The sequence below is a fragment of the Xenopus tropicalis genome, chromosome 1 (genome assembly GCF_000004195.4).
Source record: "Xenopus tropicalis strain Nigerian chromosome 1, UCB_Xtro_10.0, whole genome shotgun sequence".
NCBI lineage: Eukaryota > Metazoa > Chordata > Amphibia > Anura > Pipidae > Xenopus > Xenopus tropicalis.
Genome location: NC_030677.2, coordinates 109,181,166 through 109,294,681, shown reverse-complemented (window position 1 = coordinate 109,294,681; position 113,516 = coordinate 109,181,166). Strand labels below are relative to the sequence as shown.

General features: G+C 36.1%; 1 protein-coding gene across 2 annotated transcripts; it reads left to right on the top strand.

Moving 5' to 3' along the window:
• The first annotated feature begins 14,735 nt into the window (after positions 1-14,735).
• Positions 14,736-113,157, top strand: zcchc7 (zinc finger, CCHC domain containing 7). 2 transcript variants are annotated; one of them, XM_002935880.5, is made up of 9 exons: positions 14,736-14,843; positions 17,266-17,960; positions 78,055-78,098; positions 79,837-79,956; positions 81,152-81,322; positions 88,697-88,732; positions 107,834-107,929; positions 109,038-109,155; positions 111,089-113,157. In XM_002935880.5, the coding sequence occupies exons 2-9, from the start codon at positions 17,279-17,281 to the stop codon at positions 111,508-111,510; spliced, it is 1,689 nt and encodes a 562-aa protein (XP_002935926.2). In that variant the 5' UTR covers positions 14,736-14,843; positions 17,266-17,278; the 3' UTR covers positions 111,511-113,157. The 2 variants fall into 2 exon arrangements, with proteins under 2 accessions (XP_002935926.2, XP_031762546.1); XM_031906686.1 differs by lacking the exon at positions 14,736-14,843 and adding an exon at positions 15,797-15,813.
• Positions 113,158-113,516: the final 359 nt, after the last annotated feature.

Genomic DNA, 113,516 nt, shown 5'->3' with positions numbered 1-113,516 from the left:
GTAAAATGGGCATGAGACAAAAGACTAGCAGACAAGAGGGGTAATTAGAGGATTCCTATGCATTAAATTATCACAGATTATACAAGATGGCGTGCATCTAAACCAGGGTTCAAAAACCCTTGTTACACCTTTGATCTTCAGCATCTGTTTATGTAGATTTTTTCATGTACTTAAGCTTAATATTATAACTAATCCCCAAGTGATACATAAATTTACAAATATTTCCTAATACACACACATACACACATATGTGTGTTTGTGTATGTATGTATATAAATATAAACCCTGCATGTAGGTAACCATATAAATAACAGGAACTGCACTAGTATTTTGACTTGGGTGTGGTTCTTTTTATGATATGTGTACACAGCACACATTTTTTCTTTCAAACTGTATTTGACATTGCTAATCATAATTTAAATTAAAATGTACCTAAAAAATACTAATTAACTTTTAAAACATAACCAATCCCATAATACATTTAAAGGCATATTTATAAAGACGTTTTAAATATGTTACACCACAGGACATATAACTGGTACAAAATAAAAATGGCATTTCAAAGCTACATTGCAGTGCATATGCCTGAATCAACACTATTGCACTATAGCAGAAAAATGTATTACATAGAGCCAATCAGCATATTTTAGGTATGAAATTTAACAGACTAATGCCAAAAGCTACACCATTATTTTACAGCACCTTAGTCTCTTTCACTAAAGTCAGTGAGATGAATTCAGGTGGCAAAGAATTTGTGGTGCCAAAAAGTAGCATAAAATGCTGCATATAAATGCAGTGTTTTTGTATACTGTTTTTTTCTTCTTTTTAACATCTCTTTATAACAATGCATAATTTTAAATGTTGAACCATGGAATTATGTTGTAATGTTTGGTTAGTTTTAACCATATTTGCTATGCTATTTAAATATGCCCTTCTGACAAAAATAAATATATGTTTATTTATTATGATCATATTGATTTTTTTATACCATATACTTCTTTTGTTTGTTTAAAAGGAAAAGCATGCGTTTGCTTTCTGTAAACTAATTTTAACAAATTTAGCCCTTTTCATCCATTTAGCTTTAACCACAACAGTTCCCTGAGGCATATAATGCAATTATTCTAATCCTCTTTGTTCTATTATATTTTAACACTTTTCCATCCACCTGTGGCATGTCCAAATCAAATATGTGTATTTATGTGCTTCTTCCATAGAATGGCTAAACGGTGGTGTAAACAAAACTGTGCCCTTAAAATAAATGTAAATGAAGGTTATTCAGCAAGTTCTTTTGTCCTCTCCCTTCTCTACACTTGTCTTAGATATTTGAGAACACGCCTGAGTAATTCCACTTAAAGCTGAGAAATTCGCCTTCCTATAACAAATTTGGCTTTTGTTATTTCCTTTGCATTGTGACTCAGTGTCAGTGTTAAACCATTTGTTCTCTGATCTAACTCCCTGATCTTCTATACTTCAAGGCAAAGACACTCCCGTGAAAAGATTAAAATAAAAAAAAAGTTGAAAACTGAAAAAGATCAAACAATTTGCTTAACTTGCCTGTTTTCCTTAGGTCTGGCTCTACTTGAAATTGAAAACAGCTTTATCAGATCACATAGTGTTAAAAAATCTATTTTTAAAAACTGATGTTCATATTACAATTTACAATAACTGAACTAAATTAATTCTTTGTATTTACATAGTCATTAAGCCAATGTTGCTGCCTTATCATGCTTATTCATATTATTTACCCACTTCTACCTATTTTACAATAAAAAAATAGTTTTGTTTGTTCTATTTCAAAATAAAGGTCTGGCATCTGTTATTTTGAAGCCTGCTATCCAGTAAGATCCATAATTTGGCAATGCCTTTTCCTGTGTCCAGTTTAAGGAAAAAATACTCCACTTTTGTCTGATTTGTATTTGAACAGTACATGTGCTTGGTGGTAGTTAAGCTGTGTAAATCAATATTAGTGGCTAAATATCCTTTTTACATTAATTTTTTTAAAGATAAGGTGTTCCACATTATAGAATGACCTGTCTGGAAAATTGCAGGTCCTATATTTAGAAGAGGGGAAAAGTTACAGCTACCAAGTGATTTTAAATATAATCAAATGCTTTGCTTTCTTTTACCAATATTACCTGGATTTTGAAAATAAAAGAACGGAAAGTTATACAGTAAAATCTACCTATAACAGAAACAGGTCAAATAAAAAAAAGAAAAACATCTAGTATGTATACACTGTCACTAGGAACTCAATTTTTCTTGACACCAAAATTTTTCTGGTGGTACAATTAACATAAAAAGGCGCTCCAGTACTGATGCAAGGCAAACATCACAACTATAGTGCAAAAATGTGTGTAAGCTTTAAGCTCTTAAGAAAATCCCTCAATTGAAAGCAATAGATTTTCACTTCAGCCAAGTAGAGCAATTTCCCCAGAGGATTTGCCTTGATACGAAGAGATATATACATATACATGAAGAGGCACTTTTACAGCTGACACATTTGTGTTGGAATAATTGGCAATTGTTTCCATGCCTCAAGTCATTAGATTTGATGACGTTTTTGTCTTCACTTGTGCAGTTTTGTGTTTTCCCCTAATTGTGCACAAAAGTGCTTCTTGTATAATTTCTAGGATCATTAGGGAACTAGCTAACAAAGCAATGAGTAAAAAGTTACCAAAGCAGCATATTTCCTTACTAATATCCCTACCCCTCTCTCCATACTGATTCAAATGTTATTGCATCCACTGGCCCTTTAATGTTACATGCTTAACTAGACACCCAAGATGCACTTTGGCATTACTAGAGTGAGGGGTATTATGATGCAAATAATATAATCCCACCACATATCCCCCATCCTCCTATACTCTGGACAACAATTATATTATTTGGTTGGTAGTGCATGCATCTGTTTGCATAGCACATGACACCAATCACATGCCAGTCCAGCAACGGTTGGGCAGCTAAAGAGATAATACAGCAAAGGGTACTGTTTGCATTTCCAATGGACTTGGCTCTTTTGAAGCAAGTAAACACTGCAGGCTGGAAAATCTTACATTTTAGCAAACCCAAATAGCAATCAAATGCTTTTTACAATGTTCATCCATGACAGCAGATGTCTGCTTTTTAGATATACATCTGCTGAATTAGGTTATATTCAAAAGAGAAAGAGACTGTACAGGCAAGATAATTGACAAATAATTCTCAGTTTCTGTCATCCTACAGAAACCTAAGCTTATATTGTTATATATTGTTGAAACATGGTACCTTTCCTAATTTCTTTTAGTGACAAATCATTTTGCGTACAGGTATAGGACCTGTTATCCAGAATCCTCTGGACCTTTGGATCTTTACGTAATTTCGATCACCATACTTTAATTCTACGAAAAAATCTGTTTAACACTAAAAATCCCCAATAAGATTGTTTTGCCTCCAATAGGGATTAATTCCATTTTAGTTGGGATTAAACACAAGCTATGGTTTTATAATTTCAGAGAGACAATTAAAGAGACAATTTTTCAGCTTCAGGGGTTATGTCACAAAAAGTCACATGATTTTAAGGATTTGGTTCGGCCAGGAGCATGGAACCGGCCAAATCTGAATCCTGCTGAAAAAGGCTGAATCTTGGCCGAATCCAGAACTGAATCCTGGATTCGGTGCATTCCTACAAGAAACATAAACTTAAGGTTGCCCATCTGACCACTGACTAAAATTAGCTTCAAACTTGCTGATTTTCAGGCTGAACAGAGGAATACACCATAATAACCAAATGATGTTGTTATGTTCTTTTAGGTTAACATTGTAAACAATGAGATGGAAAGAGTCGTCGCTCCTCTTGTCTTCTACAGATGCACACCGACAAGGAAAATTGGTAGATGAAATTTGGAGTTTATTATTAATGCGTTTTTACAAATCAGTTGTTAAACAGATCCAAGATCACAAGGTTGTCTGTCAAAAGTGACTTTTGAGCTTGCATAGCAAGTGAATCAACTTAGCCAAACTATCTGACCAAATCTGACCATATGTACCAGCTTTAGTTTCTGAGATCTGCTATAGAAGAAGCAGACCCCACGGTAACAGGAGGGCCCAGACTGCAGGGTTGGCTTTCTTGGCAAGGGAGGCAAGTGGGTGGGCAGGTGGAGAGAAGGCCAGGTAGGTGATGCTGTGCACACTTGGCCCCTCCAAAGGTATTTTTTGGGGGACCCATTGCACTGTTGTTATGCCAGTGATGAAACCTATTGTATACATCAGTGCAGGATGCCCTTAACACAGGGTTTTTTAACTATTTTCTCAGGGGACCCAAATTACATTTTGACTCTGTTTCACAAACCAAAATAATTGTTTTGAAATTACTTATGCACCTTCTGTTATTATTATTTACTACTGTAACAGACTAACTTTTATGGCATTAATTAGCACAATGCATGGATTTTTGTGTTCAGCAAAGAGCAGAAGTAGTTGTGGTAATAAAAGCATTATTTAAAGTGAATGACTAAGTTTATGACTCTTACTTCCTGTATTATAAACACATTTTTAATATGCTCTACCAAAAATGGAAAAAAAGTGCTGTGGGTGTTCTTTTATTCTAATTTTATGTTGTTATTGTGTAATTACCAAAGGTATAAATATCTTTTTGACCGTTTATGTTTCTCTTCAGTCCTCAACAGGTGTCCGGGTTGCATTCACTTTCCCCCAACTAACAGGAAAGCTCACTAAAGCACGTTAAGAATGCATCCCAAAATAGCACAGCAATTAACATTTTTAGTCTGCACTGGCAATTCTATCTGCTACAAAATGAAAGAAAAAGCACCATGCCCTACCTCCAGCCCCCCTTCCCAAATGCAAAATGACTTTAAACTTTAACTTTAGTGGGTGCAGCTAGAATGTTCTTGTTTTTGTACTCAGATACATTGGCATGGTACAAGCTAAAAAAGCAAAATACAACCTTTTCCACTTTGTAGTAAATGTGATTCAGTGACAAATAGAGAAAATTCTGAGTGAAATGGCTTAAGAAGAATGTTAAAGATTTATCATTAATTATCCCACAACTGAGCACAAACAATTCTTCGTGCAAACTGATACCTTTAGATTCTCATATTGGCAACAGCTAGGGGCAGATTTATCAAAAAGTGAGTTTAGATCTTAATAAATATAAACGCACCCACGTTCTAATTATTCCTATGGGATTTTTAGAATTGTATTTATCAATGGGTGAATGTTAGAACTCAGCATTTGAAATGTACACTTCTAAAAATCCCATAGGAATGAATAGAACATGGGTGAGTTCCTATGTATTAAGCTCTAAGCTCACATTTTGATAAATCTGCCCCTCAGTTTTCAAATATGTATACATGTCAAAATAAATTAGAATTGATAATTTTTTTTTATTAGGTATTCATTTATACAGAGAGACACCATAAAATGCATCTAAGCAACTATATTCTGTCACAATACCTTTCTACTGAAAAGCAAACTAATCCAATTAAAAATTTATATTTTTATTAAAGGAGAACAAACCTCACCCTTAGTTTTTAAATTATAAAAAACACAAATTAAGGCAGTACTCCAGTAAAAAAGAATGACAAATGTATTCAACAGGCAGCTAAGGGCACATGTTTTGGATGTCCTTCATGAGCCTATGGACAAATTGATGTCTCAAATGCCCTGTGTCCCAAATGTTTACCAGATAGATATGCCAATCTCTTTTACTGGAGTGCTGCCTTAATTTGTGTTTTTCAATCATGTGATGATGGGGGAGGGGTGATCATGAGTTGTGTACTTGGACCTATAAAGCATGCAGGAAAGTGCTTAGTGCCCACTCCCCAAGTGATGGTCCTCACCCCCCAGCTTATATCCATTATGTTCATCACCATTGTGTGCAAAATTCCTAGCCAGAGCAAGCAACCAAACACTCCCCTACTCTCAACCAGAGCCTTAACTAGGGGTAGGCAGACAAAGAGGTATGAGCCTATCTCCCCCTTCTGTTGCACCCTAGGAACATGCCTTTTCTGCCATTTTCTTGTTCCAGTCCCAAAAGGATGGCATTCACCAATCCAGCAATGCAACTCTTTACATCAGTTACAGTGCTTGTATGGGAGCTATAATTTTCAGGGCAGGTACACAAGTCCAGAAGCAGTTCATGTGGCAGCAGGGAGACCTCTGGCGGGGGGGCATCGGAACACAGGGGCACTACTATAAACTACATCAGTATATGATAAGTATACAAGCAATTGTAAGTGAGGCTTGGGCCACATCCAAACTGTGTATTGAAACTCGCAGCTCTTAAGTAAATATTCTCACTTTCTTATTTATAAGAGCTCCACCTCTGCTTGTTTTTTCCACCTTGTAAAACTCTGCATACATTTAAGGCTCTGGCACACGGGGAGATTAGTCGCCCGCGGCAAAACTCCCTGTTCGCGGGCGACTAATCTCCCCGAGTTGCCTTCCCCCTGCCATCCCACCGGCGAACATGTAAGTCGCCGGCGGGATGGCAGACGCGGCGGCGCGATTTTGCGCTAATTGCCCCGCCGCGTGTGCCATCCCACTGGCGACTTACATGTTCGCCGGTGGGATGGCAGGGGGAAGGCAACTCGGGGAGATTAGTCGCCCGCGAACAGGGAGTTTTGCCGCGGGCGACTAATCTCCCCGTGTGCCAGAGCCCTTATGGTGCTATATAAATATATAAATACAATGCAGTATACCTATTACAAAATCTATCTTGCTGGTGATCAGAAGAACAAAAGGACAATATCTAATATAAATAAATCTAAAGCAAATGGACTTGTTAAGTAATCAGTTGCTCGGATGAGTAGTGAAACGTCTTCAATGATTACTTAACAAGTCCAGTTGCTTTAGATTTATTTATACTAGATATACCATGACCTAGATGAATGAAAATCTTCATAGTCAACAATAGGACAAGTAATGTTTATTTGCGTCTTTATGTACACAAACAGTAGATAGATTACCACATGTGTAGATAGACAGGCAGAGAAATTGAAAGTGAATGGTGGAAAAGAGAGAGAGAGAGATAGATAGGTAGATAGATAGATAGATAGATAGATAGATAGATTAATAATAGATGGACAAAGAGACATACAAAGAGACATACAAAAAATATTTAGGTTCAGAGATAGATTGATATTTATCCATCTAGAATGAATCACTGTAAGTATTAAAATATTTTTAAATGACCTTTTAAAATGTCATTCAGCAAATAACATTCCATGAATACATTTTTCCAACAAATTAAATAACAATTTAATTTAAACCTTTGAATATTAAGCAACAGCTGATTTTTCTTATTTATTTGAGAAAGCTTATAATGTATGGTCTAGTCTAGGGGGGAGATTTATCAATCCACGAACGGTCCAATCGTTTGTTCGATCAGACCGTTCATGTTTTGTGCAACTTTTTCGTTCCTTGCGTATTTTCTCTGATTTTTTTGCGTTTTAACGCGACTTTTTCATACTGTGCGTGAAAAAAACGCGACAAAATCGTATTGTCGCAATGAGTACGAAAGTTTCGGATTCATTCAAGCTTCAGTATTGTGACTTTCCTTGGGCCAGGTTGGAGCTGCAGAGTGCCATTGATTCCTATGGGAGGCTTCCAAAATCATGCACAGAAGTCGGAAAGGTTTTCCTGCATTTTATGATCATTCAGATACGAAACTTTTGTGACTTTTGGATCGCCAATAAGATATTATTGTGACTAATATGATTTTTTTTGTAAGCATATTCGTGATATTTGAGATCTTCAGAAATTATCGTAGTACTAGTGGTTGTATTTATAGTTTATGTATGTGAGTGTATAGATTGGTAGGTGTGGGTTAGATGTGCTGGATTTACTTGGATGGGTTGAACTTGATGGACACAGGTCTTTTTTCAACCCTATGTAACTATGTAACTATGTAACTATGTATTCAATCCGAATTTTTCCCATTCGAGATTCAAATTTTTGTCTTAATAAATCTGCCCCCTAGATGTCGGCACATTTATTTTTATATACTTGCATACATAAATATATCTTTTTTTACATTTTGCTTTGTCTGTAATGCAAATTGTGGCCTAAAAGTATGCACATTGAAAAAAGTGGGCACTATCATTTAAAACTAAGTTCACTTTAAGCATCACTCCAAAATACAATAGGATAACAGAAGGAATTACAGATGCTGATGAACATAAAAGATCTCCTGCTACTACAGTTTGAATTGTGTAGGAACATAACATGTTCCTATATTTGTTAGCATCAGAGACTTAGATCAGGTTTGAAAGAAAGGTCACTGTCAGATTTACCAGTAAATGTAATCTGCATCAATGGTGTTTATATGGCAATCTAACCAGGCAGAGAAGTTGTAGCACCACTTGATATTTATCGCATAAAACAGTGCGTTAATTAGTGAAATCCACAAATAAAATATCAGGGAAGAGCAGTGTATTTAGAAAGGGATTGTAAGCAATAAAATGCTGTTGAATGGAACATTTAATTGGACAATTTTGCTCCTTAACTGCTGATCTTGGGATTGAATCACAGCAGGACTAGTAGTTGTTCCAGAGTTCATGTGGTGTAGATCAGCCAAATGTCAAATGAATGCCAATGCCCAGGTTTTGTTATAAGAATGAATCACGTAGAGAGATTTAGTCCTGTTATGTATTTAAAGGTGAACTCTGTGGAATCAAATAATAAGATACTTTGACCTTCTGCATCTCTTAAGAATTAGAAGTCTGAATGCAGCTGTCATGCCACCCTGCCGCCACTTCCCTTTATAATTTGTAAGTCAAAAAGCTAGACTTCCTAATGCATTCTTCAGTATTGCAGAAATACATTCTGAATATGAACCCTTTAACTCTTAAAACCATAGATAATAATATAACAGCACAACATGCTGAAAGCAACACCAATCAATATATTTGCTCAAATAAAGTAAGGAATTTCAAAATGGACAGCACCTGACTTTAGAACTTGGAAATGTATGGCAGTAACCTGCTGTTGTGGATGAAGTAGACAGGCAAGGAATTAGGACAATGTCCCAGTGTGTGATTTTTCCCATGGTGATTTAAGATGAAGGGAAGTGCATGCAAAATGTGAACAAAGGAGAAAGGCATGCAAGCTCTTGACCCTAGAGTCAGCGTCTTCTGAAAAGAAAAACCCAATGATAGATTTTGTAGATAGCACTCAGCAGCACCAATGCATTAGTGCAATGTACAACTATAAAATCATAAACCATTACTTTATGGTCCCTACTAAATTTAAATGTTACATGCCCAGTGCATTTTAGATTTTACAGTGTTTGGCTACTAATTATGTGAGCTCTAATAAAAGAAAGATCTGTAAGTCCCCAGCTTGAACGAGCCACATACAACAAACATAAAACAAACAACCATTGAGAGGATTTGTAGACTGATCTGATCTGCAAACAGGACATTACTGATTCTGTTGGTTGCTGCTATGAACTTTAATTCTTATTATTTTAATACATTATTTATCTTTTATTTATACATAGCAACAAGTTTATGCAGTGTGTTACAGAGGTTATACCTTGTTTACATCAGTCCCTGACTCAGTGAATCTTACAGTCTAATGTCCCTATTACATTCACACCCTAGCATCAAAATTATCAGAATACAATTAACTTGCTTGTATGTTTTTGAAGTGTGGGAGGAAACCATAGAAAAACCCACACAGACAGGGGGAGACAACTCAGGATCCTAGTGCTGCAATAGACATGTGCTAACCTCTGAGCATACAGATTCATTATTATGGTGTTTAAACATAGCCAATAGTTCTGCTTTTCTGTGAAGAGTTATTCTATCTGAATAGTTAATGACAGCCCTGTTAAAACCCAGATAGAATGCAGTTAAACTTTTATATAAATTATACTGTTGCAAGAAGAGTATCTTAGCAACAAAACAAAATGAATTGAAACCAGCTGAGAGGAATAAAATACACTGGAAGCATTCTGCAGATAAAACAAATCAGTTTTACTATACAAGGCAGCAAAAACCAGTGAAGTCTACATTGGAATTAATTATCACAAAGAATGCTAATGTTTTGTTGGTTTTTGATGACCCCTAAGCTTAGCTTCTTACCAGAAGACCTTGTGAAGATCCACTGACATGCAAAAGATGTCCCAACAAGATCATAAGATGGGAGAAGATCTGGATATCTTTGATTGCTTAGATCATTACTGTTGATGTATATAAATACAGCAATTCAAGCCATAATACAATAAAGGCTTTAGATCTTCTTTAAGGCACTTGGACTAAGAGAATAGTTGTCATAAATGGAGCAAATGCAAACTAGGTCAGAATTGTATGCAGAATACCAAGCTGTATATCATAGGGCAGATGTAAAAAGTAATATAGTGTGAATAAACATAACAGTAGGATTTCATTCAAAGGTTACAAAAATAACTCATGACCATATATAAATTATTGTGTAGACTGCATAGAAGCACAATGAAATATTATTATTAACTATCATTTAAACCCTAAAAACAATTATGGGTAAAAATTATGTATTTTATATAATGAACGTACTGCACCAACCCAAAATTTCAGAATCTCTATAACAGTAAAAATTTAGGCATTCAAATATGTGCAAAGGCAGTCACCCTCTTGGACTTTGTTAACAGTGTCAGTGACACTCAAATGTTTGGTGTGCTCTGATCAGCTGCTGAGAAGCTAAGCTTAGGGGTCAATGCAATTATCAAGCACAAAATGAGGTTCACATGTCAAATACTACAGGGCTTATTATTACATTCTAATGAAAACTGCACTGAATTAGTCCATAAGCTCAGGAAACTCAGGTAAGGACAGCAGCACAGAAGATATTTTGTGAACCAGCAGAAAAGAAGATGAGGAGCTACTGGGGACATCTGATTTACAGATCTTTACTGCTAAAGAGCTGTGGCCACTTTAGGTAGGTACAGAACCCCAAAACATAACATGCAGTATTTCTACCCTAATTTTTGTAAAGCTTTAGTTCTCCTAAAGCTGTACTGCAGTAACCCACTTTTGTGGATGAAGTAGACAGGCAAAGAATTAGGACAATGTCCCAGTGTGTGATTTTTCCCATGGTGATTAAAGATGAAGGGAAGTGCATGCCAAATGTGAACAAAAGAGAAAGGCATGCAAGCTCTTGACCCTAGAGTCAGACTCTTCTGAAAAGAAAAACCCAATGATAGATTCTGTAGATAGCACTCAGCAGCACCAATGCATTAGTGCCCTGTACAACTATAAAATCATAAACCATTACCTTACGGTCCCTACCAAATTTAAATGTTACATGCCCAGTGCATGTAAGATTTTACAGTGTTTGCCTACTAAGAGACAGAAATATACCAATAAATATTTCTGGCTTCCAATTATGTGAGCTCTAATAAAAGACAGATCTGTAAGTCCCCCGCTTGAATAAGCCACATACAACAAACACAAAACAAACAACCATTGAGAGGATTGGTATACTGATCTGCAAACAGGACATTACTAAGTCTAATGGTTGCTGTTATGAACTTTAATTTTTATTATTTTAATAAATTAATTACCTGTTATTTATACATAGGCAACATGTTTATGCAGTGTGTCAGAGATTATTATATTGTTATTATACATTATTTACATCAATCCCTGCCCCAGTAAATCAGATGTTACAGGACTGATTACTACATTCTAATGAAAATTCCAGTCAGTCCCCAAGCTCCGGTAACTCAGGTTAAGGAAAGGCCTGGAGCTATAAGTGCAGGAGCTGCATGACAAGGGATCTGAATGACTAGCAGCCAGATTACACTGTTTTTTGTTTAGAGTTGGCAGAACCAGGTGCAACCGTGATTAGGCAAGAAGCAAAGAGTTAAGGCAGGAGAAAGCTGGCCTGGGGGACAGAGAAAGAGAGGGATGTGATGTCAGGAAAAGAAGCACTCACTTCCTTATCTTCTGAGCAGGTAGAAATATCCCACAAACCCACCCCCTTTTTGCATATTTTGCAAAAATGTCAGGAGTTTCTCTTCTTTTTGTTCTCATGTTATCTATTAATAACTGAATGTGGATGTTTTCCTGAATGCATTGTTATATTGTGCTTTCTGTATCTGTATACAATATAAATTTGAGAGAAAGCATTGTATTTAATTCATGTTAACTACGATTGCTTGATCCAGGGAATGTTTCCGATCGCCATGGGGATCAGGAAGGAATTTTTTCCCTCTTGAGGTATAATTGTCACTGGCTTCAGGTTGGGTTTTTTTGCCTTCCTCTGGATCAACACAATGGATATATTATAATGTATTTTAAGTTTTATTTGTCACAGCCGTGGTAGGACCTTGCCAGAGTACTGCAAAGGTAATTTTAGCAGAGGGAGAAAGGAGGTGGATTGATAGATACAGACGCTACTACTGCTTGTGCTAGGTGACAGCTTGCTTGGATTTCCTATCATCGAGATACTGCAGATACAGGACCGGTAGCAGGGCTGCTGAACTTCTCTCATGGTGGGAGAGTTTAGGGCCAGTCTCTCTGTAGGTAGAGGCAGCCTAATACTCATTCAAGTCTTCAGAGAGGAACAGCAGAGCGTAGTAACAAACACTTATGGAATTCAAGCTTTAGAATATTGCCTTGGGTTAGGCTGGCAAGGTCCTATTTATTTGATAAAATGTGAATAAATGCTGTGGCCATTTTCTCCACCTCTGTATCCTGGTGTTTCATTAAGGTATGTAACAAGGGGGTTCAGTGGGGGGTGCCTCAAGGCGTAGGGTCAATTGAGGAGTCCCCAACCTTGTCAGGATAGAACAGATGTGTTGTGAACCACCAGAAAAGAAGATGGGGAGCTACTTGGGACATCTGAGTCACAGATCTTCACTGCTAAACTTCACTGTGGATATTTTTGGTAAAGCTTTAATTCTGATTTAAAAACTGGGGCTTTGTTTTCTAATGCCCCCCCCCCCCCCAAAAAAAACCCAAAACCTGTCAATTGTTACAATTCAGCAATGTTTTCTCTGAATTGTAGTATATTTGTGCCTCCTACAAAATTTTGCAGATACTCATACCTCCCAACTGGTCTGGATTTTCACGGGAAAGTCCCTCTTTTGACAGCTCAACCAGCAGTCCTGGATTCTTACTGAAAAGTCTCTCATTTCCCTTTTGATCTTCTGCACTGAGCTAAAAAAGATACAAATTTAATTAAAAGTAGCTTTTGGCAGAGAGCCCAGAAATCTTAACGAGTGTCACCTGCACTTAGATACATTGTTTCTCACTTTTAATTAAATAAGTGGGCTTTTGGCAGAGAGCCCAGAAAGGTAAAAAGCCCCACCTGCACTGAGATACAATTGTAACTATTAAGCTAAACAGGTCTCTTGGGGGAACTAAGACTTGCAGCTTAAAGGAACAGTAACACCAAAAAATGAAAGTGTATAAAAGTAACTAAAAGAGAATGTGCTGCTGCCCTGCACTGGTAAAAGTTTTGTGTTTACTTCAGAAAGTCTACTATAATTTATATTAATAAGCTGTTGTGTAGTATGGGGGCAGCCATTCAAAGGAGAAAAGGCACAGGCACATAGCAGATAACAGATAAAACACTATTGTATTCTACAGAGCTTATCTGTTATCTGCTATGTAACCTGTGCCTTTTCTCCTTTTTTCCAGCTTGAATGGCTGCCCCCATGGCTACACAGCAGCTTATTATATCAATTATAGTAGTGTTACTGTAGCAAACACACCAGTTTTACCAGTGCAGGGCAACAGTGCATTATATTTTTATTACTTTAAAGCTCTTTCATTTTTTGTTGTTACTGTTCCTTTAAAGGGCAATTTCCGCTTTTTCAGCAAAACTGTAATAACACTTAATACAGGATCCCAAAATCCCCAGAAATGTGTTCGAACTTTAAATAACCTGCCAAATATAGTCAAATGGGAGTGGTATTTAGGGGGGTGTGGTTGCAAAAATGGGCGTGGTCAAAAATTCACCCCGCTGTGTGCAGCATTTATTTTTCTCCCTCTTTCCATTTTCAAAATGTTGGGAGGTATGGATACTACTGCTAGCTAAAAGCTACAGCAGAAAGCATTTCTAAATGCCATACAAGTTGAATCCATGTTACCATGAGCATTGGCTAACACACATGAATGCATGATTGTGCAGAGGAATAAAAAGTAAGTTTGAACATTACACACAAAAGGTCATCCTGGTCAAAGTACAGGTTTTCCTTCAACCGGTGTTATAGTAATATGAGCAACAGTTGAACTTATGCTCAGTACAATAAAACAGAGGCACCAATGCAAAATATTTATATAATAATAATTATATAATTATTATATAATAATCATAGGAAATGAGGCTCTGTAAAGGGCCACTTGAAACTTAAGAGCATAACTATCTCCACATACATATATTAAAAATTGCTCTTCAGTTCCTCTGCTGTACTTGGTACCCTGACACCTCACCTGCTCCTTATTACTAAAAGGATAACAGAAGAATAAAGACATTTATCCCCCTCTCAAAACTTTACTAATGCCTGCCCCATCGCCCCACTCCCAACAAAATAATTACACTGTGCAAATGAACATTAACAAACTGACACCGGCATATGTTTTTCAGACATTTTTTTGTAAACTTTTTATTAATTTTATTAAACCTGGTTTGTCGTAACTTTAACACCTATTGAACTTAAGCCGCACACATGGCGTTTAAGCACTGCTAGTAGCCGTGAGCTTTGGCCAGGATGGTGTTAAACAACCTAAACGTCATCACTAGCTGCCCGCGTTACCTAGTAAGGCTCCGCCTATCGTTACGTCATATAGTGGCGCTCAGGAAGCGACAAGAGAAGTTCCATGCTTGTGTTGTGTGTTTCACTGGCCTGGAACGCAGTGAGTAGAGGAAAGAGTGTTAAGTGACAGTATATTGGCGATATATGCCGGGTCATTTCTTCTTTTAATTGTAAATTATAGCGACGAGGCGTCAGAACGGGCTTCCTTGTGTTAGAGCAATGTTTCTAATTCTGGTGGTGTTAAGACTCTCCATATGTATATAAGCTGGGGTGTCACTGCGTGTCATAGCATGGATAACAGCATACAGAGGCATACCTGTTATATATATATATATATATAATATATATATATATATATATATATATATATATATGGGATTCTCCATTTTACATGATGAAAGAGATGTAATTCTAAGAAACTTTCATGTATACATTTAAAAGTGTTTCTGATTTTAAAGTTAACGTTATATTGAAAGCAGTGTCTGTCTGGTTAGGATTATACCATTACAAATGGGGGTACTTCCAGGTGGTTAGTAAACAGTATGAGATGTCAGCAATATGATTGTTAGCATTATCAGGGCTCCTAGCTCTGACTCCTGAGACAGTGTAGCACGGGTCCCCAACCTTTCTTACGCATGAGCCACAGTCAATTGTAAAAAGACTTGGAGAGCAACACAATCATCATGGTGGTGCCAAATTAGGGCTAAGATTGGCTATTTGGTAGCCTCTATGCACACTATCAGCTTACAGGAGGCTTTATTCGGTAGCAAATCTTGTTTTTATTCAACCAACAACTACCACCAAGCAGGGGCGGGCCAAGCCGACTGGGCACCCTAGGCAACCCGGCGGCGGTTCGCAGTCCGATAGATCATTGCCCCCACCACTAATGGCAAGCGGCTGGGGCAATGACTACAGTGAGCGGACTAGGGGTAGCAAGAGAGGCTGCCTGGCGCCCCCCCCCCAATCAGCTGCCTCTTCTGCCTACCCCTAGTTCCGGCCCTGCCACCAAGTCAGGAATTCAAAAATAACTGCCTGGTTTGGGGGCGCTGAGAGCAACATCCAAGGGAATGGTAAGCAACATGTTGCCCCCCGAGCCACTGGTTGGGGATCACTGGTGTAGCAGAAGCTGACTGAATAGACATGCGGGAGAATTGACATCCTATTTTGTATTAAAGGAAAAAGAAAGGTAAAGTTACTTGGGGGTGCCAAAATGTTAGGCACCCCCAAGTGACTTTAACCGCCTACCTTTTACCCCGGGCTGGTGCCGCTGTCAGGAGAAAACAGCACCAGCCCGGGGTAGCTGCCGGCGCTTCCTCCTTCCGGCTTCGCTGCGCGCGCATGCGCAGTAGAGTGAAAAGCCGAACTTAAACATTTAAGTCGGCTTTTTCGCTCTACTGTGCATGCCCGGCCACCGGCAGTTTAGGAAGTGGAAGGCGGAAGGAGGAAGTGCTGCGCTCCAGGTGCCCCGGGCTGGTGCTATTTTCTCCTAGCAGGGGCACCAGCCCGGGGTACAAGGTAAGCGGTTAAAGTCACTTGGGGGTGCTTAACATTTTGGCACCCCCAAGTGACTTTGCCTTTCCTTCCCCTTTAAGAGTATGAAGCAGAGAACAGGGATTAATGAATACTGTTTTCAAAAGTATTTTAAATGTTAAAGTTTTTGAGATAATTGATAATGTTTAATGTATATTATAATATTGCTGAGAATTACATATATTTCATTATGCAAAAAACTGTTCTTGGTTGGAAGACCCCTTAAAGTTATCATCTATTCTGCTTGCAAACAGATTGACAAAGTCTGAATGCCCTTACTGAGGGAATAAAATGGCTGATGATAAAGTAGAATGCATGTAAGATTTTGCTGTACCATATTACTTTATTAGTACACGTCATTATTGAGGATATATATCCTTAGGTACTTAGTTAAACTTTCTAGATTAGGATTGCATTCATAGAGCAGTAGATTTCTGTATTAAGTGGAATCCAAAACTTGCTACTTCAATACATCACTATAACATTTTCACATAGTTAAAACATGGGTTTCACATACTTTTAAACAAAAATACAATGTTTTGATTGTATAACCTTATAGAACAAGCAATGTGAAATTATCTAGGGGTGCCAGTTTGTTAGGTACTTACTTTATTTTTACCCTGGGTGCTCCTCTCCTGTAAAACATCTGAATACTTTTGTGCTATCTTGTTTTCTTTCCTAGGGTAAAGTTTCAAAATTTGCTCTCCTGCACGTGGGCATTTATATCTAAGACACAATATGGTTTTTACTTACTATTTACATGCCATATATGATTGCACGCCTGGTTATACTAATAACATTGTCTTACTAAGCAATTAGATAACCCATCTTTTTGCTCTCTCTTCCACAACCCATGTCTTCTTCTATAGAGACTCATAGCGTAGCATCCATTCTTTCTAAACTTGAGTGTCTGAGACTGTAGCACTATTAAATGACAAACAGTTGTTTTTTTTTCCTGCTACTCTGTATAATTGTGATTTCTATTAAAACAGAGCCTTCATCAAAATGTTTAACTGTGATGACGACCTGAAAGCATATGAGGACGAACTGTACCATGAGGAGACATCCAGTGATGAAAGCATTGACAGTGAATTGGAATTTCACCTCTACAGTCAACTGCATTATTCACAAAACCTCAGTGAATCCAATCTTGAAGAGGAGGAGGATGCTGGTGGGGATAGTGTAGGATGTTTGTCAGGTGCCCAGCAACAGACAAATGTTTGTACTGTCAAAGATGGTAAAGAAGTAGACCTGATTATTTTATCTGATAGTGATGCCTCTCCTGTCATAATCCTGTCTGACACTGCAGAAGAAGAGAGCGTATATAGAAGCAAGGTAAAAAAGAAGTCTTCCAGTACTTACGTACAAGAAGAAAATTCCCACTGTGGCCCGTACTCTCATTCTACTCCCAAAGTTTCCACACCTCAAAGTAATAATTTTAAAAATAAGAGGTCCTGCCAACATAGTTCCAGAAAAAGCTACAGTGGTGGATATGTCCAAGAAGTTCTAGTTATAAGAGGAAGTTCAGAAGATGAAGAAGCCAAAAAATCAGAGGAAGATCTCAGTGTGTCAGAAAGTGACATGAGTGATGTGGAAAACTGGATGCTGCTTGGCAGGGCAAAAGAGGATGGAGATGCAAGTATTCAGCTAAACCTTAAAGGTTATAAAAACTTACCCAATGATGAAGGTCAGTGTTTTTTTTGGTTTTGTTTTACTAACTGAATGCTTAATTTAAAGAACAATGAAAGGTTAATATAAATTAAAAGTAGAGGTGGCCACACACATGGCGATATGACGATCTTTCGTGCAACCATTGGTCGCATGAAAGATCGTCAGATCCGCCACTAACATTCAGCACTGAAACAGGCAGATAAGGAGGTAGAAACAATAGGATTTCTACCTCCTTCTGCCGATTCAGCGCTGAAGGCAGATTTTGGTCAGGCGCCTTCTATGGCACCTGATCAAAATCTTTTAATTGGCCCAATCGGCGAGTCGACCGATATCAGCAGGTTCCTGCGATATCTGTCGACTCACCGACTTGCCATACATGCACCGAATATCGTACGAAACGAGGTTTCGTACGATATTATCGGTGCGTGTATGGCCAGCTTTAGTCTAAAGGCATTCTTTTTAAGTACTTACTGCATATCTAAATTCCCAGATCCCTGCTTGCTTCTCTGAGATATGGTGCTGGCAGCCTACAGCAGTGTGAAGACTACAGTGACATCACTAAAATCTCTCTGTCCTTCCTGTAGGCTGCCAGCGGCAGCCTTCCTATTCTCTGAGCATGTGTGTAACTTGATCCTGTCTCCTGTTCTAAGCTACACATGCCCACCAGCCAATCAGAAGCGGATCTGGCAGAGGGGAGGGGGGGGAGGGAATGAAACACATGTGCAGTATGAAGCAAGGAGGGAAAGGAAGGGAGAATACCTTTTTAGAGATGGCTGCATGTTCTAGAAAATATGAAGTAAATGTGACTGAGTAAATATTTGATTAGGTGAGCCAAAAGTGTGGCGTTTTTACTAAACAATAGGAGGACTATTGGGCAATATACTTTTTAAATTTTTACTTGCATTCTCCTTTAAAGGCAATTTTCCATTAGGCTTAACATTTAGAAAGACATTGACAATAATATTAAAAGACAATTTTTAATTGGTCATTGTTTTAAATGCACTCTCTGCACTAGTAGAGCTAGTAGAGTTTCTTAACTTCCTCAGGGTTGGAGCTCCCCTGGGTTTATATATAACACCGGATTAATGTGTAGTGATAGGTGGCATTTGTGGAGGACTGATGATTTGTAACTTCCTACAGCTTAACGACTAGTCTTTTTTCTAAGCCACAATTAATGTTCTTCATTTTACTAAAACTGGCTGAATAAAACACAATAAAAGTCACACAGTAAGAATTAGTGAGTATTATGACTTTTTATACTTTATTATAATTGTGACGTGGCTGTGCATTTAAAACCTGCACCACCTACAATCTCCTGCACATGTTAAGTGCCAGCAGTCCTCCCCATGCATTTTTATATCCGTTATCACAAGATTGGCTATACACATACAATATTGTCATATAAATGAAGGTATATGACTAAAATTATCATTCCTGTTTGGTCTCGGAAATTACTGATATCCATGATGCAATAATATCTGTTGACATATGCAGATATGTTATTGGATCATTTTTTTTCAATAAATACATAATCAGATATAATTATTGTTTTATTTGTTTTAACTAGGTTTTCTTCATTTACTTTCAGGACTTGTTTAAAAAATCAGATGACATTTTAGGTCAAATTCATATAAAAATATAGAACATTTTAAAGGTTCACAAATTTCAAGCACCACTGTATGTATGTGGCACTGAATGCTTCCATTTTTATAAGAGTATATTATTATAATATGTATCTGTATGCTTTCTAGGATGTATGTATATACCAGTTTGTGGCTTTATGTTCAAATGTGTGTACACGTGGCTGTATCCTTCCTGACTAATAGAGATGTATAGCAGCTGTATGTGGCCAGTATATGTTGCAGTATGAATATAAATAAGGTTTTGTGTTTCAGTTGCTGTATTTGTGTACATTTTTTAACAAAAATGCCAATGCGGTCCTCAATCTGACAGGAAAATTAAGCCTCAACAAAATTTTCGGCCAGATATCTGTCGGCGAGGCCTGTCAGGGGTCCACATACACAGGCAGATAAGCTGCCAAAGCAGTCTGAAGGACTTGAATTGGCATCTTAAATTTGCCTGAGTATGGCCACATTTACTTTACAGTAACTTTCAATATGGTACTACAATAGGATGCTAATTTTCAAACTAGTCTGTTCAACAAATGTCTGCTAAAACTGCTATCACCTAATATAAGAGGAAGTGAAAGCCCACAAAAACAGATTTGTAGAAACATTTGCGTGACATTCTCCCTGCTATAGTTACATCGGTACCTAGGGCAGCAAATAAGGACTCACCCCTTACCTCACCCTAAATGGCCATCAGTCTAGGCCTCCTTAGCTCATAACATCATGGTGTGCCTATTGTTGCAATTTTAAACCTAAATATTAAAAATTATATTTGCTCCAATAAAAATGGATTTCAGCACAGTATTATGCAGAGCATTTGTTCTCCTTTTAAAACATAGTGCTCAAACACCCTGTATGTGGCCATTGTTTTAAAACATTTTAAACTTGTTGCAGCCAGATATATTTTTGGAAGGTGTTATCAGGGTAAGATACTTGTTTAAATGTTTCCAAACTAATAGAAAAAGCGGAGAATCCTTTTTCCCATAAAAAGGATCAGCGCACCAGAGGCCACCCCGTAAGATTAGAGAAACAGAACTTTGAAGCACCGTAGATGGTTTTTCACAGCGAGTGCAGTGAGTTTGTGGAATTCCTATCCAAGTGATGTTATGTTGGCAGATTCTATTAATGCCTTTAAAGTGATAGTGATGATAAAAAAAACTCTTAAAAATATGAAAGTACATTAAAAGTTACCTATAGGTCATTTCGCTGAAAGGTCTGCTTTTGTAAGTAACTATCTTGAAGTTCCTAAACCTGACTGTTTTGCCAACCTAGCTGTCCCTTCTCAACCTGTCAGTTGTATCTTCTAATGCTAACAGGCTCCTGCTGCACAAATATGGCAGCTCCCTCAGGGGAACATGGGGGATTGGATAGGTAATGTAAAATGATGTTTAAGACAAAATTCTGAATTACATGCAAAGATAATTTTATGATAGTTGTAAATAAGGGTTTAATTTCTGTTTTCTGATTTCATGAACAAGCATAATTGCAAAGGCTATTTTTAATAATTTAATCTGCAATAATAGATATTATAGTATAGATATTGGTATATATAGTTTATATATGTGAGTGTATAGATAGGTCTGTATAGGTATGTCTATATTTTCACTGGGGTTCGTGTTGGGGGTTAAACTTGATGTAACTTAAAGGGATTCTGTCATGATTTTTATGGTGTAATTTTTATTTTCAAATAGGAATTCACTGAATCCACTTTTTTGGATTTGGCCAAACCCCCAAATCCTTTGTAAACGATTTGGCCGAATACCAAACCAAATCCTAATAAGTATATGCTAATTAAGTTTTGGAAGGGTTAAATGTTGCTTTGCGCGACGAAAAATTGTCAACTTCCATGTTTACGTGACAGAAAGTGACATGATTTTTAGGATTCAGATTGAGTTCGGCCAGGACCGGGCATTCGCCCGGATCATGCCAAAAAAGATTATTCTTGAACCAACAATCATATTCTTTTTTAGTTGTAATATTAGGGTGTAGGCAGCCATCTCAGTGCATTGTGCCTGAGTCTGAGCTTTCAGAAAGAGCCAGCGCTACACATTAGAATTCAAACTTACAGCGCTGCAAAGAGCGATTGAAGTTTATCAAAGCACAAGTCACGTGGCTGTGGCCACCTGAGAAAGAATAATTCTTTATATATAAAAAAATCTGTTTGCTCTTTTAAAAATGGACTTTGGAATTCTGATGGAGCAGCATTATCAACTGATGCATTTTCGGAAAAAAAAAAGGTTTTCCAGTGACTGTAGGCCATTAACTATTGCAATTTTAAGATTATTTTAAAATGTCTTAAATGCTTCACCTACCACTTCTCACTAAACAGCTTAGGTGTAAGGTTGCTTTACTTATTAAAAAAAAAGAAAAAAAAAACTTGATTTTGCTTATAAGTGTAGAATATTCTAGAACACATTCTAAAGCAAGCTACCATCACTCTGTGTTTTTCATTCATTCTCTGACACATTAGGAGGCATGCTTGAATGCACGTTTAAAAGGAAGCAGTATACCCGTAGGGATGCAGTGTAAGGAAGAGGACATTTACAGGTGGATTGAGCCCCTGTACATCTCTGACAATTTGCAAACCTTTGTTTCTTTTCACAAAATAATGACGACTGTTGCAGCTTATTAAAGAACAAAAATACAAATGGCATGTCTGCGTATGTAGCCTAGGGCCAACATCTTCAGTCATTATGCTAGTTCTTACAAACAGCTTTCTGCAGCAAAAAGTGAAGACATCTATGCTACAAAATTTGGTTAATTTAATAAAAAGCATCTAGTTGAGTATAGCTATATACAACTTGCACTCATGCACATAAAGAAGCTGGAGAAAATGTTATTAATGTACCTAAGAAAGTTATTAACAGATAGTTTAAGGGCTTAGCAATAGGAAGAATGGGAGGCATCACAAAATACAACTTGCTTTCAGAATGTTATATTTTTGTGCAACATGCAGACTCAAGCAAATGTCTGTCTCCTTCGATGGTTGTTTGGTTAACAACACTCACCAGGATACCATATTCACATTTGGCCATGGTTCAGTGTTGTCTTACTGCTGTAAGTTTGCAATGCCTACTGCAGCCTGAACTACTAAGTAATTGTTATCAGGTTATTTTTCAACTTTCTTCCGTGACTGTCTACAGTGTTCCTGGAGAATTTCTGTTTTCTGCATACAAAATCATCATCAGCCGTCACTGTTTTCCATAGATATCTATTGAGAATGCTTCAGCTTCCAATTTCCATTTTTAAAACTACGCTAACTAGAGTGCCAAGTAAGTTTTTCTTTCAATATACACAGTCTACATAAATGGGAATAGCAACGATAAACAATACTCATAATTGCTTGGTGTATAGTCTATTAAAATGTATTTAAGTTAATCAATTTGGGTATGAAGGCCCATATACCTGGCTCCTGTTCTTTATTTACAAATATATATGTACAGGAGTGTCACCTTTCTAATTATTGAATCTTCCATTTAAGATTTTAATATTTTATGTGTTCCCTTATGAAATGTTGTCCTGTTTTGCAATTTACCCATCCAATGGTCCAAAATCACTAAATACTTTAAATATTGGTTAGTCTTTGTCATTCCCACACCTTGTGTCTCAACCCTTTCTCCTTGTAGATTGTAAGCTCTTTTGGGCAGGGTTCTCGTCACCTCTTATATCGGTTATGGATTACTTTATATGTTACTCTGTATGTCCAATGTATGAAACCCACTTATTGTACAGCGCTGCGGAATATGTTGGCGCTTTATAAAAAAATGTTAATCATGATAATAAATTATTCTTTGCTAATGTATCTGCTGCACAGTATTTGAGACTCTAGTGCACTTATAATGCGACTAAATGGACTTTGTGCCTCTTTGTTCTTCCTTATAGAAATTATTTAATCTGAGCATGTGACCCAAAGATTTTGTACTAAATTTAAAATGAGGGGTACAGCAAATATTCTTTTGTATTATAAGGTAAACCACTGCATTACAGTTGTTATGGTTATTGTTTTTTGTGAGAAAAAACGAATGAAAGTATAATACAATAAACTATAACACAATTTTGGTTATGTTTCAAGTAGGTAAGTTTGGGGTGTTAAGTGTTTAATGCCTTGCTAAAGATAAAATTAGAACCTTTGCTCCAACGGTATTTTCTTTGGTGTATTGCTGAATAAAGTGAAACAAAAACATACCGTATATACTCGAGTATAAGCCGAGTTTTCCAGCACTCAAAATGTGCTAAAAAAGGAATCCTCGGCTTATACTCGAGTCAAGTAGTAAGTGCAGTGGCTGATTACCTGTCCGACCGGCGCATTTGATCTTTTGCAGAGATTCCGACTTGCATTCATTCTCAGGACGTTGCTTTTATTAATGTTCCCCCCTTAGCTTTACTCTCCGTGACTTGCCCCAGCAATTAGAAGCTAGAAACTCCATCAGATCCACTGCTTGTTCGACATAATAATAAAAGGTAATAAGTAACCGGCGCATCCCTTGCAGGTAATAAGTAACCGGCTTCGAGCTTCTAATTGCTGGGGCAAGTCACGGAGAGTAAAGCTAAGGGGGGAACATTAATAAAAGCAACGTCCTGGGAATGAATCCAAGTCAGAATCTCTGCAAAAGATCAAATGCGCCGGTGGGACAGGTAATCAGCTGAGTATATACTTTCTGTGAGAAACCTTTGCTTAGAGTCAGATAAATCTATCAGTCACCATTTGCATTTCTTACTTGCTTGCATCTCCACATTATCGCTAGTCAGCATAAATAGTAACAAATTTACAGCATACATTAGGTGGGCAAGCCACAAAGAGATTGGTGTTGGTGAAGGCCTCATTAAGCCACAGATGATATCCTCATCTGATAGGTCTGCATGTGGTTCCCTTGTGACTAAATCGGGACCTAACACACAGGACTGCTCTCTGTGACCAGCTTTAATGTACCTGACAAGCAGACACAAAGCTGGAAGGATACATCAGAGCAAGGGACATTACCCATCATGCAAAGGGCACAGAGGAATTAATCTGCAGCTGCCAACATTATATATTTATGTAGAATTCACATGGGGTCACGCTGAGTGTCCTTTTATTAAATAATTTGATTATTGAAACTTAGCAGTAGCGGCTGCATTTCCCACCCTAGGCTTATACTCGAGTCAATACGTTTTTACAGTTTTCTTAGGTAAAATTAGGTACCTCGGCTTATATTCGGGTCGGCTTATACTCGAGTATATACGGTAAGCCTGTTTTAATATTTCACACAATGGGCTGACAAAATATTTTGATGTTTTTTTTTTCAGTTAAACTAGATAAATGGGCAGACTTTAATTAATATGGCTACAAATGCCACTGGCCTAAAGTTTAAACATCTCAATAGCAACAAAAATCCAGCACTTCAACCTTGTCACTGGAGCTCCCCATCTTGGAATGTGTCTGTGATACTCACATGCCCAGTGTGCTCTGAGCAGCTGTTGAGAAGTAAGCATAAGGGTTTTTCACAAATTATAAATCAGAAAATAAGGTTGGCCTGTCATATAAACTTATGCTACAGGTCTGATTGTTGATGCTACTTACACTGCCTTCTGAGCTGCCATGTTGTAATTATCTGTATTAATTACTAACCAGCCTTATTTTGTGACATTTATATGCTGTACATACAGTATATTGTGCTTTAGACTCTAAGCTCAATAACGGACAGCAGCACAGAGCATGTGCAGTGAATCAGTAGAAAAGAAGATGGGGAGCTACTGGAGCGTCTTAAGAGACACAGATCTTCCCTGGCAATGGGCTGTGGTTTCCTTGGGCTGGTTCAAAATATCAAAACCTAAGGTGTAAAATTTGTAGCTTACTTCTTCAGTTAAGCTTTATTTATCTTTTTAAATACCAGAATTAAGAAAATTAGGAATTTTAGATGCAATGTGATTTGAAAAATGCTATTTCTGGCTTTATAAAGTTATTTGCAAAACATTCAGGGTTTCGGCCCAAAAATTGCTGACCAGCAGAGGAGTAGCAATAGATGTATATTTTAACACAGAAGTAAAGCCTTGTATCTTAAAAAAAGATACTTTGTTAGTTATGTGCTAAAAAATAGTTGATAAGAGTCATGAGAATTCATGCTTATGCATACAATATTAAATCAGAAAAAGGCAAAAGAAAAAATAAATGAGACTAATTTTTATAAAATGTAGCAGTAAATATCTGGAAATGTGTAGCTGTTAAAACTGCATAGTACATACCCCATAATTAGCATCCATCTGTCACAAATCCTTTGGATTTCGCCACCTACATATGACTAAAGGCCAATTTTTTTCCACATTGCGTATTTCTTATGTGTGTTCAAATAAACTTGGCAGTGAAACTCTGCATATAAACAAAATAAACTAACCTCTTTATACTTTTGAGTTTTAGGTCAGGATGAGGCATATTTGTTTCAATACAGTGTTTAAAAAAAAAAAAAAAAAAATGCTGAATAATGATCCTTTGGGCTACACGTACAATTTATGCCCCTGCTTATCATAGCTTTGTTTAATGATTTTTGTATTACATAATCTTAGTACAGTAATTATGGGAAGCATGTTGACACAATGGTTAGCACTGCCGCTTGCAGCGCTGGACTCCTAGGTTAATACAGATAGGTTCATTGGTTCTGGATTAATTTGTGTGTGTGTGTGTGTATATGTGATAGGGACCTCTGATAGTAATCTTTACTGAAAAATCTTTTACTTATGTAAATGATGTATAACCTCTGTAAAAAGTTGTTGACTATAATGGTGCTATATAAATAAAGAATAATAATAAATAGAACGCTGAAGTGCAGTTTTCTTCAAAGAAGTCTTTAAAGACTGTGCAGACTTACGGCTGTAATAATTCTTTGGCTGTCCTTAACGGCCTAACAGTGTGCAGATGCTCAGCCCTATCCTGGAAGCTATTTAGTGTCACCTACTAAACATACATCCCTCATTTGAGGAATTAGTTACAGTGCTATTAATTTCATGTTCATGGCTAACTGTGGATCCAAAACTACAGGTTTCATGGAATATTAGTGTTTTAGACTGCATTGCAAGGCCTGGAAGTATGAGTTCTGAGGTATATGAGGTACAGGGTAACCTAACAAAAAAAAATTAACCGATATGTTTATTTTAAGTGGGGTTATACTGTGGTTTGTGAGAATGCTATGCATGAATATAAGGATAAACTTGGTTAGAATAAAATAAAAACACAATGAGATTCCATTTACTAAGGTTTTGTGTATATATATTAATATCTCTCTCTCTATAAAATGTAAGTTCAGAGAATATGCAATAAAGATACAGTGATAAATACATAGAGGTGCTTTACAGACTCATCCACCAGTGAACTAACACCAAACCACACCCATTTTGCAAACAAGTGTTTTAACCCATGGGTGACCACAGTTCTGGCATACACCATAGTGTTCATCTATCCAGATAATCTGAAAAACAACAAAAGGGAGACAATTGCATGAACTAGGTCTAAAGGTGGCACATGTTGCAATCTTCCCCCAATATACCCAGCTACGGTGTGCAAATTATTGGGCTAATTCGATCATTTGGCATAAGCGCCGTTAGAGTGAGGACTGCGTCAGTAAGCCAGCGAGGACCTCTATCTGACAGAAAATCAATCCTGCCTCATCAAGATATGCCCAATTGTTGGTTGAGTACGCCTGTTGTGGGTTCCCATACACAGCGGATTAGCTACAGACTAGGGGGTTGATTTACTAATCCACGAACAGTTTGAAGGCGTCTGAATGCGTTTTTTTTCGTAATGATCGGTATTTTGCGATTTTTCCGTAAATTGTCGCGACTTTTTCGTAGCCATTACAACTGTTTTGCAAAATGTCGCGACGTTTTCGTAGCGCTACGACTTGCGCGAATTGTCGCGACTTTTTCGTAGCCTTCGCGCCGAGTACGAAAGTTTCGGATTCATTCAAGCTTCAGTATCGTGACTTTTCTTGGGCCAGGTTGGAGCTGCAGAGTGCCATTGAGTCCTATGGGAGGCTTCCAAAATCATGCAAAGTCTGAAAGTTTTGCCCGCCGGTTATGAGCGCCCAATACAAAAAAGTTGCGACAAGATACGAGCAAATCGTAATGGCTACGAAAAAGTCGCGACAATTCGCGCAAGTCATAATGGTTACGAAAAAGTCGCAACAATTTACGAAAAGTCGTAACGGCGACGGAAAAATCGGAAAAAATACGAAAAAGTCGCAAAATGTTCGTTTTCCAATCTGAATTTTTCCGATTCGGATTTGTGGGTTAGTAAATCAGCCCCTAGGTGTGAAGGACCCGAATTGGCAGCTGAAATCTGCCCATGCATGGTCACCTTTAAATGGTACCATTTGTCTAATTTTACATATAAATGATTTAACATTGAACTATTTTTACACAATTTCACATTATTATTAATATTACCAACATGTATTTATATAATTCAACTCGGTTAAATGACTGAGGCCATAATAATGTAATAAATATTACAAAGCACCACCAATACATATTTTCATGCACAACTTGGCTCAAGGGTGGTCTGACTTTTACAAATTAGTTTTGGGATAAACTCAAGTTGAAGTGTCTAAGCTTTAAACCTCCTCCTTAGACAGAAACAAAAAAAGAAAACAGTAGGATCATTATCAGATGCCTTTTTCATTCCTCACATGAAACCCTGGTTACGTCTGGTAGCACTAATTCCTAACCACCCCCTCCAGCCACAGATGCACTCTTATTTTCAGTCCCGTGTTCAAGATGTACCAGTGGTTAATAGAAGTCAGGACATTTTGGGCTATTAATGCCCAGACTAGAGATTTCAAGACGAATCAGGTAAAGTTGCAAGTTGATCTATGATGTTCAGTGTCAGGTTCATTGTCAGTTTCCTAACAAATGTGTGTTTACTACTGGTAATTATAACCATATTGCTGTTCAGAAATGGCTTTGCTACTAACTTATCACCATCATATTGAATCCAGTTAATTTTTTTTCAGTCACAGCTAATAAGTAGACATGCAAGTTTATTGAAGTCCTATGTGTTTTTTACCATTTGCTTTTAGGATTTTCTGAATGAGCAATTGTAGATCACATGTTTAACCCATTCAGGTGCCTGACAGTAATAATAACATTAAAACATGAAGCATTTTAGAGCTCTGCTCAATACACACCAAAACAATAGTTCATTTGTTTTGTGTCTGTCGTTCTCTGTGTCTCTTCTCCCAAATAATAGACTGTAGGCTCATTAGCACCAAGGATTTCTTCCAGTTGCATCAAATTCCCAGTCCTTGATTTTTTAAATCCAGTAAATTCCTTTAATAAATAGTTAAACATAAGGTATGCTAGAAACATGATTTTATTATGGCCAAGTGTTTTGACTAAAGAAATAAGTAAGAAGTCAGGCAAGTATTGTAGTGGGTGGTTTTAAAACAGCGAGGTGCAAGCAGGGAAGATATTGCTCTTCTGCTCTGCAGTGTGTAGCCTGTGGCTTTGTTTTTGTTTCTCATTATAGCTACTAGCCAATGTTAGGGTGCTGGTAGGTGGTACAGTTCACATGTTGAAGATCACTTCTTTGCAGTAATGTGCTTGTCATGTGTTGAATTTAATTATGGCACATACATTTATGAATACTGATATTTTTGGTCACATAAAAAGATCTTTTTTTTCAGTTTATGCTGTTTTTTTTACTGTTGATTGGCTGTTGCCTTAAGAGTGTAGTAATATAGAGGGAACTGCAGTATTCGTAGTAGCAGAAGAATCAATACAGTGTGTATTCTGCACTCTGGTTTTTTTTGTTTTTTTTTAGTTACTGACTGGACAACCATAACAAAGGACCACTCTAACCATATGCACAATAAAACCACACTGGCTGTTTTAATATGACTGACCATAGGTAAGATCAGTTGGATAAGGCATGACCACCCTGAGGCAATTCAGATGCCTTCACTTCAAAAAATGCTTGAGGGCCTTTGTACATCCATGATTCAAATATGCTGGTTAAGTGCACTAATACCTACACTAACCTAACAGACCCACCCCCCCCTCCCCAGTATTTACACTTTTTAGTGAAACTGCATGCACTGAATACATCTTACTTACATTGGGGTGATTTTGAAGCATTTCATTTTCATGTAAGAAGGATAGACTTGACATATACATTATTTTCAAAGGTTAAAAAGCACTTTTAGATTAATAGAAATTTCCATCAAATTATTTATATTTTGGGTCCATCTATTGGTAGCCATATATTTCAGTGTAACTTCCATTTCTATTAATATAAGTATTGCAATGAATAATAAATGCCACCCTGTATTAATCAGCTTGCAAATACCCTTTGAACTGTAGAAAATCACACTGTTATGCCCAGACATTCATTCAGTTTCCTGGCTTAAGGTGCTAGTACCACAAAGATGCCCAGATGTTGCAAGTTCTTTATTTTGTCATTTTAATTCCACTGAATTTTACATATGTTCTTTAATCTGGTTAAATTTTTGTACTCAGACATACACAGTGTCAGAAATTGTCATTAGAATACTAGCAACCTAGTAGTCGGTAGTCTGTTACTGTTAAAAGAAGACTGCAGGAGCACAAGTTCTATTGGCCAATAGACATACTTCTAATAATTGGATTCATAGAAAACTCTCCTGCAGAGGTCAGCCGTTTCTCTTTAGCTTGCTGCTTTTTAAGACTGATAAAATATATGAATAATGCAAATACTGGAATTTTTACTTGGAAATCTTTGATTGCTAGACTGGGGGCACACAGTATTGATGTCCATCCTGGTATTAACAGTTAGGTCTGTGCTATGAAATATCCAGACATATAAAATCATGGAGCAGTAGGTGGCAGAAGAGCCAATTATTTATGCACCTTGCATTAAATATCTAATAAACATAAAACTGATTAGTTGAAATGCAAAAAGTTGGAAAATAGAAAAAGAAGTATAGTTAGAGTCTAGACTTCTTTTATGATCCAGGAAAGATGGATGTCCCTTATGTTTGCAAATGCTAAAATATAAACATCAAAAAATGCAATATAAATTATAGTTTTAAAAAGTAAAGGTAATTTTTACTCTCTGAGCTGTTTAGAGAAGAGAGAGGCAAATTTCAATGCTTTAGCTATAACATAAGTTGGCAGAGGATTCTGGGTCTTGTAGTTCATGTATATCTTGATTTATTTATTCCATGGGGCTGGATTGGTTTAATTAGAGCTGTTAAGGTATTTTGTTTGAATTGTAAAATTCAACAGTAACCCAACAATATAATTTAATGAGTAGTGTATAACATGGGATGAAGTATTAATAAAAATTGATACAAAAAAGTGACAAAGTTTTACAGTTTAATTACACTATTTCTGCTTTTGGGGTACTAGCGCATAGGGACATGTCAGACATTTGAAATCGACCCTCATTTACATTGAATGGTAATTGCCTGCAAATGCCATGTGCTGTTGAGCCAAAGGCACAAATTACACTGCCAGCAATGCACAGCATGTAGGCGATTCCCATTTAGTGAATTGGAGATGATATTGTGTTTTATCTTACTCTTGGTATTTTACCAAATAAAATGGTAGTGTTGTAATCACTCAACGAAGACCTTTGTGCCCAGTGCCTCTGCATAAGACAAACACAGCATCTTTATTATAGGTATTCTTGGTTACACCAAATTTTATGATTTGTGGGATCAAATTAAATAAGCCCTTTAGTTTTATTTTATGACTTTTTAAAGGGAATTCAACCTAAAAGCTCCATAATAGAGCAGGACAAAATTAAATATAATCTAAAGACAATTTGTAGATTCAGAATGGTAGAGTTTGTTATCTGAATGTGCTATTAAATTAGAAGATTTAGAAGCTTTCCCTTCCCTGCAAAATTCTAAGTATCAGATATGGAGCAGCACCGAAACTGCATTATTCTGTGTGTTATGTTTTTTTTTTTTTAATGAAACCAAAGATTTTTTTAATAAACTGGTTTCAGGCTGAGATAAATATTTAAGAATCTGGTGTTTTTAATAATTTTATCACGGATGCAAGAAAAGATTCTTGTCTTTGTTTTACATTTAGACTGGCTATGTCTGTTTTTATTAATAAAACAAGTGTTTGCTGTGATATGACTTCTTATACAAGGCCTTATAAATTTTGTCCAGTCGTGCATGGATTGATATTTGTGCCATTGTCACTTCAAGTGATCACCTGCAACAGTCTCAACGCTTTGATGCACGACCCTCCTTGTCTATCAGGAAAAGCACAAGTGTCTATGTTTTCTTTTTTATACGCCTTTCTTGAAAATGCCTTGCCTAGGATCAGCTGAAGTATTCTGCTTGAAACTAAATAGCCTATTTCATTCTGCGTCTAATATTCACCCACCCAGTTAATTCAATATTCACATTTGTCTTGGCTAAGCAGTGTTACTCATGCATCTGTTTGGTTCTCTAAGATGCATCGCTAATGCATATTTATTAAAATTCCAAATATTGCATAATGAAGAAGGGTATTTTTGATTTTATTTTTTATGTTTGTGTTTTTGTGGAGTTGTCATTGGTGACCATTCTAGTTGTTAGAATTAGGTTTAATTAAAGCTTAATTTCTGCTTTCAGTGCCTTCATGAAGATTATTAATGAATAAAAATTAGACAATTTGATTGCACCTAATAAGCAAAAAGGTCACAAGAAAGGCAAGGTCCTATTAAGCATAAATTTCCCTTTCTCTGCTTTCCTTTAGTATACTGTTAATGCGATACTAAAACTAGAAGTTTTATGGGGTTATGTAATAAACCCATATGACATAACTTTCTGCCCTGTTCACCTATGCTAAAAATGTTTTAGAAATGTGTAATGGGATGAAGTGAGCCAATTAATTTCATAATTTTATATCTAGGTCTTAAATGGGTTTGAACTTTAACCCCCATATGTAATAAAAGGCACTAATTTTGCCCAAGAGCAGTAACCCACAGCAACCAATAAGCAGGTAGCATTTATTGGTCACCTGTTTAAAAGCAGACATCTGATTGGCTCAGACCTATATGTTATTAATAGCATAGGATCCCTTATTTAGCAACCTGTTGGGTTCAAATTCCAAACTCCATCTACTTTTTAAACATGATTTCCTCTGTATAATATAACAGCACCTTGTATTTGATGGTAACTATACTGTCTGAATTCCTATTGGTGGCAAAACATTTAACGTTTATTGTTTTGGCAGACAGTGTATTGTGATTCAAATTATGGAAAGACCTCTTATCTGGAAAAACCCTGGTCTCATTCTGGATAATAGATCCTATACTTGTATTAATATTAGTAACAACTACTAATACCAATGTATTGCTCACTTCTGTACAGTAGAACAGTCCATACGTCATACATACAATTACAAACAAATTGTGAAAAATATGGGAGGTAAAGCAGGCTCTGTTCAATTTACAGTTTACAGTCTCAAAAGGGAATCATCCGTGCTTAGACTTTTGTGCACCATAGCTACACTTTTCTTATAGATATCTCCAAGCATTTTGTCATGAAAGCTAGCCCTTGGGTGGAAGTAAATTTTTTTTTTTTTTTTTGGTATAAAAAAAATTCCACAGTTTATATTGTGGAATAATAGGTGAAATAAACTAGGTTTGTTGAGTACACCACAATATTTCTATGGAATTATGGGGAATTTTCTGACATTGTTTTTAAAATGTAACTTTTAAAAATATAGGAAGAGTTTCTGCATAATATAAATTTTCCCCATCTTCATGTTGGTAGTAATATAAATAAATAATGAATTAGACCAGATAAACTTTTTTCCTGATGTGTATTCACATTTGTATGCAATATATATATATATATATATATATATATATATATATATATATATAATAAATCCCTATATAGTAAAATTTAAACAAATAATTTTCACTTTTGCTTATCTAGAGCTGTAAAGTCACATGACTAGGGGTTTGGATTTGTTCTGCTGGTCACATAACATCCTTTTGAATCATAACATAATCATAGATTTTGTATATTATCTAATTCTCTCACTCTGTATGTATATTAGTTTGTAAGATCTGTAAGTCAGGAACCTCCTACTTTCTAAGTCATAATTGTATATACAGTTATGTATTATTTATATTCGGTTTATTCTATTGTTCCCCCTGTCTTTCTATGTATAAATCATTTGAAATGTATAGTGCAGTTCCTATATGTAGGAACAAGGACAGCACTTCTAGGATTTATAGAATTGGCAAACAAAAATGTAAATGAAAAAAAGGTTTATTACTCAGTCTCAGTACATATATAAATTATCACCCTAATACAAAATTTTGACCTTTTATTTTCGTTATAGATTTTCACAAATCATCGATATAAGTACAAGGATACGCCATGCAGACATCTTTTATAAATTAACCTACATGAATAACTTTCTTAAAACTTCATCACAGTAACTACATTTTAGTAAAATCAATCTCAAATACAGAGGTTTAAATATGTTACTGCTTGGAATAGACATAAAAATTAAACTGCAAAAAGTTGTGGCAAGTGATACACTATTGGCAAGGTAAATTAATTGAGTCTGATGAGGCCTGATAGTGCAGGAATTTGCTGTTCTTTATCTTTCCTGCCATAAACTATGCTACCAAAGAAGTTAGATATCTCTATCTACATTGCCCACCGTAACTTTCTAAGGGCTTATCTCTGAACCCTGCCCAACCCTTTTGTAGCCCCTCAGTATTTGTAAAGCCGCACAGTTAACAGAGCGGTGATGGCAGATGGCATTAATATAGTGATGGTTATTTGGGACCTGGTATCATGAGATGGGGAGCTCCTGACAACTTTTGCACTTAACCGAATGGGCCTCGCATTACACCACTATACCACTAATTATTTTAGGAGGAAGTGCTGCTTTCGTTGTAAAACACCAAAGTCATACTAGTTGTTTTTGCTTTGCTCCATGGTATTCATTTTTAAAATTTGAAGTAAGAAAGTTAGATTCCACTGCAATACTTTTATTCTCATTGAACATTACTTTGCGCATCTCTTTGAAGTCGCTCAAGCTAGAAGCCATTTGGGAGGGAATTGGAGTAGAATAAGTATACAAGCATTTCTAAATGCTTCTGTTTTGTATGTTTTGCAGTTTGCTTTTAACCCTTCTTCTGCATAGCTCTTAAACTGCCTGGATAGCATTAAATCAGAAATTTCATTTAAATTGTAATTCCTCTTTTGCACCAGGGATAACGTTGTTAAACCTGTTCTTTCCCTTGATAACACAGACTATCAAGCTTGATGTATTCAGTATGTCAATCAGCTTTTGATACAAAGGAGGTTCTTAAAATGGCTTATGCTTGGAAGATTTTTTTTCTTTCATTGCTGAATTAAATAGCTAAAAGGCACATTTCCTCCCATGCAAAGAAATAAGATTCAACCTTAAGGCTTTATTTAGGCAAATGTGGAATTTTATTTTGACTACCAATAGGTATATTACATTCCTTGTTAATTTAAGAATCCAACTGCACATACATTAGACCACATTTTCTCTCATGGTAAAGTGTAGGTGTGTAAGTATATATATGTGTGTCCTACAATTATAGCTAACATTATTGCATGTCACCTTATCTTTAAATAATTATTACAAATAATAGTTCCCCATTAAAAGGTTATTTCCAAGGCAATGAAGAAAAAAAAGCAGCTATAATTTAAGAGATTAAAAAGGTTATTTTAAAGCACATTTTACTTTGCACATTGGCTTCAGTTATAATTATTATTGATAATTGTTATCTTCAGTCCTACTCCTACAACTTAAGTTAATTGTATTTATTGTGCTAACTTACCTTGCACTTTATTTTGACATAGTGCTGCTTCTAAAGTTTCCTTATATGACCTACTTCATTCAATATATACAGTACTGTGTGAAAGACTTTAGCCCTTTAGGTAGTTGCCAAAATAACCAATAGAAAATGATGTACAGGTATGGCACCTGTTATGCAGAATGCTCAGGTCCTGGGGCTTTCCGGATAAGGGATTTTCCATAATTTGGATCTTCATGCCTTAACTCTACTAAAAAATAATTTCAACGTGAATTAAACCCAATAGGGTTGTTTTGCTTTTAATAAGGATGAATTATATCTTTAGTTTAGATCAAGTACAAGATAATGTATTATTATTACATTTTTTATAAATTATTTTTGAAGAATGATTTGCTTATGCTAATGCAGTCTGTGGGTGATGGGCTTTTGCTAATTTGGAGCTTTCTAGATAGCAGGTTTCTGGATAACGGATCCCATACCTGTGTATTAGAGTTCCAAACATTCCATTTACAAATTTTAAATAATACACTTAGATATTTGAATGTCCTTAATGAAAGAAACTAACAAAGTGCATCCATAGATGATGGGTGGTGGTTTAACCTTCAGATTTTACACCATGGCTAAAGTTAGCATAGCAGTAGTACACATGGTCACCAGAGTCTCACCCAAACAGAAATTTTGAGGCAAACAGGTGTTTTTAGATATGCTTTCCAAGCTCCTCTGCAGATGTGGAAAAATACCTGCTGCTATCAGGCTTTACTTCCATTCAAGATTGGAAAAAGTCCAGGGCTACTCTCAGCTCAGACCTAGTACACGCATTTACAGTTCGTCAGAAAACTGATCAGAAATGGTCTTAGTGAAAGAGTAGGTTGCATCAAAATGGCACCAGGTACTCTGGAATGATGAGTCAAAATTTTAACTATTTGAAAGAAGGCAGGTTGTCAGAATTGATGGCACACTCAGTGCTGGCTTTATAGGCAGATTCTTATTCATCATTTAAATAGGTGTCTGATCAATGCTACATTAATTCTGTAGCATGCAAATGTCCCCAAACAAGAACAAGGAGTGTGCCCCCACAGACCACTGACCTTAATGTTATTGGTCAGTCTGAGATTACATGCAGAGACAAAAGTAGGTAAGACCGGCAAAGTCGGTTTTTCCAGGATGCCAGTAACAACGTACTACACAAGTACCTTCAGAAACTGCACAGTAACTGTGTAAATGTTTGGACACTTGTGGAAATGCTGTAAAATGGAAATTCTTTCAAAAATAACACCATGAATATTATTTTTTGTTTATTACACTTTATAGGAAGTTTATTGGTTAAAAAAAATATACATATCATTATTTGATAGCATTTTATCTTTACGTCATTACTGTGCTTTAAACTTTTGCACAGTACTCTGTAGGTTCTGACTGATCAGATGCCTGATTGTCTCCTTTTTAACCGCATGCCACTGGAATGCACACCACTAAAAATTTTGTTTTTTGAGTAATCATGGTCATTCCTGAGCCAAAAAAATATCCATAGGAAAAACCTTCATCTTAAAGGAGAACTAAATTTTAAATGACTGGGGGTGCCAAAATGTTAGGCACCTTTCAGTGATTGAAGTCACTTACCTGATGCACTGGGCTGGTGCTCCTGTTCTCTAAAATCTGCACTGGCCCAGGGAATTTCTGCAGAAGATTCTTGGCGCCATCTTCTTCAGATTATTCTGTCCATTCCAGGCAGGCACATGGGCAGAAGAGTGAAAACCAACTTAGAAATGAAAACCTGGCCTTTTAGTTCTATTGCACATACACATTCCCTGCCGAAAAGAAGAGAGAAGAAAAAGATTACTTGGAAGAACTTCTGCAGAAATACCCTGGACGAGGGCAGCATTCATTCGAACGCTCTGAGTGTATTTTTGGCAACGTTTTTGTACCTTGCGCTGCAATTTTGTCGCTTGCGACTTTTTCGTACTTTGCGACAAAAGCGTATTGACGTGCCGAGCACGAAAGTTTCGGATTCATTAAAGCTTCGTTATCGTGACTTTCCTTGGGCCAGGTTGGAGCTGCAGAGTGCCATTGAGTCCTATGGGAGGCTTCCAAAATCATGCACAGAAGGATCAAAGTCGGAAAGGTTTTCCCGGTGTTTACAATCGTTCGGTACAAAAGTTTTGTGATTTTCAGATCGCCAATACGATATTATCGTTACTAATACGATTTTTTCGTAAGCATTTTTGTGATATTTGCGATCTTAAGAAATTATCGTATCCAATCCATATTTTTCCCATTTGGGATTCGAACTCGTGATTTCATGAATGTGCCCCTTAGTGTGCATGAGGCCTATAATTATCCTCAAATAATGTTTTATTATGTCTCGTATAGTGTAATGCAAATGCTAGGTACAGGTTTATGTATTATCTAAGCACAGGCTGTAGCCTTAAATAGGTTATACCTCCCCTGTTAAGGTATTCCCAGTATTCATTTATAAGGAAATAATGCAAGGGCATTCAACCTGCAGTTCCTGCAGACACATTTTTTTAGAAAAAGTCTTGCTTTTTTGGTCAGTTCTGTTGTTTGGCATATTTCATATTCATTTATTACTGTACATGGAATAATGAACCATTAGAACTATTAGAATGTTGAGGATACTTCGGTGTTAAAAGATTTCTGTAAAAAGCAAATTTATTTCCACCACTAAAGATAACCTGAAGCTGTACAGTTGTATGTTTTTGCAGTTACAGATGTATTGTAACAAAAATGTTGCTATACATCCATTTTAGCCTGATTGCCCTACAAGCTTTGGCCCTTCCTAGTGGAGTGCATCCTCAATGTTTAGAAACTCTGCCTCAAGGAAGGTAAATTTACTGGGGTGCTCCCTTTTACTAAGAAAAATGCATTGTCATGGGGCAAAATAAATAAATAAATGCAGCACTGTGGCTTCATCCAGGGAAGCCTGGGAAAGTTAGGCAAGTCATAGGGTGGAGCTGCATTTGTTTCTGCCCCGGGTGGTGCAAGCAAACTTTGTAAGGGTTTTCCCTGCTGCAAATGCCTTATGTGCCAGTGAGATGCCATGTGCTCAAGTAGTCAAAAATTCCGTATGGGTCCTCTGCAACAACACGAGTAAGCATCAGCTTAGACAATTGCTGCAAAATGGTGCCAGGAATATTTCTCCAGTTATACTTGGTGAGTGATAATTGAGGGATCATTTACCCTCTTGTATACATTGATGCACTATGTTTAGAGATTAAAAATTAACATAGAGTTATTTAAAAGACCTAAACGCAGTTCTGTTGGCAATAAAAGAAAAAAGACACTTAGGACACTTAGGATATTATAATGTATACCAGTGATCCCTAATCAGTGGCTCGTGAGCAACATGTTGTTCACCAACCCCTTGGATGTTGCTCTCAGTGCCCCCAAACCAGGTAGATATTTTTTTAATTCCGGACTTTGTGGCAAGTTTTGGTTGAATAAAAACAAGATTTACTACCAAATAAAGCCTCCTGTAAGCTGATAGTTTGCATAGAGGCTACCTAATAGCCAATCTTAGCTCTTATTTGGCACCTCCATGAATTTTTGTGATGCTTGTGTTGCTCTCCCAAGTCTTTTTACATTTGACTGTGGCTAAACAGTAAGAAAGGTTGGGCACTCCGGCTGCAAAATATGGTTACACTCATAGATGGACAATGGGTGGTGTATGTAGCCTGTATCAGTCAGATACAATATCCACACAGACAGAAGGTATTGTTAGGCGAGATTTTAGTCTCTGAATTGTCTGCCAAACCTGCTTTCTGATTGGTTTATTCCTACTTGAGGGTCAAAAAAAGCAAGAATGTAGTCTGTGTCAAATGATATAGTTTCTGTATGTCCAGGTTAGAACCTCCTCAGACATTAGCTGTGATATCCAAAGGATTCACCTACCTGTATGCCCTTTTAACCCAGCTGCCCAAAACATGCACTGACTGTGCCATGATTTGCAGGCTCAGATACTTGTGTGGCTCTGTCATTAAATGATGAAAAATCAATAATTTTACTGGTGACTTTTACTCTAGTGGAATTGTCCACTTTCTGTATGTATAGCACATTAATATGTAAGCGCACTGTTTAAAGAAGTGTGTAAAATCTTTTAGGCCAGAGAATTATTGCATGCAAAGCCACGGAAGTGATAAAGCAGGACACTTCTTTTACTCTTTCAGAAATCAGTACTGCACATAAATAAAGCAAAACAAAACAAACTGTATATGTATGTTTTGAAATTAAAATGAGGTAAATTGAACTCACCCATGAATTGTAGATGAATAATACATTGTATCGTATATCCTGTTGACAGGTGATTGAAGTGACAGCTACAGTGTAGATTTGACAGCTGTCTAGGCCAAAGGCCCTCTCTGTTTTCTGCATCAGATGCCACTTGTGATCGAAAAAGATGGTTGCCCTAGCACATTGTTTTGAATAACTGGCTATAATGCAGTACTGCTTCCACATGCCTTAAATAGCTGTTTTTGTCTGGATTACAGATTATTATATATCTTTCCTTAATTTATAATCCTTTTTTAACCTTCGTTATTTTTCCTTATAGTGGACTATTAGGTTATATCGGTTACTATAACCAGTCTTCTCTTAAAGACCCTGCTGATACAGTGCATAGTATGTGAGGCAACTGAAATGCAAAGCTGTTTTCTGCAAATAAAAAAAAATATAATGTGTGAACAGATGCTTTTTGGATACAAAAGGGGAGATTATTATCTTGTTGTGCTTACTACTGGAGTGCCAGGCAGCGTGAACAATTGATGCTTCATCTCTGGAAGACACTAACTATTGCAAAAGCAGCCGCTACATTCCCATAATTAATTGCTTTCATGGAAACTTGATGATGTTGTTACCTCTATAATGAATGTCCTACCGAGCAAAACTTATGACTGCATTTGTTCAAGGCAGCACTGAAGCATCTGAGAGGCACGTGTGGAATTCATGATTACACCTATCCAAAAAAAAGAGACTGGAATGGAACATTATAGGTCTGTGTAGGCAGCTTGTAGCACTCAAGCTTTTGGAGAACTAGAGCACCCAGCATTCATTTTCCTGCATATCCCTAATCTTCATAAAAGCATAAATTAAATATAGTACTAATAGCAAATAAAATGTTAAATGTGCTCTATAATGTACTGATTGCATTGATTGCTATATCAGTATTGATTGCCATATAATTAGAGCTTATTACATGTGCATATTTATGAGTAAAGGTTGATGAATGCTCAGACCATAGAGTTGTGGTGTATACTGCATCCTTATTTGTTTATTACTAGAGCCAAATCATATTGTTTTGAACACATTTGAATTAAATGCTATATACTGTAAGTCCTTACTGCCTGAATGTCCCATGCAGATTTCATGCTACTAAATATATGCTATACTAGTATAGTATATATACTATATGCTGTATAACTTAAAATGGGTCCAAACTCCTAATATGCATAAGGCCTAAAGGTATTTTTCATGCTAAACTAGGACGTAGCTGAGAGAGCTGAAGTTTAGCTGCTCGTTATACAGAATTTTCATGAGACTGAATGGTGTGTTATTCTATATAGAGTCATTTTAGGGGCTTTTATGATAAAAAGGCTTACTTATCCTTTAATGAGAGTGATTGTGTAGTCCTGTGCCAAGAATTTCTTGGTCGGTTCTGTTGTCCTTGTAATTTACAGTTGTCGGCCCTTATTCCATTTATTGCCATGCATACGGAATTGTGTAACTCCTCGTATACATGAGAAATGTATTAGATGTTGAGGAGGACCTGAGGCAAAAGCCAAGGATAATATTCTTACAATTTCCACCAAAAATGATACGTTATTCTTAATAATTTCTGTACAATATACACAAAATATTTATGTGACACAAGAGTTATTTGCCAGGGTGTTGGAAAATTTGTTTAGGTGACTTCTCATAACACGCTTAGACTGAAGCTATCAATAATCATCAACTCTTTACACATGTACAGGATGACGGCAGATGTAGTTCAAAAACTGGAACAACTTTTTAATATATATTTCTGCTTCTGAATGCTTAAAGCTGATGTCGCAGCTGTCTGTGACTTCATGATGATACTGCCATATGTAGTTTAGTAACAATGGGAGGACTACATGGTGGGCATCCTTCTGATAGCATTAAACATTTTGATGAATCCAAAGACCCTCCTCAGACACTATTTGTTCTATATGCTTGTCCTGTTTTACAAGGAAAAAGTTAAGCTAGATTGCATTGCTTACTGCTCTTAAAACATATATATATATTTTTTTTTTAAGTGAATGTTTTTTCATTTAATAATTTGTGTTTTGGTTGTAGGCAAATAAAGCTTTTTCCAGGTTTTCTGTCATCATAAATATTTTGTAATATTAGGCTTACCTCTTTGTAGGTATTAAACTAAATACAGTATATACAGCATTGCCTCTCTTACTCCTGAATTCAAACACTGCAGGTGAGGATTTAACAAAAATTGTTAAGCTGTTTTTCCATTTAGAACAATGTGCCTCAAAATATTGCTTATATGTGTTGCGCTGGCTATTTGATTTTTTCCTATTAAATCTGGTTCTAATCACTAAGAAGAGAAATCGCAATTTTGCCCTCTGGTGTGGCTTTTGTGATTTTCGTCAGCCTTGTCTGTCTTAAGGGCACGTAAGCTTTTTAAGTCTGTAAGACCTTCAAAAAAAATTTGCACATAGCTAAGTACATCAGCCAAGATAAATTGTGAAGCTTCGGCATCACTCTGTGTACTGAGATATCATGTGTGGAACAATTGCTCTTGTGATGGTTTTTCCATTTAATACAAAGGACGAGGAGATTACCAATGACAAATGTGCATTAGGCAGCCTTTGGAGTAGAATTAAGCTAGCTGCTCATTTTGTTACTAGTGTAAGATCTATTTGAATACAATTCCTTAATTCCCGGAACAGCCGGCCAACTTAAAGCATTAGTCTGCTTTGCTTTCTGATATAATAACCACCTAGGGTATTAAAATTGGGTGGCTACAGCTGTGTCTGTTATAGGGAAACAGCGTCTGGAAATAGAACTCATTTGCATGCACGAGAAATTTTCTCTGCCTTTTTGCTCTTTTTTTTCTTTGTGTCTTACATGTAAAATACCTCCGTATACAATGAATGTTTTCAGAAACCCAGCAACAGACTCTCACAGTTTAATGATACACGCAGCATTCTGATTCCTAATTCTGTCTTGAAACTGTGTATGCAGTTTTGTCTACAAACCAACCTACTCTGCGACCTTAAAGGGAAAGTAAAGACTTTCCACAAAGTTCGAATTCCTTAAAAGAGCAAAGTTTGCAGTATAGATGCCAGCTCTGATGCACCACAATCCAAAGCCAGTAGGAAACAGGTACACATGATACCTATGGTTAATGCCATTCTTAATCACCCATACTAGTTTTCTTTTGGCTTCTGCTGAAAAAAGATGGCAACACTGCCACTGGCCACTATGACTTCTGGACAGCATGAGTTTAGGACTGGTCATAAAAGCTATGACCAACTGCTTTTGCTTTTTTAAAATGTATTTATGTATCTCATCTCTAAGTACTACACTCATAGAATGTGTAATAACTGCTTACATTTATTGCCTTCACTGCAAGAGAACAAGAAAGTTCTCCTTGTTTCAACTGACTTATACTAAAATTAATTTGGACTGTATTTATTGCTCTAAATATTATTATATTGGACTCAGGTGAAAACCACATTTATAAAATAAATGATAATAAAGGATAATCATTGTTACATAGTCACATGCATCTATGGTTTAAATTATCAGTAAGACGTAGTGTGGAATTAATGTGCAGACATTGAGTCTGGTAGTCTTTGTCCTTATAAAATAAGTTAGTTCACTATAATGAGTTCTGTATCTGAGATATTCTTGGTAGATTGTTGGTGCTGGAATGAGGTTATCCCATTAGATAAAATTAGATCTATTATTTGAGTTAGATGTTTAGATTCGCTAAAAGCTTTTGATACTGAGGTTTACCATGGAATGAAATGAATGAACTCTGTTGCAGTGATAAAATACATTTTTTATACAATGGTATACCATATTTTAATAGCAAGTTAAAGAAATGAGCATATAATAGTGAGTGGAAACCTTTAGTTCCCATACAGAATAAGGCTGTTTAGTGAAAACAAAACTTTTTTTTTTTTTTTTATCATCCCTCATCTTTTTTAAGCACTTGGAAGGGTACAATTCATTTTAATACATTTGGGTACTCAATATAGCTAGGTGTGATTGTCAACTATTTTCCTTCAAACACAATTATTTCATTAGAATAATTTTTTGACAAAACAATTTTTTGATATAGTGACTCTGACATGACTTTATAATAATCCTTCTTATAAACTGTGTTATATACTTTTGTAAGTGTTTTTGATTACATTTTTATTTTCCTTGTGTAAGAATAATTCCATCCTTGTTGTGCTATCTGCATAGACAGTAATCTGTGATGAGCAGATTTCTGCTGTGATGATAAATTGCTGTCTTTCCAAGGAAGGCAAGCAGTTCATTGTCTGTCTGGCATAGTTATACCACCCACAGTCTTTGTACAGCATTAGGCACTGGAAATGGAAATCATAAGTGTTAGAGCTGCTTAAAACTACCTTTATCCCTGGCTATGTTCCATCCAGTAGCATGTATTAAATTATTTTTCTTCAAATGAAATTTTCAGTGTGGTTGCTAAAGCACTACATTTACTAATGCAATTGCCTAATGTCAAATTGTGTTTCATTGATACAGTCAATATAAAAAGTCTACAAACCCCTGGTAAAATGTCAGGTTCCTGTGACCTATAAACTGTACCGCTCAATTGAAAAACAAATTTAAATCTTTTAGGTGGAGGGAAGAAAACAAAAAAAAAACTAAAATAATGTGGTTGCATAAGTGTGCACACCCTTAAACTAATACTTTGTTGAAGCACCTTTTGATTTTATTACAGCACGCAGTCTTTTTGGGTATGAGTCTTATCAGCATGGCACATTTTGACTTGCAAGATTTGCCCGCTCTTCTTTGCAGAAACACTCCAAATCTGTCAGATTGCGAGGGCATATCCTGGGCACAGCCCTCTTCAGATCACCCCACAGATTTTCAATCGGAGTCAGGTCTGGGCTCTGGCTGGGCCATTCCAAAACTTTAATCTTCTTCCGGTGAAGCCATTCCTTAGTTGATTTGGATGTATGCTTTGGGTCATTGTCATGCTGAAAGATGAAGTTCCTCCTCATGTTTAGCTTTCTAGCAGAAGCCTGAAGGTTTTGGGCCAATATTGACTGGTATTTGGAACTGTTCATAATTCCCTCTATCTTAACTAAGACCCCAGTTCCAGCTGAAGAAAAACAGCCCCAAAGCATGATGCTGCCACCACCATGCTTCACTGTGGGTATGGTGTTCTTTTGGTGATGTGCAGTATTGTTTTTACGCCAAACATATTTTTTGGAATTATGGCCAAAAAGTTCAACCTTGGTTTCATCAGACCATAACCCCTTTTCCCACATGCTTTTGGGAGACTTCAGATGTGTTTTTACAAAATGTAGCCTGGCTTGGATGTTTTTCTTCGTAAGAAAAGGCTTTCGTCTTGCCACTCTACCCCATAGCCCAGACATATGAAGAATACGGGAGATATTGTCACATGTACCACACAGCCAGTTCTTGCCAGATATTCCTGCAGCTCCTTTAATGTTGCTGTAGGCCTCTTGGTAGCTTCCCTGACCAGTTTTCTTCTTGTCTTTATATCAATTTTGGAGGGATGTCCATTACTTGGTAATGTCACTGTTGTGCCATATTTTCTCCACTTGATGATGATTGTCTTCACTGTGTTCCACGGTATATCTAATGCCTTGGAGATTCTTTTGTACCCTTCTCCTGACTGATATCTTTTGACAATGAGATCCCTCTGATGCTTTGGGAGCTCTCTGGGGACCATGGCTTTTGCTTTGGGATGCGACTTAAAAAATGTCAGGAAAGACCAACAAGAGCAGCTGAACTTTATTTGGGGTTAATCAGAGGCACTTTAAATGATGGCAGGTGTATGCTGACTCCTATTTAACATGATTTTGAATGTGATTGCTTAATTCTGAACACAGCTACATCCCCAGGTAGAAGAGGGTGTGCACACTTATGCAACCACATTATTATAGTTTTTTTGGTTTTGGTGGAAAATGATTTATCTTTGTCTCATTTTTGTACAGCATAGGAACCTGACATTTTACCAGGGTTGTATAGACTTTTTATATCCACTGTATACTTGACCAGATGTAATGATCATGTGATGGTGTCTCAACACAGGTTTTCTTTTTTCTTCTTTGTTGTAGTGTTTTAGATTTAAAACTCCAGTGAGTCTATACTTAATTTTGAGGTTTGCTAGTTCAAGCTCACCTACCCTTTAGCATCGGTGGCTTAAATTCATAGCTGATTTGGTAGCTTACTTTTTAAAGACTAATTTAAAATCCCATCATTTGATGTTCATTTATTTACTGTATGTCAGGATGACTGACAGCTTCAACAACTGAAGCAATTTGGAAAATAAAACATTTCCTTTCATTTAAGTACTAAATCATCAGTGAAAGCACCTGTACTTGCCTTGGGAAGTCCCTATTTTTATAAGATGCTGAGAAGGATTTGTCAGGCTCATTTACAATCACTGGGCAAATGTTTTACCTGGATAGTAACCCATAGCAAAAATTTAGTGATTTGAGGATAGAGTGCATGGGGAGGGCTGGTTTATGGCAGGCTGGGGGCAGGGAGTCTAGGGGGGCATATAGTATTACCTTCAGCACCAGTTCCCAGCTGTAAAACCTACGTACACAGTACTACTTAAGGGTCCGTTGTTGTTTGTATTGTATATACAGATCTCATATGTTACTATGGGGCATGCTATTTTCTTGATTATATGAAGCAGGAGGTTTTGATTGATTGGAACATATTGAATAATTAAATTTTTTGATGTGCTCCTAGCATAGTATGAGTATTTAATGCACAAATGAATGATTAATCACAAATATGAAATACATATACCTACTGTTTTAACTGCAGTTTGCCTTAAAGGAGAACTTAAGACTGCAAACAATTAAGTCTAGAAATGCTGTATTTTATATACTAAACTTAAAGTACCAGCAGAGAGGTTCAGCTGCCCAATAACAGTAATGAAAAAAAAAGTTATGGGTTGTTGATATCATCAAGCAGAAAATGATGTTTGGCTGTCATTGAACTGATGGCTGTCACTGATTACTTAATTCTGATGGACATATAATATGGATCCAAATAAACTACTACTTAACCTTATATCTTGTATATAAAGAATACATTTGTGTGTTTTTTAGGCACTGAAACATCCTTGAAGTTATTAAGAAGTACTTTTGGTTAAAAAAACATAGGCCAACTGCATTCAATGGCACTTCATATCTCTGAGCCACATCTTAGTGCATTTGGACATGGAATGCAAAAAAAAACAAAAAAACACTTAAAGTGATACTGACACTAAAAAACAACTCTTTAAAACATGAATGTACATTAAAAGTTGTCTATAGGTCATATTGATTGTTTTTCACGGATAGGGCTGCTTTTGTAAGTAATTGTTTAAAGTTCCTAAACCTGACTATTTTGCCCACCTGACTGTCCCATCTCAGCCCATCAGTTATAGCAGTGATCCCCAACCAGTGGCTCGGGGGCAACATGTTGCTCACCAACCCCTTCGATGTTGCTCTCAGTGCCCCCAAACCAGGTAGTTTTTTTTGAATTCTTGAATTGATTGCAAGTTTTTCTGGAATAAAAACAAGATTTACTACCAAATAATGCCCCTGTATGTGGATAGTGTGCCAATCATAGCCCTTATTTGGCACCTCCATGAACTTTTATGATGCTTGTGTTGCTCCCCAAGTCTTTATACATTTGACTGTGGCTCGCGAGTAAGAAAGGTTGGGGATCCCTTCTAGTGATAACAGCTTACTGCTACACAAATATGGCCGCCCCCTCATAGAAAAACATGGGGGATCAGATAGGGAATGTAAAAGCATCATGTAAATACTTTTATGGCAAAATTAAGATTATGCAAAGACAGTGTAATGATAGATCTAAAAGAATGTTTAATTTCTTGTGTCACTATCTCTTTAAGGGAGAATTCTGTTGTTCAGTAGAAAAACCATAGCCAAATGCAACAAAAATGGAGCCTAAAAGGTGCAAGTTTCATTTTGCCATCCGTTTACTCCAAAATCACAAGCCAGCCCATCTGATTTCATTATTTCATAGAATCCAAGAGCTACTCAACTGGATATTATGCTAAAGGATTCTCTTACATTCTCTCTTAGAATGTAAGCTTGTGCGAGTTGGGCCCTCCCCCTACTGTCTCCTACCAATATCCAATTGTGACTGTGAATCATTTTTGGTGAAATGGTTTGTCTGTACAGGTATAGGACCCATTATCCAGAATGCTCGGGACCAAGGGTATTCCGGATAAGGGCTCTTTCGTAATTTGGATCTCAATACCTTAAGTCTACTAAAAAATCAATAAAACGTTAATTAAACCCAATAGGATTGTTTTGCATCCAATAAGGATTATTTATATCTTAGTTGGGATCAATTACAAGGTACCTTTTTATTTCTACATAGAAAAAGGAAATCAGTTTTAAAATTCTGAATTATTTGATTAAAATGGAGTGTATGGGAGATGGGCTTTCTGTAATTCAGAGCTTTCTGGATAACGGGTTTCCGGATAAGAGGTCTGATACCTGTATATGTAAACCTTTTGGTCTTGTATTTGTATCCATTGACTGTATAAAACTCTTTGGGGGACAATGGCATTATAAAATAATATCAGTAAGGATAATAAATGGACAAAACATGTACCTAGGGCTTTTCAAACCTACCTTACCTTCCCAGTTCCTTGTAAGTATTAAATGTCAATATATAAAAGAAACATTACTGATTGAATGCATGATGACACAAATCATGCTTTACATATTTTATGTAAATAAAGAAAAGAATGATAAAACTCTTGTTGAACAAATATGTTTAATAAACTATAAATGTATTCCTGCTGTTTAACCAATGAAATCCAACCATTTAGTAGTACTGCATAATTAGTTAGCTGTGCAAATGAGAAAAAAATATATGTAGGAGTTTTCAAAGGTGTTGCGCTTGGATATGAGGCCTGTTTGCATTAGTTTGCCAGCCAGTGTTTGGTATAGGCCCATTTATCGATGTGATAAAAGACACCTTATCATTCCATAGCATTGGAGCACTTCTCAACAGTGCTAATGTTTTGCATGTGAGTGTTTTTTAAAAAATAATTGTCTCATTTGAAATGTCATTTCAAATTACCTTTGCAACCCAGGGTACATCACCTAGTTCAGGGGTCACCAACCTCTTACTCATGAGCCACAGTCAAATGTAGAAAGTCTTGGAGAGCAACCCAAGCAGCATAAAAGGTGCCAAATAAGGGCTAAGATTGGCTATTAGGTAGCCTCTATGCACACTTTCAGCTTACAGGAGACTTTATTTGGTAGTAAATCTTGTTTTTATTCAACCAAAACTTCCCAGCAAGTCAGTAATTCAAAAATAACTACCTGGTTTGGGGGCACTGAGAGGAACAGCCAAGGGGCTGGTAAGCAACATGTTGCTCTCGAGCCACTGGTTGGGGATCACTGACCTAGTTCTATATATACTGAACATTGTGAATGGCCATAGCATATAAAGTGACACAGATCTTCACTGCCAAGGGATGTGGTCACCTTTGGCTAGTAATGAATTCCATTCATGATCTGTAGCATTTCTAGAATGCTGCTTTCTTACGCTTAGTTTTGCTTCAATTTGCATTTATTTTAGAATATATTTGCAGGGTATAATATTCCTGAGTATCGGTAATTTCATGTTTTGATTCTACATAATGAGATTTTGTTGTAATCAATATTTGCTCAACACATACCTCCCAACACATACCTCCCAACATTTGAATTATAAAATCAAGTACAAATTAGATGTGTTTTCAGGTCCGCAATGCAGGACTGTTCCTTCAAACACTGAGACCCTTGCAAGGTATGTTAACATGCTTACTTTATTTTAATATTTCCATCATTCCTTGTTTTCTTTGTCCCCTTACATCACAGACATCACAGAATAGGTCCAGAATTGATAACTAGAAGCATTTGACCTGGAAACATTGCCAGTATTGGATGACATAAAGCAAAAGTACATTTTTCTCAAAACCTTGCTTTGGGAAATTAATATGCCAGCAATTTTGGATGTGATGTAGTATGTCACAATTCTAACTCTTGCTATTTGTTCATTCTCTCATGCTGATATTGAACACTGTTTTTTTACTACCAAAGGGAATATACCCCCACTTGCAAGAAGTGAGTGTTGCCAACTGAAACATCTGTGGCTGAGGCCATAGGGCCCACAACCATGCCTTTTTTAACACAAGCAAAACATTTTTGTACAGGTTTGTGTAATCTCTAATTTTGCATATTTAACCTTTTTTTTCTGCTGCATGAAGTCCCTACACTGATTGCTTTTTGGAGCTGTAATGCTTCTTTCTGGGAACACTATCAAATAAGAAAGTTTTTGCAAGGAAACTGGTAAAAAAACTTTTACCAGTCAGGAGTCCCTTTACACAAGAATACAACTTGCTTGGTCTTGGTCTTGGTCTTGATCTTGATCTACTGGAGTCCTGTGAAGAACTATTTTTGGTTTTCCATGCCCTAAAAAGATCATGCTTTGCCCCCTTTTCTTCACTCTGAATAGAGTGTAAGGCTTCCCTATTTACTTTCACATGCATTTAGCTCAGGCATCTTTCAAAATTACTACTCTCTCTGTTTTTTTCCTGCTGATCTGTCCCTGCAGCCTTCCTTCCTACACTGCTTACAGGGACTCCTCACCCTCCCTGCACCAAAAAATGGCACAGACATGGCAAGGGAGCACAATTGGAGGCAAAGCAGTGATGTTAACAGAACATGCTCCTGCTATCCGATGGTAGTGATTAAAATAATCCTGCTTACCTGTCACTGCCCCTAATGTTATTAAAGGGAAAGCGCCCTTGCTGATGAGCACACACACAAATTGTTTTTATACAAGTGACAATGGTGTACAATAGCCCTTCAGAAAATGTCACAGGCTCCTGTTTCAGCAATGCATACATCGGTCCACAATACCAACAAAGTTTGTGTGCCATACAACCAAGCAGGCCTTGAAATAGGGATGAGTTGTGCAAAATACCAATCATGTCTATATGTTTGCTTCCTGTACAGGTATAAGATCTCTTACCTAGAAAGTTCTGTTTTGCTGAAAGGCCATGTCCCACATTTTAATCAAATAATTCAAATTTAAAAAATTATTTCTTTTTTTCTCTGTAATTATAAAACAGTACCTTGTACTTGATAAGATATATTTAATCCTTATTGAAGGCAAAATACTCCTATTGGGTTTAATTGATTTTTATATTAATTTTTAGTAGACTTAAGGTATGGAGATCCAAATTTCAGAAAGACTCATTATCCAGAAAACCCCAAATCCTGAGCATTCTGCATAACAGATCCCATGCCTGTATATATCTCTATTATCTTTCCTGATCAAATAATTCTGCAACATGCACTTTGGTTAGAGATATTTTGGGTGGTGTACAGTGCAGTATATGCAAATAATATGAACCATAGACTTCCCAGTAATTCATGTAAATCCTCAAATAAGTGACTTGCTTGCTTTTATCTTCATTTGCAACTTCCATTCAGTTGCCTTATTGCCTGTATCTATTATGTCATCATATTAGGTTTGCAGAAACTGTGAAACCCACCTTGCACTAACAAGAGAAAAACCATCATACTGTTAAAACGCAGAGATCTGTGATTTTCCTCATCTAAAGTTTATGGCTTTCATCTTTGTATTTTTAGATATTGCATAAAGTAGCTAAATGAGATTTATGCAATCACTAAAACACAGTGACATTCCTGTGGTACACACTGGTATTCCTTATGTGTTTTGCAATACGATTCTGATGACTTCAGATGCATACACAGAGCAGGCCAATATTTGATGCATGAATGTAATGGAGGCACCTAGGTGTCAGCATAGTACTTTTTCCATCAAGTTCAACCTCTTATTCGTATATATAACCTGCCTAAATGCTAGTTGATCCAGAAGAAGGCAAAAAACCCTTCTGAAGCCTCTCGGAGGGGGAAAAAATTCCTTCCAGGCGGATCAGTCCCAATCGGGAACTGAAACGGACTGAATAAAACCTCATTTATTCTTTCTCTTGATGAACTTGTGTGGAAATTCCTGTGAGTGCCATCACTACCTATCTACGTATTGCATTAACACATGTTTTGCTATACACATGTTTATTCCCTTTGTGTGTATTGGAACAGAACAAAAAAGGGAGGAAAACAAGCAAATTAGACATACAGTAATGTAAGACAAGAAACTTTCACACTGTGAGAAATACTTGATTTTCTGGAAAAATTTCTGGGGTGCCAACAATTTTGCCCATGACTGTGTGTATATATATATATATATATATATATATATATATATATATATATTATGTATATTATGTATATGGAATTATCTGCACATACCAGTATTCACCTTTTTGATTTTATAATGCATATGCCCATGAAAGGGATCAGTCGACTTGAAATAATTGTGCACTGTATATTATCTTTTGTTTCAGAATTCTTTCTTGTTAATGAAACAAAATTTCAAATTTAGAAACTGTAATGTCTTGGGTGAGATCAGCATTATTTTTGACACAAAAAGGATTATTGACAAAATGGTCTTTTATAAACTTACTCTACACTAAGGTAATCCAAGTATTTGATTCGGTACACTGGGTGTCATCAAATGCTAAGTTCATTACAGTGCCCTTTTCTCATGCTTTTGAATTTAATTTGGAGATTAAATATTAGGTTTTATGGAATTATACTGTTTATTCTCTATGATCTTAAAGTACCCAGAGCAGATGGGAGCAAGTGATTTTTTTCCATTGGTTTAAATAATATATTGGCGTTTGGGGAATATAATTCTTAAATTGAAGATAAACATAATTTAGAATATTGTTAGTTTGGCAGGTTATTGTATTATCTGTTTGAGCATGATCTTTAACCACATTTCTGGTGGCGAAGCCAGGATTATGTTATTTAATCAAGACTGCATCACTTTTAACAGCTAAAGTAAATAAAGAAAAAAAATTCAGCCTGTTCTCACACCATTATCTTCATTTTACACTTAATTTACACATTTGATTATTGAATAAACTTTTACTAAATGAGCGTTTTTATTGAGATTTTATAAATGGATATTTTAATGAAGCTGTTTAATTATACTATGCAAGGTGCATAAATCTTACTAAGTCCGGTGATATTGCACATGTAACATAAACCGCTAAGTAGTGCAGGTATCAGACCTCTTATCCAGAAACCCATTATCCAGAAAGTTCTCCATTATGGACTCCATTTTAATCAAATAATTCACATTTTTAAAAATGGTTTTCGTTTCCCCCTAATAATAAAACAGTACCTTGTACTTGATCCCAACTAAGATATAATTAATCCCTATTGGAGTCCTATTGAGTTTAATTACTGTTTAAATAATTTTATTAGCAGACTCAAGTTAGGAGATCCAAATTACGGAAAGATCCGGAAAACCCCAGGTCCCGAGCATTCTGGATAATGGGTCCTATACCTGTACATTGAGACTAGCAGCTATTGCCCTTTGTTAATGTTGTTTTAATGCCATTATTTTGTTAAAGAATTTCTTTTGTATTGTAGTAATCATTTTACATTGCTTTCGGCAAATGTATAGAGTAAAAAAAAGGGGGTACAACCAATTAAGTTTTTTTTTTTTAATGTGGACATATATGTGCAGTAGATACGTCTGGTAGGATAACTCCCTGCTTTTATATAAGCATTTTTGCTTTACTTTTATTTATCTGTGATAATACACCTTTATATTTGATTTGGTGTACCCATTTATTCTTAATGTCACAGCCTGTGTGGCGGCTCTTGTTTGAGATGTACATAATATAAGGTACTTAAGAAAATCATTCTGTATGGCTACACACAGAATATTATTACAATGAGTTTTCCTTTAATTTATTTTGCCAAATGAAATATTTGTTCATACTAGTCCAGTATATAATCTTTTGTAGTGTCTTTTATATAAAATGAATAGTTGCTGGGCTTAGATGTTGTGGCATGACTCAAACGGACAGATAGACATCCTCTCTGGAGGACAATTTAAAATGTTTTTTTTTAATGATAAGTTTGCAGTCTGCTTGGTGTCTAATTAATTGTTTAATTACATTTTTTCTTTTCTATATATGTTTGCAATGAATACAATCCAATTTTTTCCTGTAAGAATAAATTAAATTTACTGTCTTGGCATTGGTTAAGACATGTTTTTAGATTTTAAATGCATTCACATTAGATTGTGTCCATAATAAAGAAGCACTTTTTCAATATACATTATATACAATATTTTATTTTGTAAGTATATAAAGAAAATACATAGAATTTGCATACACAGGGTTGATGAAAAAAGAAGCGTTGAGCCAAGCTTGCTACTGGCAGTCAAAAACTTTAAAAACTGCTAGTATTCTAGAAACCACTTAAAATATAAAATAAATGCAAATTACCAAAGAGTTCAAAGGACCATTCTGAGTTAGTTTACAGCAATTCATCTTTTGAATTCCTCATCACTCTTGCTTTTCAGAAATGTCTGATTTATGTTCAGTAATCATTTACAAAGAGACTGTACCATGTTTGTCTAATTAGGTCTTCAACAGGGAAATCCTTTGAGAAATATACAGTTTTTGCCAGCAACAGCCACCTTTCACTCTTTAGTAAATAAATGTCGGAAACAAGTCTTGGACCTTGCAAAATGAGCTATGCTGTTTTCACATAAAGTAAGACATCTGAATATAAAGTTAGCAGTACTATTACAACAATACATGTCACCCTAAAATCCATTCTTAAAACATAATTTCCCTCTTTCCAGCTTTGTGTTGTATCTTAAGTTGAAGATTATGGAAGAAAGTAAACTTCTACGTTAAGGATTATGCCTCGATTAGGCAAGGGCTGGCCCAAAATGAGATTTGGATGCTTATTTAACATTGAATGGAAGTGAAGAGATGGATGTAATTGTTTCTGTCTGAAAGCCAAATCCATTTAGTCATGGGGAGCCTTAGTTAACTTTTCCATTTTTGTGGTTGAGCTGCTGCCTGACTTGTAGCACCTCCATACAATGTGCCAGTAGCCTTCAAATACTTTACAAAGTATGCAAGCATACATTGGTGTTTTTCGTTCAAACACCAACATAATTCTTTTGATGGACAAGTTTGATTAAATTAGTTCCTGCTGGCAACAGAGCAAGCCTAAACGACTAAAGTTTATTCTCTCTCTCCTGTTATCATATTCACCCAAAAGTAGCTGTATTTTTTATATGTACAAGTAACCTTCCATTTCATATATATTCACCCAGGAAGCAAACTAGATAACAAATAAAGGATGGCTAAAATAACTCAAGCCAAGTACTCTTGCTTCTAATCTTTTGTAGAAAAATAAAAAATGTTAAGCATTTTTTTTAAATTACTGACCCTTTTAACAGACTTTGTGCATAGATATTCATATATAAAAAAGAACCACACACAATGATGATGCTGTGCAGCCACAGTAACCACTGCAGCCCGTTGATAGTTGACAGTTTTTGGCCCATGAGAATTGATTAAATTGATTTTATAAAAATGTACATTGCACATCGGGGTTGGCAGACACCATCTCTCTTAACTTTGGATCTTCATGTGTCAGATTGCCAACACTGAGTATGCAGAAGCACACACAGTTGAAGGGGATCTGGACCTAGTTTCAACTACCCATACTGCAGCTGACAAGCATTAAAAGCAGAGGATCCAAAGGGGCGCTGAATGGTGCTTCTGCATTTTTATAGCAGGTACAATGGTAAAGGAATGGTTTAGTTCTCCTTAAGGTGCCAGCAAACTTTGAACATTTTGTGTTTACATTTATAAATCATTTAGAATCAGAATTATGTTTCATCTGAGACACTATTTAAATTTTAAATGACAGTATTAAACGTGACTATGGGTCATTATTATGCCTATAGCCATGTTTTTTCTTGTTTATAACGTATAAATCGGTCAAAAATGTATTGTTTTTTTTTTAATCGGGCAGCGCTGCTGCTGTTATCTATGTATTATTGTTAAGCTGCAGCTAGAAGCTCCCGTTCCTGACCACACTTAGTAACAATATTATATACAAATGTAGTTGGACTTCGAACTGGTTTATTTTTGTATTATTTTTCTTTGTGGATATTACAGACCTTTATTTTATATGATTATGTTATGACTAAAACACTCTATTTTGTAAGGTTGTATGTGTACAAATTTCAAGAAATTTGTAATATGACAAAACATGTTGATGTTTCAGGAGCCTATTAAACAAAATGTTTAATATAAGGCTTCATCAGAAACCATAAAAACACTAGTAAAAAGTGAGAATATTTGCAATAGAAGCTGATGCTACAGAGCTGATAATGCTATTGCAGAATATACAAATAGTTGCCCCTACCAATACATATTTATATTACCCCAAAAACCTTTCCTTGTTAAAGGGGTTGTTCACCTTTTCACACCAACTTCTCTATTTAGCTCTGTTCTTCATTTATACTGTTTTGAACATGTTCTAATTACAAATAGCAACCTAAGAATCCCCAAAACCCATCATTTACATTACCCTAAATCACATCTTCCACAGTCTGGCTTCTCTAGAATTTGTTGAGAGTTTGGGGCCATCTTCTATGTAGGTAGAGGCTATGTAATACTTAGTGGTGGATATAATTAAATAGTGCTAATAAAATGGCAACTATGAAAGTGAAAGTCAAGCCAGTGAGGAAAAGCAGAATTCTTATGGAATTTTGGCTTTAGAATGTTGCTTGGGTTAGGCTGGCATGGTCCTATTTGATAAAATGTGAATACATGTTGTGCCCATTCTTCCCCATCTCTGTCTCCTGGTGTTTTTATGAAGTTATGTAACAAGGGGTTTAGTGGGTTGGCTCAAGGCGAAAGGTCAATTGAGGAGTCCCCTTGTCATGTAACTTATGGATATGGAAGTAAAATATCAATATATCACACGATTAAGTGAAAGGTTTACATATATTTAAAGCATGAATGTAAATTAGGTTACATTGGTTTTGTACAAAAATAAGGGATGCACCAAATCCACTTTTTTGGATTTGGCCGAACCCCCGAATCATTCGGATTTGGCCAAATACCGAACTGAATCCGAATATGCTAATTAGGTCTTGGAAAGGGTTAAATGTTGCTGCGCACATCCCAAGGCAAAAAAAATTCAACTTCCGTGTATATGTGACAAAAAGTCACATGATGAAGCCTGTGAAAAAGGCTGATTCCCAAACCCGATTCCTGGATTCGGTGCATCCCTAGTAGAAATTATCTTTCTTCTCATTAGCAATTGATGTCATATCACACTAGAGTGTGTTTCTTTGTACTTCCTTTGTTGTTCCTTGTAATTTTCAGGTAATCTTAAAATTGGGGCTGAAAAATATTTCTTTACCATCTACATTGTAATTTAATTAATGATTTATTAGTATGTTGTGATACAGATAATGTCTGGAAAATCAGAGAGCTACAATATAAGCTTTATGTCATAGCTTCTAATTATGATACTATGGGGGACATTTACTAATCCACGAACGTCCGAAAAGCGTCCGAATGCGTTTTTTGTGGTTATAATCTGTATTTTTGCGATTTTTTTCGTCAACATCACGTCTTTTTCACGAATTGTCGCGACTTTTTCATCGCCGTCGCAAAATAACCGTACTGTTGCGCCGAGTACGAAAGTTTCGGATTCATTCAAGCTTCAGTATCGTGACTTTCCTTGGGCCAGGTTGGAGCTGCAGAGTGCCATTGAGTCCTATGGGAGGCTTCCAAAATCATGCAAAGTCGGAATGATTTGCCCGCCGTTTACGAGCACTCAATACGAAAAAGTCGCGACAATTAGCGAAAAAGTCTTGACAATTCGCAAAAAAGCCGCAACGGCGATGAAAAAATCGCGAAAAAGTCGCAAAATGTTCGTTTCCAAACCCTTTTTTTCCCATTCGGGATTCAGATTTGTGGATTAGTAAATCTCCCCCTATGTATTCAGATATTATTGCTTTCTGTATTTTTATCCACATGATAATTTTATATGTTAACTGTCTTTAAATAGCCAAGGCTTACGTTAAACTATGGGGTATATTTATCATGCTGTGTAAAAAGTAGAGTAAAACATTAGCGGTGATGTTGTTCATAGCATCCAATCCGATGCTTTGCTTTTCTAACCGTTGAAATCTAATTGCTGATTGGTTTCCCTGGGCAACATCACTGGTAATGCTTCACTGCACTTTTTACACAGCATGATAAATATACCCCTATGTGTCTGTAAACTATTGGAGGAATGTAATAAAAAGGGCAACATTTACTCAGGGTTGGTAACCTATAGCAACAAATAAGATATTTTCTTTCAAGCATATACCAGTGCATTACACCTGCTATCATTGACTAGACTTGTAGCAAAGTTTGCACCTTTTATTACATTACCCCCAGAGTTTGCAATGGTATGGTTGCCTCCCAAATTACTAGGTATATCAACTCTATTTTTCATGTTAATCTAACTTCAGTTACCTATAAAAACCTAACTTGTATTTGCATGGTGAGAAGAAAATGCATACAGTACTTTTCAAAAGTAAACAGTGTGTGCGGTTTTTTTTTTTTTTTTTTTTTTGTGACCTGGTGCTGTTATTCCTGACTCTGTGATCTGTTAGATGTACCATTTTGTGTTATATAAAACAGCTGTAAACCCCAAAGCTGTGATCCCCAGGTGGTAGCCGTTTGTATTTCTCTAGAGAATTCATATCCTGCAAAAGGCTTTTATCTTTTTGGCCCTGGTGTAGTCAGGTGGCCCCTGTATAAAAAAGAATGATAGCCGTGCACACAAGTTTCACTTCCTTCAATATCCTCAAGATGCTGGAATCTGTAATAAAAGCTAAAGCAGTTTATACATTTAAGATGTTGGTTTAAAACTAGTTTTATTCCTTTAAGCATCCTTAAACTGTTTATGGTTTTTGTTACCAGAGTATGTGAATTCACCAGCTCTATGTAAAAATATAGATTATGGTAAGCTTTTGTTGATGTAGTTGTGGTACTACATTGAGAGTGCCCTCCATCTAACATTTATAATAGTTGTGCTTAGTAATCTATGGTGCACTCAAACCAAGCGCACAAGTATTTGTTAGGTCACATCAGCTAATAAATGTACAAAGTTACTCCAAAACTTCTTCCTACTTCCTTTCGTCTAGATCTACATCTTACACAATGCAACGAATGCACTCCCTTGCTTGTCTTGCATTATCATTATCATTAGCCACCAACTGATCTTTTGTTCTTTGATATTCCAGCAATAGGCATCAAATACTTGTTGACAATACTGATTGCAAACCATCTTACTACTTCTTGCTTCACACTTTTTTTTTATTACATACAGTATTCCTACATTATTTATGTAATAAATAGTAAGATACTAAAATAGTAAGAATTATTATTGTGCCTGGCTGTGTCTCACGTTATATAGAATCCATTTAGTAGTAATAGTGTTTGAGGCTAAGGGTAACTCAATAAACTTTTGAGGCTTTTGTCAGTACACAGCCAGAAAACTGGTTATTATGACCACAGCACACAACTGAATTGATTTTTTTCTGGACTAACACATTTTATTGATTCAGTGCTTTGTAGGCCTCTATTGTAAAAGATTGTTTAAAGGCATTGTAAACATTAACAACAGAAATCTTATTAAAGAAATATCCTTCTTCACCTAGTAAAAAGATTATATTACAGATTTTGTTGTTGGACACAAAACCCTGCAATCATGGATAGTTTGGCAGTACCTATTTAGAGGGTGGCGCAATGTTAGAGATGCACCGAATCAAGGATTCGGTTCAGGGTTGGGCCAAGATAAAAATATCCGCTTATAATAAAGTACAGACATGGGACCTGTTATCCAGAATATTTAGGAACTGGTATTTTCCGTATGAGGGATCTTTCCGAATTTTAGATCTCCCTACCTTAAGCCTACTAAAAAATCATTTAAACATTAAATAAACCCAGTAGGATTGTTTTGCCACCAATAAGGATTAATTATATCTAAGTTAGGATCAAGTACTGTTTATTATTACAGGTATGGGACCTGTTATCCAGAATGCTTAGGACCTTGGGTTTTCCAAATAAGGGATCTTTCCGTAATTTGGATCTCCATACCTTAAGTCTGCTAAAAATCATTTGAATAAACCCAATAGAATTTTTTTGCCTCCAACAGGGATTAATTATATCTTAGTTGGGATCAAGTATAAGGTCCTGTTTTATTATTACAGAGAAAAAGGAAATCATTTTTAAAAATTAGAATTATTTGCTTATAATGGAGTCTATGGGAGATGGCCTTCCCGTAATTCAGAACTTTCTGGATAACGGGTTTCCGGATAAGGTATCCCATACCTGTACAGAGAAAAAGGAAATCATTTTTAAAAATTTGAATTATTTGACTAAAATGGGTCCATGGGAGATGGCTTTCCCATAATGCATATCCCATACCTGTACAATGTACTTTTTTGTGCAGATCATTTTTATATAACATCTGTGGATGTTTTATTCAGCGGCGGGCACTAATTTATATTTCCTCCCACAGTGCTGATATTATATATGCCATATGTGCCATCAATATATGGTCTGCATACATTATTATAATTTTACAATTCCATTTTAGTGTTTTATTGTAGTGTTTGTAGGTCGTCATCTTTTTTGCCAAACAGTTTTGTTTAACAATCTATCTTTTATGCAAGCATGTGGTAAAGTTGGCAACACAATACTCTTGGAATGTGGATTAGGTTAAGTAATTGCACTTCAGATTAAATATGTTCAATAAAGCATTAATTAACTTCTCAGATCACAGTTTAGATAATTAGAGAGAAACGACTATGGAGGACCAGAGCATTTGACTTTTCTCCTCCCACCCCTAAGTATGTGTTGTGTGCCATTGCTTTTTAGTTTTTTTTTTTAATGTGTTGTTGTGTTATCACTACAGCACAGCCCAGACTAGGCAACATATTAGATTTGCAATTGGGTGTGTGCACTCAAGCATATAAATATTGTTTGCATGTGTAATACTTGTTTCAAATTTACCATTTTATTTTTTTTTACCCGTGTGCAGTATCTCTCTGAAGCATGCTCCGTAGTGACGTACTTTTAGATAATGGTGCACTAAGTACTGCTGCAAAGTCGTACACAGATAGGTGTTTATAGATTTAGAAATCTGAAACACTCGATGGCAAATCCCATGCTTTCAGAATCATAATTATGAAAGCAAAGATTTAACCCCCCCCACTTAATTAGTGGCACATCCCATTAAAACAGTAATTATGAAGGCAAAGGTATAAAAAAATACTGTAATATATATTACTAATTATCTGCTATATATATATATATATATATATATATATATATATATATATATATATATATAAGTTCCAAAAGATTTCAGCACTTCCACGAATCCTAAAATGACCCAGGCGCTACCCACTGGCATACTCACACAAAATCCCACATAAGCAGGTCGACGGTTCTTGAAAAAGGTCTTAGAAGGAGACCGAAACGTCGATCTAGTTTTATGGAACCATAAAAGTAATTTTTTTTGTAAACGTTCCCGGTGTGCACCTGCCTATGTGGGATTTTTTATATATATATGTATATATACACCTTAGAAAGCAATGTCACCACACTCCTCCATAGTGTAGCTTCCGGTGCTCAGCAACTACAGGATGCCGTCACATCCCTCCACTTTGTATATATTTGAAAAAGATGCGGCACACAGATTATTTGCAAAAATTGTGTATTAAAAAGACAATACCCATACCAGTATAATGAAGTTTTACATCCTGTGAATTTTTGTTTGTATAAAATGCTGAATGATTTGATGCTAATGGTGGAGAAACTAACACGTGGATAATGTATAAATGATGTATGTAGGGCTTAAAAATTACTTAACTAAGTGTCCTGCAAATGAATCCTTAAGGAAATAGTCTTGTTAAACAACACTCATTATTTAGCTAAAATAATTGAAGTATTTTGTTTTTTCTTATTTCTAGGGCACTGCAATGAATGCATTTTTTGGGGGGGTGGGGGTGGGGGGAGGCTCAGAGGAACTTATGCAGGAGAACTGTGTAGGACAAATCATTTCCTAGACATAATTAATCTGCCTTTTACACAAACAGTTATGAATATGGACCCCTAATTTGCTTGCTGGAGAACAGAAAAGGAAAATCTAAATTAAAAGTTTAAACACTGCTATCTAATTACCCAAATGGCCCTGCCTCTGTTAGAAGGTGTCTGGGATTATTCTGTTTTCAATTTGTTTTAATGCTTTCTTCGCAAAGGCTGATGCATTCCCAGGTCCATTGCAATCACTGATGAACTATCCAAAGATAAATGGCATTATGGTAAATTCCACTTAATGACACATATTTAATTTTTAGAACACAGACATTTACTGTCTGGTGAATGAAGGCTAATTACCTAAAGATCGAAATAAAATAACTCCTCATTTTCTGAGATAATAGAAAAGAAGCGCTGCAGATTAATGATGCTATTTATTTCTTTAAAACAAAAAAAAGAAATTTGCTTCTATTTTGCTACCCGGGATCCCTAAGGAAGCTGGATATAAAATAAATCAGGAGTTACAAATGCATAGGTTATTAACATTTTTGATTACAGCTTGCTCTGGTTAATTTTCCTGTAATTTAAATTAAAGATCAGCACTGCATTATTATAAAGATGGTAAGCTTGTTTTTTTTTGTTGAGGGGTGGGGGGTTCATTATAGGTAAGTAGTTTTCTTACTACTTGGCGTTTCATGCCCCATACCACACTTGCAAATATAAACAGATAAAAATAGAAACAGATAAAAGACTGCACCCAGCTTATTTTCTTCATGCTTACTTTATTATACAGGTATGGCACCCACTATTCATAATGCTCAAAACCTTTTTTTGTATTTGGGTTCTTTGTGTAATTTGGTTCTCCATACCTTAAATGTACTGAAAAATGATTAAACATTAATTAAACCCAATAGGATTGGTTTGCCTCCAATAAGGATTCATTATATCTTAGTTGAGATTAAGTACAAGGTACTGTTTTATTATTGCAGAGAAATGGAGTCTATGGGAGACGGGTTTCCGAATAACGTATGCCATACCTGTATGATCAAGACTTAAATGACATTTCAGGTCACCATGACCTGATTTTCTCAAGTCACTTAAAAACAGTCCTAATAACCAAAATGTCATATAAGTCTTTATATTATAATAGTGAGTGAACACTGAAGTTCTTTTCTGAATATACATAATCACACTGAAATAAGTTTAGGGGGCAGATTTACTAAAACTCTAACTTTTCTAATTTTTTTTGTCTCTGTCCATTAATTGACTGATTGACTGACCTAACATGTATATGTGCCCTTGGTGTGTTTGTGTGCATTGTAAATTGTTTGAACCCAGAGGGAAGCCCTTGGTACTTTAAAATGCAGTTTTCTATTTATGATTATCCAATGGCATTTCCGTAATTCGTTGCTTTCTGGATAACTGGTTTCCAAATAAGGGTTCCAATACCTGTACTTAACAAATACCTATAATAAGCAGTCGCAGTCGGCAATCTAAGAAAGTTAACAGTATCAACACAACTTTCAGTGTGTGCATGGTGGCATCCTTCAGTAATTACACCACAAAAGCTGTTGTAACATAAGTACAAAATTATTCTGTGTTAGTTTACTCTGAAAGGATGAGAAAAGTACTTTTCAGTTGGTGACCTTGAGATCACTTTCTAGAAAAATTGCATTGTAGATAAGAAATGCTTAAGAAGTATAGGCTAATGCCACATGGGACAGGGGCTCAGTTATCAACATTGGGCAAATTTGCCTGTGGGCAGTAACCTATAGCAACCAATCTGTGATTGGCTTTTTTTAGGCAGTTGCTGGTAGAACAATAAATGCAGCAATTTGATTGGTAGCATACTGCCCTTGGGCAAAATTGCCCAGTGTTGATAAATGACCCCTAAATCTGCAAGCTGAGTAACAGCCCCTACACTGTCATCAGCCTTTCCCCATGCCTGCACCTGAAGCCGTTGTGGCTACCCAGTTGCAGACGCACAGAGCAGATTCTGTCCCTGAAACACGTAAGTATGAATACGTTTAGTTATTTATAGTTCAATTTGACAAATACATAGGGAAAATTAATAATCAAGGTATAGTATGTATTTAATTTTACAATGTATGTTATTATGTATTTGTCCTTAAGCAGTCCACTTAAATGGCATCTCTATGCGTACAGCAGCCCCATTGGTGTTATTAAAAATACTGTGGTGTGGATAAGATTGTGAACTGTATTCTTTTTTTCCTGTAAGAGATGCCCTTCAAATGTTCTACCTTCAACAAAAAAGAAAACCAGAACTAGTGCTTTGCAGAATTCTAAAGATAGTGCTAACAAAGCAGTTATTGTTCAAGAAGAATGGAGAATGATGTCTCTTCTGATATTTAAGCTAAAACATTTTAGCAGAGAATAAGAGTTATGTAAATTACAATTTTGCCATTCCAAGCAAAAATCTATTTCCTGCTGAGTCAGGAGGGAACATTGACACTGGAGCTTTTCTTTTTGTACTAGTGTCAACTCTCCTCCTTTAAATTTAGTTGCAATGAACTTGACTTTTGGAAAAAAAATTACTTTCGGCACCGTTTACGCCAAGGAAAGTACCACTTTCTTTTGCAGGAAGATATAAATTGTAATAAATAATGTTTATTGTAAAATAGAACTAAAGCATTCCACTGGCCCCAAGCCCCCCCTCTCACTGACAACTGGCAGTGCTTATCTATGCCCCATATCTCTTTAAGTGACCAGTGGTCCTGGAAAATTACCTTGGGCATTTTTGCTGTTTGAGATTTGAGCTGGGAGCAGCAGTATGCAGGTCTCCACTTCTTTCCATGTTAAGTTATAACAGTTGCCAATTATGCAATTTATAGGGGTGCCAATGAAAGTTTTCTAAATTTACAAAAAAAAGATTGTTCCACTGTTATCTGTGTTTCTAGCAATATTACATATTGTATTATCTTTTGCCCACATTTACGTTAGTACATGGCACAGAATTCAAATAGTGCCACAGCCACATTGAAGGCATTGTTGATTCAAAACATCTGTGCCCTTTAGTTCTGTTAATATCACAATCTACATTTGCTTTTACAATCAAAGCTCAGCTGCACAGTCATGGAGAAAATGTATTCTGTTTGTTTCCAGTGGCAAAACTCCTTTGTCATCTACACAGGCTTTTTTTTTTTCTCTGCCTGTTAGACATATAAACATTGAAAGCATGCTAATTAAAAAGGAATTGCATAAAAAATTGTTAAAAAGTTGTGTTCTGTTGCAAAAACTGGGTAAAAGACACTGGGATCTTCGAAATAGCTTGCCTTTATATAAGCTATATTATGTTGTAAAAAATAAATCCTTGATTTTGTTTGCTTAGAACTAATTCAGGGCCAATTTCCAAACATTAGGAGACACTTCTTGAATTCGTGAGCCTTACATGAATGCCTACTTGTCAATATTAGGGTGTTAAAGGAACAGTAACATCAAAAAATTAAAGTGTTTTAAAGTAATTAAAATATAATTTGCTGTTGCTCTGCAAAAAACTGGTGTTTTTGCTACAGAAAAGCTACTATATAAATAAGCTGCTGTGTAGCGATGGGGGCAGCCATTCAAGCTGGAAAAAAGGAGAAAAGGCACAGGTTACATAGCAGATAACAAATAAACTCTGTAGAATACAATGGCATTTTATCTGTTATCTGCTAAGTAACCTGTGCCTTTTCTCCTTTGAATGGCTGCCCCTATGGCTACACAGCAGCTTACTTATATAAACTATAGCAGTCTTTCTGAGGCAAACACACCAGTTGTAGCAATGCAGGGTAACAGTACATTATATTGTAATTACTTTTATACACTTTCATTTTTTGGTGTTACTGTTCCTTTAAGTACCTTGAGCCTGGTTTGTTATTCATGTATCATTGTATGTAAATGCAGTTATTTCACCTTTATCCAATACCTTGCCATTTACAGCTATGGTGGTTGTTGCTGGCATGACTTCATATTATAGCCACCCCACTGTTTACAAGGCTGTGCATTGACTAGCACTATCTTTAAGCGATACTGATACTCTTCTTGCTAATTTTAAAAACACTTTCCCCTGGACCCAGTTTCATGGAGTTAGTACTATTTTGCCAAAGTTGTTGCATTTTCATAGCTACAGCAGCCCAGAAAACAATTCTTAAAGTCATACTGACACGAAAAAACTACTTTTCAAAATATGAATATACATAAAAAGTTACCTATAGGTTGTGTTGACGGTTTTTCGCTGACAGGTTTGCTTCTGTAAGTAATTGTTACTTGAAGTTCCTAAATCTGACTGTTTTGCCAACCTGACACTCCCTTCTCAGCCTGTCAGTTACAGCTTCTAATGCTAACAGACAAATATGGCTGCCCCTGCATAGAGGAACACAGGGGATCAGACAGGTAATGTAAACGCATCAGGCTGTATTTTAGGGTTGCTCTAGCTCTGCAAATACAATGAATTCATTAAAATAAGTGACAACAAATCCTCAGGATGGCACTGCTTCAGTCTTACATTTTAACACACTGGGGCCGATTCACTTAAGGTCGATAGCGATTATCGCATGCTTTTTTGTGTTAAAAAGCATGTGATAATTAAGTTCCGATTCATCAAAGTCATTTCGCATGCGTTAAGACGCATAGCACATGCGCAAAAAGAAAAAAAAATAGAAATAATACTAACGCATGATTCACAAACACATATGAAGCATTAAACGTGCTAAATATCGCATTAGTCTGTGCGAATATTAACACCTACTTGGGGCAGGCAGAAATTGTGGTTCATGGGCTTTTGGCAACACAACATGGTTACGTGCATAAAATCGTGCGCTAATATGGCACGCGGCGAAATGTATTGCGTGCAGTGGGGAATAATGCACGCAGCGGGAATTAACGCAAGAAAAACGATCATCGTGAGTTAAATAATGCAAAGAACATCGCGTTATTATGACGCATGTTCTTTTAGGGAATCGAGCGTTAAGTGCCAAAAAATAAGAAGCAATAAAATTTTTAATGCATGCTATAAATAGTGCTTGTTTTATTGCCCTTTAGTGAATCGGCCTCACTGTGTCTGTACTTGATTAAAATATTGACATGCTTTATTTTATTAGTTTTGTCCATTCTACACATATTTTCAAGTGCATCATCACAGTGGAAACCAGGGAAGCTATTAATGGTCCGTCCTTATTCCTGTGATAGTTACGTAAGTCAGGAATCCCTACAAACCTGGAAATATTTCATTAAAACTCTGCAGGAAACTAGTAACTTCAATGAACTTTGGTATGTGTTTTGACTAATATAAAACTGGCAGGTGCCCTGTTCTTCCTGTCTGCTTCTTTATTAAAAAAGCATGTTAGCGTACTCTTTGGCAGACAGTCTTGATCGTTCTTAATGTTCTAGCCTAATTGAAATTAAACATAAAGAAAAAAATATATAAAACTTAATATCAAGCAGACAACTAAGTGGAAGTTGATTTATTAATTAACTCTTTCTGTGCCCATTGTTGGCTAGCCTATTCTGTGCATTACCATGTAAAAAAGACCTGGCATAGATTGAAATGCCAACGGGAAATGTAGAAATTGTGATTATGATCGTTTCATGTGAGTACAGTTTTTCTTTTTTACGTGTTCGCATTTTTAATTCACCTAAAAATATTTTACATAATCAGGCCCCTCGTATGCATAACTATTCTTCATTATATCCATAAAACAGACCATCATTTCACAAAATGCTTTCTAAAAAAAAAGCTCCTCTAAAACAGTACTGAAATTTTGTGATTATACAATTACTTCTACAGTGTTCAGTCCTTTTATTTTGTATTAGAATATTTACATTTTGACAAATACAAACATGCAGCATGTGTGAATGGTAAATTTGCTCCATCATGCTATACATAAGCAGTATGTGGAACTACTCAAAAACCATTTAAAAACTCTTATAATGCTTAACTCGTTTTTTTTTTTTTAAAGAAAAATATTGTCCTTGGGGGCCATGTAGGTATTGTTTAGAAGGATAGTTTCATATTAATTTTAATCAGTGGCTTAATTACTTATAAGTGCTTTTGAGATAATAAAATATGGCAAAAGGTCTTGTAGCAGAAATCTGTAGGAATGTCTTCTCCAGTTTATTTTAATATTTTATTTTTATGTAGCTGTTTATAAAGATTTGTATCCTTCATAGTCTCTAGTCAGTCTATCAAGTTATGTATCTTTGATATAGTGAGAGTTCTCCCTAAAGCAGTTTTTTTCCCACCTCCTTCAAACTCTCTTTTGTTATGTATTGCCTTGCTAATCCTTGTGTTGAGCAGTATCAGACATCACCTTTTTTGGGAGCAGATAGTCCACTCTTCCGCTTTCTTTGTCCTAGCGCTCCCTTAATAGGAGAAGTCAACAGGGAGGATAAAAAGAGACTGAAACTTGTATTTAATCAGGGTCAGAGGGGTGGTGTTCAGACTGACGGGCCCACAGGCAGACTTTCCTTTTATGCTTGCCGACACAGATGGCCCAGTAGCATTCATTTAAAGGAGAGAGAATGTGGCCTAGTCAAAGCCATTGTAGCCCAGCATCGTTACACATGAGGAGGGTTGCTAATGGCAACAGACAAGTATCACCAAAACCGTGTGATCACTAGGCTGCACCATTGAAAGCATTGAGTTAAAGCACGGATGGCCTTGCGTCTACTTGCCATGTTGATGCTCATGTGGGATACATTTGGTTTCTTTTATCAAATGTAATTTGTTTCCGGACCCTTTTTCTTTTACCATTCTAGAAAAGGCTAGCAAGGAGAGCATTTTGCCAAGTTAATAGAAAGGCAAACTTTGTGTCCATTATGAATGTAAACTGTTTTATTAATGGCTCATTAAGTAGCTATGTGTCTCTTTCATGAATTTTTAAAATAAGTTTTGCGTTATTCAACTAAAGATGCAGCATATAGTAAAACCTGTTTAATTTATGTTCAATTCTTAGTTTTACTTCAAACAATATTTTTGTCTGCATTGAGAGCACCAAAATACGATTTGGCTTCTGTGCTTGGGTATATAAATTCCCTTACAAGCAGAACATTTTGAAAGTATTTTTTCAGTTATTTGCACATTTATCTGTTGTGTACACACTAGTTTTGCTTTCTGAGGGATAAATAAAATAAAAAGGAAATATTTCAATAATTTTATATGTAGATGTTTCAGTATTTGTCTTTATTATTATGCGCTTTATTTTATATCTTTTAACCTAAAGCCGTATATCTGAAGTTTTATATTAAGTCTTTCTTGTATATTATTGTCCCACAGCCTTTGTTTATAAAAAGGATGTATTATCAATGTGGAATACAAACTACACTGTGAGCAGTGAATTCTACAGAGTTTACTCTTGTTGATGATATAGGGTTACATGCAAGGTATCTCCTGTTTAAAGCATTGGGTATCACCTACAGCTAATGTTCAATATAGAAACATTGGGGGTAGTAACCGTAACTTAAATTACTACTTAAATACACATTTGCTAGGGAGAAAGTTGAGATATATAGCTCTGGAATAACTGGAAGGATGTAGCTTAGCCATATTTTTATATTAAAATATGAGTTGCAGTATATTTAAATACCATTTAATTGTGGCTTTAAAAAGCAGAAAACTAAGTGGAAAATGGTAAATCTGCCTTGGCTGCAATGTAACTGTGCAAGAACTGCTGTTGTGTGTATGAAAAGCAATAGTAATCAGTGGTTTATAATGCCTACTACTTTATTGCAATTACTTAAATATTCCCTGGCAGCTACGTTTAATAGTTTGCAAACATACAACCACCCTGGTTAGGATTATCTATTTAAGCACAATACATACAGCTTGAAAAATTGAGTGATATTTTATAATGATACTCAGCATGGTATACTGATTTTCTCATTTTAGGGTTGCTAACAAAATCGGTTACAGAGCCATGCAATATTATTATCCCACGGTAAACTGGAACTACAGTCTTTTCTTAAATGTAATATCTTCTAATGTTTGCAATGTTCTCCATTGGTTATTCCTATTTGTTTGTTTGTTGTTTGCTAAAATGATCCAAATTTTATATTATGGTGCAAATGAATGAATTTTGATTTTTTGTTTTTTTCATTATGGTCATCCAAAGAATAATTAAAAGATCTTATAATAAGCCATTTTCTGAACCAAAAAATTGCTTGGCCTTAATTAAATTCCAAAGAAATGATTTAAGGTGTTTATAACCCGCTGCTTTTATATAAATTATATATAACGACTGCATGTTTTTAAAAATAATGCTACCTTAATTTTATTAATACAACTTTTTTTTTTTTTTTTAAAAACTTGAATATTTTGGGAAATACGTTTATTTGTGTGCTTTGCTTTATAATTGAATCTTTCCTTTATTAACTTTTTTGCTTGAGCCGATGATCCAGAGCAGTGTAACTTGTTTCTTCTTTATGCGTTTTTTATTTTTCCAGACAGACATTTTTCCCTAGGGTGAAACAAAGGTTAACTGAAATTTCCTCTGTTCTATACCTGAACAAATCAGCAGTTTGAAGAGGAAATCCCATTGATGGGTAGAAAGAGTGACAGACCCTATTTAAAGAACTCTCCCAACTCTGTGGTAGACGAAGCATGCCATGAATTTAACTCTTCCTGTGGTCTTTATAGCCAGAGTTGTAACCACAAAAAGAACAGATGAAAAAAGTAACACTTTTTTTATCAGCAATTTTCAACTTTAATCATTCCAGATATTTTTATTAATATACTAATGTTTTCGTGAAAATGATGTTACAACTTTTACAATTGAGCTAATTAAGTGGCAAAAAATATATAAAAAAAAACATTTATCTTAAGGCTTATAGATTCGTGTTTTCTGCTTTATTTTATGAAGTTTTATACGTTTTCAATTGATTGTTTTCCTTCTAAACTATAAGTACTTAAAGGAACAGTAATGACAAAAATTGAAAATAATATTTCAAGTTTGGATATGTTGATCAAGCAACTACTAATAAACTATTTATTGACAATAAATTTTCTATTTTACATGAGTAAAGTTTGTCTATAGGCCTATAGAAAGCCCATTGCATGACATTCAACCTCTGTAAGGAAAAAACATTGTATTCGACATGGCTTATCTGCTATGTAAACATGTAGCTTTTTACCCTGCTCAACTTAAATGGCTTTCACAGTGGCTGCAAATAAATAAGCAGTAGTATCGTTTATGAAGCAAACATGCATTTTTACCAGTGCAGGGTGACCGTACATTATATTTAAACGATTATAAAAAACTTAATTTTTTTTTGTTTTACTGGTCCTTTAAAAACATATACGGTGATGCTGTCACTACAGTTTAACAATAGTGTTGCTGCTATGAAGCCCAAAAAGAAATTATTTATACACAGGAATTTTAACAACACTTAGGGGCACATTCATCAAAGTACGACAGGTCCAAATACAAAAAATTAGTATTTTTGTTTTTAAGGTTACAGCTCTTGCTTATTTTCTGCGACTTTTTCGGACATTTGCGTAACTTTCTTTGTACTTTGCGTCAAAAAGCGCAACAATATCGTATTGTTGCACTGAGTACGAAAGTTTTGGATTCATTCAAGCTTCGGTATTGTGACTTTCCTTGGGCCAGGTTGGAGCTGCAGAGTGCCATTGAGCCCTATGGGAGACTTTCCTTGGGCCGGGTTGGAGCTGCAGAGTGCCATTGAGCCCTATGGGAGACTTTCCTTGGGCCGGGTTGGAGCTGCAGAGTGCCATTGAGCCCTATGGGAGACTTTCCTTGGGCCAGGTTGGAGCTGCAGAGTGCCATTGAGCCCTATGGGAGACTTTCCTTGGGCCAGATTGGAGCTGCAGAGTGCCATTGAGTCCTATGGGAAGCTTCCAAAATCCTGCACAGAAGGATCAAAGTCAGAAAGGTTTTCCTGCAGTTTACGATCTTTCAGATATGAAAAAATCATTGATTGAATTGAGAATAGGCCCATTCAGTATACAGCCTTAAAACTGAAGGCAGAATATAGCCTATAGATTATTATCCATGACATAAGCAATATTACTGTATATGGGGAAGTGAATTATATATAACAGATTAAGCAAAGGAGAAACTACAAGTGAAAATATATACATTTTTGCCTAGAAAATGTTGCCAAATGTTTTTTAGAGCATGCCTGCCTTTTCCCTGCAAGATAGGCAGTAGGGTGTGAATGGATGGAATGTGGGGTGAAATTCTACTATCTTTCAGATACCTTTTACCTTATATGTCATGCTTATGAAACCATTCCCTGCCTGTACAGAGTACTGTTACTCCTTACCTGATGCTTGTCATTTGTAAACTGTTAAATAATAAGGGGCCGCAGAGGGGCAACAAGCTAACATATCTCTAAAAATCAGGAACAGATTAGTAATAACAATAACGCAAACATGGGCCCAAAATAAAATGATTATATGGGATATAAAGGCATTTCCTGCTTCTCACTGACATTAAAGAGAATCACTACTGGTTGACAAAACCTGTAGTTATCACCTGGAAAAAAAAAAGATACCAGCACATTTTCAGATTATAATTGCAGTTGCTGAGCTACCTTTGGAACTTCCCCTGGCCTGTGCACACTTGTGATGTGGCCGTTTCATTACTTTTAAATTGCGGTGTGCAATAGGTTTGTAGCTAATACTCATTATAACATTTATAGCTACACCATCTGTAGCCAGATATGATTATTAGATTTTTATTTTCAAATTCAAAGGTTAATTTAATCGCCTGTGTAAATGGGAATGAAAATCAAAATATTTGTGTGAAAAGGTCCTGTATATGAAACAGAGGTCATAGGGTTGATTTTCTAAATAGGCACTAAATAATATCAGTAGAAAGCTTTTCATTTTCATATAAATATATATGAATATATAGCAGTTGGTCTCTCTTTGGGGAGGCTAAACCTCTCTAAATCGTTATTCTCCGCCTATAATTGCACCAGTGCAGTTACCCATAGCAACCAGTTAAATGGCTGCATTAATTTTCTAGCTTTCAGAAGCATGATCAAGACTAATCACTGATTTGTTGCATTTCTGTGCCTTGTATTCTCTACTATCTAAATCCACAACACCTCCTAAAGATTGAAGGAAGTGCCCATAGAACTTGGAATTTGTTAGCATGGTTTTTTTAGTGGTATGGAAAACCAGTTTACCTGTTTTAAAAGGGAGATGGTCAATATTCATTCTTTTATATGACCATATATTAAGTTGTACAAATGTACATTTTAACTCTCTTTATAGGATGATTTTTATAATTGCAACAATTATCAAAATCCTGTGACACTTGTATATATTTATATACATATATGCTGCAGATAAAAAATATAGCAGCTGCACATCATTGTATATTTATTTAAAATTTATTTGGATCAATGTACATTCTCAGTTTAGCATGTATGTGTTTATATTATGAATATTTACTATATATGGTTCCCTCCTGTTTAGTAGACTGGCTGTAGCGTATTTTTGGGGGTTATTTCTGGTACATGCTCAGAAAGCATGCCCCAGTGCGCATGTTCTATTTCAATGATGGCTGTGGAAGCTCTGACAGGAGATGACTGCCTACCACGATGCATTAGGCCATAAGGTATAGGACCCCCTTTAAGAGTTTGGGTGATAAGATTGGGTATAGGGCCTTGTACAATAGGTTTAAAATTGCCTGCCTTTCCTTTTAAAGGAAATCTGTACCCTTGAACATTGTAGGTCTCTATAATAATATGTTGCATAAAACACCCCATATGTAAAACACTGCTTTATCTAAATATCTGTTTTCATAGAAATTTACTTTTTCAGCAATATGTGCCACTGGATAAGCCTAAGTATAAAATTGCCATTTTAAGTACTGAGGGCCACCACCTGGCATATACAATTCACAGGGTACCCAAACAAACCAAGGCAATGCATACTAGGTTATATTAGCCAATGAATTGACAGAAATCTGTATTTTACTTGCATACTTCTTCCTGTCAGGGTTGCATTATTTCTGGTCAGGTGATCTCTAGGGGAGCACACAGACCATCACAAAATGGTAGCTCAAGGTAAACCTACATAAACGGACTATATTTACGAATATATCTCTCTATTGGAAAGTTTCTTAAATAGGTAAATTTTTAGAATATAAATCTAATATCTGTGGGTTAAGTATTAATTCTGGGGATGTAGTTTCTCTTTAAGTCAGTTGTTGTGCTAAAGTTATGACTAGCACAGAAAGCAGAATCATGTTGTAAAATAACTGTAATAGAGCCACTCATTAAAAATAGAAGCTAAATTGAGTATTTCTATGTATTAAAAAATTGTCAGTGAGATACTTATTGGCTTCGTAAAAAATACATAATATGAGCACAGTAGATTCCCCTTAGGACCCTCTTCAAGAATATATGTGTCTTTCATTTAAACTTGTATATGTGTGTTTCATTCTGCTGGTTATAAAGTATTCTGTTGTTGCCACAGTGTTGACAAATACTGTAGGTTAACATATTGTAAAGGAAAAGATAAAGTAATATTAATAATCTCACTGTGAATATGTTTTTGAAAGGGCAACTTTTAAAGGTAATCACTACAATAGAAGTATTTCACCTGTCCAGTCCCATATGCAGTGGATGCTACTCTTGGTCAATAATAGTGTAACATGGCACTAAATGACTATGATAACTGATAGGCCTGTAACCAGCATATTTGGACTCGAATAGTTGTCAGTGTTGAATTCTTACTGATTTCCTCAATTTCTGGCTTGCTTCTCTCTTGATGCGCAAAGCACAGCAGGCGCTTCTCACGGTACATAAATATACTCTGAGTGGAAAATCGCTGCTTTTACAGGTCTAGAGCAACCCATCTTCTTACATGATTTGTTATTCTACTGCAGTCTCCCTGGGATCTAAACACAAAAGTTTATATAAGTTGCTGAATCTTGTGCTTTTCATGAATTTCTGACCTTGGCCAGCAGATTGCAGTCTTAATGGCATAAGACTGTATGCTAAAGATGTTCTTTTCTAGGTCTTAAATTATATTATCAGTTTCTGTGAGGTGCATCAGTTAGACATTAGTTTTAGAAAAGGGTATTCGGGTATTCCTATTTCCTTATGTTTTTTGGTGGCAGTTGACCTTTCAGAAGAATGTGATTGAAGTATGCGTCAGTACTATTGTATTAACGAATTGCATTGCCTTTAGAATATTAGAAATTGGCCTATATGGCATAGAATCATTCACGCTTAATTTTAATTAAGTTAAAAGGGATACTGTCATGGGAAAACATGTTGTTTTCAAAACATGTAAGTTAACAAAGCTTCTCCAGCAGAATCCTGCATTGAAATGCATTTTTCAAAAACACAAACAGGTTTGAAATTTCACATGGGGCTAGCCATATTCTTCATGGCCACAGCCATGTGACCTGACACACACACTTTACTGCTGGGCTGCAAGTTGGAGTGATATCACCCCCTCCCCCCCAGCAGGCAATCAGCAGAACAATGGGTAGGTATCAAGATAGCAGCTCCCAGCTGATATGAAAATAATGCTCAATAGTAAGAAATACAAGTCTGGTTTGTGACTCCTCCAGTTACATGGAAGTAGAAGAAACAACAGGTTACCTGAAAGCAGTTCTAATGTGTAGCACTGGCTCCTTCTGAAAGCTCAGACAATGCATTGAGATGGCTGCCTACACAACAATATTACAAAAAAAAAAAAAAAAAAATACCGTTGTTGGTTCAAGAATAAAAGGTAATAAATGGTATGCAAATAGTGTAATTTGAGAAATTAAAGTACACCATAAAAATCATGACAGTATCCCTTTAGTAAAAAAAATATATACGTAAGCTTAGCAGTTGAAAAACAGAGGTTGTTTTCTGTAGTCGGGGGGGGGGGGGGGGTGTTGGGGGTGGCTGCATAGCCTTGTTGACAAGTCAGAGGCAGTGATTTATGCTTTCTTGGTTTTGAATGTGGCTATTCGAAATTGTCAAGTAAAAAGTACCATTGTGACCTATTCCCTTCATGTTTGTGCATAAGTTGGTAGGTGCCACTCAAAATTTGATCCCTGTATCTATTATATTTTTTTAGGGAAAAAATTGGAAAACAACTCTGAGTTATTGTTTAATCATGTTTGAAATCTGTACAATGCGAAGGCATCCATACCACATCGCCTTTCTTAGGCCTTAAGACTTGGAGTTATTGTAAAAATTGTATAAAATTGTTATAATTTTTGTTCGGTTTTTATTTTCAATCGTTTTCTTAAGTAGTGTATCTTCTACTACATGTATATATTAAAGTGAACAAGCCCTATTTATTAGCGATTTTACATTCACTTAATTTTTTACTGAAAGTTATTAAAACATGTCCCAATAGGATACACCATCTCCTCCATGCCCCAAGGCACTAATAGAGGTTATGCACTAGTGACATTTCTAGTTGTGACAAACTGTAGTGCAATGTTACCAGTTGTTTATCACTCATATCTGTCTCCCAAAGGCTCCTTGAGGGCTGATTTATTAACATAGGTGGACCAACAACTGCAGTGGTGCACTTTAGCATCATTGTTCGTAATTTAGCCCCAGAGTATTGGTCAGATAATTTAGTTGAAAATGGCCAAATTGAATAAACATATTTATTCATGTGTAGCCTACTGTAGATAAAGGTATGAATTAACTATAAGTTAAGTTGTTTGGGATTTTTGGATTTTTTTTAAATTTTTGTTCTTATTACAATTTGTAAGAATGCTATTGTAGTGTGTTGTTAATATAAGCACAGTAGTAAATATGTTAAATGCCTTTTCAAAACTTGAACAAGGCATCACGATTTGCCATTAATTTAACCTTGTGTATATCATGGTATTAGGACAACAATTATACAGGGTTAAAGCGTTTACATTACAAAAGCACAGCGTGGCTTATACGAGCGGCATGTGTCAGAGTAAAAGTGCGCATGGAGGAATGTTTTTGTTTTTAATTTCTTTTGTTTTGAGTAAGTGACATGGTCTATTTTGGGGGTATTTCACATATTCGACTAATTAGAACCAGTCAAAAGCTCATGTTCCTGGAATTTTAATTCCAAAACAAAGTTGTTTATTTGAATAGTGCATTGTAACTATGTAGCACCCCATTGTTTTAACATGTTCTCTCCTTCAGTGATTACAAGAGGTCACTGCCCGCAATTTACACAGTCCTCTGTCTCTAACTCTAATGCATAATCATGTGAATTAAGCATTGCAAACAGTTTCTTGGCAAGCATGTGACACTGCGAACGGCATGATGGTACTGTTCAGTCCTAGCTTGTGCTGTACGTTGTCATTATTTCCATTAGTAGTTGCAAAAGAAAGGTCAGAAGGACATTGTATGTTTATAAGACAACTTTAAAGAATTTAAATATTGGAAATTTTTATATTTTTAGGGGAGTTAAAAGTCTATTTTAGACCTATTCCCTTTTTGTGTATTTATACATTGAGGAGTACCATATAAATACAGACCTTTGTATTGTCTTCTTTCCTCTTGTTTGTGCCTTCAGTTTGTTTTAAATTAAATAGGTTATTAATGTTCATGTGCTTAATTTTATACTCTTCAAATGCTCAGTTTCTGTCCACTGTGCATGTACAGTACTAAGCAATAAACATTATGTTCCTTTATGTCTTTACAGTTTGTGTGTCCTTGGCTCCTCTTTTACCATTTAAAGCTGGGTTTACTTGGAAGGGTTGAACTTGATGGACTCTGGTCTTTTTTCAACCCTATGTAACTATGTAATTTACACACATGCTCAGTTTGACACTTTGAGATTGTGAATTGGGCACTGTTGGATGTTTTGTAGTACATATAGAGGATGCTAAGTCTGAAGGGGCTAAAACAAACCCTACAAAACCTTGAAATGTAAGAATAGTCAAGAAGGATCAGTTTTTATTTTCCAACTTTGCTCTTTCAGCACCTCTAGGGACCTAACAAACACAGAAACATATTTTAGACCTTTGGTTTTTGTTTAAAGGCGAAGGAAAGGCTAAGTCACTTGGGGGTGCCCCCCCAGTGACTTTGATCGCTTACCTTTTTACCCCGGGCTGGTGCTCCTGTTAGTCGAAAACCGCACCAGCCCGGGGTACCTGCAGCGAGTGTTTCCTCTTCCTTATTTCGTCTGTCTTCGGAATCCTTGGGCTGGCGCATGTGCAGTAGAGTGAAAAAGCCAATTTGTTTGTTAAAGTTCGGCTTTTCACTCTACTTCGCATGCGCAAGTGCGCGAAGATGGAAGAAGGAAGAGGAGACGCTCACAGCTACCCCGGGCTGGTGCAGTTTCCTCCTAACAGGGGCACCAGCCCGGGGTTAAAGGTAAGCGATTAAAGTCACTGGGGGGTGCCTAACATTTTGGCACCCCCAAGTGACTTAGCCTTTCCTTCTCCTTTAAAATACGCATAGATTAATACTATTTGTTTTAGTAGATTTCAGGTTGATTCTAAGCAACGTATTTGTTTTATAGGAGAAAGAGGAGCAGAATGGTCCATCAGTGAAAAGGATTCAGAGGTAAGAATAACCAGTGTACTCTTTAAATGGTTCTGTAAAAATCATATTGTAGTATATAAGCACTTTCTATTTTCATATAAGCGATGGGTGCTCTGAGCAAGAGAAAAAAGGTGGTGTCCAAAAAGGGTTAGAAATAGAATGCTATGTATGTATTAGCTTTGTGTCCTGAATTTTAGCCTTTGTGTTATCCTAGTGCCCTCACAGCAATGTTATCTTTTACCTATAGTATAGGTAAATATTTTAATAGAAGAAAATCATTTGGTCAATAATTTCAATATCATATAAAATTGCAGGATCATTACAGCTACTGTTTAAATGACGTGTACAGTCTATATCAGTGGGGGATACCAAAATGTTAGTCGCCCCCCAAGTGAAATAGATTGCTAATGTTTTCCTTGGGCCAGTGCTCCTTTTAGAAAAAAAACTGCACTGGCTCATGGAAAAGCTACCTAAGTACTGCGCTGGCATCTCCTTACCTGAGATCTTCATCCCTTTGGTGTTTTGCAAGTAGATCACGCAGGTTTACTCTACTGCGCATGCGTGAACAAGGATTGTCGCAAACTTTTGGCATCCTCCAGTGAAATAGATTTTACATGTCCTTTAAAAAAGTAGTATGCCAGCACCCAATTTATCTTTCACTATGCTATTTTGATTGCTCAGAAATGGGTATTATTCTGTCTTAAGAATTTAATAATTGCCTGCAACATTTGTGTCAATGTCCTAGTCGCTGTTTTTCCATTCTTTACAGGTAAAAAGTACTATCAAAAGTTTGTTGCTTTATAAATAACTTATTTGAAATGTCTGTGGTTTCTAGGTACTTTTCAGCTTAAGTTGTCGATATTTTCAGAAGTAGAAAGGCTAAGATGAGAAGGCCTTGGGTAAACCAGCTATAGTACGGGATGATGTGATGACAAGGTAGCCTATACCAAATCATGTGTTTAAAAAGGCGTGAGGATAAACAAGATAGGTCTGTGTTATCATGGTTGACTGTGTGGAAAGATTTAACTAGGTCAAGGAGAATTTGTATTCAGCATGTTAATTACAAGCCGTAGGATCATGATGTCTATCTTTAATAAGCACATGGAATATTGCAAACTGTAGTGTGTCCCATCACTTCCAAGAGTGGGAAAGGAGATATTTAAATTGCAAAAACAACAGTGGGAAATTGGTTCTAGAGCTGTAGGCTGCAGTAATAATATTTGCCTGGGTATTGCAGTTTTTATATTTTGGTCATTCTTCTAAATCTGTATTACAGCAGGAGATATTTATCAACCATGCCTGAAACTGAACTCTTTACATAATCACATTTTAACTCTTACAAAAAGTCAGTCCACGTTGTCCAGGACTCTGCTGCAATATGAGAGGCAAAAGGTCACTTGGATAGTACTAATGCAGCGGACTGCTGAACCCCTATGTTTAGTGTTTGTAATAGAATTATGTTATGTGGTGTTATGGGGTTTAGCTCTTTTATATTAAACATATAGTGAAAAAAAAAAAAACATTTTTTATTCCAAAAGTGCTCTGAAAGAATTTTAAGATTGTTTTTCATTAGGTAATTTTTTATTAACTGCATTTACCAATAATTCACTTTTAGCACTTTTATCGTGTGTGCAGGGTTTGTTACTCACTTATGGATTTTATGTTTATTCTGTTTTTAGATCTATTTCTTAATGAAATTTAGAGCAAATCTTAGGGAAAGGGAAGGGCCTTGTGAGACTAATTTGTTTTTGTGTTACAGGCCCATATTGGTAACTATACTCCTCTAAGACGATCCAATCGCTATTATACAGACAAGGACGTTGTTTGTAGAAACTGTGATAAACGAGGACATTTATCTAAAAACTGCCCTGTACCTAAGGTAAAAATACTGTTTTGACTTATATATACACAACTGATATCTGTAAAATCAGTAAAATCATAGGCTAAATTATGTGTTCCTTTATATTTTGATTTATTTGTATATGCCAAAACTGCATTTTCTAAAGCAGACTAATTTCTCCTGGAATTGTACTTTTGGACTTAAATTATTACATTGTATAATAGTGTAATTACATATAAATGTAAATTAAATGTATTTGTACGCTTGCTGATTGCAATATGCAGGTTCGTTGTGTTTGGTGCCTGTGGTTATAATACTTTAAAACAAAAAAAAATAAAAGTTTTGTTACAATATCAAGAATTTTAATGGTGTGAAAAGTAAAACTTTTGATGTTGATTCTTTGTTTATGTGTATACTACAAAGAGAACGTACATTTTCAGAAATATTTTTATGACAGCAAATTGTTTGTCTATGGCCATAGATACTTTTTAGAGTTATGTATGGAATTTGTTCATTTTTAAAAATTAACAAGATATTTTATTTACAGACTTTTGGGACAACACTTTGCACCGTGGGTGTGTGAGTGGATGCACTATATCATTCCCCATAACAATGCAGATGTGCTATATTAATTATATTATGAGATGGGGGTATTACTCTTAATTTACTCTTAATCAGCATAATCACTAATAGTACTTAAAATAGAATGGAAAGTATTTCAGTTGTAAAAGTACCTAATTCTATGTCCATAAACAATTTTAGTCCCTGTAACATATTTACAATTTACTACAGAGTGGTTCCCGTCAATCCAAAGTGACAATTGGGAGGCTCAAGAACAAAAAAAAGTAAAAGTCTCTTACAGTGGCCCAATTAAAGACTTGTTCTCTATCTAATAGAAAATCTATGGCATTATTTGAAAACTGTAACCTACCTAAACAACTTGGATCAAATCTTCCTGAAAGAATTGACTCCTAAACAGTGTGCAAAGCTGGTACATGCTTAATCCAAAAGGTTTAAAGCTGTTGTAGCACCAGATAGTTGCTCTATATTATATAAAAGTGTGTAGACTAAATGTTAGTGAAATGTGTACTTTTTCCCCCTTTTTTTATTATTTTATTATACATATAATAAAATACAATATTATACAATAAAAATTTAAAAAAATCTTCATAAATATCTTACATATATCTTACATAAATACTATTTAATTTGATTTTGCTTTATGTCTTATTAGAAACTGCCAGCCTGTTGTCTCTGTGGTGAGAGAGGGCACCTCCAAAACTCCTGCCCAGCACGGTACTGTTTAAACTGCTTTCTGCCAGGGCATTTCTTTAAGGAATGCATTGAGCGAGCTTACTGGAGGAAGACTTGTCATCGTTGTTCTATGACTGGTCACTATGCTGATGTGAGTTGAATAATTTATAAATTGTATGTGGTGTTTTATATATGACATTTCTATCAGCAGTTCATTTTTACAAAATCTAAATGTCACGATATATGGCAGATTAGTAGTTTATTCAGATTCATATTACATGGTAGCTCTGCGCCAGTGCAATTAGCATGAGAATTTAATAACCAGCCCTGTAGTATCAACTTATATTAAGGGCCAACCTCATTTTCTGCTTGATAATTTGCAACGACCCCTAAGCTTAGCTTCTTAACAGCTGCCCAAAGCACACTGAGCATGTGAGTGTCGTTGACACTTTCCAAGATGGGGAGCTCCTGTTTTAAGGCCTGAAATGTTGCTGCTATAGAGATGCTTAACGTTTAGTCTGGTGCAGTAAATTCATGGCATTTTTAGCCACATTAATTTTTAGTGTTTAAATGTATGTTGCTCTACTTTACCAAAATATCCCTTATCTGAAAAACCCTAGGTCTCAATCATTACAGATGACATAGCTGTATTAACTTTGCAATCAGTTCATGATTACCAAGGTCACTAAACCTTGAAACATTGTCACTTAGGTTTTTTTAATAGTTAATAGCTATTCAGCCTATGCAGCCTTTGTGCCATACTCTACCTGCCCTACCCTGCCTGTGTGTGCCATACTCTATGTATGTGTGCCATACTTTGCCTGCCTTATGCTACCTGTGTGTGCCATACACACAAGCAGCATAGGGCATTCAGTACATACAGTGAGACAATGCTGGCACTGCTCGTACTGTCTGTCTGTGGCGTGTACAGGTGAACAATGTGGGTGCTCACAGTCTGAACCTGAGGTGTGAACAATACAAGGGGTGAACAATGCAGGGACTAGAAGGTGTGAACAACACAGGGGATTACATGTATAAACAATACAGGGGGTTTACAGCCTGAATCTGAGGTGTGAACAATACAGGGGGCCAGTTAATCTCAGTACTGATATTGTTTAAACCTTACACAAAGGTAAGCAGTTGGGCAGCACTGAACTAAGCTGTTAAATCACAGAATTCCAGAGAATTCCACTATTCAACTACCCACAATATTACAAATAAGAATTTTGTAATGTCTACTATAATCTGGGGAAAAAATTTTCTAACGCTGTTTTTACCAAACTCATGTAGCTTTGCAAGAGATAGGGAAGATACTAAGCAAGGGAACAGATGAAGGGATATTAATGAAAATTATAAAGGCCCTATGCTTCTAGATGGCAAAAGTTCAATTCAGTTGAGGAATTTTTGGTTGGCAACTGAGACACCTTTCCACCCAGGTTGCCCTACAGCTACACCACTGGTTGACAGAGGAGTCGTGGGGAAAAAAATGTTTGAAAAAATCACAAAAGAAATCTCTACATCTTATTCACTATTATATTTACATCATTCTGCAATTATCTAAATGTTACTCTTTCTTCTTCCTGTACCATTATTGTTTGTGGCATGTTGGTAAAGCCTTTGTTTTACAGCAAAAGCTTGTCTTGGGCAGGCTTGTAACAGCAAGCGGCTTTGACAAAGCACAAGAGGATTCTGTTAAAAAGTTGTGTTTAGTAATTGTAGGCGTCGTGTCAGAGCATAACTGACTGGGAGCTGAAGGATTTTCTCTGCGAGATGAGTTGCTGTGCCAGCAGGGACTCAAGTCTCCTGGGCCAGCCGCGCTCTCATTAAGATTTGCCGCCAGCAGTGGTGGTGTTTTGCCAAGTATGTGACGTCCTGTTATTGTATGCTTGGCTTGTCAGCCCACAGCTTTCTGACACTCACTTATGTCACCCTTTTTATTCAGAAAGGGAAGGAGCTTTTGATAATTTGACAAGACAAGCTCTTAAACGATCTAGGTCATGGCCTTCTCTGTCTGTGATTGTGAACATATTTCCTGAAAGCCCTGTCACTCATCACAGCAACATTTTCTCCCAGGGAGCACACAAGCTTGTCCTAAGTCTCTTTCCAGTACAAGCATTTTGGTTTTTCATATATCAAATACTGTACTAGTATTTTCCCTCACTTTTTGCAAGTGCTACATGTAAGTGCGGCTAATCCTTTTTTTCCAGTCCTGTGTTCCCAGAAGGCTATATACATGGACCCTCACTACTACAAGGCAGACAACTGACCAAGAGGAGTTGAAAAAGAGGGAAAGGCCGCTTAGTGGTGTTTTTTGTGTTTGTTCACTGTTGTGGAAATAAGAGAACTGGTGGCAAGGGCCTGTCTATTGAGAACTCTGGTTTTGGTCTGCTGTCAGGGGCTGTTTAAGACTCAGTGTTGTATTTTCATTGACGTTCACATTTGAAAATGGGGAAGTGGAAACTAAACAACAGATGCACAAAGCCATTTTTGTATACATATTTTTTAGAACACAACAGTTTTGTTCTTATATTCAATGTGGTGGAACAAAATCAAATTTAAAACTCAGCCTTTTACTGTGGCAGATTATCTTTTGAGGTTTCATCAGCATTAGTATAAGCTGGTCTTATTTTAAAGATATTTGTGGGTTCTTAAGGAAAGTTTATGATGCAGTTCAATACATCTTCCCCTAAGTCATCTGGTATGATGATGTACACAGGATTATATGTTTATATTCAGTATAAGAAAATGCTAGGAAGAGGGTAAAGTAATGGTATAACCAAAGCCACAAAGCAAAGAACTGCCAAACAAATATTTAAATTCTACATCCATCACCATATTCTCTTGGTTCCACATGTCTCTGGAAGCCTTCAACCTCAGTCCAATCTAATCCGTCCCCTGCAATTACCAGCCTGAGCTCTTCTGCACTATGCGGTGGTAATATGTTTTCTTCAACAGATTCCACTCCTGTTCATCAATATTTACAAGTTATTTCAAGAATATCTGCCAGTGCATGTGTGGAATTATCAGTGTAAATGAATGCTAATATATTTTAAATTCTGCAGAAAATTATTTGATTTTTCATAGTGGCAAAGTAAATACAAAACAATTGGATTGCAACTGAAACTGAATATAGTATCATACTTTCCAGCACTAGTGGTTTAAAGTAAAAAGTAATAAAACAATAATAAAATAATTGGTATTCGACCAAATATCTTTTTTTCCCCTCTTTATGTGCCACTTAATATAAAAAGGTCATGCCACTATGGCATTCTGCCAGCATGGGACAAGTCAGTAATTGTGATTTTTCAACCATTTTATTCTGTAACAGTGTGGGTAATCGGAAACTAACCATAACTAAAGAATAAATCACACAATTCCGTTTTCATAGTCCATTGAAAATGGTAGGTGTGCTATGTTTTCTAGTTTTAAATTGCCGCTTTCGGGGGGGTTTCTATGTAATGCAAGATTTTAATGTAAGTCTTTTGCTATGATCAAAAATAGTCAAGGAGGTTTATTTAAAAGAAATTAGAGAAATGGATTTCAATTTGTAGACATCACATTTCACTTGCATATTGAATATAATACTATACATATACAGGTATGGGACCTGTTATCCAGAATGCTCAGGACCTGAGGTTTTCCGGATAATGGATCTTTCTGTAATTTGGATCTCCATAACTTAAGTTTGAAAAACATCATTTAAATATTGAATAAACCCAAAAGGATTGTTTTGCCTTCAATAAGGACTCATTATACCTTAGTTGGAATCAAGTAGAAGGTACGGTTTTATTATTACAGAGAAAAAGTAATCATTTTTAAAAATAAGAATTACTTGCTTATAATGGAGTCTATGGGAGAAGAATTTGAACTTTTTGCAATAGCGACTTTAGCAAAGTTGTATAGAGTTGCAAACAGCTGCCATGACTTGGACATTATGATCAGCTTTTTCATCTCACATCAGCATCACACAAATATTTCACTTAAGGCAATTTAAATATGGCTTGTTTGTCTTTATATATAATTCCATGACATATATATATATATATATATATATATATATATATATATATATATATATATATATATATATATATATATATAGTTATAGGAACATGTAAAACAAATATTCTCATGGGGAGACAAAAAGATTGCATTAGAGTGCAACCTAGCGGTATGAGGGGGTTATTCTTGACACCGGGAGGGTGCAAGTGAAAGAGCACCAAGTGGAAAAAGAGCACTTGTGCCCACCTTAGGGTAATCAGTAAGGACGGTATCTTGATTCTGGCTGCGCCTCCTGCTGTTCCATAGTTTGAGCAAGATCCGGTGTGGAAGAGGGGAAGGCTACGTGCCTTCCCCCCTCCCTTTACTAATACAGTGCTGACTGGCGCAGTATTAATGAAGGGAGCCGTAGAGGCCTGCGGCTATATGCCCACTCCCAAGTGCAGCAAGCAAAGTCTTCACTACCACAGGCAAATAATCTCCCTAAAATGCTTTCTGAACTGCAATATTACAAATCGCCAGTGGGAAAACATACCAGAAAAGCCCCCACAATGGGGCCTGATTTAGCTGCTCTTAAGGCTCCTGACACATAGGGAGATTAGTCACCTATGATAAATGTTTGCTACGGTGGATTCCCACAGCCAGTGGGAAAAAATATACGGCGCTTAATTTTTTCAAAGTCGTCCGAACTTGACCTGCGGGTAAACTTTGGATAAATGGCACGCTAAAGCCCTGAACAATCAGGCCCCTTTTTTATATTGAAATTACCTACTATTCCTGCTGTAGATCATCTTACAGTCATGGCCAAAATTGTTGGCACCCCAGAAATTTTTCCAGAAAATCAAGTATTTCTTACAGAAAAGTATTGAAGTAACACATGTTTTGCTATACACATGTTTATTCCCTTTGTGTGTATTGGAACAGAACAAAAAAGGGAGGAAAAAAAGTAAATTGGACATAATGTCGATCAAAACTCCAAAAATGGGCTGGACAAAATTATTGGCACCCTTAACTTAATATTTGGTTGCACACCCTTTGGAAAAAAATAACTGAAATCAGTCGCTTCCTATAACCATCAATAAGCTTCTTACACCTCTCACCGGGAATTTTGGACCACTCTTCCTTTGCAAACTGCTCCAGGTCTCTCTTATTGGAAGGGTGCCTTTTCCGAACAGCAATTTTAAGACCTCTCCACAGATGTTCAATGGGATTTAAATCTGGACTCATTGCTGGCCACTTCAGAACTCTCCAGCGCTTTGTTGCCATACATTTCTGGGTGCTTTTTGACGTACGTTTGGAGTCATTGTTCTGCTGGAAGACCCAAGATCTTGGATGCAAACCCAGCTTTCTGACACTGGGCTATACAGTGCGACCCAACATCTTTTGGTAATATTCAGATTTCTTGATGCCTTGCACACATTCAAGGCACCCAGTGCCAGAGGCAGCAAAACAACCCCAAAACATCATTGAACCTCCACCATATTTAACTGTAGGTACTGTGTTCTTTTCTTTGTAGGCCTCATTCTGTTTTCGGTAAACAGTAGAATGATGTGCTTTACCTAAAAGCTCTATCTTGGTCTCATCTGTCCACAAGACGTTTTCCCAGAAGGATTGTGGTTTACTCAAGTACATTTTGGCAAACTGTAGTCTTGCTTTTTTATGTCTCTGTGTCAGCAGTGGGGTGGTCCTGGGTCTCCTGCCATAGTGTTTCATTTCATTTAAATGTTGACGGATAGTTCGCGCTGACACTGATGCTCCCTGAGCCTGCAGGACAGCTTGAATTTCTTTGGAACTTGTTTGGGGCTGCTTATCCACCATCCGGACTATCCTGCGTTGCAACCTTTCATCAATTTTTCTCTTCCGTCCATGCCCAGGAAGATTAGCTACAGTGCCATGGGTTGCAAACTTCTTGATAATGTTGCGCACTGTGGACAAAGGAAAATCTAGATCTCTGGAGATGGACTTGTATCATTGAGATTGTTGATATTTTTCCACATTTTTGGTTCTCAAGTCCTCAGACAGTTCTCTTCTCCTCTTTCTGTTGTCCATGCTTAGTGTGGCACACACAGACACACAATGCAAAGACACAGTGAACTTCTCTCCTTTTTTATCTGCTTTCAGGTGGGATTTTTATATTGCCCACACCTGTTACTTGCCCCAGGTGAGTTAAAGGAGCATCACATGTTTGAAGCAATCTTATTTATCCACAATTTTGAAAGGGTGCCAATAATTTTGTCCAGCCCATTTTTGGAGTTTTGTGTGACATTATGTCCAATTTGCTTTTTTTCCTCCCTTTTTTAGTTCTGTTCCAATACACACAAAGGAAATAAACATGTGTATAGCTAAACATGTGTTACTGCAAATTTTTTTGGCCATGACTGTACATGCAATTACACCTGCAGCTTAGATGAAGATGTCCATTAAGAAAAAACTGCCATTCCCTTGATCATACCATTTCTTTTTAGCAGTTACTGGCGCAGACATATAAACATATTTGTTCTCATCTACACATTAATGGTTAACAAAAGAGAAATATAAAAAATACAATTTTTCATGTGTGCGTAGCTGGCATATGTGATTTCAAAATGGCTTCCCTTCTGCTGCTGTAAACTGTTAAGTTGCACCTGCTGTGCCTGTGGCTTCTGGTTTAATTATTTTGCTTTTATAAAACACAGACCAAATAATTACATTTTCAACCTGACTTAACAGATGGCAGCATTTTGCTTCACTGAATAAATGTCTTTGTTGCACTTTGCTTTAATATGAACCAATGGATATAAACAAAGAATTAACAAATACTTTCAATTTATGTTTCTTTTGGTGGTAAGAAACATCTGAAGATCTATTGCCAGATTCACAAGTGAAAGCACAGTATTTCATGAAACTTTTCCTGAGCATGTCATAAAAATAGTTAGCATTGAGGGGTTTATAATGTCTTTTGATTTACAGTGATATACATTTTTTGCCCCACTAGCTGTTCTTACCTCAGGGCATAACATTTTTAGAGAGAGGAGCTGAACTTTGTGTGCCGCCGGCTGTCTACAAGGATGTTGGTAGTTTTAGTTAACAGCAACTTTTGAGAAATGTATTTGACTCAACCAGTACTAAGCTGGCTGATATCAGTTAAAAAAAGTTAATACAATAACCATGGTTACATACAGCTGGAGAGGCACTTCTCTCGTCCCATTTTTTATCATTAGTGCTGATATCCAAGCCCCTGGCTCTTTCAATTGGTTCTTTAAAAGTGCAGACAGCCAGGAAAGATTCCAAAAACTTTGGATTTTAAAGGGAAGAAGAGGTGGGGGCTTTTCTGTCTTATTAACAATCACAGGGTGTGTGTTAAAGCAGTGTAAAATTCAATTAAACAGTGCAGCCAGGTTTTCTGAAGCTGAAACCCTGACCCTTTCAGTTAAGCCTCTTCTTTCTCTCTGACCGCCACCAGCAACTGCTGTGTTATGCCAAAACCAACAGGCTGTAAAGCACCTTGTTTCATGCTTCTGGCTGATCAATATTTTTTATATTCTAGGCTTGCCCAGAAATCTGGAGGCAGTACCACCTAACGGTAAGTTGATACTTATTTTATTCACTCCCACATTATTGACTTTTTATGAACTTACAACCACAACTGAGTAGTCAGGCGTGTTCACTGGAAAGACTATCAAAAAGTGATTTTTTTTTTTTTTTTTTTAGCAGTTCACAGGTAAGCATCTCCTACGCTTTGCCATGTAGTATTTACAAAGTACCTGTTAAAAGAGAATAACAGTTTCTTCTCTACCTTAGAGACCTGTAGTCCAACCCAAAGGCATGGGGACAGAATGCTACTTTTTTTTTTTTTTGTAGATTTTCGTGGCCCAAAATTGACCAAGGCCTCAGCATATATCTTTATATGATTTACTAATTTTATTTATGTAATCCAACACATAAAAAATGCTGTAAATCACTGGTATTCTACTTAGAGAAAGCTAGATAACAAAATCATTTGTAAAATCAAGGCAAAAGTGTAATGTCTTGCTTTCTTATTACTAGTATTAATGTAATTCGCTGTAAAAAGAATGGCTTTCTGCTATTTTCTGTAACTGCACCTTTTACTTCTACATTTTTTTTGCAATGGAAGAATATGAATTTCTGTAAACCAAAAAAGTATGTCATTATTTTAGGCATCATATTTAAAAAAAATAAAATAAAAAAAGAGGCAAAGATAACAATAGCAGGGCAATTACTGTAGAAATGCATTAATTGGAGTCTACTTATAACAATTTCATTGTGTCACAGTATAAAGCAAAAAGTAATTTATTATAATTATTTTACGTATATTTGGTGTGATTGACAGCAGAAAACAGGCTGGATTTGAATACAGTTAAACCAAAAAGAAAAGCTTCCATTTATATGTACAGTATAATTACTTTATACATATGATCACTCAAAGTGATTATATGTATTGTCCTGCCATTGTATTAAACTTTTTGTCATGCTGGCTAATTTTGCCATCACTGGCAGATTGACGGATTTATTTTGCCAGGCAAATGTAATTAGAAAAGGTAAGTAGGGGTATCTTTGTCGACTTAAGTTTAATGCATATCGATGCTTATTACCCATGATGCCTGCCAAGCTGCTAATTGCTGGGGTTAGTGCAAGCAGAATTCAAGATTTTTATATTTGGTATGAAACATAGTAATAGCTACTATGATATTTATCGTTTTGTAAAACATACTAATGAACACCTTGGCACAGCTGTTGATTTTATTCGGCACCAGCTTTATTGCCAAGAGGCAGGGTGACATCTACTGGACTGCATTGTAGTTACATCCCTCTTTAGTGCAGGTTGCAAAATTACATTTAATCATTATCACTCACTAAACAGTAGTTTTGATTTAGGAATAAATGATTGATCGCCATCTGAGAAGCTAATCTAGCAAAGTGACCTATTTGACATTTATTAATTCACATCACAAGTCGCTAGACTGACTGCTGTTAATTTGATTGTGATCAATGGCTGGTAATAATCAGGCTCATCATTAGCTAGCAGGGGGCCTGCATTTCATAGCATACAATATTATTGTAACCAAGAATGGATTCCAAGTAGTCCTATATAACTGAAATAATAACTTTTTGTGTGTTTTAGGCACAACAACAATTATATCGCTTCACTTTGCAAAAAAAATTAGTATTCAGTTGACTACTCATATTATTTTTAGGTGTACCTTCTAACTGCTTACCATAAGCGACTTCTTGTAGTTTGTAGCAAGGTCCCAGCAAAATCTTATGTATCTTATTACATGTTGTAAAAACATTGGGCAGCCAGAAAATTCAGGTGTTTCTTTCTGTATGTGTAATAACATGAATTTATACACGTTAAGTTCAACATATTGCTCATTTAATTTGATAAACTTGTAAAAAGTGACACAAAGTTGCATATCTACATACATGAAATAAATATTTTAGTTAATGTATCTAATATCGTTCCTGGTCAGTTGGTAATTTATGAGAAATAATAAAGAAGTCAATATGCTTTCTCTTTTAATTAGCATGGAGTATTCCTATATCTTATATGGTAAATAAAATATTTACAGATTTACGTAACTGGCCCAGATTACAAGGAGTTGTTTTTCTTTTTTCTTAATTATGTTTACTTATTTCTTGCCATTTATGGTATAATTGTGTCCCTATATTTGGGAGTGTAAGCTTGTGTTTCCATTATGCTGTTATGTGTAAATTTCCAGGTTAATAAATGAATATTAACTGCAATAAAGTTTATAGTTTTTTTAGTGTATACCTTTTAAAATGAACTGGTATTCCAGAGCCATGCTAGCATTACACATTTAATATTGTCTGTCTATACATAGTCAGGGACAATTCACAAAAATACATAAAATGTTGCTGTCAGTAGATATGGAGAGAACTATAGAATAATCACAATTGGCATCCATGTAATTACTGATTAAGGCATACAATTTAAATTACAAACAAGATAAAAAAAAAACAAATATTAAACAACATGAGGCAGGTGCACCCCTTACAAGAGCTCATACTCTGGTGCTGCTATAAGCAAATTTGATATATTATTTTTAAAGTGTCAGAAAAAGTACAAAAATTTCTTAGGTCGACTTTTCTGTACATAAAGACGGACACACACACATATATATATCTTTATAAACTAACCAATCTCACTTCAACTATATACGTAATCTCTGTACAGGTATATGATATAAAAGTGCCAGTTTCAGTATGTGTGGTCATAAAGTTTGATTCCTGTTAATATTGTACTGTATATTTATAAAATAATATTTTATGCACTGCATTTATCTCCATGGATTACTTCATAAATGTATTTTATCTTTTAATATTTAAAATATTATTAAACAAAAAATCAAGAATCATTCTTTACACAGAAAAACATTTAATTCTTCCATTGTGCATTTTGAATAGTTTATAATGGAAATAATACTGAGGAATTCATGCTTATACTAGGACAGAGACTGTTTCTTTGTGTTGTAAAGTGCCTGCGAGCATTTATTGAGATGTTGCTAATGCAAATGTTTTCTAGACTAATTTAATCATTTTTTATTTAATGTTGACTATTGCAATTTGTTGCCCTTTTTGTTGTTTGGGTGATCCATTGACCTCTAAAAGCTTGGGCTTTAAATACATTAGTAGATCACATTTAATTAAATGTGACAGGTGTGGAAGCCTTTACCATATTACAACATTTTCAAAAGAAGTTTGTCCAAAGGGTTTTAAATAGTACTATCTAAAATATTTCCTTTCCCTTTTTGTATTGTTTTCTACTTAAGGCCCGATTTGGCTCTGCTTCACCAGCAGAGAACACATTACTGTCTATGGCAACTGGAAGAAAAGGGTTTTTCTAACAATGACTGGATTAGGTTATGTAAACTCTTTGCTGCTGCGGGAGCTTGCATTACAGTTCTCTGTACATTAGTCAAAATTGGTCTTTTTTTAATATTACGCTACGGTTTATTTCTGTTACCTTATATTTTATAATGAAAGACATTTCTGATCTACAAATTGTCTTAAGCTTCTTTTCCTTTAGACCACCAATACATTTTGAGGGGTTCATTTTAGCTCCGGAAATTGTACACACTGCATCATTTTAACCCAGATTACAATATATCATCAAGTATCAAGCAATTCATCATCACAATCATAAACCTTAAAAATGTTTATAAAATCCACCTAGCATTCTAGTTCTTTTGTGTACCTCCAATAAACTCATATCCACCAATGAGCAAAAGATGACACAAGTTGCAATTGCTCAGCAATGGCAGCCCAAACAAGGCCCAATGTGTTTTTTTTGGCAACAACCTTGTGTTAAATGCAATTCACAGTGTTTCCCACTGTTATCAGGAAGAAACCAAAACCCCTAACCTAATGACAGTATTGGTTCTTAAAGCACGTTTCCACCTCTACCAAGTTTCAGCCAGTATTGCAGATGGTTCTGTAAAACTCTTTAACAATTCCATGCTTCATGTTACACTTATCTCTCTTATCCCCAAGGTCTTGTAAGTTTTATTGTAGGTTTAGACTTTCTTATCCTTGCCAACCTTTGGTAGGTCCCTCCTCAGCCGATTGCATAGATTATAACAATTGATCTGGTGATTGGAATCATAGAGTGTACACCAACCAAACTTATTTTTGGTGTTAACTCTCTGCCCTTAATATAGTCTCAGTGATCAAGAAAATATCTGCATTTATCTTCTGTGCTCTATAAATCTTGAGTTCCAAGAGCAAAATAAGAATTAATTTTGTGCTAATTTGTCGTGGTACTCTGTCTAACCACTTCCACTGGGTGGCCAAGCACTACAGTGTAAGCTCAGATGGGCTGGGCTAATTACCTCTTGTCTTTGTTTCTGTAAGCACAGCATGAGAAAGTGCTGATTTGCAAGTGCATCTGGCAATGGTAATTTATTTGCTTTTTTTAATAATAAGATAGAATGTATTTGCATTGTTATTTTAAAAGCTAGTTGGAGAACCACTATATAAATGTAAGCTGTGACTGTGGACCAGTCAGCAGTACTGATTGATTACCTAAGATTTTTATCAACGATTTGTGCTTACATGAGCTTTTTGATAATGCATGCACTTTTAGGAGTCATGCATGCCATTGACATACACTTTCCTGGACATCAAAGCTTCTTTTTTTTTAAATGCAGTGATTTTATTTTGCAAGGTATGGCCAACAAGGTCTGCTTTTTGTGAAAACATTCAGATCATAAACATGTTTGACTCTTTAAAGGGGTGGTTCACCTTTAAGTTAACTTTTAGTTTGTCATAGAATGGCCAATTCTAAGCACCTTTTGAACTGGCCTTCATTATTTCTTTTTTTTTAGTTTTTCAATTTTTTGCCTCCTTCTTCTTACTCTTTCCTACTTTCAAATGGGGGTCAGTGACCCCCATTTGAAAGACTATTGCCCTGCAAGGCTACATTTTTATTGTTATTGTTACTATTTATTACTTATTTTTCTATCCAGGTTCTCTCCTATTCTCTCCTATTTATATCCACTCCCTCTCTCTCTCTCTCTCTCTCATTCAAACCACTCACTGTTTGCTAAGGTATTTTTAACTCTAACGACCAGATAACTGCTGAAATTCCAAACTGGAGAGATGCTGAACAAAAAGTGAAATAATAAAAAAAAAAAAAATACATGAAGACCAATTGCAAACTGTTTCAAAATATTACTGCATTGGCTCTGGGTAGCTGTGTGCAAGCAATCCTCTTCCTCCTGTCTTCTAAATTGTAGTGTCCCCTTCCCCACTCCTTTTGAAGACCCTTCTCATCCATTTTAAAGGAGAAGTTAATGTAAAAACTAAGTAAGCTTTATTAGAAAGGTCTATGTAAATACAGCCATAAGCACTTACAGTAAGGTTAGTTGTAAACATGATGTTCCAGTGTCTGACTTTCTCTCTCAAAAACATCCTTAATTCCCGGGGCCAGAGTCTGCGCAGTTCTCTCCTTCTCCCCCCTCCCACCAAAATGCTAAGAACACCCCCCTCTCATCCTTAGGAATGTGTGATCTCAGCTATAACAACTAGAGCTGGAGCAGGAAGGAAGATACTTAAAATGGCAGCTGCTCTCTTAAGCAAACCGTGAAAGTTATTAAAACTGTTTACTCAGGTATGGTAATGGTTTCTGCAGAATAAATATTTTGTTCTAGGTGGCACTAATGTGGCAAATCTATTGGCATTACAGTGCCAACTATCTGTCCATAAAAGGAGCCTATGGACACCTGTTGGAAAAGGACTGTATGAGCTAATAGCTAGGTAAGTTTTGGGCAGACATCAGTTGAGCAGGCTGTTAGTTTTTCCATATACATAAGCCAATAAGCTGTTGCTGGATCTTACCTCTTTTCTGTCAGGTTTTCTGTTTCTTGAAAAATTCTAAAAGAGACCAAAATGATTATTTAATTTACACACATTGTTTTTTGCCTCAGCAATAAACATTGTGGGCCAAAAGTATCAACATTCGAATTCCCAAAAACTTGAATGTTCAAAATTTATAAGCACAAAAAACTCATTAAAAAAAATGGCAACTTAAAGCTGGCGAGTTAATTTGGAAGTCAATGTGAGTTGTCCTAGCAAAATTCGAGATTTTCTTTTTTTTAAAGTTGATAGACTTGGGTAGATGAGTATAATCTGATTTTGTCATAAACATTCCCCTTTTATTATTTCTTATAAATATTTTTATTTTATTATTTCTTAGTATAACTTATAGAATTGTTGTTGTTGCAGACCTACTTAGTAAAGAAATGGTGAACCTTCTGTAATTAAGATCACCAGACTTTACTACTTCTAAAAATCATTTAATCTTAAATGAAGGAATGAATCAATAGGATTGCTTTGCCACAAATATGGATTCATGCAGCTTAGTTAGAATCAAGCACAAGTATTGTTTTATTATTACAGAGAAAAAGGAAATCATTTTAAAAAATTAGAAATAATGGATTTGGATAAAAGATCATGTACAGGTATGGGATCCCTTATCCGGAAACCCGTTATCCAGAAAGTTCCATCTCCCATACACTCCATTATAAGCAAATAATTCTACTTTTTAAAAATGATTTCCTTTTTCTCTGTAATAATAAAACAGTACATTGTACTTGATCCCAACTAAGATATAAATAATTATTCAATATTTAAATGATGTTTAAGTTATGGAGATCCAAATTACAGAAAATTCCCTTATCCGGAAAACCCCAGGTCCCAAATACCCAAACAGAAACGTTGCCACCAAGAAGAAAATTGCATCTAGCAAAGGCCTATGGAAAAAAAATAAAATTCCATTGCTCCAAATATGATGTGCAAAGTCATCTATGGTTATTTGGAAAGAGATGCATTTTCTTCACTGGCCCATAACCATGTGCACCCCCTGCTGACGCCCAAGTGTCTGGGGAAACTATGACGATGGCAGTAAAGGAGCAAATGGGGCTGAAATGGCAGTCTAAAAAATAAAACTAAAATTTAAATATTAGAACAGTAATTTATTATTAAATAATGGTATAACCAGTAAGTGAGAAATCATAACTATAAATGTCCCATTCAAAATTCTGAATACATTTACATAGTTAAAACCAAGTTAAAATCAAGTTTAACCCTTCCAAGCAAATCCCAACGCACACACAAAGACCCATACCTATCTGTACACTCACATAAACTATGTATACCAAAATCAATACTAATTGTAGATTTTAGTATCACAATAGCCTTGGATACTATGCTTGTTCAAGAACTCATCCAAGGAAAGGCATCAACAGAATCTTCCATCACAGTATCACCCGGAAGGGCATTCCCCAACCTCAGTGCCCTCACCGTAAAAAAAAGAAAGGGATGACCTCTGGTGCACTGATCATTATTATGGGGGAAAAGAACTTGCCCCTCTCTATAATACCCTCTAATTTATTTGTACAGAGTAATCATGTCCCTTCGCAACCCAAACGTTGACAGTCTACCCTCATAGTTTAAATCTCCCATCCCCTTTACCAGTTTAGTTGCACGTCTCTGCACTCTCTCCAGCTCATTAATATCCTTCTTAAGGACTGGAGCCCAAAACTGCACTGCATACTCAAGGTGAGGCCTTACCAGGGACCTATAAAGAGGCAAAAATATGTTTTCATCCCTTGAGTCAATGCCCTTTATACATATATATATATATATATATATATATATATATATCATATGTGCATACCTAATTGTACACACAAAGGGGCACATTCATTAAAGTATAACAGTATAACAAAAAATTTGTACTTTTTCTAAAGTTTACAACTTTTGTGTATTTTCTGTGATATATTCGTTAATTTGTGCAACTTTTTCATACTTTGCGACAATTTGTGCGACAAAATCTTATTTGCTGCAATGAGTATGAAAGTTTTGAATTCATTCAAGCTTCGGTATCGTGACTTTCCTTGGGCCAGGTTGGAGCTGCAGAGTGCCATTGAGCCCTATGGGAGGCTTTCCGTGGGCCAGGTTGGAGCTGCAGAGTGCCATTGAGCCCTATGGGAGACTTTCCTTGGGCCGGGTTGGAGCTGCAGAGTGCCATTGAGCCCTATGGGAGACTTTCCTTGGGCCGGGTTGGAGCTGCAGAGTGCCATTGAGCCCTATGGGAGACTTTCCTTGGGCCGGGTTGGAGCTGCAGAGTGCCATTGAGCCCTATGGGAGACTTTCCTTGGGCCAGGTTGGAGCTGCAGAGTGCCATTGAGCCCTATGGGAGACTTTCCTTGGGCCAGGTTGGAGCTGCAGAGTGCCATTGAGTCCTATGGGAGGCTTCCAAAATCATGCACTGATGGTTCAACGTCAGAAAGGTTTTTGCACCGATTATGATCGTATCTAAGCAAAACTGTATCGATAATGGGGCATATGATTTACTTGTTTATGATTTGAGAACATTTCATAGAAACTGATTCAGTATTTTTGTTTTAGTGAACCATTTTTCCGGTTCTATATTTCCAAATTTGGTCCTTAGATTTGTTTTGTCGTTTTGGTACTGTTTGGATATTATTGAAAATTTGCATTTCACAATTTTGGATAAAATATCCTATTTCTTATTTAAGTTAATTGTAATTTCTAAATTATTTCTAGTTGTTGAGGCAAACTTAAGGGAGTGCCAATTCCCCAACCCTTAGGCTCACAGTGTAATGCAACCCTCCCTCACCTTGTACCATTGTGAAGTGATAAATCTGGAGGCTTGAAGTTTCTTTTCTTTTCATAGTGAATGATCCACCGATCTAAAATGCTGATCCATCACTTCACAGTGGAAGAAATTATTCAAGGGGTTGCATTATTTTGTAAGCCTAAAGGGGGACTGGTCCCAGCAAGCACAGACAAACCATCAACATTTTCTTTCAGTCTGTGAAATTAGGTATGTCAGATGATGCAAGTATTTCATGTTGATTATTCAGCTTGGTATTCAGCGAAATAAGTTGTGGCGGATTCTGTATTTGACCTAATATGAAAATGATTGATTTATTGATTCCCTACTTTTTATCAAATAATTATCAATATTTTCAATTTTTTAGCAAAACCAAAACAGTCCTTTTTCTAAAGGTTTCTTAAATGGTTAGTACAGGTGCTGAAGCTATGTTAATTCTTAATAAATTAAAGGAAGCCATTCAATTAGTAAAATGGTTCCTACTAGCTACATCGAGTTCTTTATTTATGCACTATGCAAAACCAATCATCCAGATAAACAAAAAGGTTAGTACTTAACTCTTATTGCACTACATATCTGGATTTCGCAATTGAACAGGCCTGCTTTTCAGTAAGAAATGATTTTCTAATAACTAAAGAGTATAACGATTTGGTTTATTGTTCTTTTCTTAAATACATTTATGGATCAAATTCTTGTTAATGTTACCCATCTTATTTATATATATTTTCTGTAATCTTAAATGTAGTGGCTCAGTGACTTACACTGAGCATTGCTGCAAGTGCACCCAGGGTCTGTGCACTGTGCCACAAATTGCATTGCAGTATTTTAATATACTGGCTTAGTTGCTGTGACTGATCCACCTGTGCTTGAGAAGGGATAATCATAAATCCTGTTGGGTAGCCATACACCGAAATTGTATTTGAAGAACTATGATTTACAGTGTGGAAAAATAAAGTGTTAAAAGTGTAAGACTTTTTGGAAATAATCTGATTCCGTTTTTAATTTTAAAGGGGCTTAGAAGCTAAAATGGAATTCAGCCTGCAATTAATATTTTAACACTTTGCTGCATAGTATATGCAAACATGTTTACAAGATAGTACAGATATCCATTCATTGTTCATAAGATGATACTTATTGCTGTTTTTTTTTTATTTTTATGTTAGATATTATGATTGGCTACGCTTTTTCGAGTTTGCAAATATAGCTTGACTTTGCCTTGGCCAACTCCTATTGACTTTAATAGAAACTTGCAAGCTTTTAGATGGTGAAGTTTTACATTCAAGTTTTCACTTAATAAATACAAGACATTCCGGTTTTTGAACCAAAACTCAAATTGTGTGATTTTTAGTAATAAAAGGCTCGAAACATAAAAAAAAATGCAACTCGAAAATTGATAAATCACCCCCATAAGGTGGCAAAGTTCTGGTGGGGAAAAAACGCGATTGATGCACGCCAGATTTTCCGATTGCAGTTTCAAATGGCTGCTTCCACTGAAAATCATTACACAGCTTGATAAGTAAACAATTTTACACAGAGATGCCTGGTGCTGTGTGGTGTATTTTGTTGCTGTTTTTTTAAACAACATGATAAATAGGATCCTTAGGAAGAAGTGTGGGAACAAAAGACAGAACTCTGTCCATTAATTGGCTGATGTGGCCTAGTATGTATCTGTGCCTTGGCTTGTTTGTGTGCACTGTGAATCCTATGATCCCTTAATTCTTAAAATGGCAATTTTCTATTTAGGAGTACCCAATAGCACATACAGGTATGGGATCCGTTATCCAGAAAGCTCCGAATTACGGAAAGCCCGTCTCCCATAGACTCCATTTTAATCAAATGGTTTAGAATTTTAAAACTGATTCGCTTTTTCTCTGTAGTAATAAAACAGTACCTTGTAATTGATCCCAACTAAGATATAATTAATCCTTTTTGGATGCAAAACAATCCTATTAAATTTAATTAATGTTTTATTGATTTTTTAGTAGACTTAAGGTATGGAGATCCAAATAATGGAAAGATACCTTATGCGGAATAGCCTTGGTCCTGAGCACTCTGGATAATGGGTCCTATACCTGTACTACTATAAAAGTATATTTTTATGAAAATGGTTTAGATGAAGCAGGGTTTTACATATGAGCTTGTTTATGCAATATATTTTTATAGAGACCTACATTGTTTGGTGGTTTAGTTTTCCTTTAGGTAGCATCTACTTCATTATTAGTAGGCAAGTCCTGCCGTTGCCCTATTTACTTGGAGCAGTAATAAAGTGTGCTGTTGAGGTGAATGGCATGTGGCATGTACAGGGTTATTTTGTGTCTGATATCCATGGACACTGTCTTTAGCCTAATTCACATACACAAGATGCAAACCATTTCTGTTTAGCATTTTTGTGTCTGCAAATAATATTTTAGGTGGGGCTTTGCCTATAGCCAAAGACTGACATTGTCTTTTCCGAAATATAGCTCAGAATTTGTCCTGGGAACTTCCTTGGGCAGTGTGTCTTAACTAAGATGCCACTCTGCACATTGCTCAAACAGCTATGCCTTTCTGCCAGTTCAAGGACATTTTGAATAACTTATTTTTTCTATTATTTATAATAATTGACAAGAGGCAGATTTTTTTTTAAATTTCACTTTTATAAGTATTGAGGTTACCTGTTGCTGAAGTATAGACTTTAGTACTGGCCAATAGTATGGAGACATAGCAGTTTTTTAGTTTTTAATTTTGCAGACATATTTACTTGACCTATCAAAGCTTGTTTAATTTCATGGATTGCTTACAAAGGCTTTGCCCAGTTTATGAAATATCAGATATTGCTTAGTGTGCAGCGATGTGTTTCGTTTTTGTACAATGCTCTTTTATTGTTTGGAAAAGCTCATACAAGGGAAGAGTATAAAACAGTTGTACTTTGTTGCCAAGTTATCTAGAGATGATGATAGAGTGAATTGTAAAGCACCGGTGAACACAAGCATCTTGGGTACAGTAAAGTCTATGCTTATTTCCCACATTCAAGGTCTTTTTTTATTTTCAAGCCAGCCAAAATAGACAGAAAAGCAAGAACAGGTATTTGCAATTTCCCAGCATCCCAGACATCCATTGCAGTGTGAAACAGCCATTGTCTATACTGTACACATAGGAGCCTATAAAATATTTTGTCTAAAAACTAGCTCATTGCAAAACAAAGGCTGTTCTGGTTAAATTTAGAATGTTAGGTTAAAGACATAATATCCAAGGCTATTGTGATACTGAAATCTACCATTAGTATTGATGTTGGTATATATGGTTTATGTATGTGAGTATATAGATAGGTCAGTATAGGTTTGTGTGTGCTGGGTTTACTTGGAAGGGTGGACTTGATGGACTCTTTTTTTTTTCACCTTAACTATGTAACAAAACAGACTACCTGCCTAGACCATTAAAACTCAACAGGAAGCCTAGGGCCACTTACATGACCCCTTTATGCTCAGTGCTTAGAGGATCCACCAGAAAGCCTATATTTGCATAGACCTGGTCAGAGATGTCTACATGTATTCCTGTAATGTTAAACAATAAACATTCATTTACACATAACACATTTTTATTGGCACACTTCTATTAAAAATTAACTTTTATTTGTGTCTTATTAAAATCACCAAGTCAAAAAAAGATTAACCGTAAGAAAAGGCAAGAAAAAATTGATTTAAAAACGTAAGATACCCAACCTCCCAATTTCAGCCAAATGGAATAGACATGCCGGGGAAATAACCAACAGGTGATGAGAAAAAGGGCAACTATGTATTCCAAATGTTGTCATAAATTGCTACAAACAGTAGCGTATATGTAACAATAATGTTGCTCTCCAGTTATTTAGAATTGAAAGTCCTAATAGGACTAAGTTTCAACACTTAGAAAGACAAAACTTCTTGCAAATTACTTGAAAATATTCTCTGAATCTGATAGTACCATGAGTACTAGAAGCCCAGTACATGCAGAAATAGGATCTAAAGGTTCGTATTGGTCCAATCCTCAAGAAGTTTTGTCTTTCTGAGTGTTTTGGTTTTTTTTTTTACACCCCCTTTAATTCAAACGTTTATGTGCACCAAAATTATTAAGTGATAGCCATTAACAGGATTAATTGATTTATATAACAAAGCTTAGCAATGCAGATTCTCTTCTACTGTCTTCTTACTCCACTGCCTTAACCTTCTTCTCTCATGTCTCTTTTCACATTTTTACTTTCCCTTTCTTTCCCAGTATTTACCCTTGCTCTTCTGTACTTCTAAAACTTGTTTATGTCCACAGGTGCAGTTAGCAAAGTGCAATTTTTTCTTTCCCCCCCTCCCCCCCCCCCCCCCCCCCCCCCCCCCACGTTGCAGCAGTTTTACTCAGAATTCCATTATTTCCATCCTTCCCTGGCATAATTTCCAAGGTTTGGCTGCGTCCAGTTCCTTAGGAGCTAGTGTGCTGTAATTGATGCTGGTCATAAAGACAACCACTCAGTATTTCCTGCTTTCTATTCCAAATCGAGTACTGATGCGCCTTCTGATATGGGAACCCTGGAGCTACCACCACCTTCTGACCAGGTAGTAGCTCCGGGGGTCAGTACACACATCAGTTCTGAATTCGAAATGGAAGGCAGGAAGAAACTGGCAGAGGTGGCACCGATTGCAACTGTACAGAAATGCAAGGATTATATTTGAAGCAAGTATGTTTAATAAAAGTAGTTTTACATGCAACTGACTGAGAATTTGAAAGGACTACAATTGCACTTTTAGACATGAATAAGCCCTTTGGTTTCTTCACCTTCAACATTTACTGTCTGAGACAAAGAAGACCAGGCAGTGGGGGTTCTTGCTCTTTATTGTAGACATTAATATCATTGAACAAATGATAATAGTTTTTAAACAAAAAAACTGCTCCTCCTGTTGCCTTGCTGATTGACAACTGGACCTCTATGATTAAAATCTTTATGTGCAAGTATAATCACTTGAATTATACCTTTCGAAATATTCCACCAAAATATTAGGGAAAATCAGAATTTCTTAACTTTTGCATCCGTTATGCATTCAAACCTAAGTTGGGTACTGTATGGTGTGTGGTTTTGGATGCATACCATGCTTATAAACTAACCCACAGTTGGAGTTTTAGCTGATGTTGCAACATTACAAACATTAATTTTTGGCAAATTTTCTGTACAACCAGAGGTGATTTCCAGTATCCAATTTTCGCAAATTCAGAGCTGTCTTGTAAATCCTCTGTAAAGTGGGGGATGTACAACCAACAAAGGGTTGTAACGAAAAAGTGTTTCATTTTGTGTCACTGTGATGTAATACTGCAAATAATAACATGCATGATCTGGTATGGTACTATATATGTGTTCTTCTAACTGCAGTGTCATTCAGCACTGTGTTTGTTCATTATTTATCAGCCAATGGGAAGTCTCTTCCTGCCCCACGTTCTGCATTATTTATCACCCAGTTAATCACCCATGACTGAAAAGAATGTCAACTGCATTTTCTTGGTTGCAGATTAGCATACAACTTCTTCCAGCTGTATGCCAGTGATTCTGAAACTGTGGTGCTACCCCCACCAAATGGTAAGATTTGAGAAGATACTCTTTGAAAACCACCTTAAAGGTCTTGAAACTATGACCGAGTGGTTGATACAGTGATGTTTACAAATACCTGTAACATTGTTAAGGGGAACCCAGCCAATTGTTGGGCTTCAAATGGGTGAACTGAATCCTAGCACTTTTTGAAGCAAGTCATGTGACTTCAAAGCTCTCATTTTTTTCCTTAAATGTAAGAATGCAAATTAGAAATTATATTAGAATTTTGAAAGATTTTATATTCAGCCAAAGGCAAAAATGATGGATTTGATGCATTTCTAGTTGCTAATGTCCCTGCAATGTATAGTCACAAATGTCACCATGTCACAGAGCTTTATATAAATGATTGTTTGTTGATGTTTGACACATTTAACCTGAAGTCATTGTTGATCTAAATTTTAATATACTACATGGGTAAATTTAAAGTTGCCTGTTATTTTTAAATGTTGATTTTTGTTTTAGTATATGTCATCTCATAGGAACAATAAACCAAATAAGAGTGCCATCCAAGTTGATTGCAAAACAAGACCGTTAATACTATTTTATATTCTGTATTTTTCCTACCCTCCAACATATTTAATGCATTTATTGCTCTTAGACATTTCACAATTGTTTGGGCTCAGAACAGTGGTAAGATACCAAGTTACTGATCCCATGTGAAATGAATGGCAGCTCCTCTCTGGACAATTGACTGCACTTCCCTGAAATATTCCTTGGAGGATTACTTAACCTTTCAATTTGGAGGGCACAAAGCCAAGCTGATTAATGAACTTTCTGATGGCAACTGATAAGCAGAGCTTTCCTTTTATTCCCTTGGAAAAATGATTCCATGCCGCCATTGCTTGTAGCGTTAATCTTTTTTAAAAGGAAATATGGCAAACAGATTTAAGGAAAGTAAACAGACTCCTTAAGTAGAGTTTATATGGATGGCAAAAGGAATCAAATAAATTGCAAGCAATAAAGACTACAGGCTGACAGTATATGTATGTGCTCTGTCTGTACATTTATATATACATTTTTTTGCATTATTATTCTTATACACACACGCGCACAGTATGTTCTGAAGAGACTTTTTCTCCTGCTTGCTTTGCAATGACTGCTTCTGGTCCACATGCTTGCGTTGGTTCCTGTTATCCAAGGGGAAAAAAATGAGCTATGTTATCTGGATGACTGCAGACACATATGCATCCCCCTTTCCTCCCTGCATGGGCAGACAAGGTCGATAGCATTACAAGGTATTTGTGGCAGTGCTTGTTTCAGTTTTCAGAGCTGCCAGTTTTCAGCCAGATTTGAATTACAAAAGAAGAAGCTGGCATGAAAATTGAAAGGGGTTTATCGGCTAGTCTGAAGCCTCATAGCACATTGCTTATTTATGCAGTCCATCTGCAGCGAGGAGTGTAGAAAAGCAATACGTATAAGAGAGAGAAGGGGGGAAAAATAAGGCAGAGAAGGCTCGGATATGTTTAAGATGGGAAATAAAATGTAGATATCTGTGGTGTCCTTTTAAGAAGTAGTTTCTCTTTAAGGTGCACATTACTGCAGAGAAGCATGTATGCTTAGGTCAGATTTTACACTTGTATTTTGCTTTATGGGTAGGCTGGGATCAAAACGAAAGCAGTTGTTAACTCACTTATAAATAAAAAATAAATGTAAGGTGGCTTTACTAGGAGCTGCACAGGGATGCTGCTGAAGTTTAATGCTGTGGACGATCTGAATAAGAATTTTGCATTCCATGTAAAATTAGCCATGGACCAGTGGATAAAAGTCGCCACCTTTGGAGAAAATTGGGATGTGTTTTAAGCCATGAAGATTTTGGAGCACCTCATTTCCATTTATTCATTGAGTGAACTGCTGCTATCCGACTATCTTGCATATATTATTCATTGTTCCAGGCACGCTGAAGGCTTTTTGTTCTTTTTAAGAGAAAACTCTTGGTTTATATTGTAATGTCTCCTTTCTAGGAGCTGAGAGCTAAATTTCATTTTGCCAGGCTAGGGTTTTTCTTTCGCTGTTTTTTTTATTCCTTCAACCCAGGCAGTAGGATTATCCAAAAAGATAAAGAATAGAATAATAAAGCCTTAAAGGTACCTTTCCTCAGCTTCCATTTGCATCAGTGAAAATTCATTATGCAGCCTTGCTAAAGGGATTCGTAGAGGTGGCTTATTTATCCTAAAATAGAAATCTCTGGAAATGAGGAGTGTAATTTTGAGTTGAAGACAGTTCTTGGTAGAGTTGTCTTCCTGAGTTGCCAACATTAAGAATATAAATAATATAGTAAAGATAGGGTTGTTGTAGGGATTGAATATGCATCTTTGTTTGAACTATGTTATTTGAGCATTCTCCATAAAGCATCATGGAAGAGCTATACATATTTTTTGTACTGTACACGGTTAGGCAGAACGATAGATTTTTGTTGCAGTATAATTAGCTTGAATGTTTTAAAAATAGCTAGTGGATCACTATGGATTTTGATCACTAAAAAATGAAGGCTATGAAAAAATCTTTTAAACATTAAATAAACCAAGTATGATTATTTTGCCAATATGGAGCCATGCAGCTTAATTACCATTAAGTACAAGCTCACTTCCACTTTAATTTTAATCTGAATGGAAAAATAAACTCATCCTTTAGTAAAGCTGCCATACCAGTGCCTCAGATCAATGTTTGACATAATTACTTCGCTGAGAATTAGAATCGGATCTCAATAACCCTTTCCCTTTAAAATTCAATAAAATGTCCGGCTGCATAAATTAAACCTGTCACATTCCCAAAAAAGGATATCCCATTGATGGTCGGGTCAGATGGGTATGAATACCTGTATTTTCAGCAGAGACATGATGTTACTAAATTAATCTAAGAGTATGATATAGTGCCATGCAAATGTATTCATCTGGCTAAACACAACAACCTGATGTAAATCTGTTTGGAAGAATGGGCCGAAACTGGGTTGGTTTGGATAAAAGCCTCACTTTTACAAAATATTACTGTTTGTAAATAAATGAGTTAATTGGAGTAATATATGTATATCCCAAGGTATAAAAACAGTGATTGTAGCCAGCTATATTTAGACAAATGAAGTTATTTATCAATTTTCGAATTTGAGTTTGTTTTTGTAAATTTAATAAACTCGTGTATCAAATACTTGTTTATTTATTAATAAGAAAAACTTGTTTGAATAAAAAAACTCAAATAATTTGAGTTTGAAAATATGGTTTAACTTTGCCTAGGACAACTCCTACTGACTTCTATAGAAACAAACTTTTAGATGGCAAATGTTTACATTTGAGTTTTCACTTTTTTGCACTTAATAAATATCAGACAATCGAGGTTTTGAAAGTGTGTCTCATTCTCATATTGCAAATCATGGGGAACATGGATCTATATCACTGTGTAGCTGTAAGTAATTAATTGAAAAGATATAAAAATTGCTGAATAGGCTGAAAAGGTATAAATATAGCTGGTGTACAAGTTGAAGTGTCCATGACAATACTATAATAGCTTTTGTTCTTAGTACATTACATTACACACATTAGTACATTAGACATTACACATCCATTTTTGTTTCCAGAAATTATTTGGAAACCTTCACGGTTATAATAACACACCAGAATAAATATAGGTACTTCTTATTGGTATCACTCTAATTAATGGTAGTGATGGTGCAGACATTTTAGAAGTAATGAGTACTAGCTTCCTGATGAGCCTCTGAATATGTAAGTTGGTTCAGATGCCGGCCGGTTCAAGGTCACTGTGGGAGCTGCCCGGAGCATCTATTTGCATATAATATTCATTTCACCAGCAGACAAACTCTGCCAAGGCTGCCTGCTGCCTGATCTACTGGTCTTTGTCATGGAGATTCCTAGTGGTGAAGGATAGTTTCCCAGATAATGATTAAGTGTTTTAATGGCATTCGTTCCTAACTAACTACTCAAGCAGAAAAAAAGGGTTATGTAAAATGACATTTAAGAAAAAACGATTTGTAATCTTTGCATCAGCAGCACTCCGCAGACACATTAGCACCTAAATCCTTGGTGTGGTGAGGCTCGTGCATTATCTTTTGATATTTACCAAGTTTAGTGGTGCATGAAAGGCTTTCAGCAAGAAAAGCAGATGGGGGTGGGCTTTTTATAGGTAATGCTATCTACCACATTACCCTCCATATATTGATAGTGCAGTCATTTCCAACATATCACCCAACAAATATGCCTCATTTCAATATTTATAACGACAAAATAGCAAAATAGAGCAGACGACCTGTATTCATAAATCTTGATATATGGGTTGGTCAGTTTCTAGAAAAGCATATTTCCAAGTCAAGATGAGAGAAGTTTTTGTTTCTCCAAGGCAACAATATAGGGTGTATCTCATGCACAGTACTAGTGCTTCTGTAAATCGGCCTTAAAAGGGCAGAATACCCCTTTGTTCTAGAGTTTCTATGGGTATTGTTATTTCTTCTGCATGGCACAATATGTGCAGACTGCTTTTAAGATTTTCAACTGAGGTTCAGCTTTTTCCTCAGAACCAGCAAGGCACTGTGTGTGATGATGGAACACACCTCATTATATTGTTGTACATTTTAGTAGGGGGTATATTATTTAAAGTTACAAGACCTATATAAAAGCCTGAGGCCGTAGTTGACTTCTAATATAGTTAGGAATTACACTAGGGGGTATATTATCCACATATATTTTGTAAATAAAGGTATCAACAATATAAAACTTGTGGCATGTTGGCTGAATTTTCAGTTGATGTTGAGTGGTAGAAATAAAGCTCCTTGTGCCAGGATTCAGCCAGATTGAGAGATGTAGTTCATCAACAGATTAAGCAGCAGAATTAAAATAGAAAGCTAAATTGACAACTACTAATATAAATCCCTTAAATATTTAAACTAATTCATGTTTCCTTTTCCCTTACAGAATAAAGCTGGACCAATCAAAAAACCCAAGTCCTACACTGGCCAAAAGGATATTGTTTACTGCTGTAACTGTGCTAAGAAAGGCCACTGCAACTATGTAAGTTTATTCTATACAGTCTAATACAAGCAAACAGTGTTTCATTTGCTAATGTGGTATTTATCCTTACAAAGCACACATGTTTCAGATACCAATATACTCCAACTACCTGCACAAGTAGCTTCATTTGAGTTCTTGGGTCTGCTTTGTTTTGATTTTTAGTAAAAAAAAAAAAAGGATACAGAATAAACAAGACTTAAGGGGAGAGAGTTGTATATGGAAGCCATTAGGAAAGCGTGGTTAACTTTTTGACACAGGATTAGACCATGGTCTGTTATACAAGGTAATCTAAACCCCATTTACCTTGCATACATCTTTTTACTGTGTGGGTCCATGAAGCCCTACTGAATGCATTAGTAAGGGACACATTGGTGCATAATGATATCACTTTTTAATTCTTACCCCCACCCCCTGAAAGCCCTCCCGACAGTCTAAAAATACCTATGGGGGGCTTGACCTGACTTATTACTTGGGGGAGGGGGTGGGGTAGAACAGATTAAGAAGAGCAGCAAGAGGACATAGTTTGCTACACAGATACCACAACATTGCATCTGGCTTTAGAATTTCCCTGTATATTTTTTTGCTTTTTTATACATTGAAGGGCTACCGGCAATACTGCTTCTTCGTAAGCTATGATGAAAAATACATGCATTTAAATGAGACGTCATGTGTTCATCTCATCCTATTTGCAATTTATTTTTAAGATGTTTAATATTTGCCTCACTGCAATATTTAACCTGAAGGCTATCACTCAATCCTCACTTTCACTTTCCTCTGGTTAAGCACTTTTTCCTTGAAGTAAGTGAGTGTGAGTATTATTCCATATCAGGTCACTTTTTAAGACCCAGGTATGGGTTAAATAGTTATTAGACATGTGAGTTTCAATAATGGTAAAAGCTTTAAAGCTGGCATGTGGACAGTAAGGCTACTGGCTGGGTGCCCAGTAAGGGGGAGCTGTGAACATTATTCCATTAATATAGCTGCTAGCATCCTTTGATAGCTTTGGGCAGTAGGACAACCTCTAGAGAGAACTTTTTAAAAGTAAAAGGAACAGTTTTAGTCATTTTCTAAAATCTAGTGTTTTGTTCATCTATTTCCTCCCCTGCAGGAATGTGAAGAAAGGAGGATGCACAGTGACAACTTCCCTACCTGTCAGCTTGTGTTTACTTATGACCGTGAACATGATATCTGGAAAAGAAATGAACGAGCAAAAAGCAAGATTAAAGGTAAGTCAAATATTTTGAGCTTCTAAGGTTCCATCAGCATTTGACATGCACATTGTAGGGTCAATTTCCTTCTGTTCTCTTATTAAACATATTTTCAGTTCAGGAAATTAAAGTAGTGGGAAAAAAAGCAGCTTTCACCTCTTTCTCATAAATGATTCATATTTTTGCTGTGGTGCTGTAAGCACAAATATCAGACTCAAACGTAAACATATTGCAACATATTCCTACCTGTCGTTCAGAACAGTTTGGGGTATTAATAATTTAGTTTTTTTTTTTAATAACCATTTTTATCTGCTCAAACATATTACCCCAGAATGTAAGCTGTTAAAATATACTCTGAAATGTAATAAAAGGCACTAAGTGTAACTCATAGCAGCCAATAAGATTGTTGCTTCTAAACAGGTGGCCATAAAATACTACCTTCTGATTGGTTGCTCTGGGTTACTGCACCTAGGCTAACTTAGTGTGTTTTATTACATAAGCCTGTAAACCTTTTATAGTTGATTAATCATTTATGTAGCCATTTAAGGTGCCCATATGCCTCTTTTGACTGAATTAGCAGCTGATTATTCACAGTATAAAATCAAAACAATCCTTTACCCAGATTATTATTATCTCATTTGTCACATTTAGATATCAATTTGTTTTTTTAGTGGAAAATGTTCTTTTTCAGCCTTGCATTTGCTGGTGTTCAGCTTCTAAGGAACATGTATTTTTTGTAGGCCATGTTTACGTGGTCTGCAAAATATCTGAGAAAGCATAATAAATATAGGTTGATGGCCAACCAAACACCATAGATCCCCTGAGTGATCCCAGATGGTGCTTCTACTATACATTTGGATCAGCCCGATTTGAGCCTGTTAGTGTTTGGTCAGTAACAATTAAATCTGTTGCAATGATTCATAATCATTTAGTTACATACAGCCTAGATTAGCACCAGCTAGAATTCTGGACACTGACTGAAGTTAAGTATAATCATCAGTGTGTGTATGGTGGGGGAAAAGGCAACTTATTTCGGTCATCTTGTTGATCGGGCATGTCTGAAAATTTTGATTGGGCTGCCTTGAAGGTGCCTGAACATTGCAAACATTAATGCTGAATAATCAGATAGGGGTAAGAATTTCTTTGTTTTTACCTGCATATCTGATGATTCAGCTCTTAGAAGGGACAAATGATCTTTCCTACGACCGATGGTCGTGGGGAGGATTGTAATTATGTAGGTGCTGGGAAGTTAGTGTGTAATGTTTGCAAGAAAGTAAAAAAGGATGAGCAGCACTACGGACAAAGGTCTTTATTAATGTAACTAAAAGGCTAGCTATGGTGCCTGTGACTAAGGGCATAGTCTGAAATGTATAATAAGGCCTGATGCCCCAGCATTAACTCTTTTAATTGACATTAATAAAGACCTTTGTCTGGAGTGCTACTCATACTTATATATATTTAAAGTTAGGGAAGTTTGAAAGTATGCTGTGAAACCTGCCCTTTAACTATATGAATATAAGACAGCATATACCTGATTATTTTTCAAATGCGTTCTTAAAATTAAAATGATGATCAGACAAGCTTAATGTAGAGGCTGGAGTGTTTGTGGTACAAATGAGTTGAGCTCCTGTTTTTGATGCAGACAGACATCTTTCATATTTATTTATGTCAAAGCCTGCAAGTTATTTTCTTTGATAATTTAGTGAGAATTTGTGACTGATAATGCCTGTAAACTTAGGAAAAAAATAAAAGCCTATGCAGGACCAAGCCTGGAATCATTTGCAGTTATGCTTGGAAAAGAAAGCTTTGAGTCACTACAAATGTGTTAAATAAATTGCATTCCAACATTTTAATTAAGCTAATTACCTCTGGATGTGTGCATTCACAAGACCAAAAGTATACATACAATATAGTCACATTTTGTATAAAGTCATACCCTTGCTTTCTACAGATCTCCAGGAAGCAGGCCTTCTGACATGGGAGATAGGGGAATACAACGAAAGCAAGGAAGATGCTAAGCCACCTGCCAAGAGAAGGAAAAAGAAACGTCCTAGTAAAAAAAAGAAGCAGGGTACCCTCATGGATGAAGAATGTGCAGAGACAAAGCAAACGAAGAAGCGTAAGAAAAAAAGATCTGGCCTTCAAGAAACAGAGGAGGATTTCCCCCGTGGACGCCCCAATGATTACTTAAAGTATAAAAAATCTTCAAAGAAGCATGATGGCAGCAACCTGTTCAAGGAAGACAAGAAAAATTTGCTTAAAAAAGGCTGGAGGAAGAAACATAAGGGCAAAAAGGGAGACAGTTGTGCTGTTGACCAGGACTTGCTCATAATTAAACAGAAGAAAAAGAATTCAAAGAAAAGGGTTGACTAGTCACAAAGCAGCACTGCATGAACAGATGTAATTGGATATTATAATACCTTCCATATACTGGAACCATAATCTGCAGGAACACAACATATTGTGGAGATCCCTGTTTCTCCAGATCTAAGTTAATATCACATATAACAAGCCTTTGAGCTGATAATTTAAAGAAACTATATAAATTTTTTATTAATGTATTTTATATATGGGTATGGATTCTTAATATTGTACTACGAGCAACCACCTTATAATAAGGGACTCAGTGTTTTACAGTGTATATGCTGCTTCTCTATTCATTCACAAATACACACATAACATACATTGTTTTACAACTCATTGTACGGGTTTGGTTTCAGTAGCAAGGAAGAATTTCTTTTCTTTTCTTGCCAAACTTCACCTAATCACAGTTTTGCTTTAGATGTGCTTATAAGGTGGTTTCAGTAGAGTGGCAAATACGGCTAAGCTGCTGAAAACTGTACAGTATCTGTACATTCAAATACATCCGGTTCTGATAGGAACATTTTTCAGTGTGTATCAGTGAGCTCTTTTGAAGGATCAATTCATCTGTCCCTTTAAAAGAGAATGGTATAATTGGGAAACATTTATATGGTCCCAGGAAAATTTGTTCAGTATTTTTATATACCGTATGTACTGTAACCTTATGTACTTTAGAACGTTTAAAACAAATACTTATTTTAGCAGTTAGATTTAGGGATACAAGTGCCAAGGGGGCCAAGTTCTGTGTATTCCTATATTCTTAGATTCATCATGACCTGTTTCTTTACATACTATGCTTTAGAAAGGTGCAGATAGTTGTTGGTTTTGCATACATTTACCTAGGTCTAGCTTTTTGAGGTTAAAAATCATCTTTGGTTCTTAAAGGGAAATTTAAAGAATAAGTAAATGAACTTAAAAGAATACGTAAGCCTTTTTTTAATCTCTAAAATTGCTCTGAATAGTGCCCTGAATAACATCTTTTCTCCCTGCATTCAGTTTCATGTCATTTCTAAATTACAAGTTGAAAATTGCAGCTCATTTCAGCTACTTCCTGGTCTACAATGAAGCTCTGCCCCCTTTTCTTTTCTGAGCTCTCCTTGTCTCTTTGAGCATGATGGTTAGATAGGTGCCTACTGTGCGTGCCTGATTGCTTTTTATTGAAGCAGAGGCAGCAAGCATGCACGGCAGACACCGTTTTGACTGTTTACAGTCAGACAGAGCAGGAAAGCTCAGAGAAGCAAAGGGGCGGAGCTTCACAATAGACTAGGAAGTAGCTAAGAGAGCTGAAGTTGAGCTGTTAGTGATACAAAATCTGCTGGGAGAAAAGGTATGTTCTTCTGGGAGCTTTTGTGAGTATTTTGGGGGATTTTAAAGTCAAAAGGCTTGCGTAACCTTTAAGTACACCCCAAATAAGTATGCAGATTTTTTATTGGTTTTCTGTGTTGTTTTCATCCTGCAGATACTTGTCTTCAAAACACCTCCTTACATTGTTTGTGCCATTGAAATAATACAAATTGTATTGCAGATGTTAAACATTTGAGTCTTGAGGAGATTATTAGTCCCTAACACTTAAAATGGCCACACATTATATTTCATGTTGATATTAAAGCAATGCAATTAATTGTATCTCAAGAAATAAATAAAATCTTCCATGTGCAACTCTTTAGAAAGTTTGTGTAAAGTGAGCAAGGTGGATTGTCCAGTCACTTACTGAATAAAGAATCACTGTACAGGTATGGGACTTGGGGTTTTCCTGATAACTGGTTATTCAGTCATTTGGATCTTCATACCTTGTCTAATCATATAAACATTAATTGAACCCAGTAGGATTATTTTACCTCCAATAAGAATTAATTATATATTAGTTGGGATTAAGTATACAATGGAGTCTATGGGAGATGGCCTTCCTATAATTCATAACTTTCTGGATAATGGGTTTCCAGATCCCATACTAGTACTAAGTTCTAAAGGTTATTTATTCATAATCTAGATCAGTGCTGTCCAACTGAATTAATTAA

What these genes read in the sequence shown, in the direction of transcription:
- zcchc7 (XM_002935880.5), top strand. Translation starts at nt 17,279, where the DNA reads ATGTTTAACTGTGATGACGACCTGAAAGCATATGAGGACGAACTGTAC. An exon ending in AAACTTACCCAATGATGAAG is followed by an intron (nt 17,961 to 78,054) that starts GTCAGTGTTTTT and finishes TTTGTTTTATAG; the next exon opens with GAGAAAGAGGAGCAGAATGG. An exon ending in AGCAAAAAGCAAGATTAAAG is followed by an intron (nt 109,156 to 111,088) that starts GTAAGTCAAATA and finishes TGCTTTCTACAG; the next exon opens with ATCTCCAGGAAGCAGGCCTT.